The sequence below is a fragment of the Aethalodelphis obliquidens genome, unplaced genomic scaffold (genome assembly GCF_003676395.1).
Source record: "Aethalodelphis obliquidens isolate GAN/ISIS:26980383/991018 unplaced genomic scaffold, ASM367639v1 scaffold116, whole genome shotgun sequence".
NCBI lineage: Eukaryota > Metazoa > Chordata > Mammalia > Artiodactyla > Delphinidae > Aethalodelphis > Aethalodelphis obliquidens.
In genome coordinates, this window is record NW_020838060.1 from 566,001 (window position 1) to 709,082 (window position 143,082).

General features: G+C 41.0%; 4 protein-coding genes and 1 pseudogene across 26 annotated transcripts in view; all 5 read left to right on the plus strand.

Annotated features, from left to right (window-relative positions):
• The window catches only part of PRPF3 (pre-mRNA processing factor 3), a 19,328-nt gene extending 655 nt beyond the window's left edge, over window positions 1-18,673 (plus strand). The window contains exons 2-17 of one of the 3 annotated variants that reach the window (XM_027097837.1): window positions 1,444-1,634; window positions 2,308-2,438; window positions 3,712-3,807; window positions 4,444-4,590; window positions 6,182-6,265; window positions 6,476-6,696; window positions 7,671-7,977; window positions 8,655-8,821; window positions 9,603-9,682; window positions 11,661-11,804; window positions 12,752-12,851; window positions 13,024-13,137; window positions 14,503-14,621; window positions 14,891-14,974; window positions 16,025-16,086; window positions 18,306-18,673. In XM_027097837.1, the coding sequence (XP_026953638.1) occupies window positions 4,573-4,590; window positions 6,182-6,265; window positions 6,476-6,696; window positions 7,671-7,977; window positions 8,655-8,821; window positions 9,603-9,682; window positions 11,661-11,804; window positions 12,752-12,851; window positions 13,024-13,137; window positions 14,503-14,621; window positions 14,891-14,974; window positions 16,025-16,086; window positions 18,306-18,452 (1,647 nt within the window). In that variant the 5' untranslated portion in view covers window positions 1,444-1,634; window positions 2,308-2,438; window positions 3,712-3,807; window positions 4,444-4,572 and the 3' untranslated portion in view covers window positions 18,453-18,673. The remainder of the gene's footprint in view (window positions 1-1,443; window positions 1,635-2,307; window positions 2,439-3,711; window positions 3,808-4,443; window positions 4,591-6,181; window positions 6,266-6,475; window positions 6,697-7,670; window positions 7,978-8,654; window positions 8,822-9,602; window positions 9,683-11,660; window positions 11,805-12,751; window positions 12,852-13,023; window positions 13,138-14,502; window positions 14,622-14,890; window positions 14,975-16,024; window positions 16,087-18,305) is intronic. The other 2 variants (XM_027097835.1, XM_027097836.1) reach the window with 2 other exon arrangements.
• A 7,644-nt stretch (window positions 18,674-26,317) lies between these two features.
• Window positions 26,318-111,253, plus strand: RPRD2 (regulation of nuclear pre-mRNA domain containing 2). 4 transcript variants are annotated; one of them, XM_027097647.1, is made up of 11 exons: window positions 26,318-27,521; window positions 64,322-64,451; window positions 82,824-82,924; window positions 83,793-83,870; window positions 85,146-85,198; window positions 85,803-85,929; window positions 87,621-87,796; window positions 97,950-98,232; window positions 99,485-99,742; window positions 101,958-102,158; window positions 105,568-111,253. In XM_027097647.1, the coding sequence occupies exons 1-11, from the start codon at window positions 27,317-27,319 to the stop codon at window positions 108,336-108,338; spliced, it is 4,383 nt and encodes a 1,460-aa protein (XP_026953448.1). In that variant the 5' UTR covers window positions 26,318-27,316; the 3' UTR covers window positions 108,339-111,253. The 4 variants fall into 4 exon arrangements, with proteins under 4 accessions (XP_026953448.1, XP_026953447.1, XP_026953450.1 ...); XM_027097646.1 differs by having other exon boundaries at window positions 27,301-27,521; window positions 99,482-99,742; XM_027097649.1 differs by lacking the exon at window positions 83,793-83,870 and having other exon boundaries at window positions 27,301-27,521; window positions 99,482-99,742; window positions 105,568-106,749; window positions 106,890-108,463.
• A 4,755-nt stretch (window positions 111,254-116,008) lies between these two features.
• TARS2 (threonyl-tRNA synthetase 2, mitochondrial) lies at window positions 116,009-128,457 on the plus strand. 14 transcript variants are annotated; one of them, XR_003430976.1, is made up of 19 exons: window positions 116,013-117,399; window positions 117,717-117,913; window positions 118,228-118,351; window positions 119,029-119,153; window positions 119,818-120,052; window positions 120,171-120,235; window positions 120,487-120,565; window positions 121,744-121,890; window positions 122,081-122,179; window positions 122,482-122,699; window positions 123,178-123,340; window positions 123,558-123,695; window positions 123,878-123,955; window positions 125,875-125,975; window positions 126,188-126,289; window positions 126,464-126,536; window positions 127,017-127,131; window positions 127,551-127,678; window positions 128,084-128,192. XR_003430976.1 is itself a non-coding variant. In XM_027097651.1 (18 exons), the coding sequence occupies exons 1-18, from the start codon at window positions 117,325-117,327 to the stop codon at window positions 128,230-128,232; spliced, it is 2,283 nt and encodes a 760-aa protein (XP_026953452.1). In that variant the 5' UTR covers window positions 116,017-117,324; the 3' UTR covers window positions 128,233-128,457. The 14 variants fall into 14 exon arrangements, 5 of the variants coding, with proteins under 5 accessions (XP_026953456.1, XP_026953452.1, XP_026953453.1 ...); XM_027097651.1 differs by lacking the exon at window positions 127,551-127,678 and having other exon boundaries at window positions 116,017-117,399; window positions 128,084-128,457; XM_027097652.1 differs by lacking the exon at window positions 127,551-127,678 and having other exon boundaries at window positions 116,018-117,390; window positions 128,084-128,457.
• Window positions 128,458-128,581: 124 nt separating this feature from the next.
• ECM1 (extracellular matrix protein 1) lies at window positions 128,582-135,023 on the plus strand. Of its 5 annotated transcripts, none has more exons than XM_027097657.1 (10): window positions 128,582-129,110; window positions 130,364-130,426; window positions 130,507-130,608; window positions 130,714-130,791; window positions 130,886-130,966; window positions 132,316-132,638; window positions 132,907-133,281; window positions 133,796-134,016; window positions 134,186-134,273; window positions 134,701-135,023. In XM_027097657.1, the coding sequence occupies exons 1-10, from the start codon at window positions 129,041-129,043 to the stop codon at window positions 134,929-134,931; spliced, it is 1,632 nt and encodes a 543-aa protein (XP_026953458.1). In that variant the 5' UTR covers window positions 128,582-129,040; the 3' UTR covers window positions 134,932-135,023. The 5 variants fall into 5 exon arrangements, with proteins under 5 accessions (XP_026953458.1, XP_026953462.1, XP_026953460.1 ...); XM_027097661.1 differs by having other exon boundaries at window positions 133,129-133,281; XM_027097659.1 differs by lacking the exon at window positions 130,886-130,966.
• A 6,763-nt stretch (window positions 135,024-141,786) lies between these two features.
• LOC113615385 (serine/threonine-protein phosphatase 6 regulatory subunit 2 pseudogene) overlaps window positions 141,787-143,082 on the plus strand; it is a 2,456-nt pseudogene continuing 1,160 nt past the window's right edge.

Here is a 143,082-nt window from a genome sequence, read left to right on the forward strand (position 1 = left end):
GGAAGAATGGGTTGAAGTTGAGTACATTTGTTCATATGGTGCTTGGGCACACATTTCATCTGATAGAATTAGTTATGCAATCAATAGTTATTGAATGAATTAAGTGCCATATAGGAATGGCAGTCGTCCTCATTTTGTAAGATGAGTGAACCCAGTCTGAGAGGAATTACTTGTCAGAAGGCTGGTAAATGGTAGAGCTCGGTGTGAGCTCTTCATTCTCTGTGGTGTCTGAATATGCTTTTGAGCAATGCACATGTTGAGATTGATAGGCTCTACTGCTATCTCATAATGGGTAAATAGAGCCACTGTATTCATATAACGTGTCACTGAGGCACAAAATCTTTCACTCGTAGTTTCATGACTTTAATCTACTTGCTTCATATGGTTATACCAAAATTAAATACACTATTTAGCAACAGTTCTTATAGAGGATAAACCTGCCAGAAATGTAGAAGATAATCAGACTGTACCTTATAGGAGAAAAGATGTCTTAAAACATCTTAAAAGATTGAATCCCAGATTGGACCCTGATGTGTGGCACTGCTGGGAGGAGGTTAGCTTGGAATTGAGGTCAGTCTAGCTTATTGACTTTTAGGCAATATGGAGAAAATCAGGGAAATAAAAATTTTCTTTATGCTCATGAAGAGTTTTGAGATTTAAGTAGGGGATAAAAATGTAAACATGAATAAAATTTAAGAACTGTACTAACTTACATTAAACAACAAATTAAAGATTGTTGTAGAGTCTTTTATGATGGTGTTTTCTCTCTTAAGCTAAAAAGTAGAATAAAGGTGAAAAGAGAGAGAGTACATCCAAAACGAGGGTAATCTTTTCTGAACTGAGGGATTAGTTATGACAGAGACCCTGTAGAACATGAGAGAAAAGTATCTAGGTACAGAATTCCCACTGGGATGAATATGAGTACAGAGAAATGTGATAGAACAGTCTTAAGGATTAAGAGTTTTAATATAGGATGACTGACCTGGATAAGCCCTCTCATTTGTGTCCCTTAAAAGAAGGCCTGGGTTAAGGAATGCTTGCCCAGAAGTAGGAAGAATAGAACGGCTGGGCTCTGAGTGGGCTTTTTCAGTCTTGTTTTCATGTTATATGCTTGCCAGTCCTTGTTGAATATGACAGAATCAAAAAAGAAGCTAGGACTCATTTCTCAGACTAGGTTATTCCCAAGGTTTGCTTGTTTATTCCACAGGTTTCACTGATCCACTGATACTTACTGAGTTAGGGTTAAAAATCAAACAGAATGTAGTCCTTTCTGTTTTGAAGTATGAGTTGTAGGGAAAGTATTTGTCTTGAAATGAAGTAGAAGAACTTGCCTAGGATTGAGAATAGAGGTGGGGAAGGCATTCCTGATATACTTACTGTTGCCTGGGGTTATTTTAATCTTCTCCTGTCCTCTAACTTAACTCTTTACTGGTTTCTTTTTAGGTACAGTATTGAATCCTATTTTGAGCTATCCTCCTTTTCCTGAAGAATGGCACTGTCTAAGAGGGAGCTGGATGAGCTGAAACCATGGATAGAGAAGACAGTGAAGAGGGTGCTGGGTTTCTCAGAGCCCACAGTGGTCACAGCAGCACTGAACTGTGTGGGGAAGGGCATGGACAAGAAGAAGGCAGCTGGTATGTACCTTTCTGAAACTTCTGGCTTAACATGTAGGATGACCCCAAATACTGCTTTGAACTTCCCCAAAATTCTCTCTGTTGGGAGTGTCTAAAAAAAGGTCAGGCCAGTTTCTCTTGCATTATAATGGAAATAGCCTAAATAATTAATATTGCTTTTTCTCTTATTTTTTATTTTTTATACTATTTGTGACATATTTTGAATCTCAGACTGATTTCCTTTGACCACTGCACTGAGTTACCTAAATTATATTTACTTAGGAAATATACTAAAGTCAGATGGGTATATTCAGATTCAGATCGACATCTAAACATTTAGAAGTCTCTATAAAATACATGAAAAATGTTGAGGAAGGCAGATTTTGTTAAGGTAGTCTCCTCCAACTGCTGTTTGGGAAAAGTTAGAGTGGTTATTCATCTTAAACTTTGATGCTCAGCCTAAACAGGTTACTCTGGCTATGCTACTTCCTATGCCAAAAAGTTATAACTATTTTTATCTCGTGGGGCAAGGTCATTCAGTGTAAGAGAATGTATGAGAATCCTACAAAGAACTTAAGAAAGCATTTCTCTCCCTCTTAGGGATAAAATTCCAGTGTTGGCATCTATTGTATGCCTAGTATTGGACTAAGTACTTTTACGTTTTCAACCTTACCACCTCTTTTTTTCTTGCCAGACCACCTGAAACCTTTTCTTGATGATTCTACTCTCCGATTTGTGGACAAACTGTTTGAGGCTGTGGAGGAAGGCCGAAGCTCTAGGCATTCCAAGTCCAGCAGTGACAGGAGCAGAAAACGAGAGCTAAAGGTAGGTTACAGTTAACTATCTGACGAGCTTGGAGTGTTTTGAATGGTAACAAAGTTGCTGAGCTTACCTGGCTCACACTTTAATATCCACTATTAGAATACCTAATATTTAAGAGAGGTACTTAGACATTGGAGTAGAGGGGGTGAACATGTATTATCACCATCTTATGGTGATGAACTACCTAAGTTCATGGGTTGAAACGTTCCAAGGAAACAGTAGGTAGCTTTGTCCTTTTTCATATACAGTTAGGAGTTTTGGTTCTCATGTTTCCCTAAGTCTCTCTCTTTTTCTTTTTTTTCAATAAATTGATTGCTCTAAGATTTTATGCTTTGATTTACTTGAGGCCTAATAGATTGCTTCACAGTGTGACTTCACTGCTACCTGAGCCATAGACCTCATTGTTGGTCCTTTAGAGATATTACTCTGCAATGGACTTCTAGATGGGACACCTAACAGCAATTGATTTTTTACTGTGTGTCTTGAGAGCCTACTGTTTTCCACATAGCATATTGCCAGTCCTCTGGCCCCATGAGTGGAATACTTAAAGGGACCATCATTACCTCCCTTACCTCCTTCTCTTTTTATCCTATAGTTGCTGATTGGTCATGGCCTCTTTCAATATTAGCAGTGTCAAGTAGCTGATCTATCTCTTTTCTCTGTCTGTCTCTTAAAAAAAAAATCTTTTCTGTGACTCCCATCAAAAACCTTCCAAAGTGCTTTTGATATCCTGGCTATCCTTTTGCTTTTCCTGAGGCACAAGAGTGAATAAGCAGTGTCTGCTTGGTCCCTGGCCAGGCTGTGGAACCAAGAGAAATAGAGATTTGTGTGCTTTTTGTGTTTAGGGTTTTGTAGGGTTATCAGAGGAATGAAAGATAGTCCTTGCCTTAAAGGAATTTGCAGTTTAAGGGTTGGGGGATGGGAGGGCACAACAAAATACAGTCACAAATTATGAAATCTGAGTAGCAGTTTCATATAAATTTTAGGGTTGACTATAGAGTTTCAGACTTTGTTGAATTTTGTTACATTTAAGGGGGAATGCTTGATGCATAGTATACACAGATCTGTAGAGTGAAGATTATGTTTTGATAGGGTGTGCTACTGTATAAGTGCTGAGGGCCTGCTGTGAATAAAGTGACTACATTGGGTGGGATTAATAAAAATGGTTTCTTGAAGGAGGTATCTAGATAGCCTTGGGATTCGGGTCCCATTTTGGTCCATTCAGTCCCCACCCCACACAATATATTATGGGAGAGTCCTTTTTCTTGAACTGTAGGAGTTCCAGGAAGCGCTCGCCCCTGGCCGAGGATATGTCCTTGCAAAACACGAGCCCTCCTAGTGAAGAGGGGATGTCACCCAAAGCCTACCACCGGTGTGTACATTTGCTTTTTCCCATTGTCCCTTCCAGTTGGCCACTCTTGGTCCTGTTAAGTTCACCTTGCAAATTAGTCAACATATTTGAGTTCCCATTGTTTGATGAGAACAAAGTGTTATTGGGGAATACTGAAAAAGAGAGAAAGCCCCTGTCCTGGAAGAGCTTAGACACTAGTTGGGAGAAAGTACGTACTAACATTGAAAGACTTAACACTTGGCAAACAGAATATCAGCAGTGTAATTTTACTTAGTATGAACCAAGCTCTTAAGCGCTAAAAGGATGTGAAACAACAGTTTGATCAGAGTGGGTTGAGATTATTAATGAGAAAAACTTCCTGGAGGAGGTGAGTTTTAGGCAGGATTTGGACTGGGGGAAAAGTTGAGGGAGATCATTACAAATGTGGGCAGTAAGATGTGCAAAGACCTTGGGATGGGAACATTTATAAGCACATGGGATGAAATTTGTTTGACTGGAGTAGGAGAATAATGAAGTTGAGATGGGTGAGATGGTCCATTTGGTGGAGGGTCTAGAAGACTCTGGGAAAAGCCACAAAATGCTGATAAGGACTAGGATTATTCTTCCCTTCTCCCATGGGCAGGGATACAACTCTTCTTTCATCTTGGGTTCCCTTAGGAAGTGTTTGGTGATGACTCTGAGATCTCCAAGGAATCATCAGGAGTAAAAAAGCGACGGATACCCCGTTTTGAGGAGGTGGAAGAGGAGCCAGAAGTAATCCCTGGGCCTCCCTCAGAGAGTCCTGGCATGCTGACTAAGCTCCAGGTTAGTAATTAAGAACTGGAAGCGGTGGTTTTGAGAGTTGAAGAAGTAAGAGATGGATGGGTCCAGATTTATCGTGGCCTTAATTTGAATTAATTGTTAGCATTGGAAAAATTTTATGTCCTGCTTTATGTTTCATCATTTCTTGGTTTAACCAGGAGTATTCCAGTTGAAGTCTTTTGAAATAGCATTTACTGAGCACCTATTATGTGGCAAGGAAGGTGTGTTACGTACATCATTTGCCCAAATATCTACCTCACTGTGTCAGTAAGAAAATTATTGAAATGATTAGAACTTAACACGATGGCAGAGAAGTATTTCCAAATACTATAACACAGAAAAGATATAATCCACTTAAATAATTTTGAGTTCACTTTGTATGTTTTTAATAGGAATTATCTGTGTATTTAAAATGGGCACTGTTAAAAAATTTGGGGGCTTCCCTGGTGGCGCATTGGTTGAGAGTCCACCTGCCAATGCAGGGGACACGGGTTCGTGCCCCGGTCCGGGAAGATCTCACATGCCGTGGAGCGGCTGGGCCCGTGAGCCATGGCCGCTGAGCCTGCGCGTCCAGAGCCTGTGCTCTGCAAAGGGAGAGGCCACAACAGTGAGAGGCCCACGTACCACCAAAAAACAAAAAACAAACAAACAAAACAAAAACAAAAACAAAAAATTTTGATACTATGTAAGTAGTAAATATTTCTTGTACCACTTAAAATTTGTTACAGGAGAAATAGAATATATACATATATATGGATGGGTGGGTGGATGGACGGATTTGCATATTATATATGACATTTCTGAAAGGAAAGAAACTGATGGTGATGTTTTTTTATAGAAAATGGGGTGGAAGAATTCACAGTATACCCTTTTGTACTTTTTTGCATTTTAAACTATGTAAATATACCACCTATTCAAAAAAATGTTTAAAATAATTTTTTTTAAATATCTTGAAGCGCCTTGACACAGGACTCCTGGAAAATTCAAGAAGAGTTATTTGATCATGTCCTCAAAGCTTATTATTCTGAACTTCTTTAGGGCAGAGGAAAGTATTTACAGAGATTAGGAAGTAAGTCTTCACATTGTTGGCTCCCGTTACCCAAACTAGGAACTCAGGGACAAATAGGTGATTTTTTTTTTAAAGTGTAATAATGTTTATGGGTTCTGTCAGTTTTGCATGCATTTTCTAAATGTTCACAGTTGCCCTGTAAGGTAGGTACCATTTTTACCCCTTTTAGACACTTGGAGGTTTAGAAATTAAATACCGTGTTCAAGGTCACACAAGCATTAAATGGCAGAGTTAAGATTCAAACTCAGGTTTCCCTGACTCCAGAGTCTTAATTAGCAAGCTATGTTACTATCAATACTTAACATGCCAATCCTGCCTTGGGAAGATAGGTTGAAAAATTCCAGTGCTCAGTTGTGTACGCTTATCTTTATTACATTTTCTAGCCTATGGTACAAGCAGAATATGATGGGGTCATTCAAAAATTTTTTGTTCTCTAAACCTGAAAGCCCTTTGAGTTTAGGAACCTGTATGAGAGAAATAAAAAGATGTTAACAGTTTTTCAACTTTTTCCCCCACTGAGAGCAGATCAAACAGATGATGGAGGCAGCAACACGGCAAATCGAGGAAAGGAAAAAACAACTAAGTTTCATTAGCCCCCCTACGCCTCAGGTATTGTAACCAGATTTCTCTGAAAATAAGAATCTTTAGCACAGAATTTCTTGCCACCCACTCAAATGAGAGTCCAGAAGATGACTGCATGTTCCACCCCCAATTTGCCACAGTCTACCACTCTGTGGCGGGTTGGCGGGGGGCGGTCGGGGGAGATCTGCCTGCCTGTCTAATTTTTCTGATTCTGATTTCTTTTTCTCTGTCTCACAGCCAAAGACTCCTTCTTCCTCCCAACCAGAGCGACTTCCAATTGGCAACACTATTCAGCCCTCCCAGGCCGCCACTTTCATGAATGATGCCATTGAGAAGGCAAGGAAAGCAGCTGAACTACAAGCCCGCATCCAAGCCCAGCTGGCACTGAAGCCAGGGCTCATCGGCAATGCTAACATGGTGGGCCTGGCCAATCTCCATGCTATGGGCATTGCTCCCCCGTGAGTATCTGTTTCATGGAACTCGTTTCTGAAGCTTGAGAAGCAATAAATACCTTTGAATGTTATTGATCCTCTTCTTGCAAGGAACTTAAATAATTTCTTAGACAGTTTCATATTTCTTACATATACTCAATAAATACCAATTGAATTTATTCTCTTGGTCACCTTGTTGCAGAGTTTAATTTATCTTCTTTTTACAATTGGTAGAACTGAAGTTAAGATTATTCCTCTAATATTGGAGCTAGGAATAGAGCCAGGTTTCCTGGATCCTAGGTCAGAACTATATCCATTAAACCACATTGAGTGAGACCAGATCTGAGAGTTCTCTACAACTGGGTAAAGGTGATAGACTTCATTTTTAACACCTTAATTGGTTTGCCATTCCCTGTCTGACTCAAGAATTAAGGAGTAAAGGAAAATATGATTCCAATTTCTTACCATTGTAATTTATAAGTTCATTTCATCTGATTGTACTCTATACTCAACTGTCCAGTTTGATAGTTTCAGTCAAGATGTTATTATTCACTGATGGGTTTATGTTCCTTAGAATTTTGTAACCTAGTTGTCTTTGTTGGGTTTTGATTTTTCCTTTTTTTTTTTTTTTTTTTTAATTTTATTTCTTTTGGGCTGTGTGTTGGGTCTTCGTTGCTGTGCGGGGGCTACTCTTCATTGCACTGTGCGGGCTTCTCATTGTGGTGGCTTTTCTTGTTGAGCATAGGCACGCGGGCTCAGCAGTTGGGGCTCACAGACTCTAGAGCACAGGCTCAGTAGTCGTGGCGCATGGGCTTAGTTGCTCCGCAGCATGTGGGATCTTCCTGGACCAGGGATTGAACCTGTGTCCCCTGCATTGGCAGGCGGATTCTTAATCACTGCGCCACCAGGGAAGCCCTGTTTTTTATTTTCTGCTTGTTTTTTTTTTTTTGCTTGACTTATTGTTCCAAATGGGATTTATTCCTTTGTGGGCTATTTTTCAGGAAGGTGGAGTTAAAAGATCAAACTAAACCTACACCACTGATTCTTGATGAACAAGGTCGAACTGTAGATGCAACCGGCAAGGAAATTGAGCTGACACACCGTATGCCTACTCTGAAGGCCAATATTCGGGCTGTGAAGAGGGAACAATTCAAGCAACAGCTAAAAGAAAAGCCATCAGAAGACATGGAGTCTAATACCTTTTTTGACCCCCGAGTCTCAATTGCCCCTTCCCAGCGCCAGAGACGCACTTTTAAATTCCACGACAAGGGCAAATTTGAAAAGATTGCCCAGCGATTACGGACTAAGGTATCTGGCTTAGAATATAATCTAGAATTTTGAAGAAGTTAGGAAGGTGACAAAGGAAATTGAATATAGTCCTGAAATAACCATCAACTCAGTTCTCTATGTTTTTGGCAATTAGATAAACAAGTAGTAAAGCAATGAGTAATTTTTAAAATACTATATTTTTTCCTGGAATACTTGATTTTTAGCTGATTTGTCTTCTCAGTTACTTACATTCTACTTAGGTAGAAATAAAATTGAATTTGAAAATTCTCCACATAAACGGTCAGTGGAGGGAAACCGTTGAGAACCCTCAGGGCAACTAATGAAAGCTAGCCTGGTGTTAAAATTTACTGCAGACAGTCCACACACTTGGATAGTTTGATTGACTGTATATTTGATGACTTTTACCTTCTTGTTTTCATCCTCTCAGAATGAGGTTTTTCATAAAATTCCATTTCTGCATATTTGCTGCAGGCAGGCACTGTGGGGTAAAGGGCTAGTGATGAGAGTGAAATGTATGTAAATCAACCAAGTAAAGGATAAAGTAAAGCAGAACAGCTCCTTTTTCTAAGCTTTCAGAAGGTATGAATTTGTTGCATTAGATGTAAAGAGTTCAGCAAGGGAGTGTTTTAAAGTTTGGGATTCTACTACTTCCCTGTTTTCTTTGACTTCAATTTATCTTCTTGTCTTGTCTTTAGGCTCAACTGGAGAAGCTGCAGGCAGAGATCTCACAGGCAGCTCGAAAAACAGGCATTCATACTTCAACTAGGCTGGCCCTCATTGCTCCTAAGAAGGAGTTGAAGGAAGGTGATGTCCCTGAAATTGAGTGGTGGGACTCTTATATCATCCCCAATGGCTTTGACCTGTGAGTTTGTTGGTTAATACCTTTTCATAAGGCTAGAGTTTTAATGGGAAAGATGGTACTTGTGCATTAAGTAAAAAATTTAAATCCAAGGAAGATAGATAACCGTATACAAGCTCATATATTTGTAAAGAATATGTTGTATGGGTCGTTTTAGTTTTTTCGGTTAATGTAGGAGGATTGGGCACATATAGTCTAAATAATCTATACAAATCTGTAAAATTTCTGCTTGCTTTGTTATACATTGTTATTTGTTTTTACCATATTTGTTTTCTTAATTATCTTCTTTTGCTACTTATAATAGGTGTTTACATTTCTTAAAGATCCAGTCCTAGAATAGAGCAAGGATTCTTAGTTGATGGGGGAGAGAATGATAAATAAAGCGTATAAGAAACATTTGGCAAGCTTCAATCATATCTGCTCCATTATTCTGATACATGGCTTTAGGAGACTGTCTCAGCCTTTCCTTATGCTTCCTTTGTCAGCCTCTGTCCCAGCGAATTATTGTTACTAATGAGAGAATATGTGTCCATCAGGGGTGTTAGGGTAGAAAAAAAAGGTTGACAATGACTGGTGTAGAGAGTGCATCCAACCTTAGTGGGACCATTTTGTCATCTTGAAAATTATAAGTAATATATTACATATTATAGACATGCAAATACTGTAAAAAGTTCTAGAATGCATTATGGGGGGGTGGATTTTTTCATTGTGTTTCTGAGATTCCCTCTCTCTTGGAATCATCTCTACCCACATATCCTGTTTTCCCTTCTTCCTCCAATTTTAGTACAGAGGAAAATCCCAAGAGAGAAGATTATTTTGGAATCACGAATCTTGTTGAACATCCAGCCCAGCTCAACCCTCCAGGTAATGTAGAGATTACTCAATCAAAGCTCTAGAGAAGTATTAGCCAATAGAAATTTATGTGATAATGGGCATGTTCTCTGTCTGGGCTGTCTATACTATAGCTGCTGTGCACACATGACTATTGAGAACTTGAAAACCAAGTTGCATTAATACAGCTGAGGGACTGAATTTTTAATTTTATTCAGTTTTAATTTAAATTTAAATAGTACATGTAGTTAGTGGTTACAGTGTTGGACAGTGCAGCTGTAGAGCATTGAGGTCTAATCTATAGATGGCATCACTGATGTATATTACAAATTGGGCTTTTGCCATAGTGTTGACTCCCAACTCTAGTACACCACCATTAAACTCCTGGCCCTCTTCAATCTTCTTTTTCTTCAGCCTTTCTCTTTATCATTTTTGTAGTGAAAGTCTGTTGGCTCAGTCAGAAGAGATGGGTTTTAGTTGTGGCTGTGAACTAGCTGAATCCCTTGGGTAAATCACTTATAATACAGAATTTCCTCATATGTAGAGATAATACTGATATTCCCTCTTAAGCAATCACAGAAGATTTTAACATTTTCATCAAATTTGAGATGAATAGAGGAGGTTAGTTTTTACTCAGTAAATTTACTCAGTAAATTTGCTTGCCAGTATCTCTAATAAGTTCATAAAAATAGATTGAGACCCTGTGATAATAAAAGAATAATAATCATTGAATTATACTTAATCAGAATGTACTTAGCTGTCATCAGCATGAATCATTAGAAGAAAGTGGGGGATTTTGTTTGTTTTAACAAATTGAGTAAATCTGCTTTGGGAGCTCAGAAGATTTTTCCCAATCCCTATGACTCTTAAATTATAAATTTCCTAATGTTGGCCAGTGGTTTTCAAATTGTATTCCATAGGCACGTTGAGGTTCAATAAGTAGGATCCAAATGGGATTCTGGATACCCCCCACCTACTCCAAATCCTCACACAGAGCAGCCGGAGCAGCTCTAATTTTGTTTTCTATATTTGTCACATTTCAGTTTATAAAAGGGTTCAACTGCTTAAAGAAAAACAAGTTAGAACATTACTCATGAAAGATAAGAATGCTTTTGAGGGGCTTCCCTGGTGGGGCAGTGGTTAAGAATCCGCCTGCCAATGCAGGGGACATGGGTTCGAGCCCTTGTCTGGGAAGATCCCACATGCCGCAGAGCAACTAAGCCCGTGCACCACAACTACTGAGCCTGCGCTCTAGAGCCTGCGAGCCACAACTACTGAAGCCCATGTGCCTAGAGCCCGTGCTCCGCAACAAGAGAAGCCACTGCAATGAGAGGCCCTCACACTGCAACAACGAGTAGCCCCCACTCGCCGCAACTAAAGAAAGCCTGCGAGCAGCAATGAAGACCCAAGGCAGCCAAAAATAAATTAAAAAAAAAAAGAATGCTTTTTAAAGACATAACTATAATACCATTATCACGACCTAAAATTAACTAAAAGCAAACTAGAGGTCCTTTCTTTTTCTTTTTTTTAATCTTAATTGGAGTATAGTTGATTTACAATGTTGTGTTAGTTTCAGGCGTACAGCAAAGTTAATCAGCTACACATATACAGATACCCACTATTGTTTAGATTCTTTTCCCATATAGGCCATTACAGAGTATTGAGTAGAGTTCCCTGTGCTATACAGTAGGTTCATATTAGTAGTGTGTATATGTCAATCCCAGTCTTCCAATTTATCCCTTCCCACTTACCCCCTGGTAACCATAAGTCTGTTTTCTACATCCGTAACTCTGTTTCTGTTTTGTAGATAAGTTCATTTATACCCTTTTTTCAGATTCCACATATAAGTGATATCATATATTTGTCTTTCTCTATCTGACTTATTTCACTCATTATGACAATCTCTAGGTCAATCCATGTTGCTGTAAAGTTTCTTTTAATGTGATTGATATTCACCTGTATCCCTCTAATATGCTTATTGCTTTGGTACATTCATTTCTCTGCCTGACAGTCGACAATGACACACCAGTTACTCTGGGGGTATATCTGACCAAGAAGGAACAGAAGAAACTTCGAAGGCAAACAAGGAGGGAAGCACAGAAGGAGCTACAAGAGAAAGTCAGGCTAGGCCTGATGCCTCCTCCAGAACCCAAAGGTACGTATCTTAGAGGCAGGGAAGAAAGGGTGACGAGTTTATCTCTGTCATTCTAGAGGAACTTTAGCATCTCTCTATATTTGGGTGCTTTTTGTTTCTCAGAATCATTCATTGGTTTTTCCTTTCCTAAATTTTCTATTGTCTTTGCTTATTAAGACAGGTCAACATAGTCATTGTAGATGTCATTTAAGGCTTTTTTTTTTTTTTTTAACTAATATTGACCATAAAACATTCCTATACTCCTGGAAGAATAATAGGCTTGAAATTCATGAAGATAGTAGTTGGAGTATTTGCATAGAGTTGCTATGTACATAATTCTTAAATGTTTGAAAAATGAAAATGCAGTTTAAAAAACCTCACTCCTGTAGTTTCCATTATCAGTAATATTTTGAGTGAGCACTGTTATGTATAGGATCTTTCACTAAATGCTATGATGAGAGTGAAAAATGCCAAAGGGCTTCCCTGGTGGCGCAGTGGTTGAGAGTCCGCCTGCCGATGCAGGGGACACGGGTTCGTGCCCTGGTCCGGGAAGATCCCACATGCTGCGGAGCGGCTAGGCCCGTGAGCCATGGCTGCTGGGCCTGCGCGTCCGGAGCCTGTGCTCCACAATGGGAGAGGCCACAACAGTGAGAGGCCCGAGTACCGCAAAAAGAAAAAAAAAGAAAAAAAAGGAAAAAAAAATGCCAAAGAAATTAAGTTCCTTGTCTTTCGTAAATTTTCAAACAATGTGAATAAATGCATACCAGTTATTTAGATTAATTATGTGACCTCCCTCAAATGCTGAATTAATTGGATGGGCTTTCAAGGTAAGAGTATTTGGAGGAGGTGAGTTTTGAGCAGAGATTTGAAATAGGTGAATGATATGAATTAGTAGAGAAGAGATTGACAGGTTATCCCAGCTGGAGTAATGACTTACGAGATTGATTTCTATCATCTCTTCACTGCAGTAAGAATTTCAAATTTGATGCGAGTATTAGGAACAGAAGCTGTTCAAGACCCCACGAAGGTAGAAGCCCATGTCAGAGCTCAGATGGCAAAAAGACAGAAGTAAGTGCCATGGGATTGGGTGGAAACCCAGGGCAAGTACCTTTCCCAGACTCTTCTGGGGGATCCATATTTGGAGGGAGGGGAGAGTTCTCCGTTGCTCTCTCTTTCCCTCAGCCCTGCCTCTGATCTTCAATGCCTTTCTCACTTGTGGATGTCCTTCCTGTCACGACAGAGCGCATGAAGAGGCCAACGCTGCCCGAAAACTTACAGCAGAACAGAGAAAGGTCAAGAAAATTAAAAAGCTTAAAGAAGACATTTCACAGGGGGTACACATATCTGTTTATAGGTAGGTGTCCAAACTGGGCCAGCCTTTTCCTTAGAAATACCAAAACATTTTCCAGGTGATTGAGGCAGAATCACTGGTGTAAAGCATACCTAATAGCAGCTCTACTCTCTTTTAACGACCCTAGTGTAAATCAAGAGCTAGTAGATCTTTTTCATTGGTGAGGGTTAAAAACTTAGTCTTCTGTCTCTGAGGTCTTAGTGAACTAATACTAGTTCTGAAGAATGAATGAACGAATATGCTTATTCAGGCCAAGATGTGAACTAGGGATCATTCATACTTTATGAAGCATAAAATATTATTTTTTTAGGAAGCATTAAAAGTCTTTTTCCTCAGTTAACTATATCCTTATCCTAATGTATTGCAGTAATCCTTTTACTCCCACTCCAAAGTGGACTTTATTTATTTATTTATTTATTTTTGATTTATTTATTTGTTTTTATTTTTGGCTGCATTGGGTCTTCGTCGCTGCACGGGCTTTCTCTAGTTGCGGCGAGTGGGGGCTACTCTTCATTGCAGTGAGCAGTCTTCTTGTTGTGGCTTCTCTTGTTGTGGAGCACAGGATCTAGGCACTCAGGCTCAGTAATTGTGGCACACGGGCTTAGTTGCTCCGTGGCATGTGGGATCTTCCCAGACCAGGGCTTGAACCTGTGTCCACTATTGGCAGGTGGATTCTTAACCACTGCATCACTAGGGAAGCCCTGGACTTTCCATGTTGTAAATATTTTCTACCTTTTCTGTTGATTTAATGTTTTCATTTTATTCTTTTATGTCAAGTACATGTGTATCTTCTGTTTAGACGTGCTCCTGTTTAGTTCTTTATTATAAAAACGGCACATTATTATAAAAGTAGTGAATGCTTACTAAGATAAAAAACATTCTAACAATACAGAAGGACATTTACTGAAAAAGTCCCCTTCCTATTCTCTGATCCCTTAGGACCACTCACTGTGGGTAATTGCCACTGACAGTTTTTCGTATATTCTTCAAGAAATTTTTCAGGCATAGCATTGTGACTACTTTATATTATAAGCACCTAGAGGGCAAAGAATTTGTTGGTCTTTATACTGTCAAGAACAACTAGCATATAAATATTTTTGGATGATGGTAAATATCTCTTCTTCATTCTTAAATTTTGATTACCTGCTATTTGTTGTAAAGTGTACAGTGCTAGACTTTGAAGAAGTTTAAGACAGTAGAAATACTTCTGGATTCATCAATTCTACCTTTAAGCATTAGTATATTTGCTTACTCCAAATGCCTTTGTTTTTAGAGAGAAAACTATTTTGGATCCATTTTTATTTGCCATTCCATTCAGGCAACTGCTGATGCTAAAATGAAAGCCATAACTAAACTTTCCCTCTCCAGAGTTCGAAATTTGAGCAACCCAGCCAAGAAGTTCAAGATTGAGGCCAATGCTGGGCAGCTGTACCTGACAGGGGTGGTGGTACTGCACAAGGATGTCAACGTGGTAGTAGTGGAAGGGGGTGAGTCTGAAAAAATTGAGGCAACCGTAGGCCTTGAAGTGATTAACATGGTGGGAAGAAAGGAGAAAAAGATAGTATTTTAGAGCCATACCTGGGTTTAATATCTTGGGCCTCTGTTTCTGTGTTTATTGGAGTAGAAGGACCTAAGATGTGGTTCCTGGGATTGCTTCAGCTACCACATTAATGTCTGAGCATTGAATGCACACAAACGTTCTTTCTACCCCATCGTCTTCCACAACTCTGGCAAAATTCTCCTTCTCTGTTTCTAGGCCCCAAGGCCCAGAAGAAATTTAAGCGTCTTATGCTGCATCGGATAAAGTGGGATGAACAGACATCTAACACAAAGGGAGATGGTGAATGGGGGTTAGAGGGGATTAAGTGGGAGGTGGGATGGTACTCTGTCCATTCATCTGTTCCCTCTCTCTGACACTCTTGCAAATACCAGATAATGTTTAAGAATTTTAGAAAGACCCATTTGGACTTTAAGCATGCTAGACATTCATACAGTATTTATTATATGATCATATGCATGAGTATTAGTTATTCTCCTGCCTGTCCTTTAAGGCCTTTCTACTAGCTGGTTTCCCTGTTAGCCCAGACTCTGGATACTGTCTACATGAGTGTATTTAGTTTGTGAAATTTCAGCAAGCTGCGCATTCATATGTGCATTGTCTATATTATATAACTTTTTGACAAAAAGTTTTTTAAAGGATTGAGAGCAAAAAATATTTTTCAGATCAAAAAAAGCTCTCTGCTTCATTCAAGAAAATAAACTTTTATTCTTTTGCCCAAGTTTATCTTGTATATTTATTTGACATCCTTCAGGCCATCTTCTTCCATCAATATTATTCTTCCCTTCTTTGAAGACCTGAGTTAGCATTTAACATATGCAGAGAACCTTACTTTTCTTAACTTTGGCCCTTCTATACTTTTCTTTCTTCCCTATTTTTGTACTTAAACTACACTTTTTACTATAATTGATCTATATTTTATTTTGTTTCGCAAGTGTTCCTAAGATATTTTCATTCATTATATCTGTCCTCCTTCATTAGACTAAAAACTCCTTGAGAATGGACTCTTATCATTTTGGCATCTGAAGTGCTTAGGACAAGTTTTTATTGTTCTTTTATTTATCTCCTTATTCCCAGTACCTGTCACAGCTCTTGACATGTAATTGGTCCTCAATACATGTTTGTTGAATTAATTAATGTCCCTACCTGTTTGGAGATTTCAGTCTAATTGGGGGGAAATAAAGAGTAACAGAAGACATTTGATCCCAGTACATGAGAAAAGGTGATGATATTTAAAAGAATTTGGGTAGGCTTGAATACTGTTTGTTTAGGACCTAAATCTTGATGTCTGATCTAAGTCTAGAGCAAGATTTAGCTAATTGTCTTTTCCAGATGATGAGGAATCTGATGAGGAAGCTGTGAAGAAAACCAACAAATGTGTACTAGTCTGGGAGGTAGGTGATTAAACACTGAAGCAGGACTTTAGCTAATTCCTGATTGTTTATATTACGCAAATGGAGCAATATAATAGTAAAACTAAATAATGACTAATCCCTTAAGTAATTTGTATTTCTTTTTGGAATTCATTGTTAAGTATTTGGCAGCAAATCCTTCCTGATTATATTTTAGTTAAATTGATGGGTATATACTTTATGCCATCTGGGGAAAAGTATGGAAACTGGTGGCAAGAATACAAATTCTCGATTTATTTATTTCACAGTCATGGATATGAGACTTGGAAAGAGGGAAATGAATTGTAGAATTTTCCTTTGGATATAGTGAAAGAAGTACTAGACTTAATACAAAGTTGGGAGTCTGGGCAGTATCACTTACTAGCTGTGTAACTGGGCAAGACACTTAATGTCAAAAACTGTTGCTTTGTCTATAAAATGTGGATATTATTTTCTCCCTATTGTCAGTTTTATTTTGAGAACCTAATTTGATTATTATGTAATGATGCTTTGCAAAATGTGACTAAATCACTCTTAAAATGGAATTTTTTTATGGTTATACAATTCTTTCATCCCTCAAATTTTCTTAGTGAGCCACACTATTCTGAAGAATGAATGAATGAGTGAATATGCTTGTTCAGGCCAAGTTGTGAACTAAGGATCATTCACCCTTTGTGAAGTGTAAAATATCATCCTATTTCTCCAGGAAGCATTAAAAGTTTCTTTCCTCAGTAACTATATTCTTATCCTGATGTACTGCAGTAATCCTTTTATTCCCACTCCAAAATACATTTTATACATTGTAAATATTTTCTACCTTTGTGTTGATTTAATGTTTTCATTTTATTCTTCTAGGTTGCATGCGTGTGTGTATCTTCTATTTTTTAAATGTGCTCATATTTAGTAACTAGTTCTTTATTATAGAAGTAGTACTTTGGGACTTCCCTGGCAGTCCAGCGGTAAGACTCCGCACTTCTCCTGCAGGGGGCGTGAGTTCGATCCCTGGTCGGGGAACTAAGATCCCACATGCCATGCAGCATGGCCCGAAAACAAAAAAAGTAGTACTTTACTACCAAAGTAGTGAATGCTCATTAAAATAAATTCTGACAACACAGAAGATCACTTACTGAAATAGTCCCTTCCAATTCACTCATTTTTTAAGACCACTCTATAGGTAATTGCTACTGTTTTTCATGTATCCTTCTGTCTTACCCCAGATTCCTCCAATTTATGCATACTAAGTAGGTAATAATAACCATAATAACTGTTTCTGTGTCTCATAAGTCCCCATATGCATATTTAATATCCCCCAGCCCCTTCACCTCTTTAAAATTCTGTTCCATTTATCTCTGAGAGTCCTCAGGAATTATTTCTCAGGTTCAGAAATAAGCCAAATTGTGCTTTAGCCTCCTTTTTGGAATCTGATCCCTGAAAGCCTCTAGCACTTTGTGACTGCCATTGCAGCTAGTCCCTTTGATGAGAATGCAGTTCCACTAAGTACTGAATCTTTCTATTGTAGTTGTCTGCAGGTTATCCCCCTTGGCTCCCATTCCTCTCTCCCCCGAACCCCTGGATTGTTCTTTGTCACTGGGCCCCAAAACCTCCTGCTTATATACATGGTCTCACTAAGTCTTATGAAAAGAGTCCTTTTAGCCTCTAACTCCTTTCTCCTTAAATGCCCAAATCTGGAGGCCTGGTGGGAGGCAAGTTCATCCCATCTCACCCTCCGTAGTCCTTCCTGACTTACTCTTCCATCCAGGCACCAGAGCACAGAACTCCTCATCTTCCATTCAGTCAAAAAAACAAACCCATATAAAGTCATGAAAACTCAGCAAATATCCAAGGGGGTGGAGGTTAGAATTGTTTGTTTTGTTTGTTTAATATTTGTTTATTTAGGCTGCACCAGTTCTTAGTTGCAGCACTCAGGATCTTTTATTTGAGGCATGCGGGATCTTTAGTTGTGGCATGTGGGCTTCTTAGTTGCAGCATGCATGCGGGATCTAGTTCCCTGACCAGGGATCGAACGCGGGCCCCCTGCATTGGGAGCATGGAGTCTTACCCACGGGACCACCAGGGAAGTCCCTAGAATTGTTTTTACCATAAAATTATGTTCAGGTAGGCATATTGCTACACAGGTGTTATTAAGTTTTATAAAGGAATATTATATCTGATTTAAATTAGAAATTGCAGTGTTTTTATTAAAAATTTTGTCTCTTTCCCAGGGTACAGCCAAAGACCGGAGCTTTGGGGAGATGAAGTTCAAACAGTGCCCTACAGAGAACATGGCTCGGGAGCATTTCAAAAAGCATGGGGCTGAGCACTACTGGGACCTTGCGCTGAGTGAATCTGTGTTGGAGTCCACCGACTGAGACTACTGCAAGCCCTTGCCTCTCCCTTCTTGCCTTTGTCTCTTCAGTCCTCTCCCTTATTCTCCTTCCAAACCCAGCCCTACTTGTGTGTGTGATCTCAGAACTGTGCCAGGCTGACATTGGGACAAAGGGAGAACACCTTGCTTCCTTCCCCAGACAGCCTGGTGCTGCCCTTTATTCCCCTTATGTGAATATGATTAAAGAGTTATTTTTAAAGTCGGTATGATATTTTTCACACGTTCAAAGGTATTGGAGTTTGGGTCTTCAGGTGATCTTTTCTCCAGACTTCTAGCAATTGCTGTGGAAAAAGAAAATTTTGTCATTGATATTTATGAATATATAAATGGATGAACGAATGGATGGATGATTGGATAATGGAAATTTCTGACCTCATCTTAGAGCAAGAATGATAAATACTGTTTTCCTGGAGCAGAGTGAAGAAGGAAAAGGTATTAAGTGGATAGGGGAGAGGGAATTTCCATCTCTTAACCTTCAGTGGATAGTCACGAGGTTGACAGATTACTTCTGGTCTTGGCTGAGTAGTCTTAACAGGAAATTAGTTCCTCATATGGGTGAATATATGAGAAGCTGTGTCGTGGGTGAAATGGACACAGAAGGAGAGTCCAAAGAGGATGTTATGGGTCAGTTTGTAAAAGGGAATAGGATTTGGGAATTTAGCCTATTCTCTTTACTAATTAAAGAAACCAATCCTTTTCTAAAAGACAATGTGTAATTTCTTTTTCCCACCCACCCCCAAGAATCTGACAAGATGCAGTTCTGTTTAAGCATTTAATGTTTCTGGTTTGATTTTAGGAGTATTTGGGTCAGAATAAGTATCCATAGAAGTCCAAAATTCTTACCATAAATATCGTTCCATTTCATGTTGCCTGTTGAGGATGTATTGAGAATGAATTGAACATAGGAGCCATTAGAGTTCCTCCCTGCTAATTGGAGTTAACTAGGAAGTAGTGTCAGAATGAATACTTGACCAGAAGTTAAAACATTCTATGTTATCAAATTAACCCCTTTAAAAAAAATGTGGGGACTTCCCTGGTGGTCCAATGATTAAGACTCCATGCTCCCAAGGCAGGGGTCACGGTTTGGATCGTTGGCTGGGGAACTAAGATCCCACATGCTACATGGCATGGCCAAAAATAAATAAAATTTTTAAAAATTAAGAAGTTACTGTTTCAGGCCCTAGTTAGAGTTCCAATTTTAAGGCAGCATTAGAGAGTGCTAGGATAAAAAAGGTGGAAAGAGACAAGGGACTGCAAAAGGCCTTAAGGAAAAACTATACAACCTCTTTTTTAGAGATAAGCAAACTATAACCCAGACAGATGACATTACTAATTCCTAGAGCAGGAAGAAACCGAAAAAAAAGCCTATATCTGTGAGACTTAGGAGCTAGAGAATTGATATTTCGTGATTTAAGCAAATCCAGGGGAAAACATTGTCAGAAGTAAGTGCTTTTGCTTTTATTAAAGGATTTATTACAAATATGCGTGTAAATAATTTATATACAACTTCAAAAATGTATTGTTTGCTGAAGCCCTAAAAGGAGTCTTTTTGTTCATTATAAAGTTCAGTAAGTTCCCTACATAAAAGAATGAGTTCCAGGGCTTCCTGGTGGTGCAGTGGTTGAGAATCTGCCTGCTAATGCAGGGGACACGGGTTCGAGCCCTGGTCTAGGAGGATCCCACATGCTGCAGAGCAACTAGGCCCGTGAGCCACAACTACTGAGCCTGCGCGTCTGGAGCCTGTACTCCGCAATGAGAGGCCACGATAGTGAGAGGCATGCGCACTGCGATGAAAAGTGGCCCCCGCTTGCCACAACTAGAGAAAGCCCACGTACAGAAACGAAGACCCAACACAGCAAAAATAAATTTAAAAAAAATATTCCATTCCACAAGCACATTCATAAGTCCAATTTGTTCGTACATCCAACAAAACCCAATTCACAATTGCTGTACTGTAATCGGTTTGTAATACTTTTCACAAAGTAATACATAACAAAACATTTTGAATCTTACAGTACAGTACCTTGAAAAGTACAGTAGTACAGTACAACAGCTGGCATACAGGGGCATGTTTGCATCTTTGAAAGTTCTGAACTTGAAGGTTCGTCTGTAGGGGGCTTACTGTACCCATAGAGAGACTTAATCCTTGTTTTAAGTCTTAACTCCCTGTGCTTCAGGGTGGTGGTGGTTTTTTAATTTATCTGATCCTGTACTGTATTAAGCATTGTGCTCGATATGCATTGCCTCCTTTATCAGAACAAATTTATGAGGAAAGTAGATTTTTAGAGGTGAGAAATCTGAAGCTAAGAGTAAATCTGAAGCTAAGAGTAAGTAATTTGCTTCAAGGTTATGGCTAGTAAGTGATGGAGTTTAATTTGAACCCAGGTTTGACTAGAACCCAAACTTAGTCCCTACACATGCTGCTTCATTTGTGAAATAGGTGGTAGGGACAGATGTGTTCTTTCAGATGAATGCTAGACTCAGAATAATTCCTATCTTGGGATGCTGTTATCACTTAGAATACATTGTGAACTTTAGTAATTTCTTTCATAATCTGAAGTTATATCTTTAGTTAATGGCAGTTATTTGTCCTCTGTAGCGTTCTGGAGAGAACTTTAAAAGTCATTTGGAATTTATCATGGAGAATTAAGTGAAATGATCAAGGTAGATAATAGCTTTCTTTGTTAAAAAATGCAAATATAAAGTTACTGGACTGATTTGTCCTTCCTATATGTGGCTTACCTTGATGAATTTCCAGAAATATCTTGAACAATGGCAATATCATTGTAATATAGGTACCAAATAATTATTTTTGGATAAGACAATTCAGTCATAACTAGCACTGTTTAGCAATCAGGGTGCTTTTGCATGTTATTCAATGCAATATTCTGTAGTTAACATACATGTAATTTTATTCAGGGCAGAAAATGCTACTGTTCAAAAGATTCGATCCAGTTGGAATGATCAGGGAAGTTTGCCTGAAAGAGGCAATTTAAGATAGTTCTTGAAAGAGGCAATTTAAGATAGTTCTTAAGATAGTGCCTGAAAGAGGCAATTTAAGATAGTTCTTGAAAGATAGGTAGAATTTTGGTAATAGAAGAGGATATTTTAGGCAGAATTAATTATAAATAGAAAATTACAGGATATATTTAAGGAAAAGGAACAGTTTGGAGCCCAAGGAACCTTGGAGGAAAGGCATTTGAGATAATACTGGGAAGTTAGATTGGAACCATTGTGGAGGGTCTTAAAAGTTAGGGCTTTTACTTAACTTGGTACATAACAAGGAACAAGTTTTTTGGTTTTGTTTTTTGAGTAGGGGAAAACTAGGCGATTAGTTTGGTAATGTATATAAGCTGAAGAGATATACTAGGAAGCTGATCGTGATGCTGTTGATATGTAGAAAGGTGATAATCTTTAGGTAGAGGGCAAGGGGAATGAAAAGAAGGGAATTCACGCAAGAAATATCTAGGTAGAAGTCTACAAGATTTGATAACTAGTTGAAGGGGTAGAATCAAAGATAACTAGGATATCCAACTTGAATAAATCTGAATGCAGGTGATAAATTTAATCTTTGGGAGAGAATGAGCATAAAAATGAGAAGGGCTAAAAATGGAACTTTGGCAAACACAAGGGGGTAAGAAAACTAGCAATGGGCGGAGAAAGGATCCATTTAGTGGGATCTGATTAATGATTGTATATTTAACAGAAGCAAAGGGAAATGAATTTTAAGAAAGATTTAAGTATAATAAATAATAGCTGACATCAACATCATCAAGCCTTTACTAAGCCAGGCACTACTTTAAACACTGTGCACACATTAACTCATTTAATAATTATAGCACCACAGAGAGTAAATTGCCAATGGTAAGTGGCAGTAAAGTAAATTGCCACTCGCAAGTAAATTGCCAACGGCAAGTGGCAGAGCCTGAATTTGAGCAGTCTGGTTCTAAGTGTCTTACTCTAAACCATTGCACTAACAGAAAAAGCTGAAGGCTGAGACTGTAAACAGTGCACTGGAATTGGCAATTAATAGATCTTTGATGCTTTTTAAGAGTGTGCTTCCTCAGCACCTATTGCAGTGCCTACCTATTTCACTGAGAAAAGAGAAGCAATTGAAGAGAATTTCTGCACATTCTCACCAACACATCTATCAACCTACCTGAATCTCTCTACCTAGATTCTACCTTCCTGTTACAAGAAAGGAACTGTCTATGGACCTATCACCTGATCCTATCCTCTTCCACTTACTCAAGGAAATCAGCCAGCAATTGTCCCATCTCTATCCTGTATCAACTGTAGCATCTGATAATAGCTACATCATTTCCCACCTTGGAAAAAAGAAATGACCTTTTGAACCCACATTTCCCTCCAGCTTCAGCTCCATTTCTCTGATCCCATTTTATTTCTTGAAAGAGTTGTCACCACATTAACTCCACATCTCCCATTCTCTCTAGAACCCTCTCTAATCACTTCACTTCCTGGAAACAGCCCTTGTCAAGACCACCAGTGACTACTGTGTTTGCCAGATTCAGTGGTTATCTCAGTCCTCAACATATGCAACCTATGCAGCAACACCTGACACAATTACTCCCTTCTGCTTGACAAATATTCATTACATGGCTTTCAGAACATTACTTTCTGGGTTCTCCTTCGCTGGTCATTCATTTTCAATATCCTTTGAAACTTGCTCCTTATAGCCCAGTCCTTGGTCCTCTATTCTATCTACGCTCACTCACTTCTGGGCAACCTCATCCATCTCATGGCTTTAAGATCATCTGTATACTGACAATTCTTAAACTGATGTTTCCTACCAAGAACTTTTTCATGAACTTTAGACTCGCAACATCTGGTGCCATTTATGCCTCTGATACTCAAGATGTTTAACTGAAATCCCGATTTCTACTCATTTCTCACAGGACTGCTCCTTCCCCTTTCCTCCCCTAGTCCGTCTGAGAAAATGGCAATCCATTCTCCGAGGGAACAATATCACCCCACACGGAGAAAAAGTTGGCTCTTGGGGGATGAAAAAGTCTTAGATATTACAATGCTTTGTCACCTTCCAAAGCTCAACTCTACCAAACAAAATCTTACTCATTTAATTTCTCTCATTTTCTTGGGTGTGACACAAGCAGCAATGACATTGAGTTCATGGAAGATACAAAAATTGTATGCAAAGTCAGTAAGCCCGTGTGCCACAACTACTGAGCCCGCGTGCCTAGAGCCCGTGCTCCGCAACAAGAGAAGCCACTGCAATGAGAAGCCCGCGCACCGCAACGAAGACTAGCCCCTGCCTGCCGCAACTAAAGAAAGCCCATGCACAGCAACGAAGACCCAACGCAGCCAAAAATAAATAAATAAAATAAAGTTAAAAGTTCACTAAATTTTTTTAAGAAATTAATTTTTCAATTATTTTACTTCTGCTGGAAATATAACAGTTTTGAATGATTTTTTAAAAACTCATTCCCAGGCTTCCCTGGTGGTGCAGTGGTTAAGAATCCGTCTGCCAATATAGGGGACACGGGTTCGAGTCCTGGTCTGGGAAGATCCCACATGCCGCGGAGCAACTAAGCCCGTGCACCACAACTACTGAGCCTGCGCTCTAGAGCCTGCGAGCCACAACTACTGAACCCGTGTGCCACAACTACTGAAGCCCGTGTGCCTAGAACCTGTGCTCCGCAATGAGAAGCCACAGCGATGAGAAGCCCACTCGCGGCAACTAGAGAAAGCCCGTGCGCAGCAACGAAGACCAAATGCAGCCAAAAATAAATAAATAAACAAATAAAATTTAAAAAAAACACTGATTCCCTGGTGGTCCAGTGGTTAGGACTCAGCGCTTTCACTGCCATGGCCCGGGTTTGATCCCTGGTCAAGGAACTAAGATCCCACAAGCCGCATGGTGTGGAAAAAAAAAAAAAAAAATCAAAAACCGATTTCATTGCTATTATGTATTTATATAAATTGTTAATTTACATATGTAATGCAGTGAATTACAATTTATATACATAAATTACATTAAAGTTTATTCAGCAAATACAGTTATAAAGTTAAATATTATTAGCGTTAAAATTTTTAAGTTTTGGGACTTCCCTGGTGGCGCAGTGGATAAGACTCCATGCTCCCAGTGCAGGGGGCCCGGGTTCGATCCCTGGTCAGGGAACTAGATCCCACATGCATGCCGCAACTAAGAGTTTGCATGCCACAACTAAGAAGCCCGCGAGCTGCAACTGACCAGGCACAACCAAATAAATAAATATCAAAAAAAAAAAAAAAAAGAAGAATCATCCAATGGAAGAAAGACATCAAAATTTTTTTTAATTTTTAACAAAGATTTTAGTCACACTTAACTCTGCATTGAATAAAAAGTAAACTTCATGCTTACTCTTGTATAAAGCACAAATATACAGACAGTACATAAACAGATATACAATATAACTGTGGTATTAACATTTCATGGGGGTTGGGGGAATAGGAAAAAATATCTAAGAAGAATCTTTAGGGTCAACAGCAATGGAAAAAAAGGCTGAGAAACACTGTTCTAGTTAATCAGGTCAGAAACCTTGGTGTCATATTAGACTCTTTTTTTTTCTTCTTCTCATATTCCCCTTAAATCCATGAGCAATCCTTTCGGCTCTACCTTCGAACTATCCAGGATCTGACGCCACTCCTCTTTTTTTTTGGCCATGCTAGTAGAAGCCACCATCATTTCCTTGTCTGGATTACTCCAATAGCCTCTGGTGGCTCTGCAGTCAGTCTATTTTCAACATAGCAACCACTGTAATCTTTTAAAGAGAATGCTATGTAACTTTTCTGCTTAAAACTGCTCTGCTTAAGTGTTCCCCACCTCAAAGTTAAAAGCCAAAGTCTTTACAGTGGCCTTCCAGGCCCTACATGAACTCTCTCCCTTCACCTCTCAGATTTCATATTCTATCACTTGTCCTCTTCTCTAGCCACAATGGCCTCCTTGTTCTTCCTCTAATATATCAAGCCATTGCTGTTTTAGGTCCTTTACACTTGCTGTTCCACCTGCCAGCATGTTTTTCTCCCCCTCCCCCATATTTGCTTGGTTACCTTGTGCTCAACATTCAGATCAAGTATCACTTCCTTCCAGAAGCCTTCCTTGATCACCAAACCACCATTCCCATTCCCTTAAGGACCACACACACAACCCCTCTCTCTTCCTTACCTTGCTTCATGCTACTTCATAGAACTTATTACTCCCTGATATATTTTTTATGGTCTCCTGCCAATAAGCCCCAGAAAAAAGGGATATTTGTCTATTTTGCTATGTTACTCCCCCACATCTAAAACTGTACTTGGCACAAGACGTTCAACAACTTTTTGTTGAATTAACAAATACTATACGTGAGCTTGACAAAACAGGTTCCCTGCCTCAAAAAACGTGAGTCTACTGGGAAGACGTGAAAGAATTAAAATACAATAACTGCATGTGTTCAGTGGAACAAAGAAGTCTCCAAATCTGCCCAGAGAATTTACATAGGCATATGCAATTGCACGGTTAATCTAGGTTGTGCTAATCAATGTAATAATAAATATCTAAGGCTTTTGTAAACTATAATGTATTATGCAATTGTGAGGCTGTAACATATCTGGCGAAGGTGAGATCACATCTTGCCTTTTATTGTTTCCGCGTCTCGAAAATTCTACGGGGAAAATTTTCGTTTCACTTCATTTACTTCCTCTTCCTATAATCCAAAAAGTCAAGTGGCTGTGAGTGTTAATGTCCCAAGGGAGTGTAAAAAATTGTTTGGTCTGGGAGTCTGCGTAGTGACTGGCTCGCTGGAGCTGGCGCATGCGCATCCTCTGAGGCACTGCAAGATGGCTGCTAGCTACTTTGTGGCGCGTCGGTGCCCCGAGGAATTAGCAGCGGCGGCGGCGGCGGCAGCTGCAGGTGCCAGAAAATAACAGTGGCCGCTGAGCGGTGGGAGTTTCTCGGCCCTGCTGTGTGAGCTGGACAGCCCCAAGGGAGACACCTCGCTAGGAAGCAAAACGCGGGGCGGAGCGGTGAAGCCCCTCCCCCAACCTCTCCTTAGTTTGACCAACTCCCTCTCCCACCCTTCTCTCCCCGTTTTTCCTCCCAGCCCGCTACGCGCTGGCCTGCTGCGCAGGCGCACGAATACTCGAAGCGCCTCCTTAGCCCTTGGGGCTTGTGGGCTTCTGCGCGCGCTTCCCGTTCTTCTCCCTTGATTGGCCAGATTGCCCCGCCATCACACCTCCCTCTGCTTTTTCTAGGTTGAGAAGGAAGCAGGGGGGCGGGGCCAAGCAGCGCGTGCGCGATCGTGTTGCTGTCCCTTTGCTGCTATTGCGTTGCAAAAAAAATCCTGACTAGGTAGCCTTGCGCCTTTCTGTGCTAGAGGATCTAAAGGAGAAAGATTTCTGCAACTGAAGGGGCAGTCGGGTAGTATTAACTTTAAGATATTCATGCCCGCTCTTAGAGGAGTGTGGGCAACGGCCTTAAGCGTTGAGAGCCGAAGAGTATAAAACCATTAATTTCCGGGCCAGGCGTTTAGAAAGGCTTTGCAGGACCTGTTTTCTGCGCAGTTCTTCCGTGATTACTGACTGGTTTAAACACAATCCCTTGAACAATTCCGATAAACCGTCGAAATCCGCAGCCCCTCTTTGCAGCGTGTAGGAGCCGCCAGCGTGCCCAGCAGCTGGTCCTCCCGTCCTACCTCCAGAAGAGCCTAGCGCGTGCACCATCCCCACCCCCTGGCCCCCCTCCCCACCTGCGGCTTTCACGCACTCGCAGTGATTGTTTTGCCCGCTCCCGCCGCCGCCGCCGCCGCCGCGGCCGCCAGAGGAGCAGCAGCGCTTGTGCAAACCGGGAAGATGGCGGCCGGCGGCGGCGGAGGCGGCAGTAAGGCCTCCTCCTCGTCGGCCTCTTCGGCAGGGGCTCTGGAGTCCTCGTTGGATCGAAAATTCCAGTCGGTAACTAACACCATGGAATCTATTCAAGGCTTGTCGTCTTGGTGTATAGAGAACAAGAAACACCACACTACTATCGTCTACCATTGGATGAAGTGGCTCCGGAGATGTGAGTGTTGGGGGGTGACTAGGGAAGGGAAGACTGGGGATGGAAGGAAATACTACCCGAAACGCTTAGGGTTTCCCTGTGGAGCCGCTGCATTCGGTTGGGGTTGTTCATATTAAAGCTTCGACCAGAGTGTACCCAAACTCAGACCCTGTTCCTAGCCGGGATTGTCCTGAACTGCAGGAGGCTCATCATTTCTTGGATTTTATAGCGACTGACTTGGTGTGACCTTGGGCCGTTGGGCCCAAATCTGTTGAGATTTACATGTTGTTTCAGAGCTTTGTAAGGTGATGTTGTTTTTACTGAACCTTCACAGAAATTGTTGCGTCCGTTTATTTCTTATAGGCCCTGACGTGTTAATGATTTCTTGTTTTCCTGGTGATAGACACGCTATGGTTTAAGCAGTAGTAAATGCACCTACTTCGCTGGAATATGTGGGACCATTCTATTTTCCACTGACCAAAAACGTGTGATGTGTAATAAGAAGGGCCTTACCTAGATGAAGAGGTAACGTGAGCTCCACATAGAGCTGAGGCGACCACCTGAGAGGTTTTTGTAGCTATGTTTGCTGCAGTAAAATACAGGCTTCTTGATACTGACCGGAAACAACCGTAGTCAGTATCGCCACTAACACCATAAAATGGAAAACATATCCGGCTACTTTTCAACCAGTTCAGATACCTTTTTAAAGAATAGGAATTGGTTTCATAGGTAATCAAAACAAAGAATCAGGAAGTGTGCTTTTTGAATAGGTACTACTTTTTTACCCCAGTTAATTGCTTTTTTGTCTACATCGTGGAGTTTTTTTCACTTTGCTGCGTTACTGCAGAAAAGAGGTCTGTTAGACTGTCAGGAAGCATGGATTGCAGAAAATTTCAGATCTTTTAGGACAAAGTGTGGAGAAGTCATTTGTTGCTTCCTGCTGAGAAGAGAGGGTTGACCCTAAATCCATGTATATCTATTTGAATTTTAGGTCTGCTTCCTGTCTATGGCACGTCACCAGTGAGACCCATCATTCACTTAATTCTTCTTATTCCCCTTTTGCTATTGCCCCTATAGTGTTTTAATTTGTGTTTACTTTTAGGGAACAGATGGATAAAATTTACAAAATCATAGACCCCAAACTTCAAATCATTTGTGTATAAAGTTATTGTTGGGAGAGATGTTTTGTGGCTCTTTGGATAATATATGCAGAAACAGTTGTATAACCAAGGCAGGATTACCTATATTTACCAATAGCAGATCAAAGTTACTTTCTTTCCAAGAGGTAAAATTAGAACATACAATATCAAGTACCAGTCATTATCAAAGACTCACATAGTAAGTATCTAGTATGTACCCAGCCCTTTGTCATTTACAATATATCTAGTATCTCATTATACCTTAAACTAACCCTAAGAAGTAGATTTTTTAATAATTGATTTACAGATGTGGAAACTAAGCCTCAGAAATGTTAAGTAAGCTGCTTAAGTTTATACAGTAAAATGGTGGAGTTGGGGTTTGACTCCACCATATCAGATGACAATGGCCACATTTAACTTTGTAAAGTAATGTTTTCATGATTATTCTTTAATGTTTTTGGTATACCAGTGGTAGCAAGCAGTGCTCAAGCCTGAGGACGTATTCTCCTTAAACATATTTTTCTTCCTGTTTTAAAACATTTTTACTTTTTCTACCTTTGGGCTCTGGTGCTTTAACTGTATGGTTACATCATTTGCAAGGATAAGTTGGTCGCCATCCCTGCCTGTGGGATTACAAATGCAATTACAATATATTTTTTACAGTCAGTGATAACGAGATACACTGGAGCCAGAATTTTTCTGCCTCTACTTTTGATATTGTGCCTGAGCTTATTTCCCTTGTTGATATTTTAAGAGTGAAAAAAATGATTGCTCTAGGAAGACAGTACTTCATTTGAAGTGCATTATATACAGTTTGTATAGTTCAATGCTTTTGGCTTTCTATAAACCTGATTTTTTTTTGTCTGGTGGAATGCAACTTAACTTTCTAAAATGGTTAAGGGTAATTTGTAGTTGTTTTATGTTTACGTTGAGTGAACATCGTTTATCTTATTGTAAATAAAGCCTTTTGAGAGAAATATTCAGGAGATTGTTGTTAGAATTATTTTAGTTCCAGTTTGGTTTTTAAGTCAGCTTTAGGCAAATTTGTGAAATAGGTGTCTTTGGCATTCCCAGCCTTTCTGTCCATTTTCCTGATGCCACTTTTGCTTCTCCTTTTTTTCTTTGGCATCCATTATTTAGTAACTTATATTTAGACCTCAGTGGGAGTTTAAGTGACTATGTTAACTCTTCCTGAGATATTTTCATTTTTATCCTTTATTTCATAATGTGTAATAAGAGACTTTTGTTCACTTTAAAGGAAATACTTTAGGGAGTTCCCTGGTGGCCTAGTGGTTAGGATTCTGGGCTTTCACTGCCATGGCCCAGGTTCAATCCCTGATCGGGGAACTGAGAGCCCGCAAGCTGCGCAGTATGGCCAAAAAATAAATAAATAAAAATTAAAAAAACAATAAAGGAAATAACTTAGAGAAGGCAAGTAGTCTTCCTGAAGCACACTCCATGGTGGGTTATACTGATTTTTTTTTTTTGTGGTACGCGGGCCTCTCACTGTTGTGGCCTCTCCCATTGCGGAGCACAGGCTCCAGATGCGCAGGCTCAGTGGCCATGGCTCACGGGCCTAGCTACTCAGCGGCATGTGGGATCTTCCCGGACCGGGGCACGAACCCGTGTCCCCTGCATCGGCAGGCGGACTCTCAACCACTGCGCCACCAGGGAAGCCCTGGGTTCTACTGATTTTATTCAGACTTGTTTTAATTTGTTTGATGGAAGCTTCCATTACTATCATTTTTCAAAAGTGATCTTTCTGTAGCATAAACAGATGTCATTTCTGTGCTTTAAAATCCTTCAGTGATATCCCATTGCAACAGGCTTAAAGGGTTAAACTTCTTTTTACTACAAGTAAAAGGTCTACAAGGTCCTACACCACCTGCCCTGCCTACTACCTCTCAGGCTTCTTCTAATCCTATCTTCCCATCATTTAGATCCAAGCTCAAATATTACCTCCGCAGAAAGGCCTTCCCTAATGATTTTATTTCAGATGGTTCCTTCAGTTGCATTATAACATATCACTTTATTTTCAGTATATGAAATTACCTTATTTATTTGTTTATATGCTTACTGTTTATTTTCTTCCACCAGATGACAGGGCTGTGTCTTCTTTGCTGCTACATCCCCAAGCAACTAGAACAGTGTTTGGCACACAATAAGTAATCAGTAAACATTTGCCAATATAATTTTGTGAAATAGTTAATCAAGAACTTGAATTGTTTTAATTTCTGTTTCTCAGAAGGCAGCGTTTATAATTTAGTAAAAGAAATGATAGGTATGGTTGTTGGCAGTTTCAAAATATGGCTCTTATATGGGCTTGATGTGCAATTTGACTAGACTGTCATTTCTGTATTTTGTTCATCTGTCCCTTTTTTTTTTTTTTTTTTTTGCGGTACGTGGGCCTCTCACTGTTGCGGCCTCTCCCGTTGCGGAGCACAGGCTCCGGACGCACAGGCTCAGCGGCCATGGCTCACGAGCCCAGCCGCTCCACAGCATGTGGGATCCTCCCGGACCGGGGCACGAACCCGCGTCCCCTGCATCGGCAGGCGGACTCTCAACCACTGCCCCACCAGGGAAGCCCCATCTGTCCCATTTTTAATGTAACATGGAAAAGTATGGAAAAGTAGAAAAACACAGACTTTAGAATTAGGCCCAGGTTCAAATCTTAATTCCATCAGTTAATACCTGGGCACAGTACTTAAATTGTGAGTCTCAATTTCTGATCTGTGAGTAGAGATAATTATCTCTCATAGGCTTGTTGTCTAGATTTAAGAAGATAATGCACATATTTTAGTATAGGTCCTAGCATATACATATATGTTCAGATTATTTATTATGGTGACAACGATGATGTAGATAGTCTTAAGGTCCTGACTATTCGAAATAATTACTTTGTTTTGGGAACAGTGCTGGAAATTACATTCCCAGTCAGAGGGAGATGATTTGGACCAGCCTTTCTGTAGTGAATTAGCAAGTTCTCTGAAGAACTAGTAGGACAAAATGGAAAATACTGTGTTCATGATATCTCCAAGTTGTTTTGCTTCTAACCATTGAATGGGTTGGCCTGTTTTAGAAGGTGTATGAGAATTGAAATGAGTTTTTGAAGAAAAGGGGGTTATAGGAAAGTAGAATCATTTGTAGAACAGAAAAGCTGTTAAGATTTCCCTTCAGCTGTTTTTGGTACGAACTTTAAGTATGTACAAGATTAGAAAAGTAATAACATTCCTGCCACCACTGATCACCCCACTTCAAAAGTAGTTATCTTTTTTTAAATTAATCAATTAATTTATTTTTGGCTGCATTTGGTCTTAATTGCCGTGCGTGGGCTTTGTCTAGTTGCGGCGAGCGGGGGCTACTCTTCGTTGCGGTGCGCCGGCTTCTCGTTGCGGTGCGCCGGCTTCTCTCGTTGCGGTGCGCCGGCTTCTCGTTGCGGTGCGCCGGCTTCTCGTTGCGGTGGCTTCTCTTGTTGCCGAGCACAGGCTCTAGGCGCGCGGGCTTCAGTTGTGGCTCGTGGGCTGTAGAGCGAAAGCTCATTAGTTGTGGCCCATGGGCTTAGTTGCTCCACAGCATATGGGACCTTCCCAGAACAGGGCTCGAAGCCGTGTCCCCTGCATTGGCAGGTGGATTCTTAACCACTGCGCCACCAGGGAAGTCCCAGTAGTTATTTTAATGGCCGATCTTTTTTCTTCTGTCCCCTTTACTTTCCCTTCTCCTCCTCATTTGAAGCAAATCTCAGTACAATCTGGTATTTTCTCCACAAGAGAAACTGTTATATAAATATGGACTGTCCAAAAAAAACCTCTTAATACAGGATTAATTTGTTGTAGTGAATTCGAAAAGTGCAATTTACTATTTTTGATGTATGGCAGTGGTTTCTCAGATCCTTGAATGGACCGTGAAGCTGGTAATAATTTTCTAGCTAACTTTTATTAAGTGCTTATTATGTGCCAGGCACTGTTCCAAGCATTTTACACTTATTAATTCATTCAATCTTCATAATTCTTTGAAGTAGTTATTGTTATGATCCCCACTTTACAGATGGGAAAACAGAGGCACTGAGAGGTTGAGTAACTTGCCCATGGTTAGAGAGCTAATAAGTGGTGGATCCAGGATTCAACCCAGTCATTCTTGATTTAGAGCATACACTCTTAGCCACTGTACTACACAGCCTTTCCTATTCATAAAATATTTTCTACAATATTAGGCCATGCAGATTAACTAGAATGTCTACATTTTGAAGCTTTGTGGGTATTTTTGTTTTTATTTTTGCTTTCTGTGGGAAAACTGATTATCTTGTATAGATTTGAAGTTCTGATAGTCATTTATAATTTTAAAAAAGGGAAAACAAGTTGAACATGTTAGTTACTAAAGTTGTTTACTTGATAAAAATCTCTAAATGTTAGGTTTTAGATAATAGAAGGATTTTTTTGGTGGCAAAAAGTTTGGGGTACCACACTGGTACCTCCATTGGTCAGTGGAGAGTGAAGTCTATAATCTTGTATTTGATATTGCACAAATCTGAGTGTCTGGAACTATTTTTTGCAGCTCTGGTATCTGAAATGTAGCTATTCCTTTAACCGTTTACTTTCCTTGTAATTCATCCTTTGTAGCAGATATGTTGGCTACACATATAGAGTATAACAGTACTGCCATAGCTTTTTAATCACATATCACATGTATACAAATATAGATGGACTAGGTACAAATTCTTACTTTAAGTTCCAAGATGAATTTTGCTTACAAATCCCTAGTTTACATTCAGTTCTTTTAACAAATATTTATTGAATACCTACTGTGCCAGGCACTGGGGACATAAGCAGGTGAATAAAATGGAGAAAAATTTTTGTCCTCTCAGAGCCTATACTGTTAGAAGAGGAGACAAGCAACAAACAAACAAAATATTAAATATATTAGAAGATAAAAAATATTAGGAGTGCTAAAGAGAAATATAAAGCAGGGAAGGGGAATACAGAGTGTTATAAGAGTTTGCAGTTTTAAATTAGGTGCTAAGGGAAGGCCTCACTGAGAATGTGACATTTGAGCAGGAAGGTGAGGTATAGGCAGTATAGATAGGAGAGTGTGAGAGGAGAATGTTCCAAAACAAAGAGAACAGAAAAATACAAAGGTCTTGAGGTTAGAGTGTGCCTGGTGAGTTGAAGGAACAACAAGAAAGCTTTTGTGGCTGGAAAGGAGTAGTGAAAGTAAGGATTAGCAGATGAACTCAGATTATGGTGGGTGATATGGCAGGAGGGGCAGATCACAAAGAATTTTATAGGCATTTTTGGTCTTTTATTTTGAATGAGATGGGGCAGAGGAGTGATGTGAACAGATTTCTGTTTTTAAAAGATCATTCTAGTTGCTGCAGAAATAGGGATGCCGGTAGGTGGCTATTGAAGTAATTCTGGGATAAAATATTGGTGGTTTGGACAAGCTTTATAAGAAGTAATTGAATTCTAGACCTGTTCTGAAGGTAGATCCAAATGGCTTTCTAGATGAATTAAATGTGGGGTAAGAGAGGAGAGTTTTCAAGAATGACTCTGGGGTTTTCTTGGCTGAGTGACTAGAAAGAGTTGACATTTATTGACAAACTTCACTCATTTAAAGTGTACAATTCATTTGTTTTAGTATATTCACAGAGTTGTGCGACAGTCACCACAGGGTATCTGCTTAGTATGTAAATTGTCCTTAGAGCCATCAGCCTGGAAGAGATGTACTAGGTAGTAAGTGTAGATAGAGAAGTAAGTGTAGTAAGACAGAGTAATAAGTATAGATAGAGAAGATGTCCAGAGAGAAGGCTCTGGGGCATTCTGGTATTTCAGATACCTCTTTCTGCTTACTTGGTCTAATGTGTTATTGTGTGTGGTTCTTTCTGAGGTTCAAGGTAAACTTTCAGCTTCCCAAAGAAGTAATAAATCTATTTTGATCTCTTGCATATTTCTACTCTTGGGTTAGGTTTAATGGCACTTCTGGATTAGTTAGGCATTAGGTCTGTTATAATTCCCAGTTGTAAAATTATTGCACAATCAGTCTTCTCTCTGCCCCTTGGATGCCTAGGTCACCTTTTCTTCCATCCATTGCCCTAGGTTCATAGAGATGTAGATAATTTCCATGTTTTCTGACAGTGTTTCAAAACATGAGCTACCGTGATTATTACATGAGATTATTGTAATGGTGTATACTAAATGAGCCTTTTTATGTGTATTATGAGACTTTACAAGCAGTTATATTCTTCATTTAGCTGCTTTGTCTCTCAAATGCAGAAGGGTTGTATTATATACATGGCCTTAGGTGGATTTAAAGCAATATGTAAAACATACTTTTGCTGTACATCCCATAGTAAGCTAAATGTTAAATTATATAGCAAATAAACAATCCCATAAATCAAAGTGTGAAACAGTATTGACAAACTTCAAGTGATTTTGTGGTGTGGAAATATCTTGAAAATTCCATTGGAAATTTCCATTTCCAATGTAAAATTACTAATATTAACATTTCCTTAAACAGGCCACCCCAAAATTACAGTCCTGTTGGTAGAGAAGGGGTGAGTGTACGTATGTGTGTAATTTCTTAGAGAGTGGAGACTTCTGATTTTATTCTTAGTGATTTGGCTTCCTGCCTTTCATAAACTAATAAATAATAGATGCATCCAAACTCCCTTTTCTCCTAAGCTTTTGTCATTCAGTTATGATCTTTCTTAAAAATTTTACTTATTTTTTAATTAATTAATTTTTTTAACCCCCCTGGCATCAGTCATGGACAGATAAAGCCACAATTCCAAGATTCCTAACACCCTGGTCTCCGGATTCAAGGTACAACAGGCAATAGCCTCTGTCCACCAGGCAGGTGATGGAAACCAGTTTGCAAGTGTGAAGCTAGCTGGTGGGAAGATAAGGAGGGGGCTGAAGGGGCTGTGAGGCTCTTTTTTTTTTAAATTAATTAATTTTTTGGCTGCGTCGGGTCTCTGTTGCTGCGCGTGGGCCCCCTTCAGCTGCGACGAGCTGGGGCCACTCCTTGCTGTGCGCCGACTTCTCATTGCGGTGGCTTCTCTTGTTACGGAGCACAGGCTCCAGGCACACGGGCCTCAGCAGTTGTGGCTCGCGGGCTCCAGAGCACAGGCTCAGTAGTGGTGGTGCACAGACCCAGTTGCTCGGTGGCATGTGGGATCCTTCTGGACCAGGGCTCGAACCCGTGTCCCCTGCATTGGCAGGCGGATTCTCAACCACTGCGCCACCAGGGAAGCCCAAGTTATGATCTTTTCTTTTAATCTTTTTTTTTTCCGCTTTTCCCAAGTGTTTAGTGTTCTACAGCAGTACCTTAAAATATTTTGGGTTAGTTGTTTTAAAATTTCATCTGAGAACTAAGACTACATGAGGTTTTTTAATGTGTAGAAGGAGCTCAGAGACCCTAGTAAAAAAAAATTACTCAAAAACTTAACACTGTTGCACAAAACACCTTGACTGAGTTTCTCATCTGTTTGTCAAGGAAACAAAAAGGAGTTGGTGCTTTGTAGTGCTTTTGATTCCACTGCATCCACAGATTTTAGTTATAGAACACTGGAGAGATGCACATCTTGTGGAGAAGTAGTAGAACCTAGTTACTCCTTCTGGGAAAAGGCAACAATTCCATTTGTGCTTTAGAACATTAAAGTCTTTCTGGCTAAGATAAAGATAGTCTAAAAAAAGAAACCTTGTTTTTCTTGTTCTCTTAGAAACATTGAAATAGAGGCTGTTTGATGAAAGAAATAAAATGTTTAATATGCTGGGTTTAAATTTTGGTTGCAGCCTTTTATCTTTCTCTCGTCTCTCTTCCTTCACTTCACTTGCTAGTGATTAGTTTCACTTACTTTCACCCTATGGTTCTTTGGTACCCACCACAGGTGGCTGGGGGGAGAAAGGAGATTGACTATTTCCTTTAGTGAAAGTTTCACTGTTAGAAGGGAAAAGATTTTTTAATGTTAGGCATTATAACTTACCATTTTTAATTAAAAAAAGACCCGAATGGATCCTGTGCTGTTTTTGTGTTCCCTTTACTGTCATTATAGTTTCAAAATGGTAGCATAACGCATTATTTTAAAATGATGATCTCTGTCCAAGAGGCAGTCAGTATTACTTGAGTTATTAACATTTCTTTTATAGTGTATTCCTATGTCCAAAGATACAGAATTCAGAAAATTAATTTAAGAATATTGGGTGCTTACTCTATGTAAAACTTTGTTAGGTTGCTCGCTGAAAGAGATGGAATTATAAGGAACTTAACGTTTCATAACTAAGATAAGAATTGAACAAAAATAACTTGTTCTGGGAAGTATGATAATATGAGTTTTTATATGCTGTACCAGTTTCGAAGAGTTATCACTTTTTGGTTGGAGTGAAGGTATCCATTCACTGAGCACCCTTACTAGATATCAAACATATACATACATATATATATATATATATACATATATTCCTATAATCCTAACATAAGCTCTGGAAGGTAGGAGTTATCCCCACTTAAAATTCTTATAAACCGAGGCTTAGGGAAGTCAATTGATTATTTTGAGGAAATTGTCAGACCATTTTTATAGTATAGGAAAGGGAAACTGCCTGGTTTCAGGGTGGCTAAGCATAAGCTTAATTATTTTTCCCCCCTTGGTTTTGTTCTCTGAAGGCAGAAGGTGAGAGTGAGTGGGAGAAATACAAGAAATACGGTGGATTCAAAGCCTGAGTTGCTTACAAGTACTTTGTTATTATTTAACAATGTTCTTTATTAAGTTTCCAATCATTAATACAGTTAACTTCACAAACATTATCACTAATAGATTTAGTAATAAATAGTTAACATTTCCTGAGTTCTTATCGTGTGATCTCATTTAATATAACAATTCATGAGGTATTGATATTATGTAATTTTTATTACTTAGTAAGGCTATTAGTGATATATATGTAAAATTACGCTGGTGAAGGGAAAATAATAAAGAAAACGTTATAGATGATATAACTGAAGCACTTGAAGGCTCAGTGAGGTAAAATTAATTGTTCAAGTTTCATAGCTAGTAAGCAGTAGAGCCAGAATTAAAATCTAAGCAGTCTTGACTCCAGCGCCTACTCTCTACCTTTGTGCTAGACTGCGTTCCACTTCTTTCAAAGTCTGTTGGTATTTTGTAGTGTTCCATAGTGTGGTATATACAGTATAATGGTTCCCAAACAGCGCTTGTGCCTGTTTTTACCCAGCTTTTTTATATATTATTGACATGTAACATTGTGTAAGTTGTGATGATTAGATCATGTATAAATTGCAAAATGATTACCACAAGATGTACTTAGTAACTTTCAAGTATATAATGCCATATTGTTAACTATCGTCACCATGTTGTATGTTGGATCCCCAGAACATATTTATCTTATAACTGCAAGTTTGTACCCTTTGACCAACGTCTTCCCATTCCCCAACTCCCTGGCTCCTGGCAACCACCATTCTACTCTCTGTTTCTATGAGTTCTGTGCCTGTCTATTTTGATGATTTCACTAAGCTGCAGAGATGAAAAAAATTCATTAATTCGTATATAGCAATAAATTGAATACAGAAGCAGATATGAGAACTTAGCTGTCTTCTGTTGAGCCAAAACATTAGATTTTCAAGAATGTAAAACAGTGCTACTCTCCTCACTAAGTTTTTTTCTCTTGCAAATATAGTTATTTTTAATAAAATATGTATAACTTATTAACTGAATGGTTTTATTATTTTTAATGAATTAATAGATATTTTAAAATTCTTAGTTTTAATTTATAATACAGTAAAGAGCATAGATGTAACTAACTCACATAAGCAAAAACTCTTTGGGGTCTTCAGTAATTTTTAGGAGGGTAAAGGTATCCTGAAACCAAAAGGTTTGAGAATTCACTGATTTATTGGTATGTTGTACAATGACCTTTATCAAGTTTCTGCAACGTGCACATCCATTGTCTCTGATCTTAATACTGTGTATTGCCCAGGGGTTACCAGATGTTATTTTATAACCATTTAATTACTGTTTTTTAATTTGTGAGATCATAAGTTTGATAACTTCTTATTTTGCCAAATAAGGATGTAAAATACACTACCATTTATATTATCACTATCATTTTATAAATTACCACTTTATATGAAAAATTTGCCTTAATGTCCTTGTCTTTCAGGTCTTAGCTCATCTCCTTAGAGGTTGATCCCTATCGTCCTAGCCAAAGAGCCTACCCTACCCCCCTTTGCTCCTATCTATCATTCTCTTATTGCATCACCCTATTTTATTTTCTTTATATACCTTTTCCCATTATAAGATATTACCTTATTTATTTGTTTATTTACTGAGCTGCATGTCCCCTCTCACCCTCAACTAGAATGTAAGCCCATGATAGCAGGGACTTTGTTTTGCCCACCACTACATCCTCAGCACCTTGAAGATGGTGTAGAACATAGAAAGTGCTTAATGACTTTCTTATATCTGACCACAGAGCACACTTCGAGAATTGTTGCTATAGAGGTTTTACATAGTTTTGTTTACACAGATTTACATATGTAGGGGGATATACAATATTGTATAGTGGTTAATTGGCAAAGTACATGGGCTTTGGACTCCAATAGGCATTATACTTGTTACTTAACCTCTTAAAGCCTTTAAATAGGATTAATAATAATACAACATACCTTATGTGATTGTTGGTGGTATTAAAAAAGATAATTCAGGGCTTCCCTGGTGGCACAGTGGTTGAGAGTCCGCCTGCCGTTGCAGGGGACACGCGTTCGTGCCGCAGAGCGGCTGGGCCCGTGAGCCATGGCCGCTGAGCCTGCGCGTCTGGAGCCTGTGCTCCGCAACGGGAGAGGCCACGGCAGTGAGAGGCCCGCGTACCGCAAAAAAAAAAAAAAAGATAATTCATATAAAGTGCTTTGCAAACTACCTGACATTTAGAAAGCTCAGCACTGTACAACAGAAATTAACACAACATTGTAAATCGACTACACTTCAGTAAAATATATATATATATATATATATATATAAAGAAAACTCAGCAAATGGTAACTACTGTTGTTTTTAAATGCAATTATGGTATGTATTTTTATTACACCATGTTTCATGCAGGCCTGTGTGCTTAAGCTTTAAATTCTTCCAGTTAATCCTGCATACCCTAGGTGAAATTTTAAGGTTAATAAACCAAAGGAATGAACACAGATTTTTTAGGCCTTTTTATTAATACTAGAGAATGCCTGGAAAACACACTAATTTGGAAACTATTTATCTATTTTGAGTATTTCACGTACCTATTTGTGTAACAACATCTTGCAGTTCTAGAAGTTCATAGAATTTAAGAATCTTTCATATATTTTTATAGCTGTTGTGCTAATATGTAAATGCATCTCAAAGAAGGGATTTCACAGGGACAGCAATATCTTTAGTGCTGCTGGATTTTTAAAAATAACCTATCAAAAACAAGGGGTTTATAAAAATTTAAGTTGGAATAATAAAGACCAAATATTAATCATATTTTCATTTAAAATTTTAAATTTGAAATTAAAGATTTTTTTAAAAGAAAATTTCATTTCAAGACACATTTTGGAAGATCAATTTTACTTTGTTTTAAAAGTCTTTAAAAACCTGGTAATAGAAAAGTGAACAGCTTTTGAAATCCATTTATAGGTCATCCTTACACATATATACTGTGTTTAGTATAAACTAGGATAAGAATGCATTTCTATTCTCCTATTCATTCTTATCCTCAGATTGCCATGTACAGTACATATGTATAAACTGATAAATGTGGATAAGATACAGAGAAAATAAAACATAGCAATAAACAAAAAATATGAATTTGACTTTGTACAACAGCATTTTCTAGAAAGTTGTGATGTTTAGTTTAGGTTGTCACTGTCAAAACTTAGGTACTACGAAGTTAAAGTTAAACCTGTTTCATGCTGCTAGACCTTAGTACCTTTAATAAAATGCTTCATGAATTTCCAGAAGGAGTGGAGGATAGGCTGTTCAGTATTTTCCAAACTTATTTGACCATGGAGTTCCTTTCTTTTCTAGCCATCTCATGTGATTACTGTTCTACGGAACACACATTGGGAAGCTTTGTTATGGATGTTTTTCTAGGAAACCCCCAATTAAAGAGCAGAGAGAACCAATTTATATTTGTGTGTAGTAAGAAAGGCTTCATGGAGGAAACAGTTGTTCAAAAAAAGATGTGAAGCAGGTGAAAGAAGGCATCTCAAATACAAACAAAGGTGTAAAAGAATCAGAAGCAGAGAGTGAACAATCAGAAGTACACATAGACAAGTGAGGATGGAAAAGACAAAGAGAAGCAAAGAAGCAGTAAAAACCATGATTTTTGAGACACGGTGGGGAGGGGAAGGTATATTGAAAACAAAGTAACTATGTATGTATAGGCACAAAAGCTACAATAGATAGTGATTGTAACACTGGACCAAAATCACTTTTTTGTAATACTGGTATTAGTATATTTTCGGATTTATTCAAAGCTTTTAGAATTCAAAAATTGAAGTTAAGTCTGTGAGCCCAGATTTTTAATGTATTTCATATTTTAAAACATCAAGTAAAAATGTAAATTTATAAAAACATAACTGTTAAGCATAGATTATCATTGTAATGTAAATCATCAGCTCCTCCTGGTTTTGCTGCTTCCTTTGACTTTGGTCTTTTTGTCTGAGGTACCTTTATAATTGCTTTGTGTGATGTAGCTGGTTGGGTTGGACTTTAGTATCTTCTTGCCATATTTAACTCCCCTGACCAGTGCTTTCGGAGCCACCTGTCTATGTTCAGTAGTTCAAAATTGCCGAAGTTTTGACTTCTTTCTTGGCCAACTTGGGAAACGTTTCCCTAATGGAGTTTAAATCCTTTCTTTTCCCTAGGAGAGATTCTTTGTTACGGAAGGTTCTTTCCCTCAGGTTCAGACTCTCCCTATAAGTGGGCCATGACAAAGGTAGAGGGGGGTGAGTCAGGGGAGTTTCCTGAACTGCATAGGAAGTAGGGTAAGGAGTTTGTGGTGAAAGTGAGAGGAATGGGGGTGGGTGAGTAGGTAGGAAAGAGATAAAGACAACTAAGGACAACGAATGAACTGCTTTTGTATTATGCCAACAAAAATATTGTATTTTGGTCTTTAAAATAGCAATACCTGAAACTGATATTACAGTTTCCAAAAATAAATGATAATATGTTTGGGGGAAATGTTCAGGAGCCACTATAATAATCTAACCAAATGACAAAGATTTGAAAGAATATAACTGGTAGTGGAGAGGACAGATAAGATCTAAGAGGTATTTAGAAAGTAGAATTCGGCAGAACTTGCCGACCAGTTGGATGTACGGGATGAAGTTAGAGGAAAGCTTGGAAGATGGATCCTGTGGATTCTGTCTTGGGTGACAGGAAATTTGGGAGGAAATAGATGATAAAAGCAGGCTTGCACACATGGAGTTGGAGTGTCTGGAGGGCATCTGAGACAAGTTGTTTAATAGATAATTAACCATTTTGATAGTGCTTATAATCCTAATATTGGCTAATATTTATTGACAGTTATATACTTGATGCAATTCTAGGAGTTTTTTGTGTATTTTGTCATGTAATCTTGAGAAAAACCTTTGAATAAGTGGGTACTATTATTTCATTGTATAGATGAGAAAAGCATCTCATTGTATAGATGAGAAAAGGTCATGCAGTTGGAAATAGGGGCTGGGCTTTGAAACTAGTCCTGACTAACTTAAATATGTTCATAACCACTATATTGTATTTGGGAGGGAGCTTTGGACTAGAGATGGAGACTTGGGAATTGTAATCATATTGGTAGTAGTTAATGAATGAGCACTTCAAGGGACACAGTATTTTAAGTGAGAAGAGAAAAGGGCCAGTGAAAGAACTTGGGAAACACCAGAGTTTCAGAAGAAAAGGTGTCCTAGGTAGAGGAGAAGATCAGAGCAAAGTAATTTCTCAGAAATTAAAGGAGGAGAAAGTTTGCCAGTGGAGTTTCCAAGGAACATGGTTCTGGGAAAAGGCATGATTGTACTGGGGAGAAGGGTGAATAGGACAATTTCTGTTTCTGATGATATGACAAACCAGATATTTTGCAGAGAGACTACATTTTTTTTGCCCTAAAAAATAACTAAATCCTGCAGAAATTGTAACAAACATAACTTTTAAAAATAAACTTTATTCTAGAATAGCTTTAGGTTTACAGAGAAGTTGCAAAGATGGTATAGAGGGTTCTAGTATACCCTGCACCCAGTTTCCCCTGTTGTTAACATCTTACATTGGTATATGGTACATTTGCTACAGCTAATGAACCAATACTGATAGGTCATTATTAACTAGAGTCCATACTTTATTTGTGGATTTCCTTAGTTTTTGCCAAATGTCTTTTTCTATCCCAAAAGCCCATGCAGAATTCCACATTACATTTAGTCATCATGTCACTTCAGGCTCCTTTAGACTGTAAACAGTTTTGAGGAGTATTGATCAGGTATTTTGTAGAATGTCCCTCTATATGGATTTGTCTGGGGAATTCTCTGGTGGTCTAGTGGTTAGGACTCTGCGCTTCCACTGCAAGAGGGCCTGAGTTTGATTCCTGGTTGGGGAACTAAGATCCCTCAAGCCGCTAGGTGCGGCCCAAATGAATAAACAAAAATACGCGTTTGTCTGATATATATATTTTTTCATGATTAATTGGGGCTATAGGTTCTTGGAAAGAACACAGGAAAAGTGCCATTTGCATCACATCGTGTCAAGAGTATCCTGTCAACATGACTTATCACTGATGATGCTAACCTTGATCACCTGGCTGAGGCAGTATTTATCAGGTTTCTTCACTGTAAAATCTCCCCCCACCCCCTTATCAAACTATACACTTTGGAAAGAAGTCACCGTGCACAGTACACACTTAAGGAGTGCAGAATTGATGTTCCACCTCCTTGAGGGGGCAGTATCTTTGTGTATGGAAGGTTACAAGCTTAATTTTTAATGCATTACTGAGTATGCTAAAAAAGTTAGGGCGCTCTCTAAGGGTCTGTTCTCACAAAAGTGAAGAGTCAGCTGAAGCAGGAACAATGAGCTGTGAGCAAACAGAAAAGGCAAGGTTGCTCTCAAAGGCAAATGCCCATATTAGCACTAATGGGAAACTAAGCCTTTGGCCCACAGCAAAATGGAAGAACCCTCTGAGAAAGATGATAAATTGGACCAAGGTCAGTACTACCCTGATTCTGCCATAGCACTTGCAAGTACACTTTGAGAGAAAGCTTTTTCTGGTTAGGCTCTTTGAATTCCCACAGATAAAATTCAACAGAGAATTACCAAACACAAGGAAGTAAGTCACTTTGAGTGAGATTTGATAGAAACAAACCCCTAAAGACTTAAACTATTAATGATAAGATACAAAATATAAAATAATCATGTATAAAACGTTTAAATTAATAAAAGGGGCTGCTCTTTGTTGCGGTGTGTGGGCTTCTCATTGCGGTGGCTTCTCTTGTTGTGAAGTGCGGGCTCTAGGTGCACGGGCTTCAGTAGTTGTGGCATGCAGGCTCAGTAGTTGCAGCACGCGGGCCCTAGAGTATGCGGGCTTCAGTAGTTGCAGCGCACAGGCTCAGTAGTTGTGGCACACAGGCTTTGTTGCTCTGCAGCATGTGGGATCTTCCCGGACCAGGGATCGAACCTGTGTCCCCTGCATTGGCAGGCAGATTCTTAACCACCGCACCACCAGGGAAGTCCCAGAAGGCGGATTCTTAACCACTGGATCACCAGGGAAGTCCCCCAACAGCATTTTAAAATTAAGGTGTGTACATTGGTTTTTTTTAGACATAATGCTATTGCATACTTAATAGACTACAATATAGTGTAAACATAACTTTTATATGCACTGGGAAACCAGAAAATTCATGTGACTCACTTTATTTCTATATTTGGAACTTTATTGTGGTGGTCTGGAACCAAACCTGCGATATCTCTGAAGTATGCCTGAACTGAAAGGAAAATTTACCAGCTTTGTTATCCTAGTGAGAGAGTTAAAATGTAGCTGTTAATTATTGGTAGTTTAAGCAGATATAAAATATGTAAAAATATAGAGAATTTATACTATACTACCATATCTGATTTAACTGACTCACATATGGAGAACCCTGTGCTCTAAAATTAGAAAATGTGCATTCTTTCTTGAACAAACAAGGAATATTTAAACCAATTAGTGATGTGTACTGGCCCCTAATGCAAGATTAGTATAATTTTAGATCCTTTGTATCATGCAGATTCATATTCTTTAGCCATATAGTACTTTTAACTTAGAAGTTAATAACCAAAACAAAAATTTCCCCTTTGCTTGGAAATTAAAATGTGCATTTCCAGATAACTCATGGATCAGAGAATAAATCATAGTGGAAATTTAAAAATACATAGCACTGAATAGTAATAAGAACACTACATCGAAACTAATAACTCATTTTATTGAGTGCTTACCATTTGTTTATTTGGGATCCATCAGTGAATACATCAAGATTTCTGACCTTGTGGATCAATAAATATAATGAAAAAGTAAATTACCTATTATGGTAGAAAATGAAAAAATCTTATGGGAAAAAAGTAAAAAGCAGGGTAAAGGGCATTGGAATTAACGGTGGAGATTGGGGGACAGGTTGCAGTATTAAAGGAAGCACTTAAAATAGGCTTCATTGAGAGAGTGAGAATTAAGTAAAGACCTGAAGACACTCAGTTAGCCGGGTGCATATCTGGAGGAAGAGGATTCTAGGTAAAGGGAACAGTTAGAATTAAGACGCTAAATTATGAGTATATCTGGTATGTTCAAAGAATAGTGTTCCAGAACACTGTGGCTAGAATGGAGTGAAAGTAGACGAGGTCAAAGAGATAAAGGAGATGGCAGATCACGTAGGGCAAAGTCTTTGGCTTTTACTTAGAGCAGAAGTAGTAACCATTGGAGAGTTTTGAGCAGAGAACAACATGCTCTGACTTACCTTTTAAAAGAATTCTCGGGGCTTCCCTGGTGGCGCAGTGGTTGAGAGTCTGCCTGCCGATGCAGGGGACACGGGTTCGTGCCCCGGTCCGGGAAGATCCCACATGCCGCGGAGCAGCTGGGCCCGTGAGCCATGGCTGCTGAGCCTGCGTGTCTGGAGCCTGTGCTCCGCAACGGGAGAGGCCACGGCAGTGAGAGGCCCGCGTACCGCAAAAAAAACAAAAAAACAAAAAGATTTCTTTAGGGGGCTTCCCTGGTGGCGCAGTGGTTGAGAGTCCGCCTGCCGATGCAGGGGACACGGGTTCCTGCCCCGGTCCGGGAAGATCCCACATGCCGCGGAGCGGCTGGGCCCGTGAGCCATGGCTGCTAAGCCTGCGCGTCCGGAGCCTGTGCTCTGCAACGGGAAAGGCCACAACAGTGAGAGGCCCACGTACCGCAAAAAAAAAAAAAAAGAATTCTCCACTGCCATGGCAAGAATAGACTATAAGGAGGAATGGACAGAAGCAGAGAGACCTATTATAAGAGTAATGTAATAGTCTAGGTGAGAGATGATGATGGCTTAGATTGCAGTGACAGGGATAAAGGTCATAAGAAGTAAATGATTTCTGGATACGTTTTGAAGATAGAACGAATTGCTGACAGTATGAGAAAAAGGAGGAATTACAGATAATTCCAAGGTTTGTGTCCTGAGTGATAGAAGGATGGAGTTGTCATTAACTACACGATGAAGACTTTGAGTAGACAAGATTTGGGAGAGATCAAGAGTTTAGTTTTTAACACGTTGAGTTTGAGATATCTTCTAGATACTTCAGTGGAGATATCATGTTAGACAAGTAGATATATGGGTCTTGAGTTAAGAAGTCTGGGCTGGGATGCAGTAAAGCTGTACCTAAGGGAAATTTGTAACCTTAAATGCAAGAGGCTGAAACTTAACAAGCTAAGCATCTTTTGTTTAAAAAAAAAAAAAAAACAGGCAAAGAACAACAGAATAGGCCCAAGGAGAGTAGAAGGAAGGAGATTAAAAATAAGAGCAAAGAATAAGTACAAAAGAAAGATAAAATAGAGAAGATCAGCAAAGACAAAACTTGCTTCTTCAAAAAGCCCAGTAGGGGCTTCCCTGGTGGCACAGTGGTTAAGAATCGTCTGCCAATGCAGGGGACATGGGTTCGAGCCCTGGTCCAGGAAGATCCCACATGCTGCAGAGCAACTAAGTCCATGTGCCACAGCTACTGAGCTGGCGCTCTAGGGCCCGCAGGCCACAACTACTGAGCCCGTGCACCTAGAGCCTGTGCTCTGCAACAAGAGAAGCCACTGCAATGAGAAGCCCGTGCACCGCAACAAAGACCCAATGCAGCCAAAAATAAAATAAATAAATTTTAAAAATAATAATACTAAAAAAAAAGTAAAAGATAAACCAAAAAAGTAAAAGATAAACCTTTGTCAGGACTGATCAAGGAAGAAAAAGAGAGGAAGCATAAATAAACAATATTAGGAATGGAGAGGGGGCATGACTACAGATAAAGTAGAAATTTAAAAATCATACGAACAACTTTATGCCAATAAATTTGAAAACTCAGATGAAATGGACAAATTCCTTTAAAAATTAATAATCCAAGAAGAATTAGAAAATTGGAATAGCTCTGTAAGTATTAACCAGACTGAGTTAGTAGTTTGTAAAATCTTCCTATGAAGAAAACATCAGGCTCATGGAATGAACATCTTTGGCTGGAGGGCAAGAAGGTCTCAGGAGAGCTCAAAGATGAATGAGATCATATGAAAAGGATGTAAGAGCTGGCTTGAAAGGGATTTTCCTAGCTAACTGTGGGACAGTTTGTACATCAAAAAGAATGACAGTAATGAATGAAGAAAAAACTCCCTGTGTCTATAGTTACATTCATTAAAAGAAAAGAGAAAGAGAACAAGGGGGGGGGGCAAGAAAGAAAAACTCTTTATAGAAGAATGTCATCTAATAAATTGCATACTTTTTGTATGTTTAATGTTAAATGACTAATATATATATATATATACTTTTTAAAAATTAATAAATAGCTTGTCCTAGGTGAGGACATGGAGAGACATCTGGCCATTGTAGTAGACAGTGTTCCAAATATTTGAAGGAGGAGGGAAGGTAAGAACTGAGAAGGTAGCTATGATGGATTATGTAATTAAGGGAGGGTTATTTTCAAATGAAAGTCACTTCAGTATACAGAACTAGGGAGCCATTAACTAGTTTGTTTTTTAACACACTTTTTTTTTTTTTTTTTTTTTGCGGTACGCGGGCCTCTTACTGTTGTGGCCTCTCCCGTTGCGGAGCACAGGCTCCGGACACGCAGGCTCAGCGGCCATGGTTCGCGGGCCCAGCCGCTCCGCGGCATGTGGGATCTTCCCAGACCGGGGCACGAACCCGTGTCCCCTGCATCGGCAGGCGGACTCTCAACCACTGCACCACCAGGGAAGCCCTTAACAAACTTTTTATGATTATTAAAGTACATTGTAAAATTCAAACTATACATGTGTTACAAAATGAAAAGTAATTTACCCATCACTTTCCTCTATATGCCAAGTTCCATTATTAACAGTTTCTTATTTTCTTCTTATATACGTTAACATTGTTGTGCAACCATCACCAACATCCATCTCCAGAACTTTTTTTCATCTTCCCAAACTGAAACTCTGTACTCATTAAAAAGTAACTACGCATTCCTCCCATCCCATAGCCCCTAGCAACCACCATTCTACTTCCTCTTTCTATGACTTAGACTACTCTAGGTACCTCATATAAGTGGAATCATATAGTATTTGTCTTTTTGTGACTGGCTTATTTTACTTAGCATAACGTCTCTTCAAGGTTCATCCATATTATGGCATGTGTCAGTTTCTGTCCTTTTTAAGGCTGAATAATATTCCATTATGTGTGTGAGATTTATATATACGTATATCACATTTTGTTTACCCAGTGTGTTCTTAAAAGAGAACTAACTATAGACATAGATTTTTTAAAATTACAAATACATCTTCAGCTTTACATTAATAATTTTTAAAGCCTAAAGGAAATGGAGAAAATGTCCATAAAAATATTGGCTTAATATATAGAATATATATATTCTTAATATATAGAACGCTTATTGGCTTAAGAAATAGAAAACCTGAAAAAGGCCTAGAACCCAGCTGGTTTAGCAGCCATACGATCATGTATGTGTGTTTGCTTTTATTAACATGTGTTTTGTGGCTGAGTATTAGTTTGAAATAATTTTTTGTCTTCAAAATTTTAAACAAGGCTGTTTTTCATATCCAAGTGGATATCTTTGCAAGGCTGCATCAGATCTCATCAAATTAAAAAATAATCTCTGTGACTTACATTCAAGGTTGTAACTATTCAGGATTCAATCTGTATTATAGTTATTTGTCTGTGATGAATAATGCTGCTATGGATACTTTTGGGCACATGTGCAAGAGAGGAATTGCCAGATTGAAGGGATGCAACTGTTTGACTTAACAAGTATGTGTTGTCAATTTGTTTCTCATTTAAAATCCCATTAAAAGTACTTTAAAATGATCAATAAAACTGACAAATCTTTAGCCAAAGGAAAAAAAAAAGAAGATGCTAATTACTAATAGCAGGAATGAAAAAGGAGCAACAGTACAGATCCTGCAGACATTGAACTTCTAGAAGTTTTGTAGTTAGATTTTACAGTTAGGTCTATAATGCATTTTGAGTTAATTTTTGCAAATGGTATGAGGTGTGGGTCAAGGTTGTTCTTTGTTTTTTTTTTTGTTTTTTTTTTTGTTTTTTGCGGTTCGCGGGCCTCTCACCGCTGTGGCCTCCCCCGCTGCGGAGCACAGGCTCCGGACACGCAGGCCCAGCGGCCATGGCCCACAGGCGCAGCTGCCCCGCGGCACGTGGGATCCTCCCAGACCGGGGCACGAACCCGCGCCCCTGCATCGGCAGGCGGACTCCCAACCACTGCGCCACCAGGGAAGCCCCCTTTGTTTTTTTGTTTTTTTTTTTTTTGGTTTTTTTTTGGTTTGTTTTTTTTTAACGGATGTCCAACTGTTCCAGTACCATTAGCTGAAAAGACTGTCCTTTCTTTATTTCTTCATTAAATTGCCTATGCACCTTTGTCAAAAATCAATTAACCATATGAGTCTATTTCTGAACTCTATTTTGTCCCATTCATCTGTGTCTGTCCTTTTGCTAATGCCTCACTGCCTTGATTACTATATCTCGTTCTGAAATCAGGTAATGTGAATCCTCCAACAAGATTTTCAAAATTACTTTAGCTATTCTAGGTCTTTTGTCTTTCCATTCAAATTTTATTTATTTATTTATTTAATTTATTTTTGGCCCTGTTGGGTCTTCGTTGCTGCATGCGGGCTATCTCTAGTTGCGGCGAGCAGGGGCTGCTCTTGTTGTGGAGCACGGGCTCTAGGCACGCAGGCTTCAGTAGTTGTGGCACATGGGCTCAGTAGTTGTGGCTCGCGGGTTCTAGAGCACAGACTCAGTAGTTGTGGCACACAGACTTAGTTGCTCCGTGGCATGTGGAATCTTCCCAGACCAGGGCTTGAACCTGTGTCCCCTGCATTGGCAAGTGGATTCTTTTTTTTTTTTTTTTTTTTTTGGCAGGCAGATTCTTAACCATAACCACTGTGCCACCAGGTAAGTCCCCCATTTAAATTTTAGAATCAGTTTGTTTTTTCTAAAAATCATGCTGGGATTTTGATTAGGATTATATTGAATCTATACATTAATTTGGGAGAGAATTGACATCTTAAGAATATTGAGTCTTCCAACCCATAAATATAGTATATCTCTCCACTTATTTAGGTCTTCTTTGATTTCTTTCGTCAGTGCTTTGTATTTTTTTCTCTGCATACATACCTTATTTTGCTAGATTCTACCTAAGTCTTTCTTGCTGTTATAAATGGTTCTATGTTAAAAAACTTTTTTTTCTATTAGGTATTCTGCAACTCTACTAAACTCACTCACTAGTTCTTGTACCTATTTTGTAGATTCTTTGTGGTTTTTCTATGTAGACAAATCATGTTGTCTGCAACAAAAGACAATTGTAATTTCTTCCTTTCCAATTTATATGCCTTTATTCCTTTCCCTTGTCTTACTGCACTGGCTAGAACATCTAGTTGTAGAGAAAGGGTGAAAGTGAACATCTTGCAGCTTTCAGTATTTCACCTTTATGTATGAGAAAGTCTGATCTTGGGATAGGCAAAGATTTCTTAAGACACCAACAACACAATCCATTAAAAAATTGTTTTTATAAGCTGGACTTCATCAAAATTATGAGATTTTGCTGTGTTAAAGATGCTATTAAGAGATGTTTATAGTGGTTTTATTCATAATTACCAAAACCAAAAAAACCCAAATACCCTTCAACAAACAAACTGTGATACAAACAAACTTTAGGACATCCTTGAAATGGAATACTATCTTACAATAAAAAGAAATGAAATGTTATGTTTTGTATATTTTACCACAATTTTTAAAAAAATGACTTAAGGGAATTCCCTGGCAGTCCAGTAGTTAGGACTCTGCGCTTCCACTTCAGGGGGCACGGGTTCAGTCCCTGGTCTGGGAACTAAGATCCTGAAGGCTGTATAGTGTGGCCAAAAAAAAAAAAAAGACTTAAAAAAAGAAATGAAGTACTGGTACACACACATAGATACATGTCAAATGTATTATGCTAAGTGACTCAAAGGTTATGTATTATGTAATTTCATTTATATAACTCTTTGGAAAGGACAAAACTATATGGTTAGAGAGTGGGGGTAGGGAGAGGGGTTCACTAAAAATGAGCAGGAAGGATTTGGGGGGGTAATAGAACTGCGGGGGTTACACCACAAAATTTGTCAAAATTTATATACCTGTACATTAAAAAGGGTGAATTTTGGTGTATGTAAATCAAACCTCAATAATAAACCTGATTTTTTTTTTAAAAAAAAAGCAAAACACCAACACAATAAATAAGATGACTTTCTGTTTCTCCACATCTTTGCCAAATCTTGGTACTGTCAGCTCTCTTTAATTTTTTGCCAGGCTTGGGGGGGCGGGTAAATGCTGTCTCCTGATTTTAATTTGGATTTTCCTGATTATTAATGAAGTTCTTTTTTGATTGGCTGTTCAAGATTCCTATTCTGTGAAATGCCCATTTGTTTCTTTTGTCCACATAAGAAGTTACAAGGAGTTTCTCCCAGTTAGAGGTATGTCTTTGTACTCTCTTTATGATGTCTTTTTGATGAAGAGAGGTTCTTAATTTTAATAATATTAGATTTATATATGTATTGTGGTTAACCCACTTTTTATTATGGTTGGCACACTGTGTTTGGTTTAAGAACTCTTTCCCTACCTTATGGTCATAAAGATGTTCTCCTGTGTTTTCTGCTGAAGCCTTTGGTTAGCCTATTGTGTTTGTCTTTATTCCATTCAGAACTGACTTTTTTTTTTTTGTGGTACGTGGGCCTCTCACTGCTGTGGCCTCTCCCGTTGCGGAGCACAGGCTCCGGACGCGCAGGCTCAGCGGCCATGGCTCACGGGCCTAGCCGCTCCGCGGCATATGGGATCTTCCTGGACCGGGGCACGAACACGTGTCCCCTGCATCGGTAGGCGGACTCTCAACCACTGTGCCACCAGGGAAGCCCCAGAACTGATTTTTGTATATGACATGATAGAGTTCATTTTCATTTTTTTTCCATGTAGAAACACCATTGTCCTATCTACTTTAATGAATAGCATTCTCCTTTTTTCCCAGTGATCTGCAGTGCTACCCCTGTCATAAATGTCAGTTAACACAGATCTGTGTATGGGCTCTCCATTTGGTTCTAATGGTAAATTTGGCCATACCTGTGCAAATTCCATAGCCTGTTATATGATGTCATGGTATCTGGGAGGCCACATTCTTCTACCTTGTGTCTTTTTATTCTTAGGCCTTTGCACTTCCATATAAAATGGAGAATCAGCTTGTCAAATTCCTTAATGTATTTTATTAGGATTTTGACTGGAATTCTATTGAATGTGTTGATCAGTGTGGAAGAACTGATCTGGTATATATGACAGTCTTACCCCTATGGTACTTCACTCTTTGTATTTAAGACTTCATTATCAGGTTATGTGGTTCCTTTTTATTTCTAACGGAAATTGTTATTTGCTAACAGTATCTACTTCAGCAGACACAGAATTTTATCAAGAATTTTTCTGTAAATATAGTGAATGATATTTACAGATTTTCTAAGGTAAAGCCATCCTTAAGTTCTTGGGATAAATAAAAGACCATCTTTATACACTAATGCTGCTTCTGGCATTTTTGTGATCCACAGATCATGGGTCCATGTAATCTCAAGAAAGAAATTTTTCCAGCACAGTTAACACACAAGTCTAATTATTGATCGTAAAAAGCAAACTAAGCAATGAAGTGTTTAAGCATTCATTTATTTTGGTAGCTCACAGTGAGTCAGGATCAGAGGAGATCTATTGGACTAGTAGTTTCTAGACATGGGCCAATCAATTTAAGAAAATAGAAAAACTAAAGGTGCTGAAATAGGATTGTTCGTATTTCCAATTGAGGACATTAAAATCATTACCATCATTTCATAAAGATATTTTAATTAATTACCAGAAAAATAGGAAGAAGATAATAGAGAACCATTCTTTAACTTGGATACATTTTGCTTCAGGAAAAATAAGCTGCTATGTCCTTATTTTTCTCATTTCTCTGCAAACCAATGGAAATTTCATCACAGGCTATGGCCAGAATTTGGGAACTGCTACACCAGGCCATATTATACTGCTTCTTGGAAATTTTTCTATAGTTATTAGATAGATGGAGAAAAAAGGGCACAGTACCTGACTTTGACAGCTGATTGGCTGACATATTATGAAAGTGTTATGGAAATTAATTCCTCTAAGTTTTTGGTAAATGTATAAGGTTATAACTCTTGATTTCACATATACTTTCTTGGTGGTGGTGGCGACATTGATGTTGAAATATCATATGACACCCTGATTATAAAAAGTTGATTGTTTTCTCACAAGTTACTCTTTCCTAATCTTGTGGCATCTCTCTTCCTTCTCTGTTAGAGAAGTATCAGGTGTGGAGAGTAAGGTAGATTATTGTGACATAAACTTAAGTACATAATTACCAAGATAAATTTGTTAAAAGAATTGATACGATATATTCTAAATGTACAGTGGAAATGTTTTGGGAATTAATTTGTTGGGATTAGCCACACTAGTATTTCCCTTCATTAATGTAAATAATAAATAGTTGTGCTCATAGTAATTGAAGATGAAAAGGAATAATCTGCTTTTTTTGGCCTCAAGTTAGACTATGGAAGTAGGCAGTCAGTCAACAAAAACATAATAAATGGCTAGTTTGTATTCAGCACTATGAAAGATGGAAGAGAAGTAAATGATATAATTCTGTTTCAAAGAGTTTACAATCAAGCCAAGGAAAAGCTAATGTGTGAAGCAGTACATGATGTTAAATATAAGAGCAGTGTAAGTTCAGAGTTAAGAAAGATGGAAGTGGTTTCAAGAGCTGTCTTTGAGGACCAGGGTTTTGACTTGGGTTTTGAGATGAGAATTCAAATAATAAAAGGAGAAGAGTAATGTCATTTTAGATGGAAGAAATAGTATGAACATTTTTTAAAATCCATGAACAGACAGCTTGGCTATTTAATTAACCAACATTTGAATTGTTCCTGAACAGAGTTTTGGTTATAATCAACTTTTTAAAACATTTCGCTTATTAAATGATATGTACATAGTTACTCTGCATAGTTATTAGGTGTAAGCAATTAAACAACTCATATAAATCTCTATATTTAGTGTTACTATAGACAAACCAAGCGTTTCTGAGGTCAGCTGAGAAGAAAACTGGTTGAGTTGAAGCCCTCGGACTTCTCCGAAGACTAGGGTTCCCAAGTGATTCCGCTTCTGATTTTTTTGTAACCTAGATGTTTCACAAGCCTCCTAGATGTCAGGAGCCAGAATAGAGCAAGGGAGTCCTGGAATTGGAGGAGCTAAGAATAAAATAGCCTTTTCTCTCCCCATTTTCAGAGGCCAGGGTTAAAGAGAAAGAAACTATTGTCATACATATCTTAATTTAGATTAGTTTAATCAAATGGCATTTTCCCCTCATACTCACCTGATATATACTAGCTTACAGGGAAGGAAAACTGGGAGAAAACAACTGCTGTTAGTGAAGTATTTGACTTGTTCTCTAGTAGGTACTATAAACAGACATTTAACATATTGTTTATTCCTTCCAAAGTCTTGAGCTATTATATTCATTTTAAGGATGGAAATAAAGGCTCAGAGACATATAATTTTAGTCAAGGTCGTGACTCAGTTATTGAGGTAAAATTTGAATTGATGTATGTCTGAGTCCAATTTCTGTCTTCTTTCTGCTATACCATCCTCTGAAAGGAATGAGAATTCTGCTGTATGTATTTGAGACAGGACTCTCCTTAGCACTAAGGTGAGGCAGATTACATTATTTATTTGATATTCCTCTTTTCACCAGCATTTTCGTATTAGTGAAATCAGGGTAAACTTGAAAGAGTAAATGTTATGAAAGAGCAATGGTGGGGGGTTGTTGTTTAAGACTCTGTAATATAGACTTACAGAAGATGGATTTGGTTAACAAGGGACAGGAGTAAAAGGTTCAATCTCCTTCACATCCTAGATCATTGCTTGGTGTTATCTAGGAGACCCCAAAACATTTGGGGATAATTGATAAGAGAGAGAAACAGATAATTTGGAGCATGGGGGAAGATGAGGCCTGGATGGGGATGATTTTAGAAGGGAGGCTTTGGTTAGTATTCATTTATTCAATAGAAGATATTAATTGTATACCTGATAAATAGTTGATTGGCATTGAGGTACCAAGCCAGTGTGCTGAAAGAACTCATGGTCTGATGAGGAAACATTTAAATGGATGTTTTAAATTCCAAGTGAAAAAGTACAGTATCTATATACAAGGTGCTTTAGCAGTATTGAGGAAGGACATAAAATGTAGTGGCATAGGGGTGTTTTCTTTTTAATTTTTAATGTATTATTTTGAATAAGTAAATACATGCCCAAATTCCAAAAAGTGTACGATAGAAAATGAATTCCTCTGTCATGACTGTCTCTATCTCTCTTGATCCCTTGGTTTCCTTCTGTAGAGGCATCACTGTTAGCAGTTTCTTATATATCTTCCCAGAGGTGTTCTCTATAAATATGAAGTATATGCTTGTTTGTACTTTTTGTACACATATACTAGCAAAGTAGACCCATCATATCTTTTTTTTTTTTTTTTTTTTTTTTTTGCGGTGCGCGGGCCTCTCACTGCCGCGGCCCCTCCCGCTGCAGAGCACAGGCTCGGGACGCGCAGGCCCAGCGGCCACGGCTCATGGGCCCAGCCGCTGCGCGGCACGTGGGATCCTCCCGGACCGGGGCACGAACCCGCGTCCCCTGCATCGGCAGGCGGACTCCCAACCACTGCGCCACCAGGGAAGCCCAGACCCATTATATCTTGTTTTTGCTTTATATCTTGGAGATAGTTCTAAATGAACTATTAAAAACACAAGTTTTTTAATAGTTACATACTTTTCAGCTAGATGGAGGTAACAGAATTTACCTAGCGAAGCCCCTATTAAGAACTTTTAGGATATTTCCAGACTTTTTTTGGAAATAGTGCTGCAAGAATATCTTTGTACACAGGGACAAGCATACTGGTGGGATTAATTCCCAGCAGTCTGGAGAATGCATTGAAACTACAGACAGAGATCAGTTATTAAGAAGTTTGTTGTAGTAATGATGAGAAACTGAAGTAGGGTAGTGGCAAAAGAAATGGGGAGGGAAAAAATGAACTAGAAATTAATGTACTTCATCAGTTCTAGGATGTACATCGTCTTTTCACATTTTAACATGTTTGAAAGCAGTATGTATTTTACAGTTGATGGTTTCATTCAGCTAACTGGAAGTACTTTTAAAATTTCTTGGTGGTATATAAAATGTGCATGTTATAAACAATCTTATCTTAAATTCAGAAATACGCAGTAATAAGAAGGTAGGATTAACAGGACTTAAATGTAGAAAGTAAGGGGAAGCAAGAGGCAAGGTTGACATATATTTTTTGTTTTCTCCACTTTCAATATGTAAACCATTTTTCTATTTTCTGTATGGTCTTCATATTTGATTAATGATTGTCAACTCTACTACTGGTGGATATTTAGATTCTGATTTTCTTTTGGCTCTTTACAGATCATTGATAACACTGAGTAGTTTTCTGTTTAGAGTTAGGGAATGTTTGGATTTAGTAGATTTCTAGATAATTATATATAACAATATTTAACAAATGTTCCTAGTGGCAAATTATTCAAAGAACTTCTGAGTTGATACTTCACAAATGTTGAGAGACCATTTTGAATTTTTTAGCTTAGATGTGGCTCTTTCAGTGTACATTGAAGTCATTTACTCGGGTTCTAAAATCAGTACCTAAGACAAAAGATTAATTCTTAAAATCGTGCACTAATTAAAGTACCTAACGGTATCTTAGATGGAAGTCTGGTCCCTATCTATTCTGTAGGTACTCAGAAGCCAGCTACCTTATGGGATTATTAACCAAACTGAATAGAAGACTATAGTACTCATTTTTATGAGTACTTTTTCTTTTCTTTGTATTTTCCTTCTCCTTTTTTCTAATTTATTTATTCAAGAAATAGTTACTGAAAGCCTACTATGTGTTAGGCATGGTCCTAGGTGCTGAGAATTCAACACTAAACAAAACTGACGAAAATCCTTGTCCTCATTGGGGGAGACAGGCAAAAGATAAAGTAAGTAAATTATAGTATATCGGGTGGAAAAAACAAGGGGTGATAGGAGTGTTGGTGGTTTGATGTTGCAGTTTTCCTGGTCACGGAAATACAGAAAGTCACTGAGAAAGTGACATTTGGGCAAAGATTTAAAGGCAGTGAGAGAGTAAACCATGAGATTATATGGGAAAAGAATGTTCCAAGTAGAGGGAGCAGGGAACTCAAAGGACCCTGAAGCAAGAGTATGCCAGGTGTGTTGTAGGTCTTGCAGTTGCAAGGTGGCCAGAGTGGCTGGAATGGAATGAATGGTTACCAGGACTGGGGATCAGAGAGATAATGCAAGGTCAGATTGTTTAGGACTTACAGGCCATAGTAAGGACTTTGATCTTTACCCTGAGTAAGGACGAGAGCCGTTATTGGAGGGATTTAAAGCAGCAAAATAATAATATGATCAGATTTATATTTTGAAAGGATCTAGACTGAAGTGGGGCAAAGGTAGAAGCGGGGAGACCAGTCAAGAGGCTAATTCAAGCAAAAGATGATATGACTTAAACCAGGAGGCAATGATAAGTAATAGTTGGAGTCTATGTATTTTAAAAATTTGTTATTTTTAAATAATTTCAAATTTAAAGCTGCAGTATATTACAAATACCTCTTGTGTGCCTTTCACCAGATTCCCCAGTAATTAACGTTTTATCATATTTACTTTAATCTCTTATTGCTCTCTTCATATACATGTACACAACACACACACACACACATTCTTATTTGAGAGTATGATGCAGACATGATGCCCTGTTTAATACTTCAATGTCCTTAAAAGGAGTTCATTTCCTTATATAGTTGTATCAATAAGCTTGGGCTGCCATAACAAAATACCACAAACTGTGTGACTTAAACAGCAGAAATTTATTTTCTCACAGTTCTAGAGGGTGGAAAGGCTAAGGATCAAGGTCTGACAGGGTTCAGTTTCTGGTGAAAGTTCTCTTCCTGGCTTGTAGATGGCCACCTTCTTATTGTGTCCTCACGTGGTGGAGGAGGGTTTGGGGGTAGGCAGAGTTCCTCTGATGTCTCTTATAAGGACACTCGTGTCTTCTTATCAAGGCCCCACCATTATGTCCTCACGTAACCTTAATTACCTCCTCATAGACCTTATCTCCACATACAGTAACATTGGGGGTTAGGACTTCAACATATGAATTTTGGGGAGACACAGTTCAGTACATTGCAACAGTTGTTATGTAACATCTGTACAACCACCAAAACCAGGAAATGAAAACTGATACAGTACCACCATCGAATCCACAGACCTTAATTGAATTTTGCCAGTTATCCCAATAATGGTCTTTTTTGTCGTTTGTTTGTTTTTTGCGGTCCGCGGGCCTCTCACTGTTGCGGCCTCTCCTGTTGCGGAGCACAGGCTCCGGACGCGCAGGCTCAGAGGCCATGGCTCACGGGCTCAGCCGCTCCGCGGCATGTGGGATCTTCCCGGACCAGGGCACGAACCTGTGTCCCCTGCAGCGGCAGGCAGACTCTCAACCACTGTGCCACCAGGGAAGCCCCAATAATGGTCTTTTAAAAGTCCAGGGTCATTTGTTAAGAGTTGTCATGTCTCCTTAGTTTACTTCAGTCTGAAACAGTTCTTTAGTCTTTCCTTATCTTTCATGACCCCGAATTTTTTGAAGACTATAGACCAGTGACTTGTAAAATAATCCATAAATTTGTGTTTGTCTGTTTTTTTGTTTTTGTTTTTAGATTCAGGTTATGCAGTTTTGGGCAGGAATACCACAGAAGTGATTCTGTGTTCTTAAAGCATTACATATATTTGGAGGAACATAATGTCAATCTGCCTCATTAATAGTGACATTAACTTTTATCTCTTGAATAAGCATATGTTTTCTATATATAACTGTGAATTCATACCAAGACTTCCAATTACAGTCCAGCACCACAGGGTTTATTCTAACCTCCTTCTTTCTGCATTTGTAACTTCCTAAATCTGTATATATTTCAAAGGTAGCGTTACTGAGATCTGCATTGTGAGTTTGGATAGGGAGTGTGAAAGAGGGGAGTCAAGGATGACCCAAGTTTGGGCTGAAAAAAACCACCACAGAAGAAATGCCATTTACTGGGATGGAGAAGACTATAGGTGGAGAGAATTAAGACGAAGAGATCAGAATATCACACGTTGAGTCTGAGCTGTGTATTAAATATCCCAAGAGAGATGTTGGGTAGGAAGTTGGATATTTGAGTCTGCAGTTCAAAGAATAGGTCCAGGCTGAAATACAAATTAGTTTAAGACAACCAGTTAAACTTTTTGGACAAAAGCGATTATATTTCCTTAATCAATAATGGAAGCAGCAAATATATATTACAGAAAATTATAATACAGGCAAGCAAAAGTGAAAAAAATAGAGATCAGTACTGTTAAAACTTAATTCCTTATTCTTTCTGATCTCTTTCACAGATTTTTTTCCTAACATGAGATCATTCTGTAATTACTGTGTTTCCCCCCAGTTGATGATTTATTTCCATTTCCGTAAATTTTCATTTTATCTGATCCCAGACCACATTCACATTTCTTCAGTTGATCCAAAAATGTCATTTACAGCTGGCTAGTCCAAACCTATATCCATTTCAGAAACACAAATTAGTTACATCAGATTGCTCTGTACCTTGAGTCTCTTTGGGGCGGGAATCTCCTGGTTAGGACTCCAAGCTTTCACTGCCAAGGGCCTGGGTTCAGTCCCTGGTGGGGGAACTAAGAGCCTGCAAACCACGTGGCATGGCCAAAAAAAAAAAAAAGTTTGGGGTGATTTGTTTTGGGAAGTTGAGGTAGAGAGGGGTCAGAATCTGACATGAATTAAATTTAAAATTTTTGACTTTTTCCTGTGGGTGAGTAGAAAACACTGAAGATTATTTAGGATGGGTTATCATAGAAAAGGAAAGTTCTGTGAGAGAGAGAGAGGTGTGTTTCTGGGAACTGTGAGTAATTCATTAAAGGTGGAATTTTGAATTTGAAGGGGGAAGAGATGAGACTGGAAGAGAAGGTAAGATCCAGAATGTAAATGAAGACTAAGGTGTTTGGGCATTTTCTAGTAAGCAGTTGGAAATCATTGACAGATTTGATCTGAGAAATAGTTGGATACTGTTTACGTATTAGAAGATGAATTTAGCAACAATGTAGAGAATAAATTTGAGAAGACCAAGTCCAAGGCAGGATAACCAGTTAGGAGGCTATTTCAGTAGTAGTCCGGGTCAAAAGTGATGACCCAGCAAAGAGCAATGGTAGGAAGAGAAGAAGAGAGGATAAATTTGAAAAATGTTATTGGAGACAAAATTGGCTGGACTTGGAGATTTATCAAGAGGGGGTGAGGGTCAGGTAGGGAAGAAGAAGAGCCAAAAAAGACTGCTGAAATTCTAGCTAAATACAAGAGCAGTAACAGATGGAAGAGGAGGAAGATTATTAATGAAATATTGAAAAACCAAGTTCAAGGTATCTCTGAGACTTTGAAGTAGATGTGTGCATTGACTGGTAAAGGGAAATCCAAGCATGAAATCTATGGATATGGGAGTCATTGGTACTTAGGTGGTAGTAGTTAAATGTGGATAATTATGCTGATAGCATTCCATTTTCTGTTGGCTAAGCACAGTCCTAAATGCTTTACATACATTGTTTTATTTAATTCTTATAACAACCCATGAGTTTGTCATTTTGCAAAGAAAAAAAAAGTAACATATAGAAGTTAGGTAATGTATAAGACCCTAAAGCTAATAAGTGATAAAGCCAGGAATAGAACAGACTATCTGATTTTGAACCTGAAATCTTACAACTCTATGCTACGAGTGAATTGAGAAGAGTGCTCAGGAGAGAACCCTGGGGAGCATCAACATTTAAAGGAAGATGGGGACTTCACTGGTGGCGCGGTGGATAAGACTCCACACTTCCAGTGCAGGGGGCCTGGGTTTGATCCCTGGTCAGGGAACTAGATCCCACACGCATGCTGCAACTGAGAGTAGCATGCCACAACTAAGCCCATGTGCCGCAACTAAGAAACCTGCATGCCACAACTAAGGAGGCTGCGACCTGCAAATAAATAAATATTTTTTAAAAAGAAAGAAATAAAGGAGGATGATCACAAGCAGAGCTGCCTACCTATCATGTCCACCTGTGTATATATATGGAGGAAGAGCTAGAGACGTCAGAGGAGAACTAAGAGAATGATTATAACAGAAACAAAAAGGGATTACTATAGCACATTATTCTGTGTGCCAAAGCCTGGTGGAAATGATAGTTCTTTGTAGAAACAGCATTTAAAAAAAATCTCCTTTTGGGGCTTCCCTAGTGGTGCAGTGGTTAAGAATCCGCCTGCCAATGTAGGGGACACATGTTCGAGCCCTGGTCCGGGAAGGTGCCGTGGAGCAACTAAGCCCGTGTGCCACTAACTACTGAGCCTGTGCTCTAGAGCCCGCAGGCTACAACTACTGAGCCCATACTCCTAGAGCCCGTGCTTCCCAACAAGAGAAGCCACTGCAATGAGAAGCCTGCTCACCACAACAAAGAGTAGCCCCCGCTCGCTGCAACTAGAGAAAGCCGGCACACAGCAACAAGACCCAACACAGCCAAAAATAAATAGATAAAATAAGTATATTAAAGAAAAATCTCCTTTGGGTTTAATAAGTTGGGGTTTATTGGTAATATTGGTAATTGCTGTTTGAGTGAAGTGATGGCAACATAAATGAGATAGCATAATTTATATAAGCCTCCTCACATGGTAGATTGCATTTTTTAAAATAAATTTATTTTATTATTTTATTTTTTGGCTGCGTTGGGTCTTCATTGCTGCGCGTGGGCTTTTCTCTGGTTGCAGCGAGCGGGGGCCACTCCCCGCTGCAGTGCACGGGCCTCTCACTGCAGTGGCCTCTCTCGTTGCTCAGCATGGGCTCCAGGGCGCCGGCTTCAGTAGCCGTGGTGCACGGGCTTAGTTGCTCCACGGCATGCGGGACCCCCCCAGACCAGGGCCCAAACCCGCGTACCCCGCATTGGCAGGCGGACCCCCAACCACTGCGCCACCAGGGAAGCCCGCATATTTTTTAAGTACCAAAAAAGGTAGCTCCTATAATTATGGAGTTACTAGAAATTAGAGACAGTGAGTATATAACACTCTTTCAGATCCCTAATCTGAAAGATCTTAACTGATTTAGGTAAATTGATCTGGATGGGTTTACGTATGGGTACATTAAAAAAAAATAAATTTATGTGTTTATTTAATTTTGGCTGCATTGGGTCTTCGTTGCTGCGCGTGGGCTTTCTCTAGTTGCGGTGAGTGGGGGCTCCTCTTCGTTGCGGTGCGCAGGTCTCTCATTGCGGTGGCCTCTCTTGTTGTGGAGCATGGGCTCTAGGCACGCAGGCTTCAGTAGTTGTGGCACGCGGGCTCAGTAGTTGTGGCAAACAGGCTTAGTTGCTCCGTGGCATGTGGAATCTTCCTGGACCAGGGATCGAACCCATATCGCCTGCATTGACAGGCAGATTCTTAACCACTGTGCCACCAGGGAAGTCCCTGGGTACATTTTTTGAGAGAACATAATTCCCGTCTAATGATTTCTGCTTCTCTGTGAAATAGCATATTAAGCTTATCTCCTGAGAGTGAGAATGTGGTAAGAAAGGGCGCTTGACAAGAGTGGTAAAAGTTTGAAATAGCTCTTACAGCAAATGAGAGAGGATGCTGATTAAAGACATATGGAAGGAGGGCCCACTGAAGGAAGGGACTGAATTTACATTGTTTCAGTACTTCTGGTGGTATGATTTTTCTTCAGCAGAACCCAGGGGCAGAAATAAAGGTGCAGTAAAGTCGTTCAGTTAGATTGATCCAGATTTAGGATTTTGTTGAATACATGTGATAGAAAGCCTAAATTGTAGGGAGGACGAAAAGCAAATGAAGGTTTTGATATGAGTGGTTTTGATAATGGATCAGAAAGACTCTGGAATTGGTAGAGAAAGAATTGAGTACTAAAAGAGACTATATGTGAGTTAGAGAAAATAAAGAACTGAGATCTTGATGAAATTGAAGGACAAATATAATGGAATGAATGGGCGGTTGTGGTCAGAAAGGGTGATTTTAAAATGTAGAAAGAAGTGGTTCTTGGAGGTCACTGCATTTGAGGTCGAAACTAGAAAATATGATGAATCATCTGTATGGACAGTAAAATTTTTCAGGATAATAATAAAACTTAGGGTGGCTTTGCTCAAGGTTCCAGATAGTAAATTGATTGGGCCCTGTCCTGGACCTTAAAAAAGGTTGATGTGGGTGAGTTTATGGGCTCAAATTACTTATTTCCCAGGACATTCGCCTAGTGATGAAAGTGGCAGCAGAGCCTCTCTTCCAGTAGATGGGAGGACTTAGGTGTATCTGGACTGGTTGATGAAAAGAGTCTATCTGCAATAATAATGTAGAGGAGGTTAAGCAATTTGCTTGCCTAAGGTCACATTCTGATTGGATTCTAAAACCCATTCTCCTTCCACTAACCCTGGTGTTTTTGCAACAAATTGAACTACTTCAACTCAATTTTTTATCTTCCCAAATGTTTGGGAGAACAGTTTTGTTTTATTTGAGCTTCTCCAGAGTTAATGGGTTTTTTAGTGCCAAATACATACAAAGTGAAGTAGGAATTTACTAAAGGAATACCTAGAACAGAAACTTAACCTGAAGCAGTCAAGATTTTTAGGCATTAGGTTCAGTAATTTGATCCATTAGCTCATTTGTCTGTTTATTCATCATCCATCCTTGTAGTAGCAGTTATACAGTTGGAGAACACTGTGTTTGGAATAAGTTGTACTAAGTATAAATTGACTCATTTGGTCTTATTTATTGTCTTTTGTCATCTCCAGCTGCCTATCCCCACCGTTTGAATCTCTTTTACCTTGCCAATGATGTCATACAGAACTGTAAAAGGAAAAACGCAATCATATTCCGTGAATCGTTTGCTGATGTACTTCCGGAAGCAGCTGCTCTAGTGAAGTAAGTAAATTCTTACTCCTCTTTGGGATCTAAGCTTAGAAAATTTAGAATTTTAGTTTCCTGTTAGTAAGAACTGTAATAGTTGCACATGTTTGAAGATCCAAGGATATTTTGTCCAAATTGTTCATTGTAACTTTCCTGGTAATACACTTTTCTTTTAAAGACTCTTTCCTCCCTTTTTGAAAACTTGTCTGTTATTTATGCTCTGCCTCTTCTCTCCTAACTTGACCAGGAGAGTGCATCTCCTGGTCATACTCTCTGGCTGTACTTCTTTCTAACTGCTTTTTCTGTTTTTGTGTTTTTTACACATTTCCATTTTTCTTTCAGAGTCTTTCTGAAATCTTGCCCCCTTCATGAAATCTGTGTAATTAGGGAGAAATGAAAATATTTATTCTTAATTCCATATTGATTTACTCCATTAGCAAAGCTGTGTCCATCATTTCTCAAAGTGCTGGAACACTTATATTTGATCTTATTTTTGTCCTGTATTAATAGTGTTTTCCTTGTGTTTCATCCATATTTGTAAGCTGTTTGCTTGGTGTGAGAAACACACACATCTACACACAATTGGAGGATAAACAATTATATGGAAAAATCAAAATAGCTAAATATTTCCTCGAATTATGTACTTATTAGCATAATATATATTTGAATATATGATTATCGTATATTATTGATCCATTTGTTAGTATTAACCCAGTTAGAATGGAATGATCCTTGTTCCTTCCTTTGGATTGTAGACTTAAGATGTCTACTTTGGTATTACAAAAGATTAAAATGTCTTATTTTTATATACTAAGTAATAAAGATTTATACACATCAGAAGTACATAAAATAATAACAGTAATATCACCTACATTTATTGAGCAGTCATAATTGACCAGATATTATTATTATTATACAAAGTGCTTCGTGTACTTCAGGTTGTTTAAACCTGAGAACAACATTTAAAGTGGCTATTACTATTACCCCCATTTTAAGGCAGAGGAAACTGGCTTAGAGACATTAAGTAGCTTGCCTAAGCTCTCACAGCTACCGGGTTGAGGGCGGGGGGCTGGTATTTGGCAGAATTCCTACCCAAGCCTGTCTAGACCCCGAAGCTTATGTTCTTTGCCACCTAACCACTAGTCTGTGCTGCTTCTTTACAAATATAAATCCAGTATAATTTTGAGTAAGAAAAGCAGTGTGCTACATGATCTCCACTACTTAAGAGTTTCTGCTGCAAATATCATTATAGTCTTAAAAACTTAACCTAATGTATCCTATACTTAGATTTCATGACCTAGTTCATGGATTAATATAGGGTTGTCACCTTTTATTTTACCATGTAAAGATATTTTTAAAAACAACTACTTTGTATTACTATTTCACAGAAAAACGTAGGAATGGCATAATCTCAGAATAAAGTACAGTCCTTTAAAATTTTAAGCTCTGAAAATGTTTTTAACTCAATGAAGGATATCTTCAGAAACCTATGATAAAATCAGACTTAATGGTGAAACAATAAAAGCATTTCAGGACAGTGATGCCCTCTATCATCATTACTGTTCACCATTATGTTGAGATTCCATTCATTTCTAAATAAATAAATAATGAGAAGGCATTTAGAAGAGATAGAATTATCATTATTTGCAGATAATAGGATTACCTACTTCAGGGGTGGGCAACCTTTTTCTATAAAAGACCAGATAGTATTTTAGGCTTTGCAGGCCATAGGATCTCTGTTGCCACTACTCAACTCTGCCATTCTAGCATAAAAGCAGCCATAAGCAAATGGGTGTGGCTGTGTTCCTAAAACTTTACTTACAAATCAGGCAGCTGGCCAGATTTGGCTTGAGGTTTGTAGTTTGCTGACCCGTGGCCTACATAGAATCAACTAATAAGAGAGTTCAGTTAAATAGCCAGATTCAAGTTCAACGTAGAAAAGCAGTAGATTTCCTATATATGCTAGCAGTAACCAATTAAAAATGTAATTACAAAAAAAGATTCCTTTTGCAACAAGAAGTACTGCCTCCCCCCCCCAAATAAAGGAAACCCCACCCCAAAATAAATATAATAAGAAGTATGTAAGGCTTTTATAGAGAAAGTTTTATAAGAAGACCTGGATAAATGAAGAGATAGATACATACTTTTTTTTTTTTTTTTTTTTTTGGTGGTACACAGGCCTCTCACTATTGTGGCCTCTCCCGTTGCGGAGCACAGGCTCTGGACGCGCACAGGCTCAGCAGCCATGGCTCACGGGCCCAGCCGCTCCACGGCATGTGGGATCCTCCTGGTCCAGGGCACGAACCCGCGTCCCCTGCGTCGGCAGGCGGTCTCAACCACTGCACCACCATGGAAGCCCGATACATACTTTTGAAGGGAAAGATTTGGTATTGTTAAAAATATGATTCTCTCCCAATATGTAATCTGTAAATTCATTGTGTAATCCCAGTCAGAATCTCAGTAGGGTTTGATGTGGAAGGATATATATTCAAGATAATTGTTTATAAGAACATCAGAGTCAGAGTTCCCCTATCAATTATCTGTATATATTTTAAAACTATAATAGAATCAGGAGTAGAAGACTATATCAGTGAAACAGAATATATTCTCACTTACAAAGAAATTAATTATAAAGTATATGATAAATGAGAGTATATTAGGATATGAGCTTTAGTATTCCATAAACAACCCCATCCCATCCCCCTTTTAAATTTCTGTTCATGGTTATACTTTAGACTCATTTCTACCCTTTTGTGAATTCATTTCTCTTAATTTAAGGCTATCATTTAAATCCCTTTAATTGAGGAGGGGCAAATGTTTAGAAGTTCCAGACAGTTAACCCAGGTGAGTGAAGTGGGTGGACTGTAAGGAAAAACCCATCTAAAAGGCAACAGCTACTCAGCCCTAGCCTGTGGCCATAAAGAAACATGAGTTCACTGTTGACCTATGCTTTCAGACCTTCCAAAGACTTTCTCATTTTTTAAGCTAGGTCAAAATCTAGATTCTTATATGAAGCCTCCCAATTTTTAAATGTGTGAAGCTAAATCACATTCTAAAAAATTTATTGCTAGCCAAACAAAACACATCTGATGACTAAATTTTGGAGTTACAAATAAATTTTAGTAAGTGGGTGAATTTGCAAATACAGAATCTGCAATTAATGAGAATCAACTGTATCTAGAAATAAATCTTAACAAAAGATGTATAAGATCTCTATTGAAAAAATTATAAAACATAATTGAGAAACAGTATAGAAAACCTAAAGAAATAATTTGTGGATAGGGAAGACTCAATATTTAATGTCATTTCTTCCCAAATTGATTTATAAATCCAAAGCAGTCTTAATTAGGCTCTGAGTAGTGTTTTTCCCCCCTATTTTATTAATTGATTTTGAATTTTGTATGGAAGTGCAGAGAGCTCCTTCTTCCCCTTCCCCCACAAAGAGAAAGCCTAGAAACTCTTGAAGAACAACAAGGTGGGAAGACTGGCTCTACCAGATTTCAAGACTGATTATAAAGCTACGATAAATAAAACAGTGTGATATTTGCCCAGAGATAGCCAAAGAAACTGGTAGAACGTAATACAAAGTCTAGAAACAGACCAGTATATATACTTGGTCTGTGTATGAAACTATTAGGTAGTAGAAAAAGAATAACTTTTTCATAAATATTGCTGGGACAAATTGGCTATATAGAAAAAGTTAGATCCCACTCACATCATACACAAAAATCAATTGCATATTAAATACTTAAACATGAAAGAACTACAAATCTTTTGAAGACAATATAGGAGAATATTTCATGACCTTACCTCATAAGATTAATAAATACAGCTACATTAAAATGAAGACCCTTCCATTTAATTCAAAGACACTATAAAGAGTGAGAAGACAAAGGGCTTCCCTGGTGACGCAGTGGTTAAGAATCTGCCTGCCAATGCAGGGGACATGGGTTCAAGCCCTGGTCTGGGAAGATCCCACGTGCTGTGGAGCAGTTAAGCCAATGTGCCACAACTACTGAAGCCCGGGCGCCTAGAGCCCATGCTCCACAACAAGAGAAGCCACTGCAATGCGAAGCCCACGCACTGCATCAAAGAGTAGCTGCCACTCACCACAACTAGAGAAAGCCCGCATGCAGCAACGAAGACCCAATGCAGCCAAAAATAAATTAAAAAAAAAAAAAGTGAAAAGACAAGCCACAGAGTGGGAGAAAATATTTTTATGCAGTCAACAAAAGGTTCATATCCAGAATATATAAAGAATTACAAAATAAGAGAAAGACAAAAAACTTGAAGATTTTAGTTTTACCTGGCACTTGTAGAAATCAAATCAGAAATTATTTAAATATTTATTAATGACTTTTAAAACAATAAACATTAATAACCAACACTTAAAATTTTAGTGAAAAGAGTGGTGGTTTTTGCATTCTTGCCAGATCTCTTTAATGTCTGGCTTAATATCAGACAGCTATATTTTCTTACCTGCTTTTTGCATTCAGTCTGTTCTGATATCATGTCATATAGCCCTAGAACTGCTGAGACATATCATTACATATCATATAAGTTAGGTCCCAATCAGGAGAGATAAATCACATATCAGTAATTTAAACAGGGAAAATTTAATATGAAGAATCGTTAAGTAGGTAAAAGGTAGCTAACTACTAGAAAGAATAAACTAACTCTAAGGTGTTATGGAATAGTATCTGCTGAAAGCAGCTACTACCTCTGAACCTGAGGGAAAAGTAAATAAGGACTCACCCCACCCCACCCCAAGCAAGATTCAGACCTGAGGAAAGAGTGGATTGCTGTAAGAACATGCTACCTGTCACTACTGGTTAAGAAACAGGCTGGAGAGCACTCACCGCTGAACTACAAAAGCTATGCTAAAATGCACCCAGGATGCCTCTAAGCTGATCCACTTGAAAATAGAACACCAAAAGAAGAATCCGTACTGCCTCTTCTAGCCTCTCGGTGTCACTCTAGGGCTCTCTGTTGTCAGAGTCCAACACTGAACCAAGGAGAAATAGAGTTTGCAGAGTCTGGCTCCGGTACCACAAGGGAAGGGCATGTTAGAGCTGAGAGACAGTAAATTACGTACACATACGTACCAGATAAGGCATAAATCTTAAAGTCCACCAGTACGAACATTAGCAAGATTGTGGCACAGTGGAAGCTCTTATATACTGTTGCTTTGAGGGTTGATTGGTATAAAACAACCTCATTTTAAAAAGTTTATGTACAGGGCTTCCCTGATGGCGCAGTGGTTGAGACTCCGCCTGCCGATGCAGGGGACACAGGTTCGTGCCCCGGTCCGGGACGATCCCACATGCCGCGGAGCGGCTGGGCCCATGAGCCATGGCCGCTGAGCCTGCGCGTCCGGAGCCTGTGCTCCGCAACGGGAGAGGCCACAACAGTGAGAGGCCCGCGTACTGCAAAAAAAAAAAAAAAAAAAAAAATGTATGTACAGATCTTGCAATTCCACCCATAGGCTTTTACCCCTGAACAACTTTTGCATATGTGCAACAAGATCAGTGGAAGGGCATTTTCATAGCAACATTGTCTATGGTAGTAAAAATTTGGGGAATTCCCTAGCAGTCCATTGGTTAGGACTCTTGTGCTTCCACTTTAGGGGGCCCAGGTTTGATTCCTGGTTGGAGAACTAAGATCTCACAAGCAGCGCAGCACAGCCAGAAAATAAATTAATAAAGTGAAAACCCTAATAAAAAAATTTGGGAACATTTTTCTACAGTAAAGTGAATGAATTGTAGCATACTGGAATACCAGACAGCAAGGAAAATTAATGAATTTCAGTTATATGCAGTGACAGACAAATCTCACAAAATATTGATTGAAAGTACAAAGGAATGTTTACGTATATATAGTATGAATCCGTTTATATAAAGTTCAAATTTGGTAAAAAATGAACTCTTGTTTATACCTACCTACATGTTAAAACAAAGAAGAGTAAGGAAACAATTATCACAAAAGTCTACCATCCCAGGTAGGTGGAAGGGATTGTAAACTTGAAGGCGTCCATTCAGGTCCTCTGGGGAGCTAGCAATATTTTATTTCTTGACCTGGGTTGTGATTACATGGCTGTTCACTTTTTAATCATTTGTTTATAATATATATCATATGTAATTATATGCAACTTTTCCATAATGTAAGATTTATTTGGACTAAACAATTTTCAAATTACAGTATTAAGTAAATGAATTTAAGAAGTTGATTCCTTTTGAAAATCAAATTGGCAGCCTAGTGGAACAAATTGTATAATCAACCGTAGAGCAGTACAGTATTTCCAATTAGGTATGAACTCTGTAGAGTTTTGTTTGCTCTATCCTTTCACCTTCCTTATACACTTAGTATCCTCAAGAAATTTTCCCTTCCTGACTTCTACTTCCTAGTCTGGATTAAACAATTCTTCTTTGCTACCATTATACCTGTCTCTACTTCTGTCATAGCACCTAACACACTGCCTTGTAATTGATACACATGCTTTTTTTTTTTTTTTTTTCTGTATGCGGGCCTCTCACTGTTGTGGCCCCTCCCATTGCGGAGCACAGGCTCTGGACGCACAGGCTCAGTGGCCATGGCTCACGGGCCCAGCCGCTCCACAGCATGTGGGATCCTCCCAGACCGGGGCACGAACCCGTGTCCCCTGCATCGGCAGGCGGACTCTCAACCACTGCGCCACCAGGGAAGCCCGATACACATGCTTTTTGTCACCAGTTTCTATCTCCGAGACATTCTGCTCCCAGCACAATGCTTGTCACATCATAGGTGGTTGGTTAGCTTGATGCATGGATGGAAATACCATGGAGAGCTGTAAAGCTGTATTTCTTAAGTACAGGCCTAGATATTCCTAGATGGGTCCATAGATATAGTTTAAAGGGTCTGTGGATTGTCTAAGCGTATTCATTGTCATCCGTATGATTACCTTATTAACAGTTCTGTGACTCATTTTCAGTGGCTGTGTTATCATGTGTTTGTATTTTGACATAAGATAATATTACTTTATCAAAGGCTAATGAGGAAAGGTTAAAGATGGCTTTAATATATAAATAATGGTTTGTATCAGTTGAAGGCACTAATAATTTCGACTGAAAAAAAAGTTCATAGTAGTTCAAATGGAGAAAAATGGTGAAATAATTGAATGATAATAGTATTATAGGCTTGATAAATTAAAAAAATATTAAATTCAGTGTATATATTCAGTATCATGTTTGCATTGCACCTTGTACTTGGTTTCGACAATATTTATCACTTTAAATCAATGTTAGGATGAATGGTATTTACTGTATTTTTGTTTAATTTGCAAATTCTGATTTATAGTTGTTGAAGAACTATAAAATGTTTTCAGGGGAATCATATAGGGTAAAAAGATAAATGGAGACTTTGCGATCATATTCATAGGAAATCCAAGAGAATTTACAGACTAATGAGGATTCAGCCAGGTTGCTGGATACAAATCAACATATAAGAATCAATAGCATTTCAGTATATCAGAAATAACCAGTTAAAATATAATTTAAGAAAAAAGGAATATTATTAGCAGTAACAACAAAAGCTTATAGGTACCTAGAACAAAAGTGTGTTGAGATCTTTATGAAGAAAATTATAGTTTCAAAAACACAAAAATCAGCATGTAAATACAGTACACTTTAATCAAGTTCCCAGTAGGACATTTTAAGAAATTCATTATACTGATTCTAAAATTCATATAGAGGAGTCAGTGTCTTAGGAGTAGTCAAGACTGTTGATAGAAAGCCAAGTTGGACTTAACCTATGAAATATCAAGAATTATTATTTGGCTATAGTAATTAAAAGAGTATGGTATTAATACAAGCATAGACAAATAGATTTAAGGAACAAAACAGAGAGCCCACAAATGGACTCGTACATATATGGGACCTCTGTAAATGGTAGCAGTTTCATTACAGTTCATTGGGGGGAAGATGAACTCTTCAATAAGTGATTCTGGGACATGGACTTTCTGTGTGGAAAAAATAAAATTAAATGTTAAATGTTTCCCAACACAGTACACAAAAATATATCCCAAATGAATTACCTTGATGTATAAAACAAAACGTTAAAATGTTAGAAGAAAATATGAATATGTTCATGACTATAAGGGTTAGTTTAGAAAGCTCTTAAGACACCAAGAACAGATAATAAAAGTATTTGTAAATTTAAGTGCATCAAAATTAAACTTCTGCATTATAGAAGACACCATAAAATTAAAGACAAGTGACACACTAGGGAAAACATTTGTTATAGGCAAATAAAAAAGATAAGTTTTATAAATGGGGATTATTTTAGGAGATACAGAGTAGCAAGTTTTTAGAGATAAAAATCTCTCTCCATCTAATTTCTGAGCTACAAGGTTTTTTGGATTAAGTATTGACTGCCTCCTCCTTGAGTTGACCCAGTATTTGGTCTTCCATTCAGTCAGTTGGCAAATATTTATTAAGAACCTGCAAGATATATAGCACATTATTCTGATGATGTCCCAGAAATAAGATACTGATAAAGAAAAGATATTCTTGAGTGAGGCACAATATTATGCTGTTTGGTTCTGGTTTTGTTTTGTTTTGTTTTTTTGCCACTCTGCGCAGCTTGTGGGATGTCAGTTCCCCAACCAAGGACTAAACCTGGGCCCTCGGCAGTGAGAGCGCGGAGTCCTAACCACTGGACCGCCAGGAAATTCCCTAGTTCTCTTTATTTTATCTGTGATACCTGGGCACCTCTTGTACTCCTTATCAACTAATACCTTGCTGTTTTAGAAGTGGTCCAGGGGCGAGGGTTGCTAGCATAGGAAGCATCTATTCAACATCCTAGCAATTCTGCAAGTCAGTCAATTTTTTTGTTACTTATAAGTCAAACAACAAAGTTTATATTTAATTATGTTGTGTGTGGTAATAATTGTATGTTCTGTAGAAATTAAGGTTGTGATCAGTAATGGCTGAAATAGAGGTCTAGAATTACAAGGTAAGTAAAACTGCTATTTTGGATTTTGTTTTGGTTTTTTATTTTAGTTGAATTTGTAAATTCAAGAGATGGTTGGATTGTGGAAGTTTGAGAGTTCTGTGTTCATATAAAGAACGAATCTAGCCAAGAATTTTAGAGCTAACAGAAATTGTTTAGTAAAAATCATTTTACAAATGAAGAAACCTAGTTCCCAAAAGACTTCTCACTGAAACCAGAACTAAAACCTCTAGTTTCCCCATCTAGTGCTATTTTTTACTATATCATACCCTGGTCTTACTTTTATGATTTCTTAGCAGTTGCTGTTTTTCCAGCATATTTTACTTGAGACTTCGGCGAATAGCTGTTGGGACTTCATAATGAATAGTTGGATTTGAAAATGACAAAATCCAGTTGTCATTCATTCATTTACTATTTAGTGAACACTTTGTAGGTGCTGAAGAAGCAACAGTAAATAAGTTATAACTCCTGCCAGGAGGAAGCTCTGTAAACAGACATTTACAGATAATTATGACTTGGCTTCTGGCTGAATGGCCAGCCATCAATTCCAAAGGGTCCTTTTTTATAAAACAATTACATTCTTGACAAAATATAAGCTGAACCAATAACAGTGGACATATTAGAATGGCAGAGCTGACATTAATTAGTATGCCTATCTCAGGGTACCTACCACATGATCTGGGCTCTGGAAAGGGGATAAAGTAGTCTTGAGTCATAAGTCCCCCTGGCTTCCAGTATAGATTTGCTCTCCAGGAACACATTTCCTACTTAGCTCACCAGGAATCTCATAGATCAAAAAAATATGTGCTCACCATCAAAGGTCGCCAAATACATTGGGAAACAAAGCACCACAAAGGAGAATCAGCAGATTTAGATCCCCTCACAATGAGCTTCAGATACTAGAATTATCAGACAGGGTATATAAGACAATTATAAGAGATGTTAAAGAAAGATTAAATGGAATAAAATGAACAATGGATAAGATATTTGGGCAAAAGAACCAGTAGGAATTCTAGAAGGGAAAAAGAGATTAAGCTAGAAAATAGTTCTGAAGAAATTAGAATGCAGCAGTAGAGAGAAGGAAGTGGAAAAATGAAGAATAGAATGAAAGGCCTAATTAACATCAAATGAGAATCCTGGAGGAGAGAACTTCTGAGTTCTTTCAAAGAGATAATGGCTGAGAACACTTTGAAAGTGATGAAACAAACAAAACAAAACATGAATCTTCAAAGATAGGAAGCACAACATATACTAACCAGGGTAAATAAAAAATTTATATCTAGTCATTCATTGTGATGAAATTACAAAACAAAAAGATTTTTAAAAGCAGCCAAAGCGTTCACACCTACTAGGATAACTAATTTAAAAACAAAATAAAACCAGAAAATAACAAGTGTTAGAGAGAATGAGGAAAAACTTCTGCATCTCTGTAGGAATGTAAAATGGTACAGCTGCTATGGAAAAAGTTTGATCGTTCTTCAAAAAGTTAAACAGAATTACTATATGATCCAGCAGTTCTACTCCTGGGTATGTACAAAAAAAGAAATGAAAGCAGGAAATCAAATGGATGTTTGTACACCCTTGTTCATAACAGCACTTTTTACAATAGCCAAAAGAAGGAACCAGCCCAATTTTCAGATGAACAGATAAACAAAATATGGTATATACATAAAACAGAATATCATTCAGCCTTAAAAAGGAGAGAATTCTGACATACAATGTAGATGAATCTTGAAGACATTATGCTAAGTGAAATAAACCAATCACAGAAGCACAACTATTGTATGATTCCACTTATATGAAGTAACTACAGTAGTCAGATTCATAGAAACAGAAGGTAGAATTGTGGTTATACGGGAAATATTGTATGACTCCATTTATAGAAAATGTCTAGAATAGGTAAATCCGTAGAGACAGAAAGATTAGAAGTTGTTAGGAGCTGGAGGAAAGGGGTAATAGGAAGTTAATTGTTTAATGGCTACAGAGTTTCTGTTTAGGGCAGTGAAAATTGTTGGAAACAGACAGAGGTCATTGTACAACATTGTGGATATAACTAATGCCACTGAGTTGTACATTTAAAAATGGTTAAAATGGCAAGTTTTATGTTATTATTTTATGACAGTTGAAAAAACAGTAAACAAAAACCAAAGTAGTCAAGAGAAAAGACAGAGTCAGATCACATGCACAAGGACTACAGTTAGACTGACAACAGACTTCTAAACTGCAACAGTGAAACCAGAAGGCAGTTACGAAAAATATTTTTATAGCATTGAAAGAAAATAGCCGTCAACATGGATTTGTGGGACTTCCCTGGTGGCACGGTGGTTAAGAATCTGCCTGCCAATGCAGGGGACACGGGTTTGAGCACTGGTCTGGGAAGATCCCACATGCCATGGAGCAACTAAGCACGTGCACTACAACTACTTAGCCTGTGCTCTAGGGCCCGCGAGCCATAACTGCTGAAGCCCTCATGCTTAGAGCCCATGCTCCACAGTGAGAGGCCACGACAATGAGAAGCCCGTGCACCACAACGAAGAGTAGCCCCCACTTGCTGCAACTGGAGAAAGCCCGCGTGTAGCAATGAAGACCCAACGCAGCCAAAAATTAATTAATTTTTAAAAACATGGATTTGCATTACAAAGCAAGACTACTTTCAAGAGCTAGACAAACCATATAAAGATGATTCTCCAGAGAAACAAAAACTGAGAACAATTTACCATCAACAAACTTCTGAATCACTTTTACTCTGGGAAGTTAGCAGTAAGAGGGATGGTGAATCATACTAGCAATAAAATATATGAAATACCTAAGAATAGCCTTAACAGGAAATATGTGAGACCTTTATGAATAAATTGTATTTGGGAATGTTGAATATAAATTTACTAATGCTTTGCTGCAGTAAAGAATAATGTATTAATAATTCACAGATATTAATTAGAAAATAATGCTTTGTCTAAATTAATATATTCTCCTAATATAATTCAAATTAAAAATGCCAAAATAGCACCTCTTTTGGAACTTAACATTACTCTAAATTTACTCCAGGAAAATAAGCAAATGAGAATATAAGAAATGTTCTGAAGTATAATCGTAATGAGGGAAGATAAGCTACAGTTTTGAAGATAATACAGTATGGTGTAAAAATGGATCAGTGGTACAGAATTTACAGCCAAGAAAAAGATTAATAATTATATTCTAGAGGAAGCACAGTAAATGAGTGAGGAAAAGAGAAATTATGATATTGAAACAATTAATTGGAAATCTGTTTAGATTAGAGCTTAACTTTACATTTATACACCAGTGGTCTTTAAATGAATTATACAGCTGAACATTAAAAAGAAATATTAGGGTATGCCTATTTTCCATTAATTAAATTAATAAATAAACCAAAACAGAGGAGGAAAAAAAGAAACGTTAATCATGAAAAGAGAGATGAAAGAAAATAAGTTATAATGTAAAAAATCTCTGGTAGAAAAAAAAAAAAAAAAAAAATCTCTGGTAGGAGGACTTTCCACACTTAAAACCTGGCAGTAGACAAACATTCAAAGAAGATTTAGTACCTGTCCTCCTCAAACTATTTTAAAAAATTGAAGAGGAGGGAACACATCCTAACTTAATTTACGAGTCTGGTCACCCTGATACTAAAACCAGACAAAGACAACACACAAAAAAGAAAATTACAGGCCAGTATCTCGTGAACATAGATGCAAAAGTTCTCAACAAAACATTAGCAAGCCAACTCGGAAATAAACCCACATACCTATGGTTAACTAATCTTCAACAAAGGAGGCAAGAATATACAATGGAGAAAAGATAGTCTCTTTAGCAAGTGATGTTGGGAAAACTGGACAGCCACATGTAAATCAGTGAAGTTAGAATACTTTCTCACACCATACACAAAAATAAACTCAAAATGGCTTAGAGACTTAAATATAAGACGTGACACCATAAAACTAGAAGAGAACATAGGCAAAACCTTCTCTGACATAAATCATAGCAATGTTTTCTTAGGTCAGTATCCCAAGGCAAAAAAAAAATAAAAGCAAAAGTAAACAAGTGGCACCTAATTAAACTTAACAAGCTTTTGCACAGCAAAGGAAACCATAAACAAAATGAAAAGACAACCTATGGACTGGGAGAAAATATTTGCAAACAATGAGACTAACAAGGGCTTATTTTCCCAAATATTCAAATAGGTCATACAGCTCAATATCAAAAAAACAAACAACCCAATCAAAAAATGGGCAGAAGACCTAAACAGACTTTTCTCTAAAGAAGACATCCAGATGCTCAACAGGCACATGAAAAGATGCTCAGCATCACTAATTATTAGAGAAATGCAAATCAGAACTACAATGAGGAATCACCTCACCAGTCAGAATGGCCATCATCAAAAAGTCTACAAATAACAAATGCTGGAGAGGGTGTGGAGAAAAGGGAATCCGCCTACAGTGTTGGTGGAACTGTAAATTGGAGAAGCCACTGTGGAGAACAGTATGGAAGTTCCTTAAAAAAATTAAAAATAGAGTTACCGTATGATCCAGCAATCCCACTCCTGGACATGTATCCAGAAAAGATGAAAACTAATTCAAAAAGATACATGTGCCCCAGTGTTCATAGCAGCACTGTTTGTAATAGCCAAGATGTGGAAGCAACCTAAGTGTCCATCGACAGATGAATGGGTAAAGAAGATGTAGTGTGTGTGTGTGTGTGTGTGTGTACACACACACACACACACACAATGAAATATTAACCATAAAAAAGAATGAAATAATGCTGTTTGCAGCAACATGGATGGATCCTAGAGATTATCATACTACATGAAGTGAGTTAGAGAAAGACAAATATATGATATCACTTACATATAGAATCTTTTAAAATGATACAAAGGAACTTATTTACAAAACAAAAACAGACTCACAGACATAGAAAACAAACTTCTGGTTACCAAAGGGGAAAGGGTAGGTGGATAAATTAGGAACTTGACATTAACAGATACACACTACTATATATAAAATAGATAAACAACAAGGTCCTACTGTATAGCACAGGGAACTATATTCAGTACCTTGTAATAACCTATAATGGAAAAGAATGGGAAAAAGAATATATATGTGTATAACCAAATCACTTTGCTGTACATCAGAAACTAACACAACATTGTATGGGGCTTCCCTGGTGGCTCAGTGGTTAAGAACCTGCCTGCCAGTGCAGGGGACACGGGTTCAAGTCCTGGTCCGGGAAGATCCCACATGCTGTGGAGCAACTGGGCCCATGTGCCACAACTACTGAGCCTGTACTCTAGAGCCCGTGAGCCACAGCTACTGAAGCCCATGCTCTGCAACAACAGAAGCCACCACAATGAGAAGCTCATGCACTGCAGTAAAGAGTAGACCCCGCTCACTGCAACTAGAGAAAGCCGGTGCACAGCAACGAAGACCCAATGCAGCCAAAAATAAATATAAATAAAATAAATAAATTTAAGAAAAAAAGAAACTAACACAACATTATAAATCAACTATATGTCAATTTAAAAAAAAAGGAAAAATACGTTAGCAAGCTGAATCATAAAAGGATCATACACCATGATCCAGTGTGATATATTCCAAGGATGCAAGGGTGGGTCAACATCTGTAAATCAACATGATACATTAACAAAGAGAAGGATTAAAAAACATGATCGGGCTTCCCTGGTGGTGCAGTGGTTGAGAGTCTGCCTGCCGATGCAGGGGACGCGGGTTCGTGCCCCGGTCCGGGAAGATCCCACATGCCGTGGAGCGGCTGGGCCCGTGAGCCATGGCTGCTGAGCCTGCGCGTCTGGAGCCTGTGCTCCGCAACGGGAGAGGCCACAGCAGTGCGAGGCCTGCGTACCGCAAAAGAAAACAAAAAATATATGATCATCTCGATAGAGGCAGAAAAAGCATTTGACAAAATTCAACTCCCAGTTATAATTAAAAACCCTCAATAAAGTGGGTACAGGGACTTTCCTGCTGGCGCAGTGGATAAGAATCTGCCTGCCAATGCAGGGGACACGGGTTTGATCCCTGGTCCGGGAAGATCCAACATGCTGCGGAGCAACAAGCCCCTGCGCCACAACTACTGAGCCTGTGCTTTAGAGCCCACGAGCCACAACTGCTGAGCCCATGCACCACAACTGTGGAAGCCCACGCACCTGGAGCCCATGCTCTGCAACAAGAGAAGCCACTGCAATGAGATGCCAGCGCACCACAACGAAGAGTAGCCCCTGCTCGCTGCAGCTAGAGAAAGCCCACGCGCAGCAACGAAGGCCCAACGCAACCAAAAATTAAAAAATAAATAAATTTATTTATTAAAAAAAAAATAGAGTGGGTACAGAAGGAATGTTCCTCAACATAATATAGGCAGTATATGACAAACCCACAGCTAACGTAATACTCAGTGGTGAAGAATTGAAAGCTGTCCTTCTAAGAATAGGAACAAGGCAATGATGTATACTCTTGCCATTCTTATTCAATATAGTACTGGAAATTCTAGCCAGAGCAATTAGGCAGGAAAAAGAAATAAAAGGCATTGGAACAGAAGAAGTATAACTGTCACTATTTGCAGATGACATGATTTTATATATAGAAAATCCTAAAGACTTCACCAAAACCTATTAGAATCAGGGACTTCCCTGATGGTGCAATGGTTAAGAATCCGCCTGCCAGTGCAGGGGACATGGGTTCAAGCCCTGGTCCGGGAAGATCCCACATACCGTGGAACAACTAAGCCCAGGCACCACAAGTACTGAGCCTGCATTGTAGAGCCTGTGAGCCATAACTACTGAGCCCGCATGCCTAGAGCCCATGCTCTGCAACAAGAGAAGCCACTGCAATGAGAAGCCCGCGCACCACAGCGAATAGTAGCCCCTGTTCGCCATTACTAGAGAAAGCTTGCGTGTGGCAACGAAGACCCAGCACAGCCAAAACTAAATAAATAATTAATTTTAAAAATTGTTTTAAAAACCTATTAGAATCAATAAACAAATACAGTAAAATTTCAGAATATGAAATCAGTATACAGAAATTGGTTTCATTTCTGTATGATAACAATGAGCTAGCAGAAAAAGAAATTAAGAAAACAAAACAATCCCATTTACAATTGCAACAAAAAAGAATGAAATACCTGGAATAAATTTAACCAAGGAGGTGAAAGACCAGTACGTTGAAAACTATAAGACATTGTTGAAAGAAATTGAAGAAGACACAAATAAATGGAAAGATATTCCACGCTCATGGATTGAAAGAATTAATGTCAGAATGTTCATATTACCTAAAGCAATCTGCAGATTCAATGCAATTCCAATCAAAATCTGAAGGACGTTTTTCACCAAAATAGAACAAAAATTCTAAAATTTGTATGGAACCACAAAAGACCCTGAATAGCCAAAGTAATCCTGAGAAAAAAGAACAAATCAGTAGGTATCACACACCCTGATATCAAATGATATTACAAAGCCATAGTAACCAAAACAGCATGGTATTAACAGAAAAACAAATACCTTGATCAGTGGAACAAAATTGAAAGCCCAGAGATAAGCCTATGCATTTATGGACAACTAATTTACAACAAAGGAGCAAAGAACATACAATGGAGGAAGGATAGTCTCTTCAGTAAATGGTAGTGGGAAAAACAAGACAGCAACATACAAAACAAACCCCAAAACTAGGCCACTGTCTCACAACAGACACAAAAATTAACTCAAAATGGATTAAAGACTTGATGTAAGACCTGAAACTATAAAACTCCTAGAAGAAATCGTAGGCTGTAAGGTCTTTGACATTGGTCTTAGCATTACTTTTCTGGATATGTCTCCTCAGGCAAGGGAAACAAAAGGAAAAATAAACAAATGGGACTACATCAAACTAAAAAGTTTCTGCACAGCAAAGGAAACCATCGATAAAACAAAAAGACAGCCTACTGAATAGGAGAAGTTATTTGCAAATCAAATAACTGATAATGGGGTTAATATCCAAAATATAAGAACTCATACAACTCAACAACAGCAAAACCAGTAACCTGTTTAAAAAATGAGCAGAGGGGCTTCCCTGGTGGCACAGTGGTTGAGAGTCTGCCTGCCGATGCAGGGGACGCGGGTTCGTGCCCCGGTCCGGGAGGATCCCACGTGCGGCGGAGCGGCTGTGACCGTGAGCCATGGCCGCTGGGCCTGCGCGTCCGGAGCCTGTTGCTCCGCAGCGGGAGGGGCCACAACAGTGAGAGAGGCCCTTGTACCGCAAAAAAAAAAAAAAATGAGCTGAGGTGCTGAATAGACATTTTTCCAGAGAAGACATACAAATGGCCAACAGGCATGTGAAAAAATGTTGAACATCACTAATTATTAGAGAAATGCAAATCAAAACCACAGTGAGATATCACCTCACACCCATTAGAATGGCTGTTATCAAAAAGGCAAGAAATAACAAGTGTTGGAGAGGATGTGGAAAAAATGGAAACCTCATACACTGCTGGTGGGAGTGTAAATCCGTGCAGCCACTATGGAAAACAGTATGGAGATTCCTCAAAAAATTAAGAATAGAACTACCACATGTCCAGATATCCTACTTCTGAGTATTTATCCAAAGAATATGAAAATACTAATTTGAAAAGATATATGCACCCCTCTGTTCATTGCAGCATTATTTACAATAGCCAAGATAGGAAAACAACCTAAGGTGCCCATCAATGGATGAATGGATAAAGAAGGTGTGAGATATATATATATATATATATATACACACACACAGTGGAATACCATTCAGCCACTAAAAAAAAAAAAGACGAAATCTTGCCATCTGTGACAACACAGATGGACCTTGAGGGTATTAGGCTAAATGAAGTTAAGTCAGGTGAAGAAAGATGTACCTTATGTTTTCACTCATACATGGAATATGTTTTAAAAATTAAAAATAAAATAACTGAACAAACCAAACCAAACACACACATGGATACAGAGGACCGAGTAGTGGTTACCAGCGTGGCAGGGTAGTGGAGGGAGTGTGAAATGGATGAATGGAGTCAACTGTATGGTGATGGATGGAAACTTAAACTTTTGATCATGAGCATGCTCATGAGTGTATAATCATTAGTGTATACAGAAGTAGAAATATAATGTACTCATGAAACTTATATTATGAACCAATATTACTCTCAGTAAATTTTTTAAAAGTTCAATGTGTTATCCATAGCCTCATCTATATCAGTAGTAAAAAGTGTTGAATAAGAGTTTTTAAGATTTTAGCCCTAGACACCAGGAAAAAATGTTTTAAAATAAACATGAGAAGACATTTGGAAAATAATTTTGTTGACAACTTTATTTTCAGATTTCTAGTTTGAGATGTAAGTTAACATTTTTATATGTCTGTCTCACTTTTTCTTTCTTCTCAGGGATCCATCTGTCTCTAAGTCTATAGAACGAATCTTTAAAATCTGGGAAGATAGAAATGTATACCCAGAAGAAATGATTATGGCGTTAAGAGAAGCTTTGAGTAAGTATTTTTTCTCTCCTAAAAGAAAGATTGAGTCATTGTTCAGTCTTTAAAATTATATATATATATTTTATAGATTTGGTCCTTTTGCTTAATAACGAAAAATAAACTTTTGGATCTGGCCCTGTTTGTTTAAAATTAAATAATTGTAAAAATCGGTTTGCATTAAAATTTAAGTGGAATTGGTTTGGGGAGGGTTGAATTTCGTTTTTATTGACTAAAGAAAGTAAAGCATATTAAGTGATGTTGACCATCTAATTATTTTCCTGCATTTGCTTTACTTCAGTTGAGTGCTTTAAACTGTTCATCTTTTGTGTTTAATAATTACTGCCCTGTCCTCTTACTTATGGGACAATTTTTGGACAGGGTTTCAGTTTTCAGTAAGCTGTTGGGTAGTAAGCATGTATTGGCATTCTTCGGTCTCTCTTTTGGTTTAGATTTGCAGTAAGTTGTGTACTGGTGTTATTTAAATTACTTAGTTCCTATGTATTAGATACGTGTAATTAAGTCATTGAATAGCAGTAGGTGATATCTGATACCATGACCATAATTTGACTAGAAATTTGCTTTAAAAATAGCATCTTCTAAGAAGCTGTTAAATTCTTCATTTGAATGTGTTACCTGGTGTTTTTAAGCTTCTACCCTATTCTCAAAATTTGTTATTTCATTGATGTAAAATCATGTTTATTTATCAGCTTCTTAGATCTGGTGGGTGTTTTTATCTTTTTATAAAAATGAAAGAAAAGGAAAGAAAGAAACAACACACAGTCTCGGATTGCCTTTTTTCATGCTTCAACTTTGACACTGAAGTGGACAGACAGAACAGCTTCCCATAACGCCAGATTGCAAAAACTGAAATGTTTTCCAGGTACCACTTTCAAAACTCAGAAGCAGCTGAAAGAAAATCTGAACAAACAACCGAATAAGCAGTGGAAGAAATCACAAAGTAAGGAACAAAATCTCAACTAATATAAATTACCTCCTCTTTTTGGAGCAGAAGAAAATGTAGACCATTTGACATCGTACCTGGCATAAACCATGGGCAAGCCTGTGTTTTCCAGGCCTGGGAGGCTCCCAGTGACTTGCACTAAACAAGCCATCATGGAGTTACTTCTTTAAAAAAATAAAAATAGAACTACTTTTAAACAAAGGAAATGCAGAAAAAGGGTTTAAATGAGTGAAGATTCAAGAGTAGTTGGGGGATTGAAAGAAGAAAAAAATACGTGATAGTGCCCAGGCTAACTTTCAGGTTCAAGGATATGTGAAGTTAGAGGCAGCTGGCATTAAACAACAGAGCTGAAGAGGAGACTAGGCATTAAGAAGCCTTTCTGTGGGAGCCATGAAATCCTTCAGATTTGGGGATATACTCTACCAGATTAGACATGGGCCTCAAATCCTGGCCAGAAGCTCATTCTCTAACAGGAGCTCCTGCTGTGTTTATCATGTTTACCCAGCATGAGATCAAGGGAGTGGAATACTGCATGTGATAGGCTGCTGTGGGCCAAACTGAGGAATATTGAGAAAGACTTGAAGGTGTGGAGGGAACAAGGTAAAAGACAGTGAGAATTGGGAGGTGAAACAAGACACTTGGGATGGTTTTGCTCCAGCAAGCATGTGATATTCATCATGATTAAGGGAATCCTCTCACATCCTTTTGGTCGTAAGTTGCATGCTTAGGAACAACAAGAGTCATCATTTCAGCCAAAGTTCAACCACAGTGGTATTGTACTTAGAACTTTCCCTGCCTATTTTTGCTATGAATTGAGTCAGCAGAAAAAGAAATCCAGAATTAAATACATAGGAATAGAGTTGATGCTTCTAAGTAAATTTTCTTCAGCCAGTGTGCAGGATTAATTGGATGTCCTGCTCCTGAACACTCTTAATTTGAGGTGTTAAGATCCTCTTACACTCAGACTAGGCAAAAAGGTACTTCATGTATCTCAGTATCTCCAAATCAATAATTCTAGGACTTCAGACTTACAGGGTATGTTGGAGGTAAGTAGGTTAGACCTATCTAAATAGTGTATTTTTATATTTACCATGCTTGGGAGTGTTCAGATTTCATATTCCACTATTCTAGGAATTATACCATGATTTAAATGTGCATGTTCGACATATATTCAAAGAGTACACCCTTAACTATAAAACTGGAAATTTTCCTGAATATTAGTCAACATTTTGTGTCTATATTCTTAAATGACCTTTTGTTTAATTCCAACAGCATCCACGAATCCAAAAGCTGCTCTCAAGTCTAAGATAGTTGCTGAATTTCGAGTAAGTTACAGAATATGTTCAACATGCCAAAATATTATTCACCCCTTTTGTGTCAGCTTTCTGTATAGTCCATCCTGAAAGATTTATTTTTATTCAGTTATACATCAGTTATATTTTAAACATGTTCAGACTGTCTAAAACTTAAGAGTTTTATCTGTATCTCTAAAGGATGAAGTAAGCTTCTTCTGAAGTATCTATTACCAGCTGAATTTTGTGTTGAATCCCAACAAGGGATTCATCTTTCTGTAAAACTGTATTAAATTAAAATTTGTTTAAAGTTAACATAATAAGACCGTTTATCTAGTTAAAATTTGAAGAAGATATAAGTGGACCTTTGTCTGTTTCGATCTTAACTCTGTATCCATAAATTAGCATAAATTAGCTTTGAATAAATAAGGAAAAGTTTCTTTTAAAGTATGTAACTGAAAATATGGTTTTGACATGAGAATTGATGTTGATATTTGATATCCCCGATTATGAGGAAATATGAAGGGTTTTTGCCTCTCGTGACTTTGTTAGGTTTTATTCATGTTTTACTTCAGTGTGGAAAGGTAGAATAAGTGGATGATTTCATAAATTAAATATGACCCTGGTCTGTGTTCAGTCTCAGGCCCTCATTGAAGAGCTGTTGCTGTACAAGCGCTCAGAAGATCAGATAGAATTGAAAGAAAAACAGCTGTCAACTATGAGGGTGGATGTGTGCAGCACAGAAACTCTCAAATGCTTAAAAGGTAATACCTACATCCCTTTAAATAGAATAAGTCGGATTTTCTTTCTAGATATGTCATCTTCAAGTGATCAGACTGACTTCTTGCATAAAGACCTCACATTATAGAGAATAGTTGTGGTACCTCTTTCCCAGGTGGTGATTTCATGCATGTCAATTTCATAAGTAAATTCCTAGCCTTCAAATTGTACACCTTAAACAATGTTATATGCCAATTATATCTCAATAAAGCTGGAGAAGAAGTAAATTTTTAAAAAATTTTTTAAATAGTAAATTCTGTCCTTTTCCCCACTTCTAGTCCTTTCTTGATGTATTGGATTATGATAGGGGTATTTCACACGAGTGATTAACTGGTTTGGCTGTGCTCTTCAATAAGGTCACTGTAGGGAATTCCCTGGTGGTCCAGTGGTTAGGATGTGGCACTTTCACTGCTCTGGGCCTGGGTTCGATCCCTGGTCAGGGAACTAAGATCCTGCAAGCCACATGGTGCAGCCAAAACAATAATAAATAAATAAGGTCACTGTAATGCCTCATAAAATCTAGTGACTTGCTCTCTTTTCCTTACATTGTAGATTATAAATAATAATCATTAATTTATTAGAATGTAAATCTCATGAAAGTAGAAATTATCCTTATTTGTTCTTGCTGTATCCTAGTGCCTAGAGCAATACCTGGCACATAATAGGCATTCGATAACTATTTTTGAAATAATGAGTAAATGACTACCAGCTATTTGTTTTGGCACCTATTTTGTTCTTGTACCATGCTTTAAATTTAACATATGTTATCTAATTTAGTCCTCACAACAACTCAGAAGCATGTTAAAAACCTCTGTTTTGGACATGAGAAATCTGAGGCTTCATAAGGAGATAAGAAGCTTGCCCAAGTTACACAGCTGATAAAATGCAAAGCCTAAATTTATATCCACACCTAAGGCCATATTCCAACATCACTGGGAAAAAAGTACTTAGGAGAGTAAGAAACAGTTTACAATGTCATACAGTGTTACTATTGTTGAAAAAGAATTCATGGTACTCTTCTAATATCAAATTACCAGAGATCTTCAGATAGGAAAGAATAATCTTTAAGCCTGATACACAAAGAAGTCACTTTATCTTTATTTTTCTTTTTTTTTTCTTTTTTTTTTTTGCGGTACGCGGGCCTCTCACTGTTGTGGCCTCTCCCATTGCGGAGCACAGGCTCCGGACGCGCAGGCCTAGCGGCCATGGCTCACGGGCCCAGCCGCTCCACGGCATGTGGGATCTTCCCGGACCGGGGCACAAACCCGTGTGCCCTGCATCGGCAGGTGGACTCTCAACCACTGCACCAGCAGGGAAGCCCTGTCTTTACTTTTCTGAACCTCTGTTTTTTCATCTAAGAGATATATCTTATTATAGTCTATAGTATAAAAGTTAATGGTATAAGTGTACAGAATTGAGCCTCATTCCATTATTCCTAAGTAGCAGTGTGACATCAAATTTGTGAATAAAAGCAGTCAACAAACTTTCATTTAGTTGAACTTTCTTTCTTTACCTTAATTACAAGTGTCTTCATCATGCACTCTTGCTTCACTACAGCAGGATCACACAAACCATTTAAATAATCTGTTTGGGATTTTTGTGATTTAGAGAAGCTTCTTTAAGGTGTAACTATGAGACTAAGAATATTACAGAATACTTCCTCTTGTTATTTTAGATAAGACAGGTGGGAAGAAATTCTCCAAAGAATTTGAAGAGGCAAGTGCCAAGCTGGAGGAATTTGTGAATGGACTAGATAAGCAGGTGAAAAATGGGCCCTCACTAACAGAAGCACTTGAAAATGCTGGAATTTTCTATGAAGCACAGTACAAAGAAGTAAAAGTGGTGGCCAATGTAAGTAATGATTAAAGCTGTCTTACATCAATTGCTTACCATATATCTGTGACTGTTTATATGTATTATCTAACTCTATTAGGATAAGTATTATTATCTCTAGTTCACAGATGAAGAAGTTACTTTTATTTTTATAAATTTATTTATAAATTTATTTACTTTTTGGCTGTGTTGGGTCTTCGTTGCTGTGCGCGGACTCTCTCTAGTTGCAGCTAGCGGGGGCTACTCTTCGTTGCAATGCGGGGGCTTCTCATTGCAGTGGCTTCTCTTGTTGCGGAGCACGGGCTCTAGGCGTGTGGGCTTCAGTAGTTGCAGCACATGGGCTCAGTAGTTGTGGCACACGGGCTTAGTTGCTCCGCAGCATATGGGATCTTCCGAGGCCAGGGCTTGAACCCCTGTCTCCTGCATTGACAGGAGGATTCTTAACCACTGCGCTACCAGGGAAGTCCCAAAGAAGTTACTTTTGAAGAGGGTTAGTAACCTTGTACAAGGTAGTATTATAGCTAGCAAGTGAAGGTGTCTGAATTAAGACCTCGGTCTTTTTGATGCTAAAGCTCGTGAATACCCTGACCATTAAGCTTTGCTAAAGCCTCATGTCTTAGTGTTTCAGTGGGAGTGTGCCAAGTTACTGTTACGGGATATAAAATTGGGCAGAAGTATGTATATATATATTTTTAAACCCAGGATACTAGATGGAAACATTGTTTCTGAATTTCATCAACTCAATTAAGGAACCTCTTTCTCCCCACCTCAACTGGAAGAGGGGTTGATAATTCGACATTTGTCTAATGGCCCCTGAAAGAAACTGTTTTGTACTTTAATTTTTTTTTAGTTTTAATCACTGTATATGGTTATAAAAGTATATATTACTTTAAGTACTTTTTTTTTTGGCTGCACCACTCAGTTTGTGGGATCTTGGCTACACCACCCAGTTTGTGGGATCTTAACTCCCGAACCAGGGATTGAACCTGCGCCCTCGTCAGTGAAAGCAGGGAGTCCTAACCACTGGACCTGTAGGGAATTCCCAGTATATAGTACTTTTTTTCTTTTTAATAAATTTATTTATTCATTTTTGGCTGTATTGGGTCTTCATTGCTGCGCATGGGCTTTCTCTAGTTGAGGCAAGCGGAGGCTACTCTTCGTTGCAGCGTGTGGGCTTCTCACTGCGGTGGCTTCTCATGCAGCATGGGCTCTGGGTGCACGGGCTTCAGTAGTTGTGGCGCACAGGCTTAGTTGCTCTGCGGCATGTGGGATCTTCCGGGACCAGGGCTCAAACCTGTGTCCCCTGCATTGGCAGATGGATTCTTAACCACTGCACCACCAGGGAAGTCCCCAAGGTATTCACACTTTTAATTTCTGATTTCAACTCCACTACTCACTCCACTTTTTTATACTCATCATTTCCTTGATCAAAACTTCTCAGGGATTCTGCAAGACAGGTCAGCTCCTTTCCCAGGTATAACTCCCTTTCTGCATACTCCTAACCTCATTTTTCTCTACCCTGCCTCATTACTTCTTACTCCTACAAAACCTTTTCCTTGTTACTGGTTTATACGTTTGTGTTCCTTTACTATTCATTTTATAGGAGTCCCAGGAGGGAGAGACACTGAACAGGAGTGATTAGTTTACCATTTTTACTCAAAAGACCATTTTATAATTTTTGAGAAGTGAACCATCGTTACTTATTTATGAAATTATATAAAATCATTTAATCTGCTTTGGAGGATCCTTAGCAAATGGCTGGGAGAAGTTTGTTCAGCAAGTATTCATTGAGCACACATAATTGCAATTCTGTGTAATAAATGCTATAACGAAGGTGACTATAGGGTGCTAAGAGAACAGATTGAATAGGTACTTTAGCTAATTTGGGAGTGGGAATGGAGGATATGGAGAAATTTTTTCCCAAAGGAGCTAAACTCTAAAGTTGCAGTAATTAGCTAAATGAAAGACCATATTCTCTGAAGAGCATTTTCAAAGCATGGGAATGAAAGAGAGCATGGCAAAATTGGTGGACCTGAAAGTAGTTTCTTATAGCTAGGCATTTATGAGGAAGTGATAAATAAAACTGGAGAGGGAGTCAAGAACATGGTCCTGAAAGGCCTATATTTATTCTAAGGTCTTTGAATTTTACCCTGAAAGCAGTGGAAGGCAGTTGTAGGATTTTAATTTTGCCGATGATATGATCAAGTCTGCATTTTGGAATCAAGATAGCAGAATGGAGAATAGGAGACTATTAAAGGTAGGGAGACAAGTTAGTAGGTTATTGAAATAATCCAGGTTGACTTTTGTGGAAACAGTTAAACCTTAAAGCAATATTCTCAAAAAGATTTTGACCACAGTCCATATGAAAGAAAGATTTTACATGGAAACTAAGAACCATACACACGTGCACATATACAGCAAAAGTTTCACAAAATAAAACTTACTCTTGTTATATGCAGTACACTGGGAGATATTCTTTCTTCTATATTATTTCATTTCCTATACTTTTTCTGATTTTTTAAGATGAATATTCAGATAATTGATTTTCAGCTTTTTAAAACTATGTATATTTAACACAGTAAACTTCCCTCTAAGCTGCATCTCACAAGTTTTTTGTTTGTTTGGTTTTGGCCGTGCCAGGTCTTAGTTGTGGCATGCAGGATCTTCGTTGTGGTATGCGGGATCTTTTAGTTGCGGCATGCACGAGCTTTAGTTGCGGCATGCAAACTCTTAGTTGAGGCATGTGGGATCTAGTTCCCTGATCAGGGATTGAACCCGGGCCCCCTGCATTGGGAGCTTGGAGTCTAAGCCACTGGACCACCAGGGAAGTCCCACATCTCACAGGTTTTTATACTTAAATGTGTCTTTTACAAACAGCATATAGTTGGATCTTGGTTTTGTTTTATGCTTATTGTTTTTTAATCAAATCTGACACTCTTAACTTATTGCCTTAAATTAAATTATCTTAATTTAATATTACTATCTTAATATTGTTATAATAAAACCTTAAATTAATATTCTGTTACTTCATGTATAATGTAAGAACCTTAACAGTAGTAGGATTCCCTTCCCCCAGGTCTTTCTGCTATTGTTAACTATTTTACTTATGTATATTTTATGTAGTGTAATTTTTATTATTTTTCTTAAACAGTGAGTAGACTTTTAAAGAAATTAATTTATATTTACTATTTCTAGTGCTTTTCGTTCCTTTTTGCAGATCCATGTTTCCCTCTGGGATCATTTTCCTTCAGCCTAAAGTCTTTAACATTTCTTATAGTGCAGGACTGTTGGTGATGAATTTCTCAGTTTTTGTTTATCTTAAAATGTCTTTATTTTACCTTCATTTTTGAGAAGTGTTTTCACTGGATAAAGAATTATATAAGTTGGCAGTTTTTTTCTTTCGTTACCTGAAAATGTTTCCTTACCTGTCGTCCCTTGAGAAGTCAGCTGTGCCTAGATTTCTTCTTTGTGCTTATCCTGCTACAAAGGGATAAAAGGGGTTCACTGACCTTTTTGGATCTGTGGTTTGATATTGTTCATCAGTTTTAGAACCTATTCGACAATTATCTTTTAAAATATTCCTTCTTTTTCATTCACTCTCTTTTCCTTCTGGGACTCCAGTTATACGTCCCATGTGTTCTTAGATTTCTGTCTGTTCTGTTCATTCTTTTTTCTCTCTGGACTTATTTTTGGCTACTTTATATTTACTTGTCTTCAAATATTCTTTGTTCTACTAAGCCCAGTCTGCTGTATTTTTCAGTTCTAGAATTTTCATTTCGTTCTTTCTTAGAGCTCCTTTTCTTTGTTGAGATTTCCCATCTATTCATCCGTTCTTCATCTTTTCCTAAAAATTCTTTAACGTAGTATTTGTAATCACTGTCTTAAAGGCCTTATATGTTAATTCCAGTATCTGGGTCATTTCTAGGTGTACTCCTATTGACTGTTTTTTCTGTGATGTGTGTGTGTGTGTGTGTGTGTGTGTGTGTGTGTGTGTGTGTACTTTAATCATACCTATATATGCTATCTGTTTGCTTGTCTAAGAATTTATTTTATAGGAGACCTTCTGGGTGATACTTGTGGAAACTGTGAATTGTATCATTTTACCTTTAAAAAGTGTTGAGGTTTTTTTCTGGCAATCAGTTAAATTATCAGTGGATCACTGTGATGTGAAGGCTTGGTTTTAGGTTTGTTTGGACATAACCCTTAGTCCTGGGACATGATCCTTACTCCTAATCAATGGCCTTTGTGGGGTTTTAATAGGAAGTGAAGGTGTTTACTAAGCCTCTCTAAATTGACAGTGCATAAACTCTAAACTCTTTGCCTGGCACTGGGCAGCTGCTGAAATCACTGCTTAGGTCTTTAACTTCATAGCTTCCTTGGAGATAGCATCAAAGGAACTATTTCCACCATTCAGATTTATATGTTTATATGTTTTTATTGTTATATATTTTAATTATACACATACATATTCTATAGTTGTTTTATGTAGTCAGTATTTATTTAGTGTTATTAGCCTTTTTATTTTACTGCATTTGATTTGCTATTAATATTTTTATCTTTGGTTTCAGTAGTTATACAGTGATGTGCCTAGGTGTAGTGTTCTTCGTATTCATCTGGTTTAGGGTGTGCAGAACTTTTTGAGTCCGTGGTGTATTAATTTACTAGGGCTGCTATAACAAAGTACCTGAGAGTGGGTAGCTCAAACTACATTAATTTATTGTCTCATACTGTAAGGCTGTAAGTCCAAAATCAAGGTGTTATTAGCAGGGTTGATTCTTTCTGAGGGCTGTGAGGGAAGATTCTGTTCCTGGCTTCTCCTGTTTAACTTGTAGATGGCTGTTTCTTCCCTATGTCTCTTCACATTGCCTTCCCTCTGTTTCCAAATTTTCACTTTTTTGTTAAGGATACCAGTCATATTGGATTAGGGCCCATCCTAATGACCTTGTTTTAACTTGATTACCTCTGTAAAAACTCTGTCTCCAAATAAGGTCACATTCTGAGGTATACAGTTAGGACTGTCAGTGTATGATTTGAGGGGCACAATTCAACCCATAATGAGTAGCTTAATGTTTCTTATAAATTTTGGGATGTTTTCTTGCCAAGTATTGTTTCTATTCCATTATATCTCTTCTCCTCCTGGAGCTCTATTAATTTGTATACTAGATCTCATCAGTGTTCCAAATGTCTTTTTATGTTAGTTTCTGTATTTTCTATCCTTTTCTCCTCGGTGCTTCCCTTCTAGATATTTTCTATTAACCAGTCTTCTAATTCATTAATTTTCTCTTCTGCTGAATCTTATCTATTGTTTAACCCATCAGTTAATTTAGTTGGCTTATTTTTCAGTTCTAGAATTGCCATTTGATTTTTCTTCAGAAATAATTCAATTTTTCTGGTAAAATTCTGTCAGTCTATTTTCATTTTTTCCTCTCTCATTTTTTTTCAGTCTTCTTTGTTCTATTTTGTAACACTCTCAAACTTAAAGAAATAACTTAAGTATATTATGAAGACCTTTTTGTGGGGGGGAGTCATTTGAAAATAAGTATAACTGATTCACTTTGCTGTACAGCAAAAACGAACACAACATTGTAAAGCAGCTATACTCCAATAAAAATTAATTAAAAAAAGAATGAAGATAAGTAAATATATACATAAATAAAAATAAACACACACCCCCAAAAAAAGAAAAAAAAGTTGCTGACACCCCATTACCCACAAATATTTTCATGAGTATTTTCCTCCAAGACAATTATTTTCTCCTTCATAACCATAAGGTGTAGCTGTTTAATCATGAAATTAATTGATACATTTCATGCATTATTATCTAATCCTCAGCCCCTATTCAAATTGACCACTTTTTATAACAAAAGCTCCTGTCCAGAATCAGAGGTTTCATTTATTGCATTTCCATTTTCCATTGATCTGGAACAGTTCCTCAGTCTTTTCTTTAATTTTCATGACCTAAATATGTTTGGAGATTACAAGTCAAATAGTTTGTCCAGTGTCCCCCAATTTGGATTTATATGATGTTTCTTTTTGATCAGATTGAGGTTATATATCTTTAGTAGGAATATCACAGAAGTGATTGTGTTCTTCTCATTTCATCCTTTCAGTTAGCACACAAGTTTGATTTGTCTTACTACCTGTAACATTCCCTTTCGTATCTTATTAGTGTGGCATCTTCCCAGCTTGTCCACTGAAAAGTTTTCACTTGGTCATTGCTGTGGGTTGAATTGTGTACCCCAGAAGATAATGTTGAAGCCCTAACTCTCTGGTACACGTGAAAATGACCTTACTTGGAAATAGGGTCTTTACAGATGTACTTAAATTAAGATGAGGTCATTAGGATGAGCCTTAATCCAATATAACTGGTGTCCTTGTAAGAAGACGGAAATTTGGATACAGATGCACACAGGAATAATATCATGTGACAACCAAGACAGATATTGTAGTGATGCATCTGCAAGCCAAGGAATTCCAAGGGTTGATGGCCACCACCAGAAGCTAGGAAAAGGCAGGGAAGGATTCTGCTCAGTTGTAGAGGGATCATAGCCCTGCTCACACTTTGATTTTGGACTTTTAGCCTCCAGAATTATGAGACAATAAATTTCTGTTGTTTTAAGCCACTCAGTAATAAAGTACCACAACACTAGGAAACCATACACTAATTAATAAGTGTCTTGTGGGGAGGTGTTTTGAAACTATGCAAATATTTTGTTCCTCTTCAAAGTTTCAGTTTATTCATTTATTTATATCACTATGGACTCAGTCGTATTTAGTCAGTGTTCTAATTCATTACTAACTACTGATTCATTGCAAAATAATTATTTTGATGCTCAAATTGTCCCAGTGGGAGCTCCTTTCAAGCCGCTTTCTGTGTTCTTTTGACATATCCCCATCATTTTTTGAGCGTTTCCAGGTTCATCTTGCACTTTTCTGTCCAGCCCGGGAATCAGTCATTTCTCCAAAGAGCCTTGGTTCCTTTTAGTGAAAAACCATATTTTGAAACCAAGATCTGAGTACTAGGTGTACTTATTACTATTGGGATATCACTGCTTCCAGACCATATCAGTGTACAGAGGTAGGAAATATGTGTGTGTGTGTGTGTGTGTGTGTGTGTATTTAACCTGTATACACACATTTACATCTATATATATTTCTGTATCTGTCTATATATGTCAGAAACCATGAGTTCACACTATTATCTCCAATCCCAGTCTAACACTACAAGGTTCATTCTAGTTTTCTCCGTTTCCACATTTATAATTGCTTTTTCTAAAAATGTAAAATCTTGCTCCCCTTATCTTCAACATAATCACTTATTTGATCATTGCCCATGTGTATAGCCAGTTTTCCAGCACTTCCATCCCTCCCAGCCATCTCTCTTGGCTTTCTTTTTATCTAACTTAGGCTTCAACATCCCATGCAATGCCTTCCTCCCATACAGTCATTTTCCTCACCCTATTTTGGCTCCGTTACCTAACCTAGGCGACCAAGGCTTCCCTTCAAGTCTTGCTAACGAATTTTGGACTGAATTGTTCAAGATGGGATTTTCTATATTTTCTTGAACGTATAAATCATAGCTATTTGGGTTTTGCTAGGTAATTCCAATGTTGGCTATACTTGTTTTGAGTCTGTTCATAGTGTCTGTCTTTTCTTTCATCTCTTGGCATGCTTGCTAATTTTTTATTGAATCCTGAACATTGTATATGAAAATACTTCTGGAGTCTCAGTGATTTCTCTTCCTGCAGAAAGGATTCACCCTTTCCTTTGCTAGGCAGATATTGTGAGAGCTTATCATATATATATTTTAAAATTTATTTATTTTTTATGTATTTATTTTGGCTGCGTTGGGTCTTCATTGCTGTGCACAGCTTTCTCTAGTTGCAGTAGGCGGGGGCTACTCTTCACTGCGGTGCACGGGCTTCTCATTGCAGTGGCTTCTCTTGTTGCAGAGCACAGGCTCTAGGCACACAGGCTTCAGTAGTTGTGGCACGCAGGCTCAGTAGTTGTGGCACGCGGGCTCTAGAGCACAGGCTCAGTAGTTGTGGCACATGGACTTCGTTGCTCCATGGCATGTGGGATCTTCCCAGACCAGGGATCGAACCCGTGTCCCTTGCATTGGCAGGCGGATTCTTAACCACTGTGCCACCAGGGAAGTCCAAGAGCTAATCATATTAATCAAATCTGAAACTGAACTGACTTCAGGCTGAATTGCAGTTTGGGCAAACTTGATTTTCTGTGGTTCATCCAGCTTCTAAGTCACAGATTTTTTCCCACTGAGAGCCTACGACATCACTAGGGCCCCTCCATCGTTGTGTGATTTGAATGCTAATCCTTGTCTCTTCTGCACCATGAGTCTATGTTTAACTCCGCTTTGCTTTTCAGAATTTTTCTGCTTGACTTCTTTAATTCCCTCTTAAGCAAGCTTCATAATTCAGCAAATATCTTTTTTTAATTGGAGTATAGTTGATTTACAGTGTTCTGTTAATTTCAGGTGTACAGCATAGTGATTCAGTTATACATATGTTTGTTCTTTTTCAGATTATTTTCCCCTGTAGGTTATTACAGAATATTGAGTAAAGTTCCCTGTGCTATACAGTAGGTCCTTGTTGGTTATCTATCAGCAAACATCTTGAAGGAAAAGCAATAGCATATTGTTGAGCCAGTTCTGTCCTTCCTCTTTCATCAAAATTTTGTCCTTTCTAATTTTTTCTAATTTATCTCTACAGGTCAGCAAGACTTTTAAAAGTTCTCCTTTTTTCTTTATATTATTTAGTAGTAACCCTCTGCCTTTTCCTTTTGCCTGAATTCTCAAATTCTTGCCTAACTCCCCAAAATCAGCAGGACCCTGAGAGAAAAAGCAGCTGCAGAATGTCAGCTTGACTCTCCTCATGGTTTCCCCCTGCTATAGAATTTGCCACTTGGGTTTTTGTTGCCTTAGCACTCTACAGTACATTCAAATATGTGTGTGTGCACGTGCGTGCGTGCGTGTGAGTGTGTATAGATATGTATGTGTATATATCTGGCTTTTCTAGTTGTTCTTGATGGGAGCATTTGCTGTGCTACAAACTACTCAATTATGAAACAAAATCTCAATTCTAGCATATTATTTTCCGTTCCACTCCATTTTTAAAATAATGCTTCTTGTGCAGCCAACCAAAATGATGCCACAATCTAATGTTCCAAGACCCTTAACAAAAAAAAGAAAAAGACACACAGCTTCAAGACACTGGCAATTAAGGTAATCAGATGAATAGGATTTAAGCCAGATGATCAAGGTTAACAACAACAGTGGTACATTGTATTGATTGTATGTACCCTTGATATGATGTGATGACAATCACACTTTACCTCTGTGGTCTTCCTCCCCAAAACCTATAACCCCAGTCTAATCATGAGAAAAACATTAGACAAACCTCAGTGAAGAGACAGTCTACAAAATACCTGACCAGTACTCTTCAAAACTGTCAAGTTCATCAAAAACAAGGAAAGTCTAACAAACCGTCACAAACAAGAGAAGCCTAGGGGATGTGACTACTAAATTATGGGATCCTGGAATGGAAAAAGAACATCAGATAAAAACTGAGGAAATACACATAAAGTATGGGCTTTAGTTAATAATAATTATCAAAATTGGTTTATTAATTGTGACAAATGTATCATGCTAATGTTAGGTGTTAATAATAGGGAAAATTGTGTGTGGGTTATATGGGAACTCTATTTTATCTTCACAGTAATTTTGTACACCTAAAACTTTTTAAATAAACAGTTTCTTTTTAAAAAAAAAATCAATAGTATTTAACCTCTCAGGCTATGCTTTATTTATTGATTTGATTTTTGTCTTCTTAGTCATTGCTGTATCTCCAGTACCTAGAAGAGTGGCCAGCACATTTAGGCTCTTGATAAATATTGGTTGCTTGGAGAGATACAGTGGAGCAAGGGAGGATGAATTGCAGATAACTTCTAAGTCTCTAACTTGGGCAGCTGTGGATGGTAATATTGACTTAGGGGATATAAAAAGCAGAGATTGGAAACTACTCCATGCTTGACAGATGATATTTTCTTGTTTTATACCACTGATATAGTTAATAATAATGAAGAAATCTGATCAAGTCAAAATGGTAGCTTCTTGGTTACTTCTCAGAGGAGTAAACTCTTCTTTTTCTTTTAGGCATATAAAACCTTCGCTAATCGAGTGAACAATTTAAAGAAAAAGCTGGATCAATTGAAGTCAACCCTTCCTGATCCTGAGGAATCACCAGTCCCTTCCCCAAGCATGGATGCTCCCTCCCCAACTGGCTCTGAGTCTCCTTTTCAAGGAATGGGAGGTGAGGAATCCCAGTCACCAACCATGGAGAGTGAGAAATCTGCCACACCTGAGCCTGCAACAGATAATCGTGATGTGGAAGACATGGAACTCTCAGATGTGGAAGATGATGGGTCAAAAATCATTGGTATGTCCTATATGATTAGTGGACAACTTGCTCCTTATGTTTTGCCTTCCCCACCAATAAATCTATCACAGGCAGGTATTAAAAGATGGTTTAATCCTCATAAAATTAGAACACCAAGGTAGTAGTATTGTCTGTAGAGCAGTGGTTCAGGATTTGGTATGCCACGTACGTTGAGAATCATTGCTTAAGATCTGTGCTGTTCAGGGAATTCCCTGGTGGTCCAGTGGTTAGGAGTCCGTGCTTCCGCTGCCAGGGACCCAAGATCCTGCAAGCGACGTGGTGTGGCAAAAACAAAAACAAAACAAAATACACACTGGATTCTAGGAACTTGGTGCTTTGAAAAAGAGTGAAAATATCTCAATAATTGTTTATATTTATAACTTATTAAAATGAAAATATTTGGGCTATATTGAGATAAGTAAAATATATAATTAAAATTAATTTTACCTGTTTTTCTTTTTTTGATATGGTTACTAGAAAATTTAAACTTACATATGTGGCTTGAATTACATTTCTTTTGAACAGCACTGCTCTAAAGGGAGGGCCACTTATGCTGGAATTCCTTATTCTCTGTCACTCTTGATCTTCAAGATTCCAAAGCCACATTTTGTTAACCACACTTTCAGAATTAACCTGGATTGGTGAACTGTTTCTCTGACATCCCCAGCTTTTATAATTATTCTTATTAGGCAGTTTGACTTAGGTTGAATTTAATGAACTATCCACATAGTGCATTGCCTTTAAAGTATTAAGAGGAAAGTATTGCAGAGGCATCAAGAGTTAAAACATTGCATTAGTGCCTGATTGCACCCCCAGTAGACCAATTTCAGGAGGCCAAAGGATAATACATTAACATATGTACAGAGTTTCTGTTTCTTAGAAAGCTCTCAGGTTAATAATGGCAAAGAAAAGACAGGACAATTTATGACATAAATATTACCGAAAGACAGAACACAAATGTGTACCAAATAATAACATGCTTCCAGAAATGTACAAATTTAATATACAGATACTAAGAAGATGTAAAGAAATCATTAAATGTAAGATAAAAGATGCATTTGGGGAATTCATTTTAAGCAGCTATTAAAGGTGGGAAGGTTCATAAATGATAAAGAGCATGACTTTTTTAAAAAATCATGAATGATTTTTCTGTAAAGCATAGTACTTTTTAGGAAATATTGGGACATGTTGGAAGGAGAGTCTGGAAAGTAGTAAGATGCAATACTATCTCTTTTCTTTTTTTAAACAGTAGAAGACAGGAAGGAAAAACCTGTGGAGAAGTCAGCTGTATCCACTGCTGTACCTACAAAGCCAACAGAAAGTATCTCAAAGGCCTCTTCATGCACTCCAGTGCCTGTGACCATGACAGCAACCCCACCTCTTCCAAAGCCTGTGAATACTTCTCTTCTCTCCCCTACTCCAGCACTGGCTTTGCCAAACCTGGCTAATGTGGATCTGGCAAAGATCAGTTCCATCCTTAGCAGCCTGACATCAGTCATGAAAAATACTGGTAAGTAGCCCTAGTAAAGAAGATAAAAGGCTTATTTCCACCTTTCTAATTGAACCATCAGTCTGGGTTTTGTTTTTTTTTTTTAATTAAAAGTAACTTTTTAATTAAAAAATAAAAATAGGGATTTCCCTGGCGGTCCAGTGGGTAAGACTCCACGCTCCCAGTGCAGGGGGCCTGTGTTCCATCCCTGGTCGGGGAGCTAGATCCCACATGCATGCCGCAGCTAAGACCCAGTGCAGCCATAATTAATAAATAAATACATACATACATACATACCGCTACGTGGTCATCATAGAAAAATTAGAAGATAAGTTAAAAGAATAAAATATCCATAATTCTGCCATCCCAAAGGAAACCACTTGTGTTTAACCTTACAAGTGTGCGTGTATGTGTGCGTGTGCGTGTGTGTGTGTGTGTGTGTGTGTGTGTGTGTGTGTGTTTTGGGAAATAAAATGTTAGTAATAATTTTTCTTTCAGTAATTGAAGCATATTGCGTATACAGTCGGTCCTCCATATTCACCGGTTCTGCATCTGCAGGTTCCACATCCAAGGATTCAACCAACCATGGATTGAAAATATTTGGGGGAAAACTTTTTTCAGAAAGTTCCAAAAAGCAAAACTTGAACTTGTCATGCCCCAGCAACTATTTATATAGCATTTACATTGTATTTACAACTATTTATATTGTATTATGTATTATGAGTAATCTAGAGATGATTTAAAGTATATGGAAGGACGGGGACTTCCCTGGCGGTCCAGTGGTTAGGTCTCGGTGCTTTGACTGCCATGGCCCAGGTTTAATCCCTGATCAGGGAACAAAGATCCAGCAAGCCATGTGGCATGGCAAACAAACAAACAAAAATAAATAAAGTATATGGAAGGATGTGCATAGGTTATATGCAAGTACTATACCATTTTATAAGGGACTTGAGCATCCACAGATTTTGATATATTCAGGAGTCCTGAAACCAACCCCCCATGGGTACCGAGGGACAACTGTACTCTTTTGAAAGCAACTACTTAAAATTTAACTACTTATCATGGATGTTTTTGTAAGTCATTAAACATTCAGCTATATCATTTAATAGCATTCAATAATTTATGTAAGCCTTTATTATCAGAACATCTAGTGTGTTTCCAGTTTTTCGCTGTTATAAAGAATACTGTAATGAACAACCTTGATGCTAAAATTTTATGCACAACCCTTCTTAAAAGGGTTGATAAGTATATGGGACTTCTTTTAATGGAAGATTTAATGAAGATAAATAAAGTAGAGCTCCTCTACATGCTCATCACTCATCTTCAACACTGTAAACACATGGCCAATCTTGTTTCTGCTATGCCCTATCCAATCCTGATTATTTTGAAGAAAATCCCAATTATTTCATTTCTTCATAAATAACTAAGTATTTCTAAAAGATAAAGACTCCAAAAAATTCAGCATGTAGGTTTTTAAGTCTTTTCATGTTATAACTAAAATGATCTCCAAAAAACGTACTATTTTATGTACCAAGTATATGAAAGTTCCCATTGTTCCTCAACCTCTCCAACCTGTTTTGTTTTATACTTTGTCAAATTCAGTCTTAAAAAAATTGTTCGTTTGCATTCCTTTGATTAAAGATGTGGTTAAAATTTCTTTCATATGCTTATCATTTTTTTGTGTGAAATACCTGTCTATATTTTTGATGTTAAAAAAATCAAAAATCATTTCTTCTTTATATACCATTTTTCCTATGTTAAGAATCAACCCAGTATTTTAAAATGTAAACATAAAGATTGCTTATATAACCCTCATTTTAAAGTCCATTTCAAAAGGAAATAACTTACTTATCACATAGAATTATGCAGTGGCCCAGTCTGATCATAATTAGCCAGCAATATCTGTTGAGCACTTAGAGGAGTCTGAGGTGTAGGTTCCATTTGGTAGAGAAAAAAGAAATAGGTTCTCTGGTCTCTATTGGGACTCTGAAAAGTAGTAAATACATATGAAAAAAAATAACTTAATACTTATCTAATTTAACAGTGTTCCAAGTAGATAGGAGCAAGTCTTAATCTAATTTTCAGATTTTCTCTTTGTACAAGATGGACAATTTGTGGGTCATTCCCAGAAGAATTCCTATTGAACATACCATACTCAATTAAGTGACTGGAAAGTATCATGAATTTATAGGTCATTTTGAATTTCATTTTCTTGAGTTAATCTTTCTGCCACCAGGGGTCAGTCCTGCATCAAGACCTTCTCCAGGAACTCCTGCAAGTCCCAGCAACCTCACCAGTGGTCTGAAAACACCTGCACCTGCCACGACAACATCTCATAACCCTCTAGCAAATATCCTCTCGAAGGTGGAGATCACCCCAGAGAGCATTCTGTCTGCTCTTTCCAAAACCCAGACACAGTCAGCCCCTGCACTGCAAGGTAAACTGACATGCGCTAGAGGGACTTGAATCGTGAATGTTTGTCTCTGGCTTAATCCTGGATTCCATTTCTGAGGAATCCAAAGCTATGAAATGTATAATTCAGAATAATTCATTATTCTCTTTATCATGTACAAACTGACATTTATAGAATTCTGAAATGTCAAAGCTGAAAGAGACTTTAAATGTCCTCTAGTCCGATACCCTCCTCAGGTGAGGAAATTAACACTCAGTGAGGTGATGTGACCTGCTTAAAATCACACATCTGTCTGTTCAGTGAAGAGCTGAGACTAAAAGCCAGATTTCTTGACTGGAGTCCAGTATTCTTTTACTTAAACCATGTATCCCAACCTCTTAGTATAAGTTAGTACATGTTGAGTTCTACACATTTTAATGTTAACTGAAGCTAAAGACAGTAAGAAAGATCAATCTATCAGAACTCTTATGAGACATGATTATCTCTTTTTTCATGTCCTAATGTTTTATAGAGGCCTCTATAGATATCATACCTTTTTTTATTTTCTGCCTAGCTATTATCACTACCTTATTTGCACCTGTCTCTTCACCTTTGCTAATTATCTTGTTTTGTGCTAAAACCATCTGCTTCTAACATTTTTTCATAAAGCTTACCTTGCTCTTTGTTCTCAGACCCTCCAGATACCAACCTCAGTATAATTATGCAGTGAATTACAGCTTCAATATAGTGACTTACTCTTTATCAGTAGTTCTCAACCAGGAGCCTCCAGGGGACATTTGGCAATGTCTGAAGACGTTTTTGTTTGTCACAGCTGGGGTCGGGGTCGGGGTGCTATACCTCTAGTGGGTGGAAGCCAGGGATGCTGCTTAACCCTACAATGCATAGGACAGTCCCAACAACAAGGAAGTATCCCGCCCAAATGTCAGTGGTGCTGAGATCCTGCTTTATATGAATAGAGAGCAGCAGTACAGGTATCTGTTAATTTTCTTATTTCCTAAACTGTTCTGTAAGTGTATCCGCCAGGCACTGTATTATAGTGAGCTTTGTCTTACCATGTAAGAGAATTTTGTTACACATAACTAAATACTGTGAAATAGTAATCCACAGCTCTACATATTGGAACCCGCAAAAGAATTAATGATGATGCTACAGTGCATCTCATACTACTGATTTCAGGGATAATTAGTTTGAGAGATTGGCATGTTTATATGATTTCTACTTTCCACTCCTTCTTCTATCACCATCCTGTAGTTACAGTAAAAATTTTGAACTCGTATTTTAACTTCTTATATAGATATAATACTTAGATCTTAAAGAAGAAGCCTTTTTTTTCAGCAGATTGTAACAATAGTATCATGTGGACCTTCTCATCAGGCAAAATTTGAACAGAACTAGGTGTGTTATGACAAAATGAAAAGTGGGAATCTCAGGAAACAAGCTTTGTGGAATAACAGGGCAGTTTATCACCTTTCAGTTCCTTATGGAAAGTGGAATTCTCCTAGCCTTTTATTTTTATTTTATTTTATTTTATTTATTTATTTATTTTTGCGGTACACAGGCCTCTCACTGTTACGACCTCTCCCGTTGCGGAGCACAGGCTCTGGACGCACAGGCTCAGCGGCCATGGCTCACGGGCCGGGGCACGAACCCGTGTCCCCTGCATCGGCAGGCGGACTCTCAACCACTGCACCACCAGGGAAGCCCCTCTCCTAGCCTTTTAAAAGAACTGTGTCCGGCAACTTAAATAGATACATTTCTTCAAAGACCATAAAGGAAATCTCTTAGAACTTTGCTCTGAATCACCCACAGCCCTTATTGACTGATTTCAGCACAAAAGAATGACTTCAGTAGGCAGAGGCCGTAGACTATGGTTTAAGATTGAAGAAAATTAATATTTAGCGGTAAGAGATTATTTCACCTATTACCAGAAATCTGAGTAGTATCTTTGTTAAGAAGATGGTCTTCTGAAGAATTTATTTCACAACAGCTGAAAGATAATACTGAAATATCTTTTTAAAATCATGATATTATCATATCTCACTTTCTAGTGCTTGAAGACTTCTGGTTTTGGTAAGAGCAGTTACTACTAAGAATTAAATCAAACTGTTAGGAAGGGGAAAATTATATAGCCAGGGACCTTTTTGGAAATGAAACATGGATTTTTTTTTCAGGAGGATAATAACTGAAATAATATTTCAATTATTTGGATATTATCAAACACTGGATAGTAATAAAAGCCGTGCATCATTATTTAGAAGTTGATGGGATTTGAAAATGTCACAAGGATGGAGCAACCTTAAAATTCTTAAGACCTTAAATCTCTTAGCAAATAAGGATAAAAATTGATATTTTGAAGAAACATTAATTGAAGTATCATATGAAATATTATTTTCTTTCACATATCGTTATGAAGGAACAGTTTTAATGTATGACTGAAAGCTGTAAATTCAGGTGAAGTATACATAAACTTTTCATTTGTGATCAGAAATTGAGGAGATTTTCCAAAATGTGATTGAATATAAAGGACCTTCTGTTATCTCTTTATCAAGTATTTTTCCAAGCATTTTTCTGCAAGAGCAGTTTGCTTTGGTGAACTTTAGTCTTCTTTGCCCCAAAGAATTCTTTCTCAGTGCTTCTGAGAAGGTTTTGTCTGTCAGTGAGTGGGGGTGAATCTCATCAGTGTCAGCCTGAATAATCCTTGAATTTTCCAAGCTATAAGAAGGGGATTGTATGTTTTCTTGTGAAAGAATCAGTGCCCCAATGGTCTAGCTGTATAAGCTTTGTGGTGTATGTTTGTATATTTATTATTGCTACATTTTACAACTAAAATTTTTACAACCAAAGCTCTGTTTCCCCAAAGATAACACCAGTGTGGCAAGAGATGCTCCTTGAAAAAAGCATCCCAGTTCAAATAAATTCCTGCAATTTGCATATTGCTATCTCTCTCCTGAGAATAACAGTGTAGGTTAACTTGTTAGAGACAGTTGTGGAGGTTGGAAAGGAAGGATAGGGCAGAATATCTATTTGCATTTAGAGAAACAGTTCCACAGACCAAACATTAAGAAATACTGGCTTAAAGTGTTACTTTAAAAGTAATTTTGCACCTTTCTTTTCCTGCTTTGTCTTGTTTAAACTGTGAATGATTCTGACACTAAAATCTCCCCCATCCTGTTGCCTTTTATTTTGCCATGTTGGACTTGTTTCATGACTACTAGAAACATTTCAGTAAATTTGCTCTTCTTATATTGATAAATAGGTCCAATGTTTTCTATGACATTTAGCCATTACTTGTTTGGTCTGGATTCCCTTTGATCTCATATTTTAATGTCTATCTGGTTCCCACTGGAATGAATAAGAATATCCAATTAGCCTACATTGTTTTCATTGGAAGGTACGGAGTTCTTTTTAACTCCTCTAATCTTTGTTTCTACAGGCCTGTCATCTTTACTTCAGAGTGTTACTGGGAACCCAGTTCCATCCAGCGAAGCTGCATCCCAGAGCACTTCGGCTTCCCCTGCCAACACCACAGTCTCTAGCATAAAAGGAAGAAATCTGCCCTCCAATACCCAATCCTTTATTCCGAAAAGCTTCAGCTATTCCCCTAATTCATCAACTTCTGAAGTCTCTTCAACTTCAGCCAGCAAGGCCTCAATTGGGCAAAGCCCAGGGCTCCCCAGCTCTACTTTCAAGCTACCATCCAACACTCTGGGGTTTACAGGTACCCACAATACTAGCCCTGCTGCCCCACCTACTGAAGTTGCCATGTGCCAATCTTCAGAGATCTCCAAGCCAAAGCTGGAGTCAGAGTCCACCTCCCCAAGCCTGGAAATGAAGATCCACAACTTCTTAAAAGGTAATCCTGGTTTCAGTGGCTTAAACTTAAACATCCCAATCCTGAGCAGTTTGGGATCCAGTGCCCCAGCAGAAAGCCATCCCTCAGACTTCCAGCGTGGCCCTACTAGCACATCAATCGACAACATTGATGGAACCCCTGTGCGGGATGAACGGAGTGGGACACCCACCCAGGATGAGATGATGGACAAGCCCACATCCAGCAGTGTAGATACCATGTCCCTGCTTTCTAAGATCATTAGCCCTGGTTCCTCAACACCCAGCAGTACAAGATCACCACCCCCTGGGAGAGAGGAAAGCTACCCTCGAGAGCTCTCCAATTCTGTATCTACATATCGACCCTTTGGCCTGGGCAGTGAATCACCCTATAAGCAGCCTTCTGATGGAATGGAGAGACCATCTTCCCTGATGGACTCTTCACAGGAGAAATTCTATCCAGATACTTCTTTCCAGGAAGATGAAGATTACCGAGATTTTGAGTATTCAGGGCCTCCACCCTCTGCCATGATGAACCTAGAGAAGAAACCAGCCAAATCTATCCTGAAATCAAGCAAGCTTTCTGATACCACCGAGTACCAGCCCATCTTGTCCAGTTACAGCCACAGGGGCCAAGAATTTGGGGTAAAGTCTGCCTTCCCTCCATCTGTGAGGGCCCTCCTGGACTCTAGTGAGAACTGTGACCGTCTCTCGTCTTCCCCTGGGCTTTTTGGTGCCTTCAGCATAAGAGGGAATGAACCTGGGCCTGACCGGTCACCATCACCGAGTAAGAATGATTCATTTTTCACCCCTGACTCCAACCACAATAACTTGTCTCAGTCTACCACTGGGCATCTCAGTTTGCCACAGAAGCAGTACCCAGACTCTCCTCACCCAGTTCCACATCGTTCCCTTTTCTCTCCGCAGAATACCCTTGCTGCTCCCACGGGCCACCCACCCACGTCAGGCGTGGAGAAAGTCCTGGCCTCCACCATTTCCACCACATCGACGATTGAGTTTAAGAATATGCTTAAAAATGCCTCACGAAAGCCCTCAGATGATAAACATTTTGGCCAGGCCCCCAGCAAGGGCACTTCAAGTGATGGTGTCAGTCTCTCAAACCTCTCCCAGCCCAGCTTGACAGCCAGTGATCAGCAGCAGCAAGAAGAGCACTACCGCATAGAGACCCGAGTCTCCTCTTCCTGCTTAGACTTGCCTGATAGTACGGAAGAAAAGGGGGCCCCTATAGAGACCTTGGGTTATCATAATGCATCCAATAGGAGGATGTCAGGGGAGCCAATACAGACTGTAGAGTCCATCCGAGTTCCTGGGAAGGGAAATAGAGGACATGGGCGTGAGGCTTCAAGGGTGGGTTGGTTTGATCTGAGCACCTCAGGCAGCTCTTTTGACAATGGCCCCTCAAGTGCCTCTGAGTTGGCATCCCTTGGGGGTGGGGGCAGCGGAGGCCTCACTGGCTTTAAAACAGCACCATACAAAGAACGAGCACCCCAATTTCAGGAAAGTGTCGGCAGCTTTCGTTCCAACAGTTTCAACTCAACATTTGAGCATCATCTCCCCCCGTCCCCATTGGAACATGGGACACCCTTCCAGAGAGAGCCAGTGGGGCCATCATCTGCCCCACCTGCTCCTCCTAAGGATCATGGTGGTATCTTCTCTCGAGATGCACCCACTCATCTACCCTCTGTGGATCTTTCGAACCCCTTCACAAAGGAGGCAGCCCTGGCCCATGCTGCCCCACCTCCTCCTGGAGAGCACAGCGGAGTTCCTTTCCCCACCCCACCCCCTCCTCCGCCCCCTGGGGAACATAGCAGCAGTGGCGGGAGTGGCGTCCCTTTCTCCACTCCTCCTCCTCCTCCGCCTCCTGTTGACCACTCTGGGGTTGTACCCTTCCCGACCCCACCACTGGCAGAGCACGGAGTGGCGGGGGCTGTGGCAGTATTTCCCAAGGACCATAGTTCCCTCCTTCAGGGGACCCTGGCTGATCATTTTGGGGTGCTCCCAGGACCCAGGGACCATGGGGGCCCCACCCAACGGGACCTCAACGGCCCTGGCCTTAGCCGTGTACGCGAGAGCCTGAGCCTACCCTCCCTTTCTCTGGAGCACTTGGGCCCAGCCCATGGAGGAGGAGGTGGGGGAGGCAGCAGCAACAGCAGCGGCCCCCCCTTGGGTCCCTCACACAGAGACGCCATCAGCCGGAGTGGTATGATCTTGCGGAGTCCCCGGCCAGACTTCCGGCCTAGGGAACCTTTTCTCAGCAGAGACCCTTTTCACAGTTTAAAGAGACCCAGGCCACCTTTCGCTAGGGGCCCTCCGTTCTTTGCACCAAAACGCCCATTCTTCCCTCCCAGGTACTGATGGAAACTAAGGGAAAGGCATTTTGAACAGTCTAGAGAGAATTGGAAGTAGGAGTTTGGTTTATTATTGTTGTTTTTGTTTGTTTTCCCTCCTTTGATTTATTTTTTCTTTTTTTTATTATGACAGAGGACCTCCCTTCCAAATTAAAAAGTCCCATGTGCATATGCCCACATTTCACTATTCCATCCAGTCCTGCCTCCCACTGCACTTACACCCACCTTCTCCAACTTGTTTGTATTTTAAGGGGGTGGGGGGCAAAGAAACACAACCAAAGCCACTTCATTTGGCTGGGGGTTTGAGGGGTGGGGAGGAAAACAGCTCGTATCTTACCCCATCTATGGAAGAGTATTATTACATTTGAAATAAAACTTCCATCAGTACAGATAATAACATGTGCAATGTTGGGATGTTATTTTGGGCTTGGCATGTCAAAAGTAGTCAGTGGAAGGATTCCTGTCCCCTTCTCTCTGCAGCTCCGTTACTGCTGTAACCAGTGTGGCTCTCTTCCCTGTATGCTCTGTGGCCTGCTGACAGCCAGGAGATGTTGCAGGGGAGAAATGTGGGAGACCTGGGACCTGTCAAGTTGTTTTGTTCTGCTTTGTTTTGTTTTTAAAGGCATGTTGCAGTTGAGTTCTTTACCTCTCTCCTAAAATCTAAAGCTTCTTTTTTTTTTCTTCTTTTTTTTCCTCTTCTAAAGTACTATCAGGCAGTAACTTTGAGGAGATACGGACCTCATTTTATCCTAGTAAAAAATTTTCCTCTTTATACTTGGAGTGAAAGAAAGGGGGCTGGATATAATTTAAAGTTTAAAATAAGGAGTAGCTACAATATAGAGCGCTAGAGAAAGGAACTGTTAAATGGTGTGTTGTGACCTGCCCATCTGTCATAAACGAGGAAACATTTCTGAGGTAGTTTCACACATCTTGCACCAAGTTCTTGCTTCCTGCTTTTCTTTCTTGACTTTTTCCTCCCTCAGTTTTCATTTCTGCTTTAGCCAGAGAGAAAGTCACTACAGTTGACAATTGATATGAAGGTGTAACTGAAATGTTATCAAATATTATCCCTGTATTTTTTAATAAGTACACATTTTTACCATGGTGCCTCCCTAACGTAAGTGACATTTATTGGTAGTTTTCAGCAAAAGTTAACTACAAGGGAAAGGGAAATATTTGTCTTTATCTTTCTTTTCCCCTTGACCTAGTCCTGTATTCACCCCTCTTCTTGGTATTTCGAAGGAGGAAGTTCAGTAGCATCTTTCTTTATATTATACCTCTTTAGATCTGTCTTAGTGACAAGTGGATATTATTATATGTATCTTTACAGAGAAACAGGAGGACCCGATAAATTCAAATTTACCCCACTCTACAGATAGCAGCCTGTCACATTTCAAGGCTCAATCCTTAACCTCACCTCCCACTCTCAATAGAAAATAATGTTTCTGCCCTTAGTCATTTTCCACGAGAAAGGAATGCTTTTCTTGTCCCTGAACTGAAAGGCTTCTTATTTGTATTTCTACAACTAGTACTGGGAAAAAGACAATCACTGCATTCTGAGTGTTTATATCTAGGGACACTGAAAGGCAAATGTTGCTTTACTACTCTTTTTTATTTAGTGTCTTACCCCAAGGTACACACTGGTCATCTCCAGCCAGATGAGTAAAAGAAAAGGAAATTCTAGCAAGTTTCATATTTTCTTCCAAGTTAGTATAGGAGTAACTGTAGGAAGTATGGGGATTGCCCTGGATTCCTCCAGCGAAATATTAAAGATGGGAGAGAGTGGGCAGTGTAGTGACAGAAGATGATTATTTGTCTCAAAAGAAACTTGCTTTTCAGATAAAGAGCGTTTCAGATAAAGAGCAGCTTAAACCAGGTGTGCATCATAGTTTGGGAGTTTTTGTGTAATTTATTCCATATTATTTATTTGGGCTCGTCATGTTTTCTTTGGTTAGGATCCTGCAGGTCATTCATCTTCCTAATGCGTTTCTGGTTTTAAGCCAACTGTTCTTTCTTTCTTTGACCTTCTCAAGCCTCTCTGCCCTGTAGCTTCCCCCCCCCCACCCCCTGCAAAAATGCATGATACCACGACCTTGTAAGTGGGGTGGGGTATATAGTGTAGCAAAGCAAAGAAACAGTACAGTTATATTGAGTCCTAAGACATTTGTTTAGAGAAAAGTATAAGAGAGTGTGAGGGTGGGGGTGGGGGGAGGGAAAGGGAGAGTTCTCTCTGACTCGAAACTGGGATAGGATTTTTCTTCCTTTGCAGAAAAGTGGGATGTTTTTTTATTCTAGAATAAAAGAATGTGAATTCTTTTTGCTGCTCTCGTTTAAGCTAAAAGTAGTGTTTACTTGAAAAGGCTCTCTGACCATTTGATTTTATCAGAAAATGCGGGGTTGTCAGGACAGTGGCTTCCTGAATGTTGGGGCAGGGCTATTGTCCTCAAAAGCATGATAGCTAATCCATGAAAGAAGGACCTTGTTGTACAGTTTAAAAGATGGACTTTTAAGGGTTGGTTTTTTTGTGGAGTGTTTTTTTTTTTTTTTTTAAGCCACAGAATCCTCAGTGCATTTGTTTCAAGATGGAAGTGAGGATTTGTATGTGACTTGTCAGCTGTTGTTAACTTTAAGGAAATCTGTCTACAGCAGTAAATGAAGACAACAATGTATATATGTGATATAGTGAAACAAAAAAGACAATTCTGGTATTCATAACATGAAACAAAGGGGTTTTATTCTTTCTTTGTCTGTGATTTAAAACTCCGTGCCCATGCTCTGACTTTTGTATTTCAACCTGAGTTTAAAAAATAAACAAGATTTTTTTAAAGAAAGCATAGCATAGTGTATCTTGGCAAGGACATGATTCATATGCAAGCAGAATATGTGAAGTTGTTACTAACGTCCTTGGTGCTCACTGTAAAATCACAGACAGAGAATCAGTGGGTGGGGGTCATGAATACACTGGTACCACTTAAAACACAGTGATACAGTATCAGAAATTGAGTCCTTGAGTATTTTGTAAGAGTTTATTCTTCAGTCAGCTTAGATGAAACCTGTCTCCCTGCTCCCCTCTGCCCTCCCAAAAGTTGAGAATAAACAGAATTTGGTTTGTTTCCAGGGAGGGTAAAATGATAAGAGAATAGGCCTTTTATCCTTTCCGATCCCAGGAGTACAATGTTTGTGATATATATGGTACAGCAAACCTATCTAGATAATGTGAATATGCTAAACTTCTAATCGCAAAATATTCACTATCAATCCTGAAGTTACTGGTTCATGCAGAATTAAGCTTCAGCTGTTATTGTTTTGAAGCCGCTGTAAATGACTGCTTTTTCCCCCTTTTTCTTCCCCTCCTCCCCCTCCCCCCTTTTTTCGAATGGGCTGGGGTGCCTGTTAAGATTAAAATTAGATATGTTGGATTGATATTCTCACGTGTTCAGTGTGGAAAACAAAACAAGTACATGCTTTAGAGGCAACAACAATGAAATCCTTTTGAAATGTGTATTAATATCATTTAATAAAATAACTAGTTCTAAAGGTTTGACATTTTTCTTTGAGATCTGGGGCTTTGACCAAGGGCCCCTGGCTTCTCTGGTGAGTGCCAATAGGAGGGAACTTCTCCAGGAGTTGAAACCGCTGCTTTGTGGAACAGGCCTATGGTTGGAAAGACCTAAATTTTCTCCAGCAAAGACCCTCCATGACTGTCCAGGGCTGAAGGTGAAACCAGCTACAGAATGCAGGAAGAAAAGCCTGGATATATCTCTGAAGATACAATTGTATTGGCTTTTTGGTCTAAGAGTGCATGGAGGGTAGAGGGGCTGGTGTATGTGCCTGCACGGTTCTAAGGCAAACACAGATGCCACAGACCACCCATCTCATCCCTTCCTTGTGACCACTTGCCCTTCCCTCTCTTCCAGCCATTCCTCTTTTTTTTTTTTTTAAATCTCTTTGCCCCCAAAATTGTTTTTGTTTCCTGTTTAATAAAGTATGGTTTCCTTTGTTGTGTGGTTGACTTTTCCCCTCTCGCACTGATCTTGTCCAGCTGTCGTCCCCTTTGACTTCTGCATTCAGTGTCACTGAAGGCAGTCTGAGCCTCTTGAGAGATCTTTATGGCCTTGTGGTTTTCTCTTTGATCCTTTATGAAATTCAATTTTGAAAGGGATGATGGGTGGGGTGAGATCAAGATGTTCAGGGAATGGTTGGTAATGAAGTGGGTATACTGTATGGATGATAACTTGTGTTATGTCTTCAAAAAGTTGTACAGTCGTGAGCGAAGAAGCATTTTTAAAGCAAACATAAAATTGGGGTAGTGGTGATAGGGATCCTTCTGGTCAATTCTTTGCCCACATCTGCCCTTCTTGCATATTGACAGTCTGTCATACAGAAGCTACACTCAACCCCTCTCTCTTGCCCCATCCCTTTTTCATAACCCAGGGAGGCTTAATAAATCGAATGTTGGCTTAAGGGTTAAAGAGAGTTGCTGCGTCTGGACCAGGCTGGGTCACTGGCAGGGTAGAATGCTCTAAATAGCAGCCTTGAATACGTGAAGCTACAGATGTGTCACCAGACACTTCGGAAATAGCCTAGGAACACACCCAGCAGGTAGGGTGTACCACTATGCCAGCTGCTTCTGGAATCTGGCTCACCCTTACTTCCTGGTCCCCAGTTGGGACCTTGACTTGCCCTCCTGATTCCTGTCTTCACCCCAAGGAAGCAACAGCTTTTAGAATTCCTCATCAGCCTTTCTGAGCATGTTGAAAATACATAACTTCCCCAAAATTGTTCTATTTAAGCCAATATGGTATAGAAGGAATGAGTTACCCCCTCATGTATGTAGACAGAATAACATAAACACTATCTGAGTAGGTTTTAGGGTATTGAGGCGTTTCTCATACTTGTTTATGAGTAACTGTATGGACAAGTCCGGTCAGCTGCTGTTTACAATTGCTGAGTAATAACTCATTGAGTCTGCACAGACAAAGCTGCAAGAGGGATACCCATAAGTGAGATGGCTCCTAAGTAAACATCCTGTTCTCCCCCCTCGTAGAAGTAGAAAGAAGCACATAATGCCTTAAAGGAAAGGAGCAAGTGCAATGTAGAATTAAATATCAATTTCTGACGAACTGCTGGGGGAGCACAGAAGAAACCTTTAATGCTTAGTTACAAGTTTGAGGGGAAGGGGATAAGAAGGCTGAGATCTATCTAGAAACTGATATTACAGTTACCTTACGGTTCTATTTTATTTTTTTCCTGTCCTTTCCCTTTGTTATCACTGTGGCAAGAGTCAAACGTTGAGAACACAGATATGGGTGGAGGGGCTAGTGAGCAGTGCCAACAGAGAGAACAAATACAGGCTGCAGTTGTTTGTGTCTGACTTAAAAGGGTGTTGGCTAAACCAGTACACCCTGGGTCTGCTGAGGTTCCTAGCAAATTAGATGTTCCAACCACATTACCTCCTTTCCCTTCCCCATTGGATCCCCTTCTTTTTGAGAATTAAGTCCTTTGCCACATAATTTGTGGGAAGGAGATAAGACTTGAAACTTCCTACATTTTTTTTCTTGGAGTATTTCAGTTGGAATGGGTAGAAAGAAGATGGGCAGCATCCAGTTCCTTCTGTTTTCTCCTCCCCTGGCTAGGAATCCTTTGCATCCACATGAGGCAATACTTAAGGTCCCATTTTCTAGGTAGCCAATCATTGTCAAAGGCAGTAGACATTAAGGAAGTATTAATTTGAAATCTTGGTTTTTTGGGTAGTGGGCCATAGTTGTATGTAATCTTCCGTAGATGTAGCTAGGGCCTTCTTTCAGAGTACTTTGCTCTTTGCTTTGGTTTTTTTTTACTTCAGTATCAAACAAGTTGGCACTGACTCCTGTGTTTGGGAGACTTCATATTTTTCCGTTGGTCTTGACCTGACCAACCAGGGTCATTTAAAAGGCAGGGTGGAGGTGGCTGTTTCCTTGTTTCTCAGGCTCAAGAAATGTCTTGGGAAAGGGAAATGTTAGTAGAGATTTTTAGGTGAGCCAAAGGTTTTGTCTTCAAAGTTCAATTTATCCCCATGCTCTGGGTAGGAAGCTTCCCCCTCTTGATTTATTCAGCAAACTTGGCTGGACTTTCTCTTTGTAGCATCTTTAAAGCAAAGTTAAAGTTTGGCTGCGTCCTAGATCTTCATTACTAAAGAAAAAAAAATTTTTTTTAACCTAAACTCCCCACAGTACCTACTGTAGGCTTAACCACTTGGCTAGTTCTTTGGGCCTCAAAAGCATTTGGTGGCAATGATGTAAACCTTTCTTTATGTATTTTACCTTTTTATATTTCTCTCTTTTACCTCCAATATCTTTTAAAATTTCTTTGGTGCAGGGAAATTTTGCTTCTAAAAACTAAGATTTGGAGGTAATGTGTTGATCCTGATAACAAGTGGGAAATGTACTTTACCTTCAATGGAGAGAATTCTTACAAATAGTTTAACATTATAAAAGCAGTACCTCCTCAACCAAAGCTTTAGCTAACAGGATGTCTATTCTAAAAGTGGAGTAAAGCTGAGAATTTCCCAAAATTAAGGGTCCAGTATACCCTTTACTGAGGATTCCCTTTTCCCTAGACTTCTGTGAAATCTTCTGCCATTATTTCCTAAACTCTTCTTTTTCCTTAACCTTAGTGTGGTAGAGGATATTTGGTAAGATGCCTCTTTGCCTCTTTTCTTGGCTTTCTATTGGACCTTTTTCTCCACCCTATATTAAAGACCTCTTAGGCCCCAGAGGCTCCTAGAAGTGTACCCTGGAGAGACAAAAAGCTGTGCTACCAAACATGATGCATTATGATTATCCTGGTCCCTGAGAGACAGCATAGTATGGCAGAACACAGGCCTTGGTTTCAGACGGACTGCAGCTTGACTTGCCTGAGAGTCATTTTCAATGTTTTAAAGGGAGCGAAAGAAGAGCTACTACTTGTCGGGGTTCTAGGAGTTCAATGAGATAGTGAAGCATGGTACTTCGCACATAGTAAAATTCCGAGGCTGAGACATGCTAGTCATAGATAAGAATCACTGTGAAGGACCAGTGCTTAATGCGTTGGCCTTAGCTAGCTTGCTTTTGCCTGCTTGCTTGCTGGCTTGCTTGCCACACAGGGAGGAATGGAATAACTTGACATCCCTTCCTTCCTCCCTCCACTGCAAAACAGGTTACATACGTGATGATATAGTAGTTGATTCATTGGCACCTCCTGAGCACTCAGCTCAGTGCATTGCACACAGTAAGCAGTCAGTAAATGTTTGAGAGATGAGTGCCGGGAGCTACCATAACTAATCTACTTATTCCACCATCCCTCTACTATCCTTACAAAGTAGAATGATTGAAGGAGGTGTGTATCAGTATATGAATACTTTGGACTTTTGAGTCAGTACAGTGATTGGTGTATTCTTAAGTCAATAATTATTTATTGAGCAGCTACCAATTTGTTGCCTGCAATGTAACACTCCCCTGTCCCTTTTGGTGCAGAGCCATGGGTAAAGTTTGTCACACTTTCTGAATGCCATTTAAAAATTCTCCCTACCTTTTCCCAACCACACACACACACACACACACACACACACACACATACACACACACACAAAAAGTAATCTTCCTCTTCCACAGTCTTGTTTATTTCTTTTTGTATTTCAGGGTGTGTAACATACCAGGATGGAGCCAAGATCCAGGGTGGTGCCTGTGACTCAGATCAACTGCTGCCTCTCTCAGAACCTCTGGAAACTTAGATTAAACATCTTTCTCTGACAGCTTTTCCTCCACAATCCTTGATAACATCACCATTGGAAACTTGAGAACCAACTCCAACCAGCCCCACCCCCAGGTGAGGGGACTAATGGGAATTACTGAGAAACTCACAGCTGTCCCCAAATCCATTTCCCCTCATACTTTACTACATATCTGGTTGTGTTTCAATTTTTATTGTGTAAAACAAATCAAATATACCTAGTACTGTGTTCTGGATATAGCAGGGAGAGGGAAGAGAAGGGATAAAGGAAGTTGAGAGCTAGGATGGGAATGAGTGGCAAAGGTCTTGTGTAGGAAGCAGAGAGCTAAGATTCTAGGGTCAGGCACTTCTTTCTGAAGTGAAGAGGGAGTTGCATTGGAGTAAACTCTATTACCAGAGAAAGTCTGGTGTGGTAGAAGAATACAAGATGTGGATTCAGAATCCAGCGTCAGTGCTTACTGTTTGGCCTTAAACCACTTACCTTCTCTGACCTTAAATTCCTCATCTTTAAGATTAAGAGGTTTCTAAGGTCCCTATTTAAGCACGATGAGTATGAAGGGACTCCAAGGAGTGCCCTCTGCAGATTTTTCGCTCTAGCCCCGAAGTGGTTATATTCATTTGTTCTCATAGCTTGTAGCTATTGTTGCCCATTACTGTGTACCATGCAGTATATTAGGCGATTTACATAAAATTAACCTCAACAATTCAGAATGATAACTATTATTATTCCCATTTTATAGATAAGAAAATTGAAGCTTATTAGAAATTAATTTACCCAAAATTACATAGCGATCCAGGATTTACACTACGTCTGTCTTGTCCCAAAGTCTATGCTTTTACCTGTTACCTACCTGCCAGTGGAGACTACGTAAAAGAAAATGGTTAAAAGAAAATAACTACCCTTTCTAATCTGTTTTTCTCCCGCTCGCACTCTGGAGAATTTTCCTGCCCCTGCCCTCAAAGCCGCAGGATATCTTATTGCTACTTTGGTCTGAAACTGCAGATCTCTGGAATTGCCCATACGTGTAACAGTTTAGGTCTTCCGGTCAGCCGGAACCAGTCGCAACGCTGCTCTCGCTGTGTGGGGTGTACCTCTTCGGAGTTCCTGGAGGTGGTCCCAGACTGGAGTGGCAGCTGTAATAACCAATAGGCATGGACGTTGTTGGGCCGGAAGCCAATGAGGAATCTGGCGATGGAGAAGCGGCGATCATTTATTTGAGGATGTAGGACGGGTCTGAAGGAAAATGGGGCTGTGTCAGAGGTGGCGGCGGCTTCGGATCCCAGGGTTACAAGCCTGCGGGCTGCACACGGTGCGTGAGGTACCCAAAGATTCCGAACCACATTGGACCCAGCCCAGCGGAACCCCAAAGTGTAGGCTCTCAACCCAGCCTGACCCCCTCTACTCCCGCCCTGCGTCTCCAGACCCGGCTACTGTAGCCCTTAGATGCGCCATCTTTTTCCTAGGGTCAGCAGCCTGCGGGGCCTAGGGCTCCCAGCCTAGGACCCGTTATCACCCAGTCCTTTTAAAGACTAGCGATTAGGACCACGGCCACATAAATGTTCTAATTTCCCACCGTCCCCAATCCCAAGAAGGAATGGTGGGACATGTGTTACCTTCTAACATCTTTCCCTCCAGGCAGCTGTGCCGACCCCTCCACACTGGTTGGTAGAGCGGCTTGGCCTTTTTGAGCAGCTATGGACTGCTCAGGTAAAGAGGTTAGCAAGCCTGGCACAGAAGGAACACCGGACTATCAAGATATCACTTCCTGGAGGCCAGAAAGTGGATGCTGTGGCATGGAACACAACCCCTTACCAACTAGCCCAGCAGATCAGGTATCAGGCCCATTCTGTACCTACCAGGATAATACTTCTATCTCTGTACTTTCTCGATTTGAGCAGGGAAAGAGCTCTGTATGTTTATTCCATTCCCATCAAGACAGCGTTTCCTGCTGATCCCTTTTAATCTGCATTAGTTTCATAGTCTCTGCCCTTCCTCTATTATGCATGGGGGAAAACAACGATAGGTTCTGTTCCTCTGGTAACACATTTCCCCTTTCAAGTTTGGAGTTGCTAAGAGATTAGTCCCTCTCTACCCCTTTGGATGGTAACCTTGTTTTTCTCTTTTTCCCCATCCCCCACTGCTGAAGTTCTAAACTGGCAGATACTGCAGTGGCTGCTCAAGTGAATGGAGAACCTTATGATCTGGAGCGGCCCTTAGAGACAGATTCTGACCTCAGATTTCTGACATTCGATTCTGCAGAGGGGAAAGCAGTAAGTTTCTTCCTTATCAGGGACACAGTGGCTACTAAACGAAGAGATGTTTAAGTGGGCACTTCTAGCATTTATTTCTTTTGCCTCAGTTTCTCCATTTGCAGTTGGGAGGGAGGCCTACCGCAGATTGCTTGTCTTGATTATTCCTGGCTAAGCTGGAAACTTAGGGTGAAAGTTTTTACTTAGCCTGGGTCTGTTAAGCAGTGATCATTGTGCTAGTGAAAAGGAGAGATATAAAGTTGAAAATAGAGGATAATATGCCACGTTAGCCCTCCAACTCTTGAGACATGCATTATAAGTCATCTGTAGCATGTATTTAATTTTAATGTGGCTTGCACAACCGAGCACATCACCTGGCCTCCTCTCCACTTTTTCATGTCAGCTTGGATGGCATGAAAACTGACTAGCCTCCTACTATGCTCTAGAACTGGAAGCACTGAGGAGTGAGGCTTACTCTCTTCTGTGCGTTGCTTCTAGTGGCCTTCTTTCTTTTCTATTCAGTTGTTTTTGTTTTCATTTTACTTTTTACTATTTAGTGGTCACCCCAAAGTCAGGTTCCCCATTTTGTGATAGTTATTCATACTAGTTTCATGCCAGCTTCTCTGAGGAGAGGATCCGAGAGCTAGGGGCTAAAGGAGAAGGTTATGAACTCATGAACTCCTTTCTTGTGAACCCAGGTATTCTGGCACTCCAGTACCCATGTCCTGGGGGCAGCAGCTGAACAACTTCTAGGTGCTGTTCTCTGTCAAGGTCCAAGCACAGGATGTGGCTTTTACCATGATTTCTTCCTTGGAAAGGAACGGTGAGTAGTGCAAGGAAGGAGGAGAATGATTCTGGGGTGGTTTCTTTTTCAAAGATTTCACCATATTTTACTTTATTTTTCTGTTTTTTTGAGCTATAGTTGATAAATAAAATTGTAATATAAAGTGTACACATGGTGATTTGATGCATGTATACATTGTGAAAGGATTCCCACAATCGAGTTAATTATCACATGCTTCTTTGTGTGTGTGTGAGAATGCTTAAGGTGGGCTCTTAGCAAATTTCACTTATGCAATACAGAATGTATCGACTATAGTCACCATGCTATACGTTAGTTTTTCAGACCTTATTCATCTTATAACTGAAAGTTTGTACCTCTTTCCTGGGGTGTTTTCTGAGGCCTTTTTCTGGGGCCTCAGGCATGTTCAGTTTGGAGGAGAAAGAAAGCTAGGGGCGGGTCCCTCCATACCTCAACTGTGACATAGGTACCACTTTTCCACTAGTCCATGTCTTTCCTTTTCTAAATCAGCTTGAAACTTACCTTCTCTAGCTTTTATGAATTCTTCAACTTTTACTTCATCCCTCATTACTGTTGCTCTAGTTTTCTTTATCCAGATTGCCTGCACACAACATTTAATTTCGTACAAAGAGCTTTTGCTCCAGCTGTAAACTTTGTACCTGATTTCCTATTTGTTTTCCCCTAGTCTGTTTGTCTTTGCCAATAATTTTAGATGTTTTTGGAAGGCAGGATTTCATCCCATGACCAACACCCAGGTGATGCTCCTTAGAGGATGGAAGCCAACCAACCCTCATCTTTCCAGGACAATCAAGGGCTCAGAGCTGCCTGTTTTGGAACGGATTTGTCAGGAACTTGCAGCTGCTGCTCAGCCCTTCCGGAGACTAGAGGCTTCCCAGGATCAGCTTCGGCAGCTCTTCAAGGTGGAGTGGAGACACACAAGTTTAGGAGGATAATCTAGAGACGTGAGGGAAGGAATGGCTCTCGCTCAGGACTTATTCGTGGGAATAAAGACTTGTCTTCACTCTTCCCTTCTTCCAGGATAACCCCTTTAAGCTTAACCTGATCGAGGAGAAAGTGACAGGTCCAACGGCAACAGTATATGGGTGAGAGCTGTCAAGATTGAGGAAAACAGGGAGAGGTGGGGATGCACTAAAGGCCAGAAATGGGATAAGGGAAAGAAGATAGAAGGTAATCTGTTGCTCCCAAAAAAGAAATGGGAATTGATTTTTATCTCCCATTGTTTTCTCTGTGGAATAGTTCTTTATGTCTCTTTCTGTCAGCTAAACACCCTAGAGGGAGAATCCTAGAAGCTCAAGAATCTGGAAGTCACTAACTGTCCCCTTCTTTCTCCCAGGTGTGGTATGTTGGTTGATCTGTGCAGAGGCCCCCACCTTCGGCATACTGGACAGATTGGAGGCCTGAAGCTGCTATCGGTCAGTTGTGAGGGCTGGGTTAGGTTGAGATTACTGTTTTCCCTGGAGTGAGCTGGGGAATGGGAAGGTGATCCTCTCTGTCAACCCCTTTTCTGCTCTGATAGCTAAGGGGGGCAATCCACAAATAGAAACTTTGCCCCTGCCTTTTAGAAATCTCCATCTGATGACAGATACTGGACACCCTGCCAGGGCCCAGAAGCCAATTCCGAGTCCATAGTCAGACATTAGCACTAAGGGAGATGGCGAGGGAGGGCATGAACAGGCTGGACACGGTCATGTAGGGAAGGCGCCTGTGGAGAGAGCCAGTGTGGAACACCATTTGACAGCCACAGAGAGAATACTCTTAAGTCAAAGGCCTGCCCTTTCTGAAAATATTGCTCCTGGGCAAGGTGAGCTATTAGTCGGAATAGGAGCAGAGAGAGAGGGGAGAGGCAGATGTGCAGAGCAAAACGCCCTGGACTGAAAACTTAGGCATCTGTTCTTAGTCCTGTCTCTGCCACTGATGAAGTATACGGCCTTGGGTAAATCTCTTTACCCATTTTCCCCATCTATAAAATGAAGCTGTTGATTCCTGTCCTACCAGTAAATCCACATCATAGAGACAAAACCAACTAACGCAAGAGAAAGTGTTTGAGGAAAAGTTAAAAGTGCTATAAAATGCAGGCTGTTTCTTATTAGTACCATACAATTGTTCAAGGAAAGAACAAGCAGAGGCATTTGAATTTCATGGATCCAGGAACAGGACCTAGTGTGGGAGACTGAGTTTTCTAGCAGCTGTATGGGAGATTGATAAGGGGATGGATAGACTAATATTTGACCAGAACTTAGGGTTACTTCCCTGAGCAGTCATTGATTAGAAGGGAAAGGAACAAAGTACACGGGTGCTGGTAGGGCAGTGGTAGTGAGAATGGGGACAAAAAGAGGTGGCAGGGTAAGGTTAGAATTCAGCAGGACATATGTAGAAATCAAGGCTCAGGCACCTCCGGGGTGATATACATGACAGGGGGTGTCTGGAGGGTGGCAGGGGCCATCCTCCTGGTGGTGGTGGTGGGAAGAGTAGAGACAGAGATGAGATGGGATCGTTGTCATACCTGTGATGCTTATGCTCAGAGTATCATATGAGGATTGAAAGAGGGGTTGTCCTCATCTTCCCTTTGACTCCCTTTGTCCTCCCACAGAACTCATCATCCTTATGGAGGTTTTCCGGCACCCCAGAGACACTGCAGAGAGTGTCAGGGATTTCCTTCCCCACTGCAGAGGAGCTGAGGGCCTGGGAAGAGTGGAGGGAGGAAGCAGAGTTACGGGACCACCGGCGCATTGGGAAGGTACAGAGACTAGGAAAATGGGGGCAGGGTGGGGGTGATGATGAGGGTTGGAGAGAGATGAAGGAACCTGACTGTGAAGTTGAGAGCACATTCGGAATCCCGCAGACTGAGCAGCTTGGTCAGTTATCTCTTCTGGGTTCCCAAGCCCCCGCTTCCCCGTTGAAGTGACCGTTGCCGTTCCCGACTCCAGGAACAGGAGCTCTTCTTCTTCCATGAACTGAGCCCCGGGAGCTGCTTCTTCCTGCCTCGAGGGACAAGGGTGTATAATGTACTCGTGGCTTTTATCAGGGTAAGGAGGACCCATGTTCAGGGGAAGGAAGACTGGGGAGGGACCGAGGGCCTAGAAGAAGCCATGTGTTAAAAGAGGGGGATTAGAAGTTTAAACATAAATATTGTAAAGTGCTAGTGATTTTTATCAAGGGCCTAGAAATGTGTGGTCTACAGTGAGGAGCATAGTGAGGGAGGATGGTGCTTATTAGGTTGTAGCTGTGTTCAGCATGACCTGAGAGCCCAGAAGAATCACACAGCTGCCATCCTGCTTCCTCTCCCCCTAGTCACTCTGGCCTTCCATGTCTGTACCCTCCTCTCTAGGCCGAGTACACCCGCCGTGGTTTCTCAGAAGTGAAAACCCCCACGCTGTTTTCTACGAAACTCTGGGAACTGTCAGGGCACTGGGAGCATTACCGGGAAGACATGTTTGCCCTACAGCCCCCAGGCTCTGACAGCCATGCCGGCTCCCAGAGTGACCACTCTACCAGCCATCCCACAGGCACGCTTGCCCTCAAGCCCATGAACTGCCCTGCGCACTGGTGAGCTGGGATCCAGGAGACCTGGGTCCTCCCAGGGCTAGGGCTAGGCACCTGGTTACTAAGTACTAAGTTGTAGAAAACTTGGAATCGTATTGGAACACTTGATGTGAGTCTTGAATCTGCCCTCTAGCTCCGTATGTGAATTTGGAAAAATCATTGCACCTCCCTAAGCCTCAGTCTCCTCATGTGTAATATCAGGGGTTTGGAGTTGGTATCTAAGGTTCTTCTTTCAGTTCAGTGTCTATCACAGAACAGGGGCACAGTAAGTGATGTCTGTTATTGTTGTTACTGAGATTCACTTTTGAACCAGGCAGGGCCCAGATTGTGATGAGTGGGATTGACAGGACTCAGGCATGCCGAGGCTGGAGAGCGCGTTAGCTGATGGTGCAGAGAAGGGAAGCAAGCAGCCTGGGCGGAGGAGAAGTCTTCAGGGGCTAGTTTTCCCTGTGGCCCTGACTCCTCCCCACCCCAACCTCAGCCTGATGTTCGCCCACCGGCCCAGATCCTGGCGAGAGCTGCCCCTGCGACTGGCCGACTTCGGGGCCTTGCACCGGGCCGAGGCCTCTGGCAGTCTGGGGGGACTGACCCGGCTACGGCGCTTCCAGCAAGATGACGCTCACATCTTCTGTGCACCCGATCAGGTGGCCCTTCCCCAGCTCCACCAGAGCATTTCTAAGCCGCCTTTCATTCTCCTTGTGAACTGCCAACATTCCTGACTCTCAGTTGCCCTGTTTATATATGATAATTTAGCTACATTCTATCGCAACCTTTCCTTTATGTTTTTGCCCTCTTTTCCCCAAACTACCACCACCCCAGAGCTCTAGCTAGCACACAGCTCATCTGCTCTTATTCCCCCAGCTGGAAGCAGAGATCCGAGGCTGTCTTGATTTCCTCCGCTCTGTCTACACTGTCCTTGGGTTCTCCTTCCGCTTGGCACTGTCTACCCGGCCATCTGGCTTCCTGGGAGAGCCGTGCCTTTGGGACCAGGCTGAGCAGGTGAGCAGGTGGTAGGGAAGCAGAGGCAGATAAACCAGTCTCTGATGGAAGGAGAGGGGAGATGGGAATCAGGGTCCCTGGTAGAGGCGTATGCTGAGAAGGTCACTGTTGGGGACTAGAGGGATCTGTTGCTCATAAAGTTTAAGATGACATATTCCTCTCTTGTATCCGTTCCTCTAAAGGTCCTTCAACAGGCCCTAGAAGAATTTGGAGAACCCTGGGACCTCAACCCTGGAGATGGTGCCTTCTATGGGCCTAAGGTAAGCTGGGGACCGTGGTTAGAGTCTTATTTATTCCTTTTTTTGTTTTGTTTTATTAACTGTTTAATAGATACGAAGGAATGTTTTTAAATTTGTGTAAGACATAAAGAAGAGCAGTACATCTCCTGCTCTCATGGAACTTAGGTCTGGTGAGGGCTCTGAGAGGTAAATAGGGTGTTTCAGCACCGTGGGATCAGTGCTGTGTAGGTACTAAGGGGGCACGTTACTCAGGAGGGTCAGGAAAGGCTTCCCATAGGAATCTCTTTCCGATCTGAAAGGTAATCGTTGGCCAAGTAAAAAGGTGCTTCAGGAGGGAATGTTGGGGGCTTCCCTGGTGGCGCAGTGGTTGAGAGTCCGCCTGCCGATGCAGGGGACACGGGTTCGTGCCCCGGTCCGGGAAGATCCCACATGCCGCGGAGCGGCTGGGCCCGTGAGCCATGGCTGCTGAGCCTGCGCGTCCAGAGCCTGTGCTCCACAATGGGAGAGGCCACAACAGTGAGAGGCCCGCGTACAGAAAAAAAAAAAAAAAAAAAGGGAGGGAACGTTGTAGGCAGAGGCTGGGGCGAAGAGTAAAAACTCACATGGCAAATTGGAAGAGGTGAAAGAAGTCGGGGGAAAAGGACTGTAAAGTGTCTGCTGGATTTAGTGAAAAGGCTGTTAGGTTTTGAGGGTCCATTTTTCAGTAAAGTGGGGACTGGATGTGGAGTCAGAAGTGAATGAATGAACCTAACACTTCCAAGAACACTGGCTCTTATAAAGGCAAAGGAGAGTAGCTGGCAGATCCAAAGAGATGTTGATGAAGGGAGAGACTTGAGAATGTTTAAATGCTGTGATGAGAGGGAGCCTGTTTGGGTCAGGGAGAAGTCGAAGTTGTAGAAGGGGTTTCAGTAGAGGAAAGTTTCTGGGGAGTCTTGAGGGTTGGGATCCAGAGCCTTTCACAGAAAGAAGCACCTGTGCTGTTGTTTAGGGGGTAGAAGGAAAGGCTTGGGGGTAGGTGCCAGGATATTTATAGGTGTGGTGACAGAAGTTGAGACATTTTCCCATCTCATGATACCAACTATCAGAATTCTCCATGAGATGGGAGGCAGGATCATTTGCTGAGATAGGAGTGGAGAATAGGAGAGTTGTCAGTGCGGGGGTTGAAGATGGGAAGAGCGGAGAAAGCTTGAAAATCCTTGAGGAGAACAGGATGCAGGGCTGATTAGGGCAGCCAGAGGATTGCAGGCAGCAGCAAGGGTTCAATTGAGGTTCACAACAGCGACTTGCATCAGTTGCTGTTTTTGCGTCTGTGTGGTGTGTGGCGTGTTGGGCAGCACTGGGCACTTCTGTTCCAGGGCCAAGGAGGTGGGATGCTAGGGTGCCACCAGGGTGGGGTTTTGTCATGTGGATGTGACAGAAGAACAGTGATACCAGGGAACCAGGGAGAGTGGTTACAGCTGCATGGGGAAAGAAACAGGGGTGGGAGAGGCTGAGAGGCCTGTGAATGGGAAGAAAAATGAGGAGTTAAGGAGCCGAGAGATTGAAGAGCCATTAATAGGAATAATTGTCAGAGCTGGAAGGACAAGAGATAGTAATCAGAGCAGGTGTCTGATGGACTGTTTCAGAGGTGCAGCCATTCTGGGCGATGACAACATGAAGGATGTAGCCATAGTGTGGGTGCGGATGAAGGTCTCTGAGATGAGGAACTCAGGGAATTGAGAGGCCAGGGTGAGGGTGGGCCGTTCATGTGAATGTTGATGTTCCCTAATAATATACCACTATTAAGTGGAAAGAGCCACCGCCAGAGTCTGCAGCACGATGCAGCTGGGTGACACGTCTCTCCACACAGCCTGGGACGTGGCTAGGTAGAAGGAGGTGGCACGCATAATGGAGGATACTGGTTCTGGTTTCTTTCATGTCCTCCCTTCTGTCTCCTCCAGATTGACGTGCACCTCCGCGATGCCCTGGGTCGGCCCCATCAGTGTGGGACAATCCAGCTTGACTTCCAACTGCCCCTGAGATTTGACCTCCAGTACAAGGGGTACAGAACCTTGTCCTGTCCCCTTTTCCCTTGGCCCGTGGAATAGGTGGAGAACAACTTCCCTTTCTGCCTTTGACCCTAAAAACTAAACCACATCCTCCACACCTTCCCTTGCCAGGGCTGAAGATTCTTGGAAACTGGAAGGTGATCTTGGGTGCACATTGTTTGACACTTTTCCATTCCATCCATTCCCCCCCCCCTTTCCCTCCAAGGCAGGCGGGGGCCCTGGAGCGTCCAGTCCTCATTCATCGAGCAGTGCTAGGTTCTGTGGAAAGGATGTTGGGAGTGCTGGCGGAAAGCTGCGGGGGAAAATGGTGAGACCTCTGACTCCCGATTCCTGTTCTGGCCCTCAAGCCAGGTAGTGCGTGCTCCACATCCTGGCTCCCTTCAGACTCCACTTCTGTTTCCTTCTAGAATCTGCTCCCTGCATCCACACTTGGAGTCTGAGCCAGGATAAATAATTTGCCTTCCTCTGTTCTCTCAATCAGGCCACTATGGCTGTCACCATTCCAGGTGGTGGTCATACCTGTGGGGACTGAGCAAGAGGAATATGCCAGGGAGGTGAGGAGTTGGGGGTGAGGATGGGGACGAGCAGTGGGTAGCAGAGGCCACATGGGGTAGTGAAAGGGGCACGGCACTTGGAATCACAAGACTGCACTCAAATAATAAATGTTGATTGCTGACAACTGAGCACTTGGCACAAAAGGGGCCTTGGAGAAATGTTTGTTTTATTTTTCCTTTCTAGAGAGAAGTAAGGATATGGACAGTACTAGAGTCAAGCAGCTGGTTGGGTAGAGTGGTGTCTAGAAACAGGCAGCGTCCAGGGAGGCCTGGCTCCAGGAGGAGGCCGACAAGGAGGCTGTGGGGCTGGGGAGAGGCCTCAGTGTAGAGAGTGAGGAGGGTTTGTCTCTGAGAACTGGAGAGCCTTGAGGCAAAGGAAGGAGGGGCAGATGGGGGAGCTTGGGGAAAACTGGCATCAGACTGTTCTAGCTCCTCAGCCTTCCGTTAAATCAGGTTCCTGTCAATGATCCTCTGCCCCAGGCACAGCGGAGCCTGCAAGCTGCAGGACTGGTTGGCGACCTGGATGCTGACTCCGGACTGACCCTCGGCCGGAGGATCCGCCGGGCTCAGCTTGCCCACTACAATTTTCAGTTCGGTAAGACAGGGTTAGCACAGCCCTCAGAGCCTTGCACTCTTCCACTCGGCCTGTATGTTGTTCTTCCCTGTCTACTACGTTTGGTCATCCGCATATTTGGGTAAATTGCAGCTCATTACCTGAGCTGGGCAGGAGCCAGGATTCAGAACTCCTGAGCCATTTGGACTCTAGGCTCCTTCACCCCCTGACCAGCACCTCTGACCCTCAGAACAGTTTTCTTCTGACCCCCGCCCTAGCTCTTGGTGTCTGTTAGTAATTAGCCAAGGGAGCATCAGAAAGGAACAGGAAGGGTTAATAAGGCGTTAATTAGTTAGCTTTGCTTATTCTAGACCTAGATAGAGTCAGCCCTAAGGGATGAGGAGAAAGGCCTTAAGAAAAATAGTCTAGGCCTACCTTGCTCCTTTTTTTCATTTTCCAAGGTTCAGAGCTCTGTCTTGAAGACAAGGAGTAGGAACGTCTCAGCCAGATTACCTGGTTCTCTAGTTTTACACATCCACTCATCCTGCCAGCCTTGGAGCAAGCTGCCCATGATCCCTTGGACTTGCACGTGTGTCATCCACCCTGCCACCCTCCCCTTTCTCTAAAGCGCGCACACACACACACACACACACACACACACGCATGCACGCTCTCTCTCTCTCTTTTTCTCTCTCTCTGTGGATCTGCTTCTTGATCTGTTTGTCTTTCTTTGGCTGACCCTACTATCTCTGACCCCTGGGATCCTGAGTGGAAGTGATAAGGCATGTAAGAGAATGTCTGGAATATTTCTTTATCTCCTCAGGATGACCAGGGAACTGGAGAGCAAGAGATAGCTAAATATATCCTTTCCCGGAACCATGTCTGAGCTCTGCTCTTCCTAAAGATTTTGGTCTCTTAAATTTCTGCATAGCAAAAGGAGATATCCTCTGGATAAATTTGCCCTGAGATTCGCAAACCTCCCCTCTTTCTGCAGTGGTTGGCCAGAAAGAGCAGAGTGAGAGAACAGTGAACATTCGGACTCGAGATAATCGTCGACTTGGGGAATGGGACTTGGCCGAGGCTGTACAGCGGCTACTGGAGCTACAGAACACCAGGGTCCCAAATGCTGAAGAAATTTTCTGAGCTTTTGTGTATAGATGTGGCAAAGACCTGTAGGAGCTATCAGGCCCCCTTAACACGGAGGGGCCCAACCTAACTGCCAAGAGTCTGAAGTCCCCCAGACCCCTCAGAACTCGTGTGGAGGCATGAATCTGCTCTCATGAAAAGAGATTTGGTCTGGGGGAAGCTGTAGCTGTTTGGATGTGAGGAGAGTGAAACTAAAAATAATAAACTTGAAGCTACTGGGAATGTGTCTTCATCTCTGACTCCTGATGGGGACATAAAAGGGAGTTTGACTCTGTCTCCCACTCTTTTGTCCTAGGGGGTTGGGGTAATTGAAAAGGGGCAGCCCATGGCTCTCACTGGTCGGGGAGCTCCCTGGGATAGCTGTCCTGTTCCCCTGTCTAAACTCCTCAGTGCCCTGTTTCCCCAGCCCCAATTCAGCAGGTTGTCAGATCCATTCTCCAAAGAAGGCCAAATGGAGAAATTGAGGCACAAAACAAAGTCTCAGACCTCTCTTGCTCCAGGATTCTCAGAATCAGTTTCTCTTGGGGTTGGGTTCACCATTGTTCTCAGTCCTGTCAGGAGCCTTCAGGGTGTGTGGGAGGAGTGTCTGCCAGAGGAGGAGCAGCTGGGACTGAGTCATGGCCGGATGCTGAGGAGGGCGGTAGCTATCCCCAGATAGACTATAAAGAGGAGAAGGAACCAGCCCTGAAGTTCACAACAGCAGTAACAGCAACTGGAAAAGCAGGTTTCCAGAAGCCCGGCTCTTCAAATCAGATCTGCCTGAGAGGACCTACTTGGGTGGCCGCTGACCAGTCCTTGCCCCAGGATGGGGACCACGTCCAGAGCAGCCTTGGTCTTGGCCTGTTTAGCTGTTGCTTCTGTAGCCTCTAAGGGAGGTGAGTTGGGGTCAGAGCCAGCACTTGGAAAGGGGGCCTGGCCAGCATGGGCCTGGGGCCTGGGTCCAACCATCCCAGATGGCTCATCACCAGCAAAAGGATGCCCCATTTGGCTGCCTTTTTCTGAGCAGGCCTGTGGTGAGCCTAGGCACTGGAGCCTTTAACCAGGGAGGGGAGCAGGGGTACAGAAAGAAAGGAGTTGCTAGAGATTGCTGCCAAGAAACACATATTGGAGTCAAACGGACAACTGCGGGGATGGATGGATTCACAGAGTGAGGGGCCTGATGTATATGTGGCACCTATTAGCCAGAAGTGAGAAGAGGAGCTCCCAGGCTGCTCAAAACCAGTCTACTGACCCAGAGAGCCTTGACTGGCTCCCTACCTGGTTAGGAGAAGAGAGGGCATCATCCATCTACAGGGGACCAGGCACAGCCACTCTCTAGCTCACACACACGTTATCTGCTTGGATGCCAAACAAAACGTTACTGTGGGAAAGTATTGCATGAGGGTCATAGATCTAATCTATCTGGAAGGCCCTGTCTTGTCCTTCCCAGGTCCTGGTCTTTTGTGACTGCAGATCAGCTACAGGTGATTACTTTCCCTGTGGCTTTCTCTTACATGCCTTTCTCTTTTCTAGTTGTGGCGCATAGGCTCCAGGGCACATGGGCTCTGTAGTTGTGGTGTGCAGGTTCCAGAATGCGTGGGCTCTCCATATTGCCTCAGGAGTCCTGAACCATCCCAGTTTCCCAGGTCCTAAATTGAGACCTGAACTAAGGGGGATCTGAGACTGGCTGAAGGGGAGGCACTTCAACTTCTGCGTGGGCTCCTTACCGGAAGGCCCAAAGATGTTTAAAGGGCCTGTGGTAGGCAGGAGGGTGGAGGAGATGGCAGGTGAGGCTCCAGCCAGTTCAAGGTCTGGACTGTGGAGAGAGCCCAGAAGCTGTAAGGGAAAGACACTGACACAAGATTAAGGCCTTCCTCCCCAGCCCCATGTGTCACACTCCCTTTAGGCCTGGACTTGGGAGACCCAAGGCTTTGAGCATGGTAGAGGTGAGGCTGTCAGATTATCACACCCAATCGGCCTTGACCAGGTGTGTTTGGGGGGTGGCTTAGGGGACATGGGGCAGGAGCAGTACAGAGAGGCTTCTGGTGTCTTGGTCATCTTTTCTATTCTCTTAACCTCTACTGCCTCCCCTTCCCATGCTCAGGGCCAGGAAAGGGAAACCACCCCTGACTCACCGTTCCTCTTCCAGGTAGCAAGGCTTCAGGGCAGAGGGAGCTGGGGCCAGTGCACCTCACCCACCCCTTTCAAGAAGGTAAGAGTTTGGGGGAGTGGCATGGGATTGGGGTTCCAGGAGGAAATGTAGGCTCTGACCATCTCCCTTCTTGCCGGTAGTTGGCTATGCTGCACCCCCTTCCCCACCTCTGACCAGAGCTCTCCCCATGGATCACCCCGACACCTCTCAGCATAGCCCTCACTTTGAAGGACAGAGTGAAGGTAAGTCTCAGTTGCACCTCTAGGTTTCTAGTCTGACTTACTTCCTGATCTTCAGAATGGGAGGGGAAGAAGGAGTGGGCTACATACATACTCCGCTTTCTGTAGTACAGCCATCTCCGTCTCAGAAAGCCAACCCTGTCCAAGAGGAGCTGCCCCCTCCCCAACTCCCTGTGGAAAAGAAAGGTGAGTGCTTGCCCTTTCCCTCACTCCCACCCACTACATCTTGCTGACATCAGCCTGAGCCTTGCTCTTTTGTGTCCTCACCCCTATCTTGCAGGGGATCCGCCTCTCCCTCAAGAGGCCGTCCCCCTACAAGAAGAGCTGTCCCCTCCCCAGGTCCCTATTGAACAGAAGGAAGGTAAGTGACTCCTTCCCCTCTTTACCCTCCTGCCTACCCGTGGCTGACAGCATGGGCTCTGGGGCTTCTGCCACTTACTAGCTGTGTAATAACCTTGGGTAAGTTACCTCTCTAAGCCTTAGTTTCTTTATTTGTAAAATTGGGGAAATAATACCTATTTTATAAAATTATAAGATTACATGACACAAAAGTAGCATTTATTCTCACTTCTCTATTGAGTTCCTTTTTTTTTTAAAGCATATGCTATTTCTTTTTTTTTAAATTTTATTTATTGATTGATTTTTGGGCTGCGTTGGGTCTTTGTTGCGGCACGCAGGATCTCTGTTGAGGCATGCGGGATCTTTCGTTGCGGCATGCAGGTTTCTCTCTAGTTGTGGCATGTGGGTTTTTTTCTCTTTTCTAGTTGTGGCGCATAGGCTCCAGGGTACATGGGCTCTGTAGTTGTGGTGCGCAGGTTCCAGAATGCGTGGGCTCTCTAGTTGAGGCGTGCGAGCTCAGTAGTTGTGGCATGCAGGTTTAGTTGCCCTGTGGCATGTGGGATCTTAGTTCCCTGACCAGGGATTGAACCCGCGTCCCCTGCATTGGAAGGCGGATTCTTTACCACTGGACCACCAGGAAAGTCCCTCTATTGAGTTACTTTTTTTTTTTTTTTTTTTTTTTTATTTGAAGTGGGCCTCTCACTGTTGTGGCCTCTCCCATTGTGGAGCACAGGCTCCGGACGCGCAGGCTCAGTGGCCATGGCTCATGGGCCCAGCTGCTCCGCGGCATGTGGGATCTTCCCGGACCGGGGCACGAACCCGTGTCCGCTGCATCGGCAGGCAGACTCTCAACCACTGCGCCACCAGGGAAGCCCTATTGAGTTACTTTTTATGAATGGGAACTGGCCTGTCTTCTAGAGATGCCCGTCCCAACATGAATGTTGTTTTATGCATCTCCTTCTACCCCAGTAGACCCATCTTTCCTTTATCAAGAGGAGATGACCTTCCAATCTAAGCAGAGAGTGAGTGAGTGACAGCTTTAGTCTGTTCATCCCCCAGCTTTAATGCTCAGACCCTGGTCGGGGTAGTGGGGTGGGGGAGCAGGTATTCTGAGCCTTGGGAAGCAGCAAAGGGAGCAGGCGTGATTCGGGGTCAGGGAGCTATAAGGGTGACACCTTTCATGACTCAGGTCTCTTCCTTTTGGTCAGTCATTCTGAAGTTAAGAGCCACAAATTCATTTGTCCCCTTTTCCTCTATATCCTCCCAACACTTTCTCCTCAACCCCAACTTCTTTCAATCCTCCCAACTCAATCCAGCCTTTCTCTATCCCTCTGCATGTTCCCCCTTCCCACTCTGTTCTCCCCATTCTAGAAAAGCTGGCTCCCTTCATGGACCACAGCCCCCCAGAGCCTGAGTCTTCAAATCCAGCCCAGCGCTGCCAACAGGGCCGACACCAAGGTGGCTGGGGCCACCGGCTGGATGGCTTCCCCCCTGGGCGGCCTTCTCCGGACAATCTGGACCAGATCTGCCTTCCTAATCGTCAGCATGTGGTGTACGGCCCTTGGAACCTGCCACAGACTGGCTTTTCCCACCTTGTTCGTCAGGGTGAGACCCTCAATTTCCTGGAGACTGGATATTCCCGCTGCTGCCGCTGTCACAGCTACACAAACCGCTTGGACTGTGCGAAAGTCACGGTAAGGGTTGGGCTCTTGATCCTGGGGATGTCCTTTAACCCCCAGACAGTATGTGTGTGTTTCAAGGACTAGAGGCCTAGGCCTGGGTATGCAGGAACCTCAGGTCCCTTTCATTGGCCCTACCTTGGGCCTCCTCATTGTGCCAGAAGAGCAGAGGACAGCCTCTGCCTCTTTATTAGCTGCATACCCAGGGTCCTTTTTGGAGTCTGGGAGGAAAACAGGTATGTGGAGAGTGGGCTACCAGGCTGATCTACTCCTCTTGCTCTAGTGGGAGGACGCAATGACCCGGTTCTGTGAGGCTGAGTTTTCTGTTAAGACCCGACCCCATTGGTGCTGCAAACGTCAGGGGGAGGCTCGATTCTCCTGCTTCCAAGACGAAGCTCCCCGGCCACACTACCAGCTCCAGGCCTGCCCCAGCCACCAGCCTGGTATTTCCTCGGGTCCTGAGCTGCCTTTTCCCCCTGGGCTACCCACACTGGACAATATCAAGAACATCTGCCACCTAAGACGCTTCTGCTGTGTGCCACACAACCTCCCAGCTACTGACCCCATCCAAAGGCAGCTGCAGGCTCTGACCCGGCTGGAGGGGGAGTTCCAGCACTGCTGCCGGCAGGGGAACAACCACACCTGTACATGGAAGGCCGTAAGTGGGCATCCCAGCATCCTGAGAGCCTGTCTGCCTGCCCTCCTGTCTCTGACCTCTGATCCCACCAGCCTATTTATCATCCATGTACCTACCCGCTGTGAGCATGTCTGCTCATTCATCTGCTTGTGAATGTCCGTGCATCCACTGTGTTCTTTGTCTGAGTTTGTTCATCGTGCACTTTCATCCTGCACTCCTGGCCTCGTCCACCCAATACCCTACACATGTACCTGTCTGCCATCCATCTGTCCAGCTTTGGCCTCACCTGACCCTCTCTGTCTACCGTTCCAGCACATCTCCTGTGGCCAGCTCCGAACCTCATCTGTTCTTCTACCCTTCCACCTTCCCAATCCCATACATCCACAGCTGCCTCCCTGCCCTCTGGTTCTTTGCCCTTCCCTTTTGGCACCTGGGGCTGAAAGTCCCTCATCTCATAGCATAGGGCAGTGAGGGAAGCAGTGGGTCAGGAGGGCCAAGTGTCCAGGCTTCTGATTTTCCTTTCTCTGGCCCACAGTGGAAGGATACCCTTGATGGCTACTGTGATCAGGAAAAGGCTACAAATACCCACCACTACTCGTGTTGCCACTACCCTCCTAGCCCTGCCCGAGATGAGTGCTTTGCCGGGCAGGCTCCCTATCCCAACTATGACCGGGACATCTTGACCCTGGACCTCAGCCGAATCACCCCCAACTTCATGAGTCATCTCTGTGGAAATCAAAGGGTTTTCACCAAGCAGTGAGTCTTGCCCAGTTCTTCCCCAACTCTTTTCCCTTCTCCAAAACCTCCCTTTTGGGGCACCCTCTGGGGCACTCTTGGGAAAAGCAAAATCATGGTCTGCAAGCACCATTTTGATGCCTGGAGACACCCAAAGACCCTGACCCCTACCTGTTTCCCACCAACATAGTAAGCAGATTCCTGGGCTGATCCAGAACGTGACTGCCCGCTGCTGTGACCTGCCGTTTCCAGAGCAGGCCTGCTGTGCTGAGGAGGAGGTGAGTGTGAGGGCAGGGGGTCATAGTCTCCAGAGGAACGCAGAGGAGAAGAGAGAGAGGGCTGGAACTGCAGGATACCCCTTCTTTTAGTACCTCAAACCAGCCCACAGAAATAATGAGGACTACTGGGGAGATCTTTTTTCTTGGTTCCAGGAGTCTTCACTCCTGACCTGACCTGCTCCCCATCTCTAAGTGCCTATTATGCCTTCTCTGGGCCTCTAGCTTCTGGCATTTCCAGATGTTCACATCTGTCCATCACAAGGAGTCTAGTTGTGGAAGGCAGCCTTGTACTCTCTCTGAGCCCCAGAAGGGATCTAGGGAGAGAGCAGTAGAAACTGAGGGAAGGGGGACTTTGGACATCCAAGTAACCAGGCCTGACCTCTGACAACCTTCCTCCCCTATCATGTCTGCTTTACTCCTTCATCAGAAATCAGCCTTTATTGATGACCTGTGTGGTCCCCGACGTAACTTCTGGCGAGACTCTGCCTTCTGCTGTAAACTGAGTCCTGGGGATGAACAGATCAACTGCTTCAACACTAATTATCTGAGGAATGTGGCTCTAGTGGCTGGAGACATTAGGGGTGCCAAGGACCAGAGGGAGCAGGGCCCAACTTGGGGAACAAATATCAGCCCCACCTCTGAGCCCAAGGAAGAGTGAGTCACCGCAGACAGAGCCTTGGAGGATCAGATTGGGGGACCCCATCCCACCCTCCTGGAATACTCATTACAGTAAACACCTCTTGGATTTGGCCTCATTGTGTCTGTTGTCTCACACAAACACACCCTCCTAAGCCTGCCCGATTTTCTTCAGTGTCTGGCCCCTGAGGCCCACTGCCCCACCCCCACTAACTGAGCTGAAGTCTTTCCACAGGCTTTGTCGGGACCAAAACTAAATGGTTTAACTTCAGTATTTGTCATCTTGAATTTATTCACACATTTAAAAGGAATGTCACTTTGTTAGCTGGCTATCAGGATTCAGAAGTGAAAATGATATGATTCATGTCTTTGGTGAGCCCCCGAAATGCACAGTCCTGCCTGACACTTTTTAATCTTCACTCTGATCCGTGGAGTCCATGTGTTTATTCATTCCGTGTACATTGATTGAACCGTCGACGTGCACCGTGCTAGACTGCGGGATACACATTCGGAAACCATACAGTTCCTTCCTTCAGGTTGCTCACATTCCAGGAACCTAGCAGGTGTGATTAGTGTTGTGGTACAGGGCTGCCAGAGCGCCAGTATGCTCAGAGCACTTGATAACCGGGCCAGAGCTGGGAGTAGGGCTGGGGGCAGTAGGGGTGCACCAGGGAAGGCCTCTGCAGGGGTTAGGTCGGAGCTTCTCCAGGAGAAGTAGAGGGTACAAGAGGCAGGTACGGACCAGGCGAAGGGGCGACTCATGCAGAAGCACAAAGGCTGAAAGGACCTGACAGTGGTTGTTCCTCCCAGATGAGTCTGGAAAGATGAGCAGGAGCTCATCACGAATGACTCATCTGCCCGGCTTAAAGGGCCTCTTGGCACCTCTGCCCGCTAGGCACCGGCCCGCTAGGGCACCGGTGGTTTCAAGCAGAATATGTGTTCACATTTGCCTTTTAGGATGTCTAGTCGGCAGCCAGCCAGGCAGGAACCTGGGAGGCCAGTTCGGACAGTGTTGTGCCAATGCCTGAGGGGAGGGCGCTGTAGCACCCAGACCGGAGCTAGACCACAGGGTGGCGGGACCCTGCGGCCCTTCGAGGTTGACCACAGGAAACCGGAGCCTCCAGGCTGGAGCTGAAAGAACTGGAATGAAGGCTTAGTCCCGTGGGACCCGTCCTCTGTGATTCTGCTGCCTGGACAACTTTACAGAAAGCACGACGTCCCCGGCCCAGCTTATGGAGGAAGAGGGTGAAACAGGGACTGCCGTCCTTCCCCAGCCGGGGACTAGATAAGCCCCAGCAGCTCTAAAACTGACACCCGCCATTCCCTCCGCTCCTCCACCGCCTTTTATTTATTTACTTACACTTTGCCCGCATAGCAGTTTTTAACCCATCAGCGTCTTAGCAGCTCCTTCGCCTGTCCGTCACCACGAGGGCCAATGAGCGGGCGAGAGACACTCCGTGCCCCGCCCCTGCGACTGCAACCCGGCCAGCGCGGGCCTGCTCGACCCCGGCCGCGCGCTCGGGTAGCGCTCTCGTAGGGCGTCAGCTTCTATGCGCGGACGTCTGGGCCCATTCTTTTTTTTTTTTTTTTTTTCTCGGTAGGCGGGCCTCTCACTGTTGTGGCCTCTCCCGTTGCGTTGCGGAGCACAGGCTCCGGACGCGCAGGCTCCGCGGCCATGGCTCACGGGCCTAGCCGCTCCGCGGCACGTGGGATCCTTCCGGACCGGGGCACGAACCTGTGTCCCCTGCATCGGCAGGCGGACTCTCAACCACTGTGCCACCAGGGAAGCCCTGGGCCCATTCTGATCGCCTCTGGGCGTCAGAGACCGGGCTGGCAGAGGCAGGGTCGTCCGCCCTCGGTGTACTGGTCCAAACCAGCTCGCGGGGCGGAGCCCCGGCCGGTGGACGGACGGGCGGGCAGCTCCGCCGGCAGAGGCACCACTAACGGGCTCTGTCCCTCCAGGAGCTTCCCGGAGATGCATTCTTACTGCATTTGCAAAGCGCCCCGCCAAGTCTGGAGAGGGAGTCCGAGACGAGTTGGACCACAGTCCCAGCCCCGAGGAGTTGACAGTCTACGGGGGAGGAGAGGAAGGAAACCAGGAAAGCAATAGTAAGCAGCTATCATGAAAGAATATCAAGTGCTAAATAGATATAAGCGTCAAGAACTGAGTTAAGAGAAGTAATTATCTGTAGGAATCGGGGTGCTGTTAAATGGAGGAGGTGGCTTTCCACAGAGCCCCGAAGCATGGATAGGATTGCTGTTAGTTACCATATGGTGAACCTGTTAACACTTATGGCAGTTCGTTGTATAGAAGAACTTAAAATATATTAAATTCAATACAGTGTTGTATGTCAATTATATCTCAATAAAACTGGAGGAAAAAAATAAGTAAAATAAAATGTACTAAGTTCAGATAAAGGAGTCAGAGACCCTAACTACTTGGAGGGGCCGGGGAAAGCTTTATGGAGGGATGCAAGCTTGAGTAGGATTTTGCTGGAAGGGAAAGGGAGGATGAACAAAGCACTGGGTGTATGCAAAGTTCAGCTAAAGTAAACAGAGTGTATGTTTGTGTTAAACAGAGTGCTAAGTATTCTGGCTATAAAGAATATTAAAAAATCGTCCTCAAGGATTTTTAGCTCTATGGAGACCTGAATATCTAATGATAGATATTCTCAGGATTCTTCGGGAGCCACCTAGCCTGGCTTTCAGGTAGGTCTTCTGGAGGAGGAAATAAAGCAGGAAGTGTGGTTGGTATATTTGAAGAGCCACTAAGTAGTAAAAATACTGTGGGGGAGTAGCTAGGCATGAGGTTGGAAATTTCAGGCTTTCTGGAAGATCTTGAAGCACTATAGAAGTCACGCCAACTTGGGGATAAGCACCTATAAAGGGTTGTAAAAGAAAAGTGATGTGAACAAATTTATTTTTAAAAAAGATACATTAGATGGACAGACAAGTGGATAGGAGTAGATGAGCTGGAGAGAGGGTAGAGACCCGAACCTGTTCAGAGGTTGAAATTGTAATTCTTCAATATCAATAAAACTGAGAAACTCTGATATCCAGAACTTTGTTAATGGTAGAGAGGATGAAAAGGGAAGGGACATCTTTTAAAGACATTTAGGAGATGGGATTGACAGAAGCTGTTCGCTACAGGAGATGTCTAGGAAGACTCCCAAGTTTGAGGTTTGGGTAAGGATATGCAGGGTGAGGAGCAAGTTTTACAGGACGATGATGAGTGTTCAGTTTTGGAGTCCTCAGTAGTCAGTGTCCTTAGTGAAAAGCACCTTCAGGAGGAAGATGTCAAAAGCCAAATTCTAGGGAATTGATTGTGAATGGGAGGTGAAAAAGAGGAGGCAGCATGTGTAGCCTGCTCTTTGAATGTCCTTCTAAACACGACACTTGGAAGTCCCTTAGGTAGCACAGGTTCAGCTTGTTCAAAAATGAATTCCTCTGGATATATGGGGAGATGTGAAAAAGAAAATGTAGCAATAAGTGACCTGTAGAATCTGGGTGGTGGGCATATGGGTGTTCACTATTCAATCTGTCAACCTTTTTCTTCATTTTTGACATGAGCTTATCATCTCTACCCTCCAACTATCCCTACCCCTGTGAACCCCATCTCAATAAACAGAACCACCATCTACTCAGTTATTTAGGCAACAGACCTGGGAGTGTCATTTAATTAGTCCCTCTCCTTCTCCCTTCTATTCCAATCAGTCACCAAATCTCCTAAATATCTCTTACATCCAGCAACAATGGAGTTGCACCTTATACCAAGGTTAGGTTCTAAAGTCAGTACATAAGGCAAAAGTTACATAGTCAACATAACTTTTGGAAATCCCTTAAATCACTCATAAAATACAGCAGTCATGGGACTTCCCTGGCGGTCCAGTGGTTAAGACTTGGCACTTCCACTGCAGGGGGCACAGGTTGAATCCCTGGTTGGGGAACTAAGATTCCTCATGCCGCACCGTGGGGCCAAAAGTTAAAAAAAAAAAAAATACAGCAGCCATGGTTTTGTGTGCACAACTCTGTAAACAAAATGTATGTGCAAGTATGTATGTATAAGCCAGTGTATAGTAATGTACAGTATATAATAGGTTATACAATATAACATTAAAGTATTTTCAACTACATACAAAAATGAGATAGCGCTCTCTCCAGCTGCAGGACACGTGGAAGCACAGAGCCTGAGGCCAACACTGCCAGGACCTCAGCGGGAGAGGAGGGTCTCTGCTCTTGTATTTCAATAAACCTGTTGATGTTAAAAAAAAAAAAAAAAAAAGTTAAATGTACACAGGGCACAAGGATGCTGCATTTCTCACCTCTTCACTGCCTCTACCCTAGACCAAGCTTCCATCAACCCCCAGGATTATTGAAACAGCTTCCCAACTAGTCTCCTGGCTCCTTCCCCAGAGCCTGTCCAATCCATGCCCTACACTCCAGGCAGATTGACCTGCTGACTGATTTGAGCAGGTCACTTTGCTGCTTTAAAACCCCTCAATGACATCCCACTGGTCCCTTAGGACAATGTTTAAAACACCCCCATATGGCTGCCCCAGCCTTCTGCCATCTGGCCATCTGGCCTTCTGCCATCTGGCCTCTGCCCAGTCTCTGGACTTCATGTCACACACACCTCTTTCCTCTTGTTCTCTAAGCCCTGTCAGAATTGGGCTTTCTGTTCCTCAGGTTCACCATACTCTTTTGTGCTTCAGGGACTTTCCCATGCTGCTCTGTCCGCATAGAACTCTCTTACCCCCTCTGCTCAACTGGTTAACAAACACTTCTTATCTACTCAACGAACCATCCACCTCAACCCCCCAATACTTTGTTCTTGCTAAATTTTATTATTTTAAACTTTTTAATTTATCTTTATTTTTTGGCCACGCAGCATGCGGGATCCCCGACCAGGGATCAGACTCGTGTCCCCTGCATTGGAAGCATGGAGTCTTAACTGCTGGACTGCCAGGGAAATCCCCTTGCTGAATTTTAAATTTAGAAAGAAAACATTGTGAAAAATAATCCACATATTTAAAATGCACTAAACATAAATGTATATTTCAATGGATTATTATAAAATGAAACCCCCCTGCAACAGCAACCCAGTTCAAGAAAAAGGACATTGCCTTCACCCCAGAAATCCCCCATAATACTGCTTGCTGGTCATAGACTCCTTCAACCCTCCCAAAGTAACCACTGTCCTACTGTCCTGATATTTATCGTAACCACTTACTTGCTTTTTCTTTATTGTTTTACCACCTAAATATGAATCCTAAAAACAATCATTTAGGTTTTCAAAAAACCTTTATTGGGATATAATTCACATACCATACAATTCACCCAATTAAAGTACAATGCAATGGTTTTCAATATATTCCATTATTAACTTTTTAAGATTGTGGTAAAATATATAAACATGAAATTTGTCATTTTAACCATTTTTGAGTGTACAATTCAGTGCCATTAATTACATTCACAATGTTGTGCAAACATCACTACCATATAATTTCCAAAACATTTTTATCACCCCAAATAGAAACTCTGTGACCATTAAGCAATTACGCCCCATTTCCACCTCTCCGCAGCCCCTGGTAACTTTTTTTTTTAATTAATTAATTAATTTGTGGCTGCGTTGGGTCTTCATTGCTGTGCGCGGGCTTTCTCTAGTTGTGGTGAGTGGGGGCTACTCTTCATTGCACTGCACGGGCTTCTCATTGCGGTGACTTCTCTTGTTGTGGAGCATGGGCTCTAGGTGTGCAGGCTTCAGTAGTTGTGGCATGCAGGCTCAGTAGTTGTGGCGCATGGGCTTAGTTGCTCCACGGCATGTGGGATCTTCACGGACCAGGGCTCGAACCCGTGTCACCTGCATTGGCAGGCAGATTCTTTACCAGTGCACCACCAGGGAAGTCCCCCTGGTAACTTCTAATCCATTTTCTGTCTCTATGAATTTGCCTATTCTAGGAATCTCATGTACAATATTTGTAGGTACTTCTTTTTTTGGCTGCATTGGGTCTTCGTTGCTGTGCACACCCTTTCTCTAGTTGCAGCGAGCAGGGGCTACTCTTCGTTGCGGTGCACAGGCTCTAGGCGCACAGCCTTCAGTAGTTGCAGCACATGAGCTCAGTAGCTGTGGCTCGCGGGCTCTAGAACGCAGGCTCAGTAGTTGTGGCGCACGGGCTTAGTTGCACCGCGGCATGTGGGATCTTCCCAGGCCAGGGCTTGAACCCGTGTCCCCTGCATTGGCAGGCGGATTCTTAACCACTGCCCCACCAGGGAAGTCCCCCATACATCTGTTGATGGACACTTCAGTTGTTTCCATCTTTTGGCTGTTGTGAATAATGCACAATCATTTAATTTTGCCCATTTTTTAATTTTATGAGAATGGAACAGGACAGAATATATTCTTTGTTATGTCTGGCTTTTAAAGCATGCATTCGGGGCTTCCCTGGTGGCACAGTGGTTGAGAATCGCCTGCCAAAGCAGGGGACACGGGTTCGATCCCTGGTCCGGGAAGATCCCACATGTCGCGGAGCAACTAAGCCTGAGCACCACAACTACTGAGCCTGCTCTCTAGAGCCCGCGTGCCACGACTACTGAAGCCCCTGCGCCTAGAGGCCGTGATCCGCAGCAACAGAAGCCACCGCGATGAGAAGCCACCGCACGGGCTTAGTTGCTCTGCGACCCCCCAGCCTGCCGCCAGCCGCCCCGAGAGCACGATGGTGGCGGCCCACCTGTTCCAGAAGTGTTGCCTGGTCCAGAGGATCCTGGAGGCCTGGGAAGCCAGTGACCACACACAGGCAGTGGGTGGCATGAGGCACGGGAACATGGGGCACCTCACCTGATCGCCAACACGGTGGTGCAGAACCTGGAGGGGGGCCCCATGCAGACCCAGCTCAGCGAGGTCATCCGAGGGCTCCCCTGGGACTGCCGCGGGCGCTGGGAGAGCTTTGTGGAGGAGACGCTGGTGGAGGCCAACCGCAGGAACGCGGTGGACCTGGTTAGCACCCGCCATCTTCACCCCTCAAGTGAGGAAGAGGACGTGGGGGGCATTTTCCCTAATGAGCTGGCCCTTCAGCAGGCTTTCTCCGGGTACCAGGTCCAGCAGATGACAGCCACCTTCGTGGACCAGTTTGGCTTCAGCAACGAGGAGTTTGCTGAGCAGGACAACAGCGTCAACGCCCCATTTGACAGGATCGTGGAGATCAACTTCAGCGTCGACAGCCCCGGTGTCGCTCTGTTTGAGGCCTGCTGCAGTGACCACATCCAGCCCTTCGACAAGGACGACGACCTCTGGGAGGACGTCCGTGTGGCCCAAGTGACCAGAGCCAGGTTCGGGGGCCCTCATGCTTCAGAGAGCTGCCGGAAGGACGGCCCGGAGCGCCGAGGCCAGGGCAGGGAGGAGAGCTCGAGAGCAGATCGGGACACGGCTCGGGCGGGCGGGCGCCCCTTGGGCTGCCGCCCAGAAGGAAGGTCCTCGTGTTAGGGTGGCTCAGAAGCAGGTGCCCCGTGGACGGTGTTTGATGAGCCGGAGAATTCCATGGCCTCGGGCCCGGCCCCGGCAGTGGCGATGGGCATGGGTTCCAGTGTGTGGGTGGCCAGCTCCTCCAGTGCCTTGGCTCCAGAGGAGAAAGGCTGGGCCAAGTTCGCTGGCTTCCAGCCTTTCTGCTGCTCTGAGTCAGGGCCCAGGTGCAGCTCCCCAGTGGAGAGAGGTCATGGCGATGCCCAGGGTGGCCTGAACCAGGGCCCAGAGAGAACCCTTGGCCTAGCCACTCCGGGTGCCTGGAACACATGTGTTGCCAGGAAGGCGCCCGTGGTGGCCTCCAGGAGCCGTGAGGACAAGCTGATGGCGGCTGTTGCCTCGGAGGCTGTTAGTGTGGGTCCTGGTCAGGAGGCCGCCCCCCGCCGCCCGTGTCAGTCCCCAGGTGTGGGCGGGAGTGTTGTGGACAGACGTGGCCTGCAAGGTGTCCAGGGAAGGGCCCTGGGCCCGTGTGGCCCACAGAGTGGGCTGAGTGTGCCACCAGCACGCCTCCAGACCTGGCCTCCCTTGCACCTGTGGAAGTGACCTCTGCCCCAGTCGTGGCCGTCCTTCCCGAGGCTGCCATGGCGGCCACCACAGTACTGAGCAACACCGGCCCCTCCCTGGCCACCCTGGCAGTCTCTCCTATGCTGGCTGTGG

Coding starts and splice junctions, on each gene's coding strand:
- RPRD2 (XM_027097646.1), top strand. CDS start 27,317: ATGGCGGCCGGCGGCGGCGGAGGCGGCAGTAAGGCCTCCTCCTCGTCG. Junction 85,199..85,802: donor AGATAGTTGCTGAATTTCGA/GTAAGTTACAGA, acceptor GTCTGTGTTCAG/TCTCAGGCCCTCATTGAAGA. Junction 98,233..99,481: donor TGATGGGTCAAAAATCATTG/GTATGTCCTATA, acceptor TTTTTTAAACAG/TAGAAGACAGGAAGGAAAAA.
- TARS2 (XM_027097651.1), top strand. CDS start 117,325: ATGGGGCTGTGTCAGAGGTGGCGGCGGCTTCGGATCCCAGGGTTACAA. Junction 117,914..118,227: donor CAACTAGCCCAGCAGATCAG/GTATCAGGCCCA, acceptor CCACTGCTGAAG/TTCTAAACTGGCAGATACTG. Junction 120,053..120,170: donor AGCTTCGGCAGCTCTTCAAG/GTGGAGTGGAGA, acceptor CCCTTCTTCCAG/GATAACCCCTTTAAGCTTAA.
- ECM1 (XM_027097657.1), top strand. CDS start 129,041: ATGGGGACCACGTCCAGAGCAGCCTTGGTCTTGGCCTGTTTAGCTGTT. Junction 130,427..130,506: donor CACCCACCCCTTTCAAGAAG/GTAAGAGTTTGG, acceptor TCTTGCCGGTAG/TTGGCTATGCTGCACCCCCT. Junction 133,282..133,795: donor ACACCTGTACATGGAAGGCC/GTAAGTGGGCAT, acceptor TCTGGCCCACAG/TGGAAGGATACCCTTGATGG.